A 136,983-nucleotide genomic window follows, 5' to 3' on the forward strand; every position below is an offset into this window, starting at 1 on the left:
ATACTTGCCTGGCTGTGTGACCTGGCTGCCCCCCACCTCCAGCCTCACTTTTCTCATCTGTAAACTGGGAATTCTAATAGTAATTCAGTACATGTTCACAGAGGGCCTGCTCTGGCAGAAAATGTGCTGGAAGCTGGGAGTGCAAAGGGGAGTAAGACTGTCCCAGTGTCCCTGTGTCCTATTATGGCTGTGCATACCTGGCATGCAGGTGGGCATACTGTAGGCAGTCAGGGATGGAAGCTACCCTGTGGTGCAGGATTTGTATGCCCTGCTGCCGGCAGCTCAGCAGTCCAGTCTGCCCTGTGGTGGCCTCTCAGGGAGTTTTTCTTTGATTAATGAGTGATTTTGTCCTCAAAGGGTGTGCTGTCAGCTGCTTTCTTGTTTCATCTGGCTGCTGGGGCCCCAGAACAGTTGGCAAAGCAGTTGGTATCTTGGACTATTTTTAGGTGGCGGAGTTAGTGGTGTGTGTGGATGTGGTGGGGCCCAGGAGGAGTCGTGGAGACTGGCAGCTTCATAAGCAACAAGTTGGGGAGACGGAGGGGAAGTGTGTCCCCTCTCAGGAATGTGTGGGCAAACTTTCACTTATCCTTCTTGATTGGGGCCAAAGGTGGCCTCCTCTGTGCAGCCTTCCTTGATTTCCTCAATAAAACATGCACTCCAAAGATGCAAATTAAAGGTCCACCCTCTGGGCTTCCCCCAGCTCTTGGTTGTAGTCCCAAACAGACCAAGAGATAATGAGCTCTAGGGATCTTATCTGATGCATCTCTGGGTCTCTCTGGCTCTGCACCTCTGAGTGCTGTCCAGCCTTCCCAAGTCATAACAAGAAGGTATAGAAGTTAGGAGTCCAGACTTTGGAGCCACATAGCTGAGATCCACTCCTGGGCCCTTTCTAGGAAAATAACCACGACCAAGTCAGGTTCCTAAATCTCTGTTTTCTCATCTGTAAAATGGGTGATTATAGTGCCTGTCTCCCAAGAATTAAAGGGCTTATTTTGTTCAAAGCACAGCACATAGCACCTGGCACAGACTGACAGACGAGATCTCTTGCAAGCCCAGGACCGGAGGGGACTGCAAACCCCAAAATGTTCCCATCCCCTTTCCGGCATCTCAGGTGGTGTGTGCAAGCTGGCGGGAGAGAGGGAGGTGTTCCTAGACACCTGGGGGGCCCAGAGTCAGCCGGAGGTTGCACAGCGAGAAAGCAGCCGAGCTTGTTGGGGGAAGGCAGGTCTGCGACTGGAGTCAAACGCGGCGGCTTTCCTCTGCCTTCCTGCTGACGCACACCCCCTCCTCCGCCTCCTCTAGTATTTTCCTTCTATCTCATTCCCGCCCCTGCCTCTCTCCTCTAATTCCGCGGCTTCCCCATCTGGGAGGCGACTTCTCGGGCAGGAGGTGGAGAGTCCCTGGCCTAAGGTGGGGAAAGGGGCCTCCAGCCCAGTGGGAAGGTCCTAGACCGTGGTGGGGGAGGGGGCGCCAGGGTCTCAAGGAGAACCCGGGAGTCCCCAGAAATGAGGGCGGGGTCAGGGGAGCCCGAACTGGGGGAGGGGTCTCGTAGACTACCTGAGAGTCCCGGAGCTGGCGAAGTTGGGCGGGGGCGTTCCCAAAATAGAGTGGTGGGCGGGGCTTCCAAGGGCCCGAAGGCGGGGCCCTATAAGGGGCGTGGTCTCTTGAGAAAGGGCGGGGCTCCGCCGACTGGGGAAGAGCTTCGCCGCAAGGGGCGGGGTCTTGAGTGGGGGCGGGGGCTTCCACGGGGCGGGGCATAAGCACAGGGGGCGGAGCGTGGCTGTTGGCGCCCGTACCCCTCCCCCGGCTCCGGGTGTCTCCGTGACGAGGCAGCGCGGAGCCGCCGCGGGCCGGGCCCATCCCGCCGCAGCAGCTCCAGGGCCGAGCAGGAGCGAGGCGCCGAGGGAGCGGCGCCGAGCGGGGGCCGGAGCGCGGCCAGGTGAGGCCGCCGGGGCGGAGTGGGCGGGGGCTTCGCCGGGCGGGCCCCAGCGGACGCTGGGGGCGTGTTTGAGTGTCTGGGTGGCAGGGGTACTTGGTCTGAGGGCGGGCGCCTGTGGCTCTTTGCGCGATCGCGCCTGCTGTCGCGGGTCGAGGGTGGGCTCTGCGCCCGTCCGGGCACTGCCCGCGGGGCTCGGGTTGTGCTGGACTGTGTGTGTGAGCGCGCGTGTTTGTGTGGAGGGGCCGCCGGGTGTGTATCTGCGTATGCGCTGGGCTGTCATTGTGCCTGCCCCGGGCGCGGGGCGCCGGCCTGCCCCGGCGCAGTCCCTACTGCGCTGGGATGTTTTCCAAACAGGCTTCCTGCGGGGACTGGCTCTGCTGCAGCCCGAGCGGGAGTGGGGAGCGCCGCCCCCACAGGCCTCCAGAGACCCGGGCGGCCCGGGGACTGCAGACTGACACCTGAGGGAGGGAGGGGGGTGCGCCAGGGAGGGGTCCAGAGGCCTGCCCGCAGGGCGAGGACAAGATGGGGAGACTGGGGCAGGTGGATGGGGAGGTAGAGGTGGCCAGACAGGCGGAGACGGGGAGGAGCGTGGGTAGAGAGATGGCGAAAAGGACAGCGGCGGGGACAGAGAGTCACTGAGAAAACAGACAGACAGACAGAGGCCTAGACCAGCAAAGGGGCAGAAAGATTAAGATGGACAGGTAGATTCCAAAAACCTGACAGAAGTGTTACTCAGGGGTCCCGGCGCTGAGAGCAAAGCCCAGGAACTGAGTGAAGGATGAGCAGTAAGGGCCCCCAACTCCTGGGGTGACTTTCTTCCAAGCACATCCCAGACTGAGGTCCTGGCCAAAAAGAAGCTTCTGGCCGCCCCAAGTTGGTCCATCCCTCTGCCCCTGCCAAATATTCTGACCCTCTGTGCAGCCCCACCCTCTTGGTTCCATCCCATCCATCTCCCTTCCCTGGTATCCCAGCAACCCTGTCAGTTTAGGGGAGGCAGAAGTGAAGTGGTTGCCATAGCAACAGAGTGGGTGAAAGGTCACTCTGTTGTTAGCCTAGGTGGCCTGCAGCAGGCTGGAGCTGGCATTGAGGGAGCTGGGGTGGGAGGCTGCAAAGCTCTTTTTCTCCTCTCCCACTCTGCCCAGAATGGTGTTGGAAGGAAACCCTGAAGTGGGCTCCCCCCGAACCTCAGACCTCCAGCACCTGGAGAACCAGGGCTCTTGTGTCCTCTCTTCTCCCGGTGAAGATGCACAGCCAGGGGAGGAGCCCATCAAGTATGGTGAACTCATCGTTCTGGGGTGAGCCTCCCTGGTCCAGGTGGGGTGGGGCACCAGGCACCCCACAGGACAGCCAGACCAAGGGCCCCGGCTCTCCCCACTTAGGGCCTTCTGCTGTTTGTCCCTCCTCACCTTCCCAGCTGGGAGACAAAGTTGACCAAGCCCACCTCAATTCATAATTGTTATTTTATCTTCCCATTTTTCATAAATTACTGAGACAACTCTAACTGCCCACCCACGTTTCTGAGCAGAAGAAAGTAACACCAGCTGCCTTTCATAAAGCACCTAGTGTGTGTAGTCTGAGGTGAAGAACTCTGGTTTTCCAGCAAAACTGCTTAGTTCAAATCCTGCCTCTGCAAGTTGCTTTACTTCCCTGTGCCTCTGTTTTCCCATTTCCCAATAGGAATGCTAATAATAATACCTCAGAGGGTTGTCGGAAGGAATGAATGAGGTGATTTCTGTAAAGCATGTAGGATAGTGCCTGGCACGCACCAAGTGTTCTGGGAGGCAGGCCTGTGCCGAGCCCTTTCATGGACGTTATTTCATTTCAATCTTCACAAAGATGCTGTGAGGAAGGAGGTGAGGAAACCGAGGCTCAGAGAGGGGAAGTGACTGGCCCAAGGGCACACAGCTGGTAAGTGGCAGGGCTGGGATTTGGACCCAGGGCTTTTTACTCTAGGTCTAGTGAACTTTTGCTAAGCTACAGCTGACCCTCACGCTACAGATGAGGAAACTGAGGCCAGGAGAGAGGAAGAGACATGAGTTGGTGGCTGAGTAGAGCTCATCCCTTCCTGGTCTTCACCTGACCAGGATCTCTGCACCACCCACCTAGCTCTTGCCCCAGGCACAGATTCCTCTCCTTCCTCCCTGGTCTGTACCTCCTTTTGGCCTCTCTCTCTACCCCGAAGAAAGTATCTGATAAGCTATGTTATCACTGTGATGATTATTTAGAAATAATAATGGCTACTGTTTGTTGACATGTATATGCCATGTACTTTTTTTTTCAGTAATAATAATAATAATAGCTAACATTACCAAGGGCTTGCTATATATATGCCAAACTCTGTGCCAAGCATTTTAAAATGCTTTATCTCCTTTAGTTCTCACAATGAACCTGTGAGGTAGGTCCTGATAAATTAGCCCCATTTTACAGAGGTCGTATGATAAGCGGAAAAGCCAGAATTTAAGCCAGGCCCGTCTGAGGCCCCAGCCTGTGTCCTGAACTGTCCCACCCCCCATATGTGGGAAGAGCTTACGAGGGCAAAAGTGATGCCCCTCTCAGGGGTGCTTGCATTAGAAAAGCAGCTGCTTCGGAATTCCCTGGTGGTCCAGTGGTTTGGACTCCACACTTTCCAAAAAAAAAAAAAAAAAAGCAGCTGCTCGATGTCCCAAAGGAAGAGCTGGCATTGCAGCTGAGGGTGAGGCCACTGATGAGGGAGAGCTCAGACCTAAGGGGACAGGCCCTCTTGACTGCCATTTGTTCTCTGCAGGGCAGTGAAGCCCCACACTGGCTGGACATCAGAGCCACCTGGCGAGCACATTGGAAAATACCCATTAACAGGCCCATCCCAAACCTACAGAATCAGAATCTCCATGTGTGGGGCCGGGGAAGATTCTGATTCAAGTGGTCCTCGTCTGTATTTGCCAGCTATTCATCCTTTTCACTCCTTGCCACCAAACCTTCCATGGCTCCCCACTGCTTATGGAATAAAGTCTGGAATCCTCAGCCTGGTGTTCAGGGCCCTCCCACCAAGTTCATTTTCCCCTGCTGCACTTTACCACCCAAGTCATCACTCTCTGATCTCACCAAACCCTTCCAGCCTCAGGACCTTTGCTCAGGGTGAGCCCTCCCTACAGAAAGTCTTCTGCAGAAGAGGCTGGAGTCAGACAGACCTGAGTTCAAATCTAGACTTTTCCCATTGACTAGCCTGGGACCTCAGGCAAGTCATTTTATCTCCCTGAGCCTCAGTTTTCCTCATTCGTAAAATGAGAAGAAAGATACTTGCCTGGCAGGACGCTGCACACGTTTCATTAGGTAATTAATAATGTGAAACACCAGGAACACGGGAGGCTCCGGTACATGGCAGCGATCAAGGTTATGACTCACTCCATCTTTGCCTTCCACAATCATTCCTTCTGGACAAGAGCTGGAAAGGAAGGTAGAAATTTGATGTGTGTGGCGATATGGAGGTAGTGGCATTGTGGGTCTGTTGTTTTCTTTCATTCTGGTTTCCGGTAGTACTTGTGATATAATTAATGACAGTTTGCTAAAGGTGAATCCTTTCTAGTTCTTCCAGGCCCAGTATGGGTGTCCCCTCTCTTAGAAACCTGATCCTGGGGCCAGAATTCCCTTCTCCTGTCTCTGGGCCTGGGGCATACTTGGCTTGTGCCTGGATCATGGCAGGTGGCACCCAGGTTCCTTGAAAAACTTAGGGCACAGAACTGACCGTGGTGTGTCGCTATACCATGCCAGCACCTGGCACCTGGCCAGGCATGGTTCAAGAGTCCAGAAGACACTGGTTAATTGGATGCAAGTCCTTTTGAGGATATTCTGACCCCCCACCCCACTCCCCGAAGGCCCCAGTTTGATACAGTAGGGTCTTCTAGTTGTGGGTGGTTCTAGGGCTTGTCTATTAAGGTAGGATCTGCCCAGAAGTTGGCAGTTCCTCCTAGTCTCTCAGGGGCTCACTTTCTCTCTCTCCCTGCAACCCTTTCTTCTTAACCCTCACATCCACAGCTACAATGGGTGTCTGGCAAGTGGGGACAAGGGCCGCCGCCGAAGCCGCCTGGCACTGAGCCGCCGGCCACACGCCAACGGAGTGAAGCCGGACGTCATGCACCACATCTCCACACCGCTTGTGTCCAAGGCAAGCAGCTTGTCCTAGCAGTCCTGGGTGCTGGTCTTCCCAGTCCTACCTGCCCACAGCCCCGCTGGAGCAGGGGAGCCCACTGTGTCTTCACTCACTGCCCCAGAGAAATGGTGCTGGTGGGAGATCCCTTGCCATGTGTTACAGTCTGCAAAGTGTTTCCTTGACCACCAGACCCCATCCATTGGATGGAAGTGGTCAGCATCATTTTAGAGGCGGCCAAGGCTCAGAGAGGGGATGTGACAGTCACACAGCAATGACAAAGGAAAGGCCTTTGGCTGCAGAGGGTTTGGGTTAGAATTCAGGCTCTGCTGTTTCCAGCTGTTAGACCTTAGGCCAGTTTCTTCTCCTCTGGGAGCTGCAGTTCCCTCAACTGTAAAACAGGAATGATAACCATGCCTCCCTCGGGTGGCTTTAGGGATCAAATAAGGTAACGTGTGTAAAGTGCCAGCTGCACAATACACCCTCTGCAGAGGGTGGAACTGCCCCTTCCCTAGGAGTGGCCACTGGGCCTTGGGCTCCAGCTTCTGGCTTAGAGGCTCACCCTTCTCCTGGCCACATGCCTGGGAAAGTGACTTCTCCTTTCTGTCACCAGGCACTGAGCAACCGTGGCCAGCACAGCATCTCGTACACACTGTCCCGGAGCCACTCGGTCATAGTCGAGTACACACATGACAGTGACACAGACATGTTCCAGGTATGCTCGGGCGCCTCCACAAGCCTTGGCCACTGGACCACCAGGCCTGGACGCTCAGCTCTGCAGGTGTTCCAGGGGGTGGCTCGTGGCCACGGGGCAGGTACTTTGTGTCCTCAGTGCAGTGGACCACTCTTCAGAGGAGGAAGCAGGACACCCCAGTGAGGGCTGTTGACTTCCAAGTCACACAGGAAGTCAGTGGCTGGATCAAGATTCAAACCCAAGCCTGGAGTCCCACCTGCGGGAGGCATACAGTTTAGGAGTTCAGAGTGTGTTGTGAGAGTCGTACTGCCTGGCTTCTGCTCCCAGCTCTGTCAGTTAGTAGCTGGATGACTTTGGGCAAGAGTCGCTTAACCTCTCTGGGCCTCGGTTTCCTCATCTGTAAAGTGAGGCCCATTATAGTCCCACCCCAGGGCATCGTTGGGAAGATTAACTGAGATATTGCACACGAAATGCTTAACATGATATATAGTAAATATTTATCAAAAATTCACTATTTTCTACTAACATTTGAACATTCCCAGACTATGGGTGTCAGTTACCCGTTCACTGTTCTATCCGCAAATCAGCTAGTTTTTAATTGAGTGGGGTGCTTCCAGGAACTGGGGGGAAGACAGAGAAGGAGAAACACAGACACCAGTGATTGGATGTGGGGACCCCCAGGGAGCTGGGATGGTGCTGTCCCCTCCTTGTTTGGTGACCCTGCACACAGAGCAGCTGCTGGGAACCCTGGGATGGGAAGTCCGCAGGACTGACCTGTGCACACGGCATTCCTGTGCCTGCCCTCCCCTCCCTCACAGATTGGCCGCTCCACGGAGAACATGATCGACTTTGTGGTAACAGACACGCCCCCTGGAGGAGGGGCTGCCGAGGGCCCCTCTGCCCAGAGCACCATCTCCCGCTATGCCTGCCGCATCCTTTGTGACCGCCGGCCGCCCTATACCTCCCGCATCTATGCCGCTGGCTTCGATGCCTCCAGCAACATCTTCCTTGGAGTGAGTGAGCCCCCCGGGCAGGGACCAGCACTACATCCGACAGTGAGCCGAGGGGTAGGCTGGGGAGGGGCAGCATCCTGGGGTGATGGACCAGCCTGCAGTAATCATAACCATGACCTATGCAGGGATTAGCAACCCCACTTAACAAATGAGCAAAGCGAGGCTCAGAGAGGTCAGGTGACGCCCAAGGTCATGCAGCGCCAATTCTAGTCCTCTCCGGGCCACCTCTGAGCTCGAGGGTAGAGGGACAGCACTCCTGGCTCGCAGCCTGCTGGGGGCCACTCGGGGATGTGATCTGATCCCACATGTGGTCCCAGGAGCGGGCAGCCAAATGGCGGACCCCTGACGGCCTGATGGACGGCTTAACCACCAACGGGGTCCTGGTGATGCACCCAGCAGGCGGCTTCTCTGAGGACTCGGCCCCGGGTGTCTGGCGGGAGATCTCGGTCTGTGGGAATGTATATACTCTGAGGGACAGCCGCTCGGCACAGCAGCGGGGGAAGCTGGTAGGTGGCCTGTCCACCCTCCTCCCCACCCCCTCATCCTTCCTGGGTCCTCCCAATCTCCCCTTCCCCCTTCCCAAGCCAGGACAGATGATCTCCAGTCCTGCAGCACAAGGGATCCCCAACAGGGTCCATCTGGGGACACGTGCCACTTGCACCACAGAGGGGACCAGACCAGCATCTCCAAGTGTAGCCCACATACTGCCGGAGGTCCCTGGGGTGATGTGAAGTGGCACCCACACCAACACACCGTGCAGTACCAAGTGGCTTTGAGGATGCCAGCAGCTGAAAAATTCACACCCTCCTATGAGGGTGACACTTGGCCTGTGTGTGAGCAGTTTGTAGCCTGAAGTGTTGGCAGTTTGTAACATGTCTGTCATGTTCACACGGGTTTAGCTTTATTCTCTCCCAGCAAGAAGGGGCCTTGGAGTAGTTCTGACACAGGTGACAGTGAACGCTCCATGTGGTACAGATCAGAGAACTAATGTTAGGAGCTGGGAGAGTCCTAGAGAGACATAGGGGCTTGCCCAATGTCATGTGGCGAAGATCCTCAAATGGGCCACGCAGAGCTTTTCCCAGGTATGAGCACCTCGGGCAAGGAGATTCCAAACCTCGAGGGAAAGCATGGCTTATCTTTCCAGAGCATCAATTCTATTGGGAGATCTGGGGAAACATTATTTTTTAAAATTATGCTTTTGAACGTTTCACTAGGACACACTTATTGAGCACCTACTATGTTCTGGGCACCGTTCCAAGTGTTTACATTGATTCATGAGAACCACTTGCTATACAGGGAAGTAAAATCCATCTTGAGGGTAAGGAAATTAAGACACAGAGAGGATAAGTTACTTGACCAGGGACACAGAGTTAGTAAATGCTGAGGCCAGCATTCACACCCAGACGATCTAGTGCTAGAGTCCTTGCTTTTAACCTCAGCCCTTAGGACCCCTGCTTTGGGCTAAGTCCCCAGTGTTTTGGACAGAGGAGTTTCTGGCCTCTGCCATTAGGGGAGAGCCTGGGAAAATGTTTTAGAAAACTCCCATTTTGGTCCAGGCCTTCTGATTTGACAGATGAGGTGACCAAGCCCCACGTTCCACTGAGTGTAAGGAATGGCGCCTGCCTGGGACCACTTGCCTCCCCTCCCACGCGGCTTCTCAGTCTTTTCTGCTCCTCTGCCCCAGCCCTCCCCCCTCCTCAGCCCCAGTCCAACCCCCTCCTCTGACCCAGCCAGCCCCACGGGTCCAGAGAGCTCTCTCTAGGGAGGTTCAGTGGGATGGATGGGTGGCTTGACTGGGGTCATGGCGGCCCAGGGGCAGGGGGTTCAGGAGCCTCTTGGGCAATAAGGCTCCTCTGCTGCCCTTGCAGGTGGAAAACGAGTCCAACGTGCTGCAGGACGGCTCCCTCATTGACCTGTGTGGAGCCACGCTGCTGTGGCGCACGCCGGCGGGGCTGCTGCGGGCGCCCACGCTGAAGCAGCTGGAGGCCCAGAGGCAGGAGGCGAATGCGGCGCGGCCCCAGTGTCCCGTGGGCCTCAGCACCCTCGCCTTCCCCAGCCCGGCCCGTGGCCGCACGGCACCCGACAAGCAGCAGCCCTGGGTCTACGTCCGCTGTGGCCACGTCCACGGCTACCACGGCTGGGGCTGCCGGCGTGAGCGGGGCCCCCAGGAGCGCGAGTGCCCTCTCTGCCGCCTCGTGGGGCCCTACGTGCCCCTGTGGCTCGGCCAGGAGGCCGGCCTCTGCCTGGACCCCGGGCCGCCCAGCCACGCCTTCGCACCCTGTGGCCACGTCTGCTCTGAGAAGACTGCCCGCTACTGGGCTCAGACGCCACTGCCCCATGGCACCCACGCTTTCCACGCTGCTTGTCCCTTTTGCGGGGCCTGGCTCACTGGCGAGCATGGCTGTGTCCGCCTCATTTTCCAGGGGCCGCTGGACTAGGCTCCCTGGGGGCCCCCTGCTGCCGCGCCCGCCTGCCCACCCAGGTCCCCCACCTCCTGCAGCCCAGAGGGAGCTCTGCATGTGGGACTCTACCTGCTGGCACATCGCCACACCAGATGGACACGTTGGATGGGTGGTGCCCTTTCCCTCTTAACTCTGGCTCCAAAGGGGGGGTCTCTGGGACCCCTACCTTGGTCAGAATGATGGGGCCTCAGCACCAGCTCTGTCCCAGGCTGATGGAGGGAGGCTCAACCCTACGCCCTGGCCCTTCCTGGGGCATCCCACATCATGCCGCCTACACTGTGCCCCTGGGGGAATGAAGGGGCCATGGGCCCCTGACCCCCAGCTTAGGCTGGCTGTGCCCTGAGCCTGCCAACCCAGTTCCAGATAATCACCCTGCTGCTGCCCTGGGTTCCTCTATAAACCTTGCTGCTCAGCTGCCCTCACAAATCCCTTGTGTCCTGCATGCGTGCAACGCCTCCAGCCCCTAAGGGAGTGCCAGGTGGGCGGCAGGCTGGGACCGACATCTGCGGATACCCACTGTGGGCTGGACTCCTTTGCCAAGTGGGATCTGGGGACACAGAGACAGTCAGACCTGGTTCCCTGCCTGGCAGAGTTCACAGTCTAGTGGATGACAGACCAATTACTGAAGGACAGCATGGCTTCCTGTGCGCTAGGATCAGAGAATCATCAGGGGCTGTGAAGCTGGTCTCACCGGAGGGTAGAAAAGTGAGGAGTGAGAGAGGCTTCACTGAGGAGGTGCATAAGGGCTCTGCCTCGTTGGACTGCTGGGAATCCCCGCAGGAAGGATCCACAGGAAGTCGGGGGGTACTTAAGGCAGAAGGGAGGCCGAGCACAGGCTCAGGTGCAAGTATGCAGGGAACTGAGTGAGAGGTTCAGAGTGGCTGGAGCACGGGCTTCAGGGGGCAGAAAGGTGGCTGGAACGAGATGTTGGCGCCATGCTGACAGGGAAGGTGCTGAGTGAAAGCTCCGATCCTCATTTCTGGACAGTCAGGAGTTGAGCGGGGGCTGGGGGGTGGGGAGAGGACTCGTGGTTCCAGAGTGTTGGCTGTGACACAAGGGCTACCATCACCGAATGCCCACTATGTGCCCCGCACTGTGTGTGCCCCGCACTGTGCTAATGGTAATAATAACTATGTTCATTGAGCACTCACCAGGCACCAGGCTCTGCTTCTCAGAGGTTTTGTTATTTAATCCTCCCAGTAACCCAGGGAGGGAGGTGTTACCATTTCTGTTTACAGGGAGATTAAAACACATGCTCCAAGTCACACAGCTGGGAAGTGGCCAAGTTAGATTCGAATCCACAGCTGCCTGCCTGGCCTCAGAGCCTGCCCTCTCCTCCATCACACTGGGCTGCTTTCCTTGGACAGGGATGGGAGGGGTCTGGAGGGCAACCCAGGCAAGGGGAACAGCATGGGCAAAGGTGTGGCAGGGAAAATGCTTGACGACCAATGAGGTGGGTGTGGAGGAGGCAGAAAAGAGGAATGAGGGGTGGGAATGTTGGGCCAGGAAAGTGCTCTGGCTTGGGCTGCGGTCTGGTGGGCTTTGGTTGCCATAGAGGCCAAGTCTGAACTGGATCCCTATTCATCTTGGCTAAGTGTCACCTCTTCCTGAGAGCCAAGGCAAGCTCGGGGTGCTGCTGGGATTGCCCCAGAGCTTTCCTGGGGCAAACAAGCTGGAAAGACAGGTAGATGGAGGTTCTGGAAATATAAAAATCTGAAGAAGAGGCTCTGAGTACCAGCCTGACCTGGGCATCATCCCCAGTGGAAGACAGAGCCTTAGGGAGTACAGATTCCAAGGGGAGGGACCTGCCCTAATCCACACGGCCGGCTGGAGCCACAGAGACCAGACCTGGGACTGTTGAGAGGAGAGAGGGCACTTGCTGGTGGTGAGAGGAGGATGGGATCAGACTCTTGCTTCCAGAGCATCACACTGTCACAGAGGGGGAGCCCAGATGGGGATGCTGGGGTGGGCTTGGGAGCATTGCAACTCCTACACACACACACACACACACACACACACACACACACACACAGCCAGAGCAGTAAGAATCCAACTCTTTCCAGTTCTCTCTTCTCTTTTGAGAACCAAACGGGGGAACACTCCCATGCCATTTCTGTCAGGGAACCTCAGACTCTCTAGGAGGAAAGGCAAGCAAAAGGCACAGGTGCCACATGAGGGAGAACTCAGAGGTGTTGGTGGAGGGGGTCAGACAGCCCTGGTCTTGGTTCAGCTCTACCCCTTTCCAACTCTTGGAGCCTCAGTCTCCTTAGCTGTTAAATGGAATAACAGTCCCTGTGTTGCCAGGTGGTTGTGAATGTGTGGAGGACACCTGTAACATAGTATGTACTTAATATTACTTCCTCACCTACTCCTTCTTCATTCCTGTGGGCAAGAGCCAAGGCTGGGGATGGTCATGGACTGCTGCATGTGATACTGTGTGTGTGTGTGTGTGTGTGCGTGTGTGTGTGTGTGTGTGTGTGTTGGGACAGGTGGAGGGGACACTGTGGTGGAAGGCTAGACCCCAGTTCAGGGACACCTGAGGACTTCCTGGGTGGCCTTAGGGAAGTCAATGAATCCATCAGCCTCCATTTCCCCATATGTGCAATAGGTAAAATGATATCCTATCTCAGGGTTTTTGCAAGAATTAAATGGGATCCTCCATGTCAAGCTGCTAGCACAGACCTTCAGGAAGTGCTCATATTAGCTGTGAAGATAAAAATGCAGCTTGGTTGGGCGTTTCCCAGGAGTACTGGGATCTTTCCTTGGCCTGAGCTGCCCACCGGTGTCCATGCACGGCACTTCCTTCTTTATCTGTGTACATTTCAACCTCTCCCAAGTCAAGGAAGACTTTACACGCATGTTAAAGACAATGAAAATCGAGGCACAGGGAAGAAGAGTGATTTTCTAAGGACATAGACCAATTTATTGAGTTCCTCCCTATAATGATAATCACCATCAGAGTCAACAGTTCGCACTGCTGTGCCAAGCAGGGCCTTGGGCACTTTTTGTGAATGAGAAACTGGTGCCAGTGGTGGGCAGCTGCTGCTCTGGGCCTAGACACAGGTGTGGCCAAGGCTGGCAAGGAGGGTATCCCCTCTCCTTCACCCCTCTCTGCACAATACTAGGGGGCAGCACTACCCTGTCAACACTTCACTGAAGCCTACAACATCCCTCCGAGTAAAGACGATTTTTAGCCTGGTTCTCTGGCTGAGGAAGCCAAGACTCAGAGAGGTAAAGTGTCCCACTCAAGGACACACAGCCAGTAGGCAGGGGAGGCCTGACTGGACCGTAGATGGCCTGGCTCTGCCCCACCTCTGACTTGGGACCCTCACCATGTTCCCCACTTCACCCAGGCTGGGCGCTTGGCCCTTCCACATGCCATTCCCTGCCCAGGCCATCCTCCTGTGAGTCTCTCCAGACATCCAAGGCTCGGCTCTGCCCTGGACAGCCTTTTGGGGTCGCAGGCGGCTTTCTCATCCGTCAGGCACCCAGCAAGCACCGGGGAACTGCCAGGCCCCTCGCCCCTTTGTGCTGAGGAAACTGAGGCTTGATGATACTCAGCTACAGCCCCCATCAGGCCCACGGTGAGTCGGTAGCGGTGCAGGGAAGCACTTGGGGGCGTTTCTCCGCGCCCCCCACACGGTAGAACCATGTCAGCCCTGGCAGGAGCCCGCTCACCTGTAGCCTCGATTCCCTGCACGAAGGGTTTTGCAGTCTCGGAAGAGTCTCCGCCCCCTGGCCCTCGACTCCACCGAGGAAGGACCACATCACTCCCACGGTGCAGGTTCCCCCATACAAAACTGAGGTCGGGGGACTGGGAAAAACCCCAAAGGAGAGCGGAGGTCAGGACTGTGTGGGGGGAGTCCCTGGTGCTCTGGCCGTGACAGCCACGCCTTCCCGCCTGGACTCGGGGTCCCGTAAGCCGGGACTAGGCCGCCACCGGCCAGGCCACTGAGGTTTCTGACCCCCGCGCGGGCGCCACCTGCCGACAAAAGGCCAAGACCGCAGGGGCAGTTCTGCTACGACCCCGTGGTGCCTGGGGCCGGGAGCCGGCATGCCGGCGAAGCTCGCCTCGGCGCGCCTATTGGCTGGAGGCGATGCCCGTCCGGGCCCCGAGGCCCGGCAATTGGCTGGTGGGGGCGGAGTTCGCGGAGCCCCAATGAATGGGGGGAGCCGGAAGCAGGAAGTGAGTTTGCGATCGGAGCAGCTGCTGCAGGTGAGGTGAGGCGCGGCGCCCGGGTTTCGGGGTCACAATGTGTCACCCTCGGGGGACAGGGCGAGTCTGGGCCGAGGGCAAGATCATTCTCTTTCTGCCCCCCATCCCGTACCCCTGCCAAATTCATCGCGGCCCTGAGGCCAAGGAATGCTCCAGGCAGCAAAGGGTTAACACTCCTTTCAGAACCCAGGGGATTGTGCTGTTGGGGAGCAGCATCGGGAGGGGCGGGGGAGGTTGGAAACTCATTCCTAGTAAGAGAGGGCTTTGTGGAGTATACTCTGGGTTGGGAGACACCCGGATCCCAACCGGGCAGTGAGACCTTCGGTAAGTTGCTTGGCCTCAATCTCCCTAACTGTAAAATGAGTTTTCTCCCAACTCTGAACTTCTGTAGCTAGGGTAGCTCCCCTGGCCCAGTACAGGGAGAGGACAGGAGGACGGAGGACCGAAGAAAAGGCAGAGAGCTGAGGGTGGGACGGATCCTGGGATCAGTGCAAGAGGAAGAGTTCAGGGAAAATCATTTACTGCTGTAGGTACATTCCATTCGATTGGAGTGACCTTGTGACCTCGTGACCTCGTCTAATTTGCATACCCACCCGGTGAGGTTGGGGTTACTATCAATCTCATCTTACAGAGGCCGTAATGGAGGGGCAGAAAAGTAAAACAATTGACTTGATATTAGGAGTCTGGGGCTGAGCCAGGATTGGAACCTGGGTCTTCCAACTGGGACTTTGTCCTTATGAACACAGTGGTGGGCAGAATTGAAGAACCTGCAGGATAATTCTGAAGGAGGAGGCTAGGAAGTCAGAGAAGGAGGAGGGGAGGAGTGAGGCCTGGGGCTGGGAGTCCAGAGATGCAGATCTTTGCTTCTGACCTCTCCCTTGTGTTATTAGGCAAAGCTCTAACCTCTCTGGACCTGTTTCCCCAACTGTAATATTAGGTAGTTGGATTCAATCTTTAAGTTTGAGAGGCCACGGGCCAAACATTGCCTACCAGAATGTTTTGTAATCTCCTTGGGTGAGTCACCTAACCGTCTCTGAGCCTCAGTTAACATATCTGGTGCATGGGTACAATGGTATTCCCTTCCTCATGGACTTTGGAGAGGATTAAATCAGACTGTGAGAGTACAGAGTCAGGTGTGCAGTTGGCGTGCGATAAATGATGGCTGTGATCATGGTGATGGTTCTCAGCAGGGCCCATGGCGGACACCCAGTACATCCTCCCCAGTGACATCGGCGTGTCTAGCCTGGACTGCCGCGAGGCCTTCTGCCTGCTGTTACCCACAGAGCGCCTCTATGCCCACCACCTGTCACGGGCTGCCTGGTATGGAGGCCTGGCCGTGCTGCTGCAGACCTCCCCTGAGGCCCCCTACATCTATGCCTTGCTCAGCCGCCTCTTCCGTGCGCAGGACCCCGACCAGCTGCGCCAGCATGCCCTGGCTGAGGGCCTTACCGAGGAGGAATATCAGGTCAGTTCTCTCAGGCCAACCTGCATTTCCTGAGTGGCTTCTGGGTGTGAGGGGCCAGGAAGCAGGGGTACAAAGGACTTTCTGTCTCTTTGCATTAGATGAAAGTTTTCAAACACAGGGACATCCCCTCCTGGAGCTTCAGTCTTCTCATCTGCAAGATATGCATGAGGGTAGTCTGTACCTCTTAGGGTTGTAGTGACCTGACGCCAGATAAGTGGTGGCTGCTGTGATTGTAACAAGGGCTGTGGAGTAAAGGAAACAGCCGTGGAGATTCGGAGGCGGTAGAGGGATGAGTCCAGTGTAGGAATCAGGAGGTCTGCGTTCTGGACCATATCTTCCTCTACCGTGTTGCGTGTCCCTGGGCAGAATGTTCTGCCTGTCCCCTTGTTTTTGTCTGTCTGTGGGTCTGTTGGCCAAGGAACACATTAATGCATTCTTAATGCATTCCAGCAATGCAGAAAGACACAAAACAAAACAAAAAGATCATTTGTTCTCAGTGCCCTCCCCAGAGGTAACCACTGAAGATGGTGGGATATATAACCTTTTCAGTCCTCTGTCTGTATTGCATACCTGTACATGTACATATGCACATGTATTAGTTCCTTATTTTCTCTTTTACATATGAGATCACATTCTATGTATTCTTATGAGTTCTGCTTTTTTCACTGAACACCATGTCTTGGGGAACTTACATGGGGTACATATAAATCCATCTCATTCTTTTTTATTGGCTGTGAAGCATTCCACAGCAATGTACACTATAATCAATTTAATCTTTTCTTTATTGATGGACATTTAGGTTTTTCTCTACTCTTCTTACAAACAATACCACGATGAGCATACTTATGCACATGTGTGAGTAGGATCTATTTGTAGAAGTAGAATTGCTGGGTCAAAGACTCTGTACATTGGCAATTGATTGGTGCTGTTAAATCATCATCTGAAAAAGCTTCACCAAGAATGTATGAGGATATGGTCTGTCTTTCTATATGTAAAATAAAGGGATTGGATTGCTTATCTCTGCGCTGAGGCCCAGGCTGTTTCTTCTACGTTTTTTTGAACTTTGAGTAATCACATCCCGCCTCTAGGCCTTGATTTACTCATTAAAAGAGCTAATAGCTGGGGAAGTGCTTATTAATGGAAAAGTGCTACCCAAGTATTCATTATTTTCAGTGGGATTCTTTTGTTTGTAAGTAACAGAAACCCACCTCAAATTGGCTTAAATGAAGAAAAAAAAAAAGAACCTTGACTCCCAGTCTGGTCTGGCATGTAAGGAACTTAGATGTTGCCCATCTGTTCTAACAACAAGTAAAAAGCTGAAGAAATTGAAAAATCAACAACTCTTCTTAGATCCTTAAGAGAAGTGAGGTCACAGGGCAAACTGCTGCCCCCAAAATTGGAGAGACAGACAGGCAGGTACAGAGAATCACAACTTACCAGAGCAAAAATTCATGAGCAGAAACCTCCACAGAACCAGTGCTGGGGTAGGAAAACCTGAACTGTAACTGATGAATTGCTGGAGGCTCAGTGTGGACAATTCTAAGAGTTAAAAACTCCAAGGGGACCCAGTCATAAGGGGGGCCCACAGTTTGGGGGATTTTACCTCCAGGAGCTTGACCTGGTTCTCATAATGAATTTCCGAGAAAAAGTCCCTCATGCTCCTCACAGGAGGAGAGGAAAAGGAACCATTTTTGAAATATGCTAGAACATTCAGTTCTTCCTAACATGGTCTGCCCTCAGGAGAAACTGTTTAACCAGAACCAAACCTGCTAGGGTTTTATCAGAGTCTAACTGATCTGGAAGAAGGGAAATACCCAACTCCATAGCTCTGACCATCTGTCCCACCTAAGAGGAGTGGTGGGAACATGGGACTGAGAAGCACATGTGAAGTTCATAGTCCAGCAGCAAAGGCTCACTAAAGGACTGAGACCTAATCATGGGACTCTAGAATGCTTCCCCTGCCCCCACACCTTACCATCACCTTAATAAAGGCCTATTTATGACAGCTCCTTTTACCTAGCACATCATGTCTGGCTATCAAGAAAAAAATTCCAAAACATTCTTAAAGGCAAAAAACACAGCTTGAAGAGACAGAGCAAGTATCAGAACCAGACTCAGATATGGCAGGGATGTTGGACTTATCAGACCAGGAATTAAAACAACTATGACTAATATTCTAAGGGTGCTAATGGATAAAGTAAACAGCATGCAAGAACAGATGGGCAGTTTGGGATTAACATATATACACTACTATATATAAAATAGGTAAACAACAAGGACCTATTGTATAGCACAGGGAACTATACTCAGTATCTTGTAATAACCTATAATAGAAAAGAATCTGAACAAGAATACATATATAGATATATACATATAGATATATACATATATATATCTGAATCACTTTGCTGTATACTTGAAACTAACACAATATTGTAAATTAACTATATTTCAATTAAAAAAAAAAAAGAACAGGGCTTCCCTGATGGCGCAGTGGTTGAGAATCTGCCTGCCAATGCAGGGGACACAGGTTCGAGCCCTGGTCTGGGAAGATCCCACATGCCGCGGAGCAACTGGGCCTGTGAGCCACAATTACTGAGCCTGCGCGTCTGGAGCCTGTGCTCCGCAACAAGAGAGGCCACGATAGTGAGAGGCCCGCGCACTGTGATGAAGAGTGGCCCCCGCTTGCCACAACTAGAGAAAGCCCTCGCAGAGAAACGAAGACCCAACACAGCCATAAATTAAATAAAAAAAAAAAAAAAAAAAAAAGAACAGATGGGCAATGTAGGCAGGGAGATGGAAATTCCAACAAAGATCCAAAAAGTGCTAGAGATCAAAAAAACACTAATAGAAGTGAAGGACACATTTGATGGGCTTATTAGTAGACTTGACATAGCAGAGGAAAGAATCTCTGAGCTTGAGGGTATCTCAATAGAAACTCCGAAACTGAAAAGCAAAGAGAAAAAAGACTGAAGAAAACAGAATAGGATATCTAAGAACTGGGACAACTATAAGCAGTGTAACATATATATAGTGATAAAGCCAGAAGAAGAAAGAAAGAAACAGAAGAAATATCTGAAATAATAATGACTGAGAATTTCCCCAAATTGATGTCAGATACCAAACCACAGATCCAGGAAACTCAGAGAACACCAAGTAGGATAGTAAGTGCAAAACAAAAAAGAAAAACAAAAAACCTACATGTAGGCATATCATGTTTAAACTACAGAAAATCAAAGAGAAAGAAAAAGTCCTGAAAGAACCCAGAAGGAAAAATTATCCACAGAGGCACAAAAATAAGAATTACATCTGACCTTTCAGAAATCACGCAAGCAAGAAGAGTGGACTGAAATATTTACAGTGTTGAGATAAAAAGCCACCAACCTAGAATTCTGTACCCTGTGAAATTATCCTTCAAAAGTGAAGTGGAAATAAAGACTTTCTCAAACAAACAAAAATTGAGGGAATGTGTTGCCAATAGACCTGCTTTGCAGGAAATGTTAAAAGAAGTTCTTTAGAGAGAAGGAAAATGATATAGGTCAGAAACTCAGATGTACAGTAAAAAAAGGAAAAGCATTGGAGAAGGAATAAGTGAAGGTAAAATAAAAACTTTTATTTTTCTTATTCTTAATTGATCTCAGAGATAACAGTTTGTCCAAAATAATAATAGCAGCAACATATCCAACTATGTGTGCTTATGTGTACATGTATGTATATGCTTATGTATGCTTATGTAGAAGTGAAATGAATGACAGAAGTGATATGAGGGAGGGGAGACAAGAATTAGGATTATTTTGTTATTATAAGGTACTCAAACTGCCCATGAAGTGGACTTGAATTAGTTGTAAATGTATATTGCAAACTCAACCACTGAAAAAAATAGAAAAAGAAGTACAACTGATATGCTAAGAAAGGAGAGAAAATGGAATCATATTAAAACGCTCAGTTAAAACCACAGAAGGCAGAAAAAGAATGGAAGACAGGTACCAGCATGGTCGGGTTCTGGTGAAAGTCCTCTTCTGGGTTGCAGACTGCTGACTTCTCACTGTGTTTTCACATGATGGATCATTTGAGCTGGCTCTCTGGGATCTCTTTTGTAGGGGCACTAATCTCAATGAGGAGGGCTATGCCCTCATGATCTAATCTCCTCCCAAAGGCCCCGTCTCCTAATACCGTGGCCTTGGAGGTTAGGTTTCAACATACTGGTTTTGGAGGGACACAAACATTCAGATCATAGCAATCGATAAACCTCTAGCCAGGCTAACTAAGAAAAAAAAGTGAGAGGTCGCAAACTGCTAATATCAGAAATGAAAGAAGGGACATCACTACAGATCCATGGGCATTCAAATGATAATCAAGGAATACTATGAAAAATTTTATGCCCACAAATTTGATAACCTATACGAAATGGACCAATTCCTTGAAAGACATAATCTGCCAAAACTCACACAAGAAGAAATAGACAATCTACATAGGCCTATATCTATTAAAGAAATGGAATCAATAATTAATAAACAACCTTCCAAAACAGAAAACATCAAGCCAAAATAGGTTCACTACTAAACATTTAAGTTAGTAGTACTAACTTAATTGGTACTAAACATACCAATTCTCTACAATCTCTTTCAGAAGAGAAAAGCAGAGGGAATAATTTCTAACTCATTCTGTGAGGCCAGTATTACCCTAAAACCAAAATCAGACAAAAATTACAATGAAAGAAAAGAAAACTACAGACCAATATGTCTCATGAGCATAGATGCAAAAATCGTCAATAAAATGTTAGTAAGTTGAATCCAACAACATATAAAAAGAATTATGTACCATGACCAAGTAGGATTTATCCTGCCAATCTGGTTCAACATTCAGAAATTAATAAATGTAAATCATCACATCAACAGGCTAGAGAAGAAAAATCACACGATCATATCAATAGATGCAGAAGAAGCATTTGGCAAAATCCAACACCCATTCATGATAAAAACTGTCAGAAAACCAGAAATCTTACAGCTAACATCATATTGAGTGGTGAAAAACTTTCCCACTAACATCAGGAATAAGACAAGGATGTCCCCTCTCACCACTACTTTTCAACATTGTACTGGAAGTCCTAGCTAATGCAACAAGACAAGAAAAAGAAATAACAGGTATACAGATTGTGAAGGAAGACATAATACTGTCTTTGTTCACAGATGACATGATTGTCTATGTAGAAAATCTGAAAGAATCAACCAAAAACTCTTAGAACTCATTAGTAATTATAGCAAGTTTGCAGGATGCAAAGTTAATATGCAAAAGCCAATTGCTTTCCTATATTCCAGCAATGAACAAGTAGAATTTGAAATTTAAAACAGAATTCCATGTACAATAGCACTCAAAAAAGTTGAAATACCTAGTCATAAATCCAACAAAATGTGTGCAAGACTTATATGAGGAAAACTACAAAACTCTGATGAAAAATATCAAAGAAGAACTAAATAAATGGAGAGATATTCCATGTTTGTGCATAGAAAGATTCAATATTGTCAAGATGTCACTCCTTCCCAACTTGATCTATAAATTCAATGCAATCCCAGTCAAAATCCCAGCAAGTTGTTTTGTGGATACCAGCAAACTGATTCTAAAGTTAATGTGGCGAGGCAAAAGACTCAGAATAGCCAACACAATAATGAAGCAGAAGAACAAATTTGGAGGACTGATAGTACTCTAGTTCAAGACTTAACTATAAAGCTACAGTAATCAAGACAGTGTTCTGGGGCTTCCCTGGTGGCGCAGTGGTTAAGAATCCACCTGCCGACGCAGGGGACACGGGTTCAAGCCCTGGTCCCGGAAGATCCCACATGCTGCGGAGCAACTAAGCCCGTGCACCACAACTTCTGAGCCTGTGCTCTAGAGCCTGTGGGGCACAACTACTGAGCCTGCGTGCCACAACTACTGAAGCCCATGTGCCTATAGCCCGTGCTCTGCAACAAGAGAAGCCACTGCGGTGAGAAGCCCACGCACCGCATGCAATGAAGAGTAGCCCCCGCTCGCCGCAACTAGAGGAAGCCCGCGTGCAGCAACAAAGACCCAACGCAGCCAAAAATAAAAATTAATTAATTAATTAATTAATTTAAAAAGAAAAAGTGTTCTCTTGGCAAAATAATAGACTAATAGATTGGTGCAATAGAATAGAGAGCCCAGAAATAGACCCCCATAAATATAGTCAACAAATCTTTGACAAAGAGCAAAGGCAATACAATGAATCAAAAATAGTCTTTTCAATAGATGGTGCTAGAACAACTGGACATCCATATGTTAAAAAAAAAAAAAAAGAAGAATCTAGACACAGACCTTACATCCTTCACAAAAATTAACTCAAAATGAATCACAGCCTTAAATGTTAAATACAAAACTATAAAACTCCCAGAAGATAACATAGGAGAAAATGTAGATGACCTTGGGTATGCAGGTGACTTTTTAGATACAACACCAAGTATGATCCATGAAAGAAATAATTGATAAGCTGAACTTATTAAAATTAAAGTTTTCTGCTCTGTGTAAGACACTGTCAAGAGAATGAAAAGATAAGTCACAGACTGGGAGAAAATATTTGCAAATATATGTCTAATAAAGGACTGTTATCCAAGATGTACAAAGAACTCTTAAAACTCAACAGTAAGAAAACGAGCAACCCGATTTAAAAATGGACCAAAGACCTTAACAGATATTTCACCAAAGAAGATATGCAGATGGAAAATAATCATATGAAAAGATGCTCTACATCGTATGTCATTAGGGAATTGCAAACTTAAAAAACAAGATGCCATTATATACTTATTAGATCGGCCAAAATCTAAAACACCGACAACACCAAATATTGGCAAGGATGTGGAACAATAGGAACTTTTGTTCATTGCTGGTGGGAATGCAAAATGGTACAACCACTTTGGAAGAGAGTTTGGCACTTCCTTATAAAATTAAACGTACTCTTGCCATACAATTCAGCAGTCATGCTCCTTGGTACTTACCAAGGTGAAAACTTGAAGTGAAACTTATGTCCACAAAAAAACCTGCACACGATTTTTATAGCAGCTGTATTCATAACTGCCAAAACTTGGAAGTAACTGAGATGTCCTTCAGTAGCTGAATCAATAAACAAACTGTGGTACATCAGACAATGGAACATTATCTAGGGCTAAAAAGAAATGAGCTATCAAGCCATGAAAAGACATGGAGAAAGTTAAATGCATATTACTGGGTGAAAGAAACCAATCTGAAAAGGGTACATACTGTATGATTCCAACTCTATCATATTTTGGAAAAGGCAAAACTATGGAGATAGTAAAAAGATCAGTAGTTGCCAGGCGTTGGGAGGGAGGACGAGCACAGAGGATTTTTAGGACACTGAAACTACTCTGTATAATACAGAGTAACGTATCATACATAATGGTAGATATATGTCATTATACATCTGTCTAATCCCATAGAATGTACAATGCGAAGAGTGAACCCTAATGTAAACTATGACCTTTGGGTGATGACGTGTCAGTGTAGGTTCATCAGTTGTAAGAAATGCACCAGTCTAGTGCGGGCTATTAAAATGGGGGAGGCTGTGCCTGTGTGGGGATAGGGGACTTTGGAGTAATCTCTGTACCTGCCGCTCAGTTTTGCTGGGAACCTAAACCTACTCTATAGAATAAAGTCTATTTAAAAAAAGAGAGAATTACTGGCTCACATAATTGAAAAGTCCAGGGCTAGGGAGGCTTCAGGCACGACTAGATTCAGGGACTCGGTGATACCGTGGTGATGCAGTCTTCAGCTCTCAGCTTTGCTTTCTTCCGTCACCCCAGTAGGGGAGCTCCAGGGGCTTCAGGCTTGATGATTCTTGGTATAAAACAGAGGCTCGTTGCCACTGGGAAATTTCCTGGTTGGGCTCTTATTGGCCAGCTTGGGCCTGTGCCCACCCTTGGAGTTGGGGAAGGGAGATTTCGCCCTATCCCAAAAGGAAGATGTGAGGCCTTATTGCCAGAGGAAGGGAGGCTAGATTTGGGGCCAGCAAAGGCCATAGAGTAGTTGACCAAGGCCCCTCCAGCCCTAACTTTTGATGCTGCCGGTGCTGGCTGCCTGCCAGGTGAGGGCTGCGGACAGGTTTCCTGCAGAAGGAGGTGGTGTTTGCACTGGGCCTCGGGGGTCACATGAGAGGGCCGCAGGTGGCTGAGAGGGTGCTGATGTAAAGGGAACAAGGTGCATGAGGGCTTGGATGTATTTGGTAGCTGTTGAGAAGACCAGTTTGGCTGGACGATGGGTGTGTGAAGACTGGGCTGTGAAAGCATGTTGTGGCCAGACTGGGGCCTCCCAGGATGTGGGTCCTGCCCCGCCGATCTCCCAGCCTCACCCATGCTGCTTCCTCTGGGGCGTTAATATCCCAGGAGGGAACCTCCGTGGGGTAGGGAGGCTGTGCTTCCTCTGACCCCCTTTCCCCCAGGCGTTCCTGGTCTACACTGCAGGTGTCTACTCCAACATGGGCAACTACAAGTCCTTTGGTGACACCAAGTTTGTTCCCAACCTGCCCAAGGTGAGCTGAAGAGGGCTGGGGAAGGTGGGCAGCTTGGGGCCGGTGGGATGGGGGGGCGGGGCATGCAGCACATGGAGCCCCAGTGGGAGTCGGGCCCTGAGAGGAGCCTTGACCTTGTCCCTACCACACTGCACGGCCTTGGGCGCTGCAGCCACCTCCTGACCCTGCTGACGAATGAGCGGAGGCTGTGAAAGGGCTCTGTGCGCTGTTAGGTGCTGCAGAGATGGAGCCTGCTGGTCACCACTGAGGACAGCGGAGGGGCCTGGGCATGAGGAGTCCCTCTCTGGGACCACGGGGCTCGGGCCCTTTTGGGGCAGAGGCAGCTCTTACACCAGGGCTCTCAGCCCCTACTGAGTGCACGAATTGCCTGGCGAGCTTGTTGAAATGCAGCTTCTGGCCCAGCAGGCCTGAGCAGGGGGGGCGTGAGGGTCTGCATTTCTCGGGCAATGTCAATGCTGCCGGTCCGTCAACTGCACTCAGAGCCAGAAGGTCTTAGACTGTGGGAGAAGAGCTTGGGGGTCGATGGGGGCGGGGAGGGGGGTGCTCCAGGAGGCAGGTTCGGGTGGTGTGGCCAGGCCACGGGCCTCCCTTCCCCTGCAGGAGAAGCTGGAACGTGTGATCCTGGGCAGTAAGGCCGCAGAGCAGCACCCAGAGGAAGTCAGGGGCCTCTGGCAGACCTGCGGGGAGCTCATGTTCTCTCTGGAATCGAGGCTTCGACACCTCGGGCTGGGGAAGGAGGTGAGGCCCCCCCAGCCACACTGGGGAGTGGAGGGCATCCTTGGGGGCCGCCTGGTATGGAGGGAAGGGCACCCGATGGGGAGGCAGAGGGCTGTCCGTCACGCCTGAGGCCAAACTGCCCTGCACCGCGGGCCTCAGTGTCATCGTTTGTAAGCAGGTTGGATGGAACGCTTTCTGAATGCCCTCCCAGTTCTGACATCCTGGGATGCCATGTGCAGGAGGAAGGAAGGAGAGAAGCTGAGAGCCGGAGGGAGCTGAGGAGGGGGCATGGGAAAGGAGGGGGCCAAAGCTTCCCACCTCTGGAGGCTGCTTGGGAGCTGCGTGGGGTGAGGGATGCAGCAAACCTCAGGGGCGGGCCCGCGAGAGGCTGGCACAGAGCTGCAGGAAGGCTGGACTTGGGCCTCTGTTTGTTGTTTGTGTTATAATTTTTTTCCCCTGGAAAGAGTCGGAGAGGGACAGTGGAGGCTGCTGAGAGGAAGTGGAGGAAGCCAGAGGCTGGAGAGGGTGGCTGGGAAGGAATTCACCAGCTTCCCCAACCCAACTCAGCAACTCCTATTTCCCATCTGCCCCTTCCCCGACAGGGAATCACCACCTATTTCTCTGGGAACTGTACCATGGAAGATGCCAAACTAGCCCAAGACTTTCTGGACTCACAGGTTTGGGGGTTGGGGAACTTGGGGTGGTGGTTTTTGGGGGTCCCCTTGGCACTGGCGCCCACTCCTGGGTCTCAGCTTGGGCCCAGAGGCATGGGCATCTTGGGTCCTTGAGGTGGAGAAGACTTGGGAATCCTCGTCTAAGGGTCAGCCTGGCTTGAATGAAGATGTCCCCGTGTGTGCCCTGATGGAGCCGCCCCTGCCCCACCGTGGGCTGAAGGGCCTTGTGACAGCCTCAGGGCAGGAGGACACAGAACGTCAGAGCTGCTTGGATTGGGCTCTGGCATCCATGTGTCTCTTTCACCTCCCAGCTCAGCCACACAGCGACATTTCCTTATCTGTGGAATGGGACCTGCCTCCTGTACCCCGGGTTAGCTGAGGTCACGGAGTGTCTTGCACCGCGCTTAGTAAAAGTTAGCGCTCAGTGTACTGAGCAGAGCGGGAGTCTGCCCTGGCCTGCCCACCCTGCTCTCTCCCCTCGCAGACAACTCAGGCAGGTCCACCGGAGGCCCTGGACTGCTTTACCTGTGTATCTTCTCTCCCTGGTGTGACCCACTTTCCCTCCCCCCCACCCCACAGCCCGCTCTGGACTTACTCTCCCCCAAACCCCTGCCCTGGTCTTTTCCAGAACCTCAGTGCCTACAACACACGGCTCTTCAAGGAGGTCGGCCAGGATGGGAAGCCCTGCTACGAGGTGCGGTTGGCTTCTGTGCTGAGCACAGGTGAGCTCACGCCCCTTCTCCTCCTTCCTGTGTTCCTGGACCAGCGTGGAGGGGGCCAGAACCCAGGACAGGGGTTAGCCGACTACGGTAGCTGCAGGGAGTAACCACAGTTGTAATAGTTATGGCAGATGTTGATCGAAGGCTTGCTAGGTGCAAGCCCTAGTGCTCAGCAAATGGTGTTCCTGTGAGGTGAGCACCCCCAGCCCCGGTGCTGGTGGTGATGTAAAGCTAAGCGGAGGCACGAGGGCAGGGGAAGGGCCTTCGTTCCACTTGGCGAACATCACTGCTGCAAGCCTCTGACGGGCCACGTGTTGGCCATGGTCCCCATCCTCCAGGCAGTGGCGCAGAAGACAACAATCCATGTAAACAATGGAAGTAGAGGCTGGACCATATGTCCCATGACAGCCTAGAGGAGAAATCCAAACTGCACCTCAGTGAAGGCTTAATGGAAAAGGTGACCACGTGTGTCTTGGAGGTTGGGGAGAATACAGAAAGGTGGGGGTGGTGAACTTACTAAAATCCACTTCCTAAATATCTCCCAAAGTACCTTCAAGGCAAAGCCCAGATGCACTTCTAAGGGCTCCATCATTTGGAATTTCTTGGTTATAAGTGAGGAAACCTATTTCAAATTTGCCTATAGCAAAGTGGACTTCATAGGCTTGAGTAATTAAGAAGCCCAGAATACAATAGCTTCAGGCACGGCTGGATCCAGCTGCTCAGACAATATTCTCAGAAATTTCTCTCTCTGTCTCTTGGCTCAGCTCTCTTTGACTTCACCCACAGCAGGCTGCTCCCATCTACACGTCCAGTGGTAGATGTTAGCTGTTGGCTGGGACCTCAGCTGGGGCTGTCAACCAAAACACACAGCCTGATAGCCACCAGCTGGGTCATTCCAGCCAAGAGAGCCCTTTTCTCCCCGAAGTAGTGTCTTAACGTCTGGGAGTGGCTCAAGTTTCTCTGTTTCGCGTCCCCTGTTTACCTGTGAACCAGTCCTTGTGGTTAAGGGACGCTGGTCCCAAGCCTACCTCACAGCCAGGTGGACTCACAGCCAGGTGGACCCACCACCTGGACTCGGGGTGGTTGTGAGGGGGTGGTTCTCAAAAGAAAACTGGAGTCTGTTACCAGGTGAGGGGGATACAGATGCAGCATTAAGAGAAGCATCCAGGCCCCTGTGAGGACCTTTGTAACCCGGCCCTCCCTTCCCCACCCAGCTCCCACCTCCCAGCCCCAGCCTCCCACTTAGACTCTGGGCTGCAGCCACGCTCAGCAGCTTCCAATTCCCTGAAAACCCCATGTTCTCACCTACCCCCTCCAGGCCTTTGCACGGTCTGTTCCCCATTCCCGCTTGGAATGTCCTCCCTCCCCTCTAGGTGTTCCACTGAGGAACCCTAATCGTCCTGTAGGCCAATCTTGGACCTCACCTTCCCAGGACCTTTCCCTGTCTTCCCACAGCCTCTTTGCTCATCAGCACGCCCAGTAATTTCCCAGTTATTTTTCTGTTGACTTCAAGCTCCTTGAGAGGAGGAACTCTTGTGTTTCATTCACCGGTGCCTTCCCAGCAGCTGGGCCTTGGTTGATCCTCAGATACCAAGCAAAGGAGGACAGGTCGGGAACAGCACTTCTGGTGGAGGGAACATCATGAGCCAAAGCAAGGTGGTGGGAAAGTTTAGGGATCAGCACGTACGTGGTTCGATTTGACTAGGGAAGAGGATAAGGGCTCAAGGGAATAGGAGGAGATCGCACGGGGATATGAGCTGGGCCTATAGGATGCAGCAGAGGACAGCGGTTAAGAGTGTGGCTCTGGATCCAGGCTGCCTGACGTAACAAACACCCCCACTTATTTAGTGATGTAAAAATTCATGCTTTTTTCATGCTCCCGGGCTCTGTGGGTCAGGAGTTTGGATGGGGCCCGCTAGGAACAGCATGCCTCTGGCTGACAATGTCTGAGGCCTCAGCTGGGAAGACTGAGAGGTGGGGCGTGACTCAACAGCTAGGGGCTGGATCCGCTGCCTGCTCACCGACTCACACGTCCAGTGCTAGACGTTAGCTGTTGGCTGGGACCTCAGCTGGGGCTGTCAAGCAAAACACCTCACACAGCATCTCCATACTGCTCATGGTGGCTGGGCTCCAGAGCGAACACCCCAAGAGAGCCCGGCAGACGCTGTGTCGCCATTTATGACCTAGCCTCGGCAGTCACATGGCGTCACTTCTGCTGTAGCCACAAGCCTGCCTGCCCCGCTTCAAGAGGAGACGTCCTGATAGGAGAAATCACTTTGGGAGATGGGAGATACTGTGGCCATCTTTTTTTTTTTTTTTTAAATATAAGCTAGAAGTATGTTGTATGGATCAGAGACAACAGGCAAAATACAACAGTGTTAATATCCCATTGCGAACTTCCTGGTGGCGCAGTGATTAAGAATCTGCCTGCCAATGCAGGGGACACAGGTTCGAGCCCTGGTCCGGGAAGATCCCACATGCCACGGAGCAACTAAGCCCGTGCGCCACAGCTACTGAGCCCGCGCTCTAGAGCCTGTGAGCCACAGCTACTGAAGCCCACGCGCCTAGAGCCCATGCTCTGCAACAAGAGAAGCCACTGCAATGAGAAGCCCGCGCACCGCAACGAAGGCTCACCACAACTAGAGAAAGCCCACGTACAGCAACAAAGACCCAACACAGCGAAAAAAATAAAATCCTTTTTAAAAAAATATCCTATTGCTTCTGTAACAAATCACCACAAATTTAATGGCATAAAACAACACAAATTTATTCTGTTATGGTTCTGGAGGTCCAAAGTCTAAAAGAAGACTCCAGTTCCTTCTGGAGCCTTCAGGGGAGATCTGTTTCCTTGCCTCTTTCTGCTTCTAGAAGCTGCCTGTGCATTCCTCGGCTTGTGGCCCTTTCCTCACATCTCTCCCCCTTCTTTCTTCTCTCATCACATCTACCTCCCTTCACCCTCCTGTCTCCTCCTTATAAGGACTCTTGTGATTACATGTAGGGTATGGCTAGCTTTTTAAATACAATCTGCCACACTGGGTTTGAATCCGACTCTGCTACTTGCTGCTGTGTGACCTTCAAAAACTGACTTAACCTGTCGGTGCCTTAGCTTCCCCATCTGTAGAATAGAGATAATAATTTCCCTCTCCCCACAGAGCTGACGCAAGCCTCAAATGAGTTAACATGTAAATCACTTAGAACGTTTCATGTAACATAACATTGGGTTGGCCAAACAGTTCGTTTGGCTTTTTCTGTAAGGTGGTACAGAAAAAGCCAAACGACCTTTTGGCCAACCCAATGTCTATATTTTTGAAGATGAAAGTTTATACTAATTTCTTTGGGCAGTGGGGAGCCATCGAAGATCTTAGAGTAAAAGAGTGTCACAGCGAGAAGCTTGCTGGGGTGTCTTATATTAGCCTTTTCCCTGAGCCATCCTTTTTCCCTCAGAGCCTATTCTGGACTCTGAAATGAATTCCAAGCTGAAGAGCTATGAATTCCAGGGAAGCAATTTCCGGGTGACACGGGGAGACTATGCACCCATCCTCCAGAAGGTGGTGGAGCACCTGGAAAAAGCCAAGGTAGGGCTGGCTAGGGGCTGAAGTGCATCTCCAGGCCCCTCTGGGCAGCAAAAGCGGGTATGGGGATGGGTGGGTGGCCTGAGGCTGACCAACCCTTGCTCACCCCCAGGCCTATGCAGCCACAAGCCACCAGGAGCAGATGCTGGCCCAGTACATAGAAAGCTTCACCCACGGCTCTATCGAGGCCCACAAGAAGGGCTCTCGCTTCTGGATCCAGGACAAAGGCCCCATCGTGGAGAGGTGAGGCACCAGCCTTCATCCCCCCCCCCCCGCCCCCTCCCGCCCACCCCGCCTCCATCTCAGCCCTTCTCTCCCCCAGTTACATCGGGTTCATCGAGAGCTACCGAGACCCCTTTGGCTCCCGCGGAGAGTTTGAAGGTAACTTCTGGGAGGTGGGTGGTCAGATGGAAACCCTTACCCTTGTCCCCTGAGGACTCTCCCCTCCCCGCCCCTCCCTCAGCAGTAATAATAACAATGACAACAGCCATTGATGATTTGTCATGTACTGGACACCTAGCTCATTTTGACACCGTCATCCTATGAGAACGTCTCTCCTCACTTCACAGATGTGGGAACTGAGGCACAGGTGGTGGGTGGCCTAGCCCAGGCACCTTGGCTCTGAGCCACTTTGCTGTGCTGCCTCTCGTGTCTGGTCCAGGCATAGGCTCCAGCTTTGTCCCTTAATGGCTGTGTGACCTTGAGCCACTTAACCCCACCTCTGCGCATCCGTCACTGCTTTTCGGGTGTCGTGGGAAGTGAGGTATTATATGCAGACGGCTCAGCACAACGCCAGGCACGGAAACGGGGCTGGGTTGATGGGAGCAGAATTAACCCTGAGACTGTGAACTTGACTCGGCTGCTGTCATCTCAGGGCAGGTGGCAGGCTGCCTCGGCCCTTGTGCCCAAGCCCCCATGGGACCCACTAGTGCAGGGCAGGGCATCCAGCCTGAGGATTTGGACTTGTTTCTGCCAAGCTTTATCCTCCCCAGCCCCTGGATGTAGAGTCCGGAGCATCCAGCTGCCAAAAGCCCACGAGATTAGCCTTGGAGGAGAGAGGAAAGCCCCGACAGCCCGTGAGGGCTTGGATCTGAGCCCAGAGATCCAGGCCCAGGGACAAGGCGTAAGGGACAGGCAGTGCAGGGGCCGGAGGGTGAGACAGGTGTGCACACTCACAGCTTTCCTGCCTGGGTCCTGATTTGCCAGGCCTGCTCTGAGGGCCAAGACCCCAGGGCCTCCTCAGCAGCCTCAGTCTCAGAGGTCCCCCCCTTTTACATAACTCATTGTGATTATTAGAAAAGTAGTCTCTGTTCATGTTCAAAAATTATGAAAATACAGACCAAAATAAATCAACTGTGATTGTACCCACCCCAAGGTTAAAATTTGGAATGTACTTTTTGTCTTCTGTTTTTATATAGTGCTATGCTTAAAAACGTGTGTGTGTGATTTAAAATCTGCGTTTGTTGCAAGTAATTGGAACAGTACAGACGTATGTAGGATAAAATGTGAAATCCCTCCTTTACTACCCTCTCCTATGTCACACCCCTCCTGAGATCACCACAGTTCGCAGTCGAGTACCGGTCCTTCCAGGCCTTTGTCAAAGCATTCACACACACACACACACACACACACACACACACACACACACATTCTTTTTTTTTTTTTTTTATGAATTTATTTATTTTTGGCTGCGTTGGGTCTTTGTTGTGGCACGCAGGCTTTTCATTGCGGTGGCTTCTCTTGTTGCGGAGCACGGGCTCTAGGTGCGCGGGCTTCGGTAATTGTGGCATGTGGTCTCAGTAGTTGTGACGCGCGGGCTTAGTTGCTTCGAGGCATGTGGGATCTTCCCGGACCAGGGCTCGAACCCATGTCCCCTGCATTGGCAGGCGGATTCTTAACCACTGCGCCACCAGGGAAGTCCCCATGCATTCCTTTTAACTCATCCAGGTAACTGAGATTATATTCTATGTATTGTTCTGCCACTTGCTTTTTTCACTTAATCATGTATAGTGGATATTTTTCCTATCGGTACATATAGACCTACAACATTCTTTTTAATAGGTGTATAGTATTCACAATATATCATAAATAATTTCCCACAACATTTGATATTGTACTACATATCTAACAGCTGCATGGCATGCCATCACATAGCTGCCCCCTGATTTATTTAATAATCCCCAATCATTGGACATTTATTTAGGTTGCTTTTCCTTCTTTGCTATTTTAGTCATCCTCTCTTCCTGCCCTGGTGTGATGATTTCATCAGACAGAAAGAATCCAGATGGGGAGGCATTGCCAAGCCCATCCCTTGGCCAGGTTAAGGTTGACCCCTTCCTCAGTCTAGGTCAGGCCTTCCCAGGGCATAGTCCCTGCAGGGTTAGCAGGAATTACATCAAGAAGGATTTGTTGCTGAGCAGCAGGGAGTCTCTGCTTGCAGGACTCTTCAGTACCTTTAACGTGCAGATGTGCATTGGGAACCTTTAAGAAGATGGAGGTAGAGTGTATAGTGTTGCCCAAACTTATCTGACCAGGGAGCTCTTTCTTTATGAAGGCTCTCATAGAAAATGTGTTCTATGGAGTACAATTTTGGAAACACTGCTTTGAGCCAGGAACTCTACTGCACCGAATCTGAACGGATCAGCCCCAGCCGCCTGTGCAGCAGCCTCACTCACCACCGCATAAGCCAGGTGCGCTAGCCACGCAGGACAGCTCACAGTTCCCCCAAAAACGAGAGCATCTTTTTTTGTTCACGCCATCCCTTCCACTGGGCATCTGATCCTTTCCCCATCATCCCCTGTGTACTCCCCACAATCTCCTTTAAGATCCACTTCAGGCGTTACCCAGCAAAGCCTTCTCTCTGTATCCCACCCATCCCAAAACAGTGACCTCGTGGAGGCAGGGCCCGGGCCTGGGTCACTGTTCCCCCGAGTGGCCAGCACAGGGTCACTGTGCACAGCAGGCGTTCAATACCTGCGTGACGGCTGGAGGGTTAGAGGGGTTGAGGAGGGTGTGGGATCCCTTCCAAACCCTGCCAACCCACAGCCCACTCTCTCCCCCCACAGGCTTCGTGGCCATGGTGAACAAGGCCATGAGTGCCAAGTTTGAGTGGCTGGTGGCAAGTGCGGAGCAGCTGTTGAAGGAGCTTCCCTGGCCCCCAGCCTTCGAGAAGGACAAGTTCCTCACCCCCGACTTCACCTCCCTGGATGTTCTCACCTTCGCCGGCTCCGGCATCCCTGCCGGCATCAACATCCCCAACTGTGAGCTTCCGCGGGCCCTGCCCCTCGAACACAACAGGATGGCCCAAACCCCCAGGAGACCCCACTGAGAGTCGCACCCTCCGCCTCCACACACTCACCCTGGCCACAAATCACCCTGCTCCGCTCACCACCCCGGCCTGCCCCTCTTGTCCAGACTCCTCGTCTGTGACCCTTGACCTTTGCCCCTTCTCCCTGGTCCCCGCCCCCACCTTCTCCAGATGACGACCTAAGGCAGACGGAAGGCTTTAAGAACGTGTCGCTGGGGAACGTGCTGGCCGTGGCCTACGCCACGCAGCGGGAGAAGCTCACCTTCCTGGAGGAGGAGGACAAGGTGGGCACCGGCAGCCCGAGGGCCGGCGCTGGGCCTGGCCTGACCTCGGCTGATGCAGGAAGGCGGACAGGCCAGTGCAGAGGAGAGGAAAGAACACGGCTTCGGGCCTGGCTCTGCTGCTTCCCTGCTTGTGACCTTTGACCTTGTGTCTTTGGAGCCTGTTTCCCCAGCTGGCAAACAGTGGAGGCAGCCCCTTCTTCGCGGGTTGCTGCAAGGATGGGATGGGCTTTGTGGCGCCCAGCGTAGTAGGCCTTTAGCAAATGTGTGCATCACGATGGGCCCTCGGCCTGGCACGGGGAGTGTGGGCAGGCCGTGTGGCCGTGGTGGGACAGTGGGCAGCGTGGGTCTCCGCTTGTCTCGGCAGGACCTGTACATCCGCTGGAAGGGACCCTCCTTTGACGTGCAGGTGGGGCTGCACGAGCTGCTGGGCCACGGCAGCGGCAAGCTCTTTGTGCAGGTAAGAACACGGGGCTGGCCCTGGTGCCCGCAGGAGCCTCCGCAGAGCCAGGCCTACGGCTCCCCTCCTCCACAGTCAGCCCCTCAGGGGCTCCAGTCTTGGCCCTCAGTGTCTCAGCCTCCCCCAAGATGTCCCAGGATTGAGTGGGACCTGCAGGACCGTCCAGCTAAGGTCCCCCCACAGGAAGAATTGCTTGGCTCAGGCCAGGGAAGCCTGCCCTGAGGGTGTGACCCAGGCAGCCCCAGAGCTAGAGAGGCCGGGAGGGGGCAGTGTCTGGAGCCCCTAGTCCTGAGGCTGCAGCACTGTCTGTCTTTGCACTGCTGTTCCCCGGAGCCTGTACCTTTCCAGGTATTGTAGGGGCCCTTTCTCCCCGGAGCTGCCCCTTCCTCCTGGCCAGCCAGAGTGGCTGGAGCCCCCTCAACACCCACTCAGGGAATATGAGAAGACAGGCAGCCTTTCTGGCAGGCCGGGAAGAGCCCACTGTGGACCCCCAGCCCGGAGCTGCATGGATGACATGACTGGGGGTGGGTGGGGCAGGGCTGTCAGAGAGTGCAGGGTTGGGCCTGCTCCTTGTGGGGTGGGGCTGCCTCCCCGAATGGGGACGGGCTGGGCCTGCAAGTCAGGAGGATCCAGAGAGCAGCTGATGGGGGAGCAGCTTGGCATTAGGCTTTGTCCAGGCTTTGAAGTCCCAGGGAAGCGGGGACACGTGTGGCCCCTCGGTGGCCTTGCACAAGACAGTTCCCCTCCCTGAGCCTCAGTTGGCCCATCTGTAAAATGGGGTTCCTGACTCCTACTGTATGGCTTTTGTGAGGAATAAAGGCAAAGCCCTGGGATTTGCTTGGCACTCGATAGGCCCTCTGAAAATGGGTGTTATTGTTAAGAGACAGTGTGCACAGACATTATGTGCTCTGATTCCGCTTTGGGGTTCTTAGTCTCTGAGCCTTAGTTTCCTCCTCTGTGAAGTGGGGTAGTAATAGAATGTTCCTTAGAGGGTGGTTGCAAGGGTGAAATGGGTGGTGCACGAAAGACACTTGGCACATGGAGAGGCCGGTGAGGGTGATGCTTCTGAGGCAGAGTCACATGCTGTGACCTCCTCTGCCAGCAGAGGGGCCAGGAAGGTGAGGAGCGGCCAGGCCTTCTGGTCCACCCACTGGGACATCTCCAGCTGGGCTCTGGAGATACTGAGTCCAAGTCTTCATGTGACTTTGGGCATGTCCCTCCCCATCTGGCCTGCAGTGTCACTCTCCGTGCAGGGGTAGGTGCCTCACGTTCTTCTACCTCCGGGGCCTCCGAGATGTGTCCCAGGACAGGTCTGGAGGCAGCAGTGTGTCGGTGGACCTGCTGCTCCTGCCGTCCACTCACTGCTCCCGGTCACCTTTCTGAGCCACTTGGATCCAGGGCTGAAGGCCTGGCCCGGGGCAGGGGCACCTTGCCCTCACCTGGCCCACGTTCATGACCCTTCTCCTGCAGGATGAGAAAGGAGCATTCAACTTTGACCAGGAGACAGTGATCAACCCAGAGACAGGGGAGCAGGTGAGGGTGGCCTCGGCGGAGCCTTGGGGTGCTGGGAGTGGGGCGGCCCAGGGGAGTGGCAGGCACCCCTAAGCTTGCTTCCTGGGCCTCCCCTCCCAGATTCAGAGCTGGTACCGGAGCGGGGAGACCTGGGACAGCAAGTTCAGCACTATCGCCTCCAGCTATGAAGAGTGCCGGGCAGAGAGCGTGGGCCTCTACCTCTGCCTCAACCCCCAAGTGCTGGGGTACGAGCAGCAGGCCTGGGGGGTTGGGCCCTGGGGGTGGGCCTCCTCTGTGGATGGAGGGGGTGCTGGCGGGGCGGGCAGGGCCCGGGTAGCCTCTGACCCCCCTCCCCCCCGCCACTTCCCCTCCCGCCCCCAGGATCTTTGGCTTTGAGGGGGCTGATGCAGAAGATGTGGTCTACGTGAACTGGCTCAACATGGTTCGGGCCGGGCTGCTTGCTCTGGAGTTCTACACCCCCGAGGCCTCCAGCTGGAGACAGGTGGGGGCCAGGGGACCCCTCAGGAGGGAGGAGCCTGAGGTGGGGACCAAGATCAGGATTCTGGGTGTAGGGAAGGGACAACCGTACCTACGAGGCGCATAAACTAGGTTGATCCCAGAGTCCACTGCATATGAGGGCAAGTCACGTCACTGTTGTGAGTCTCGGTGTCCCTGTCTGTGAAATGGGAGTAATAATCTCCTTGCCCACCTTTGAGGGTGAATCAGATGAGATGATTTTACTATGACCACTAACAGATGACTTGCATAGGACTTACTCTGTGCCACTTAGTTCTAAGCGCTTTATGTGAATTAACCCATTTGTCCCCAGTGTCAACCCAGGAGGTAGGTACTATAATCACCCTCATTTTAGAGATGAGGAAATTGAAGCACAAAGCGATTAAGTAACTTGCTGGTAAGTAACAGAACCAGAATTCAAATCCAAGCAGCCTGCCTCCAGAGCCATTAGGCTACACTGTTCGGTGATGAGATGTACTTTAGAGACAGGGTAAGCAATTGAAATCTTTTAAGAAGTCAAGTGGGCTTCCCTGGTGGTGCAGTGGTTGAGAATCTGCCTGCCAATGCAGGGGACACAGATTCGAGCCCTGGTCTGGGAAGATCCCACATGCCGCGGAGCAACTGGGCCCGTGAGCCACAATTACTGAGCCTGCGCGTCTGGAGTCTGTGCTCCGCAAGAAGAGAGGCCGCGATAGTGAGAGGCCTGCGCACCGCGATGAAGAGTGGCCCCCGCTTGCCACAACTGGAGAAAGCCCTCGCACAGAAACGAAGACCCAACACGGCCATAAATAAATAAAAATTAAAAAAAAAAAGAAGTCAAGTAAGTCTGTTTTGAGGAGGCAATATTGTGTCATCAAAAGAACACACGGAGACTTCCCTGGTGGCGCAGTGGTTAAGAATCCGCCTGCCAATGCAGGAGACACAGGTTCGAGCCCTGGTCCAGAAAGATCCCACATGCCGTGGAGCAACTAAGCCCGTGTGCCACAACTACCAAGCCTGCGCTCTGGAGCCCGCGAGCCACAACTACTGAGCCCACGTGCCACAACTCCTGAAGCCCACACGCCTAGAGCCCATGCTCCGCAACAAGAGAAGCCACCGCAATGAGAAGCCTGCGCACCGCAATGAAGTGTAGCCCCCGCTCACTGCAACTAAAGAAAGCCCGTGCGCAGCAACGAAGACCCAACACAGCCAAAAATAAATTTAAAATAAATTAATTTATTTAAAAAAAAAAAAAGAATACACATTTTAGAGTCAGGAAACTTGGGTTAGTCCTTGCTCTCTCCTACGAGCTGTGTGACCCTGAGCAAGTCACATCACCTCTCTGGGCCTCTGTTTTGTCATCTGTAAACTGGGGATAACGGTGCCCTCTTGATCCCACTGTTGAATGCAAACAGGATTGTGGAGAAGAAAGTGCTCGGGGTCCTGGTGGCGAGGGGCCCTCTGGGGGTAACTGTTGTCATGAGGGTGGGCTGTGGAGCAGCAGAGGGGATGGTGGGTGACAAGGGGGAACATGGGGCTCTGGGTCCTGCCTGGAAATGGCCTTCCTGTCTACCAGGGCAGCCTGCCCTCCCTTGTGAGAGGAGAAGGGAAGCATTTGAGGGGAGAGGAATAGGCACAAAAGGACCCACAGGCTGGGGAAGAATAAAACGACAATAATAATTGACAGTTAGTGCGCACATGTGATATATCAGGCCTTGGAATGAGCTCTTGATACTTCTTGCCTCGGGGTTGCAAATGATTCCTTTCTCTGGCCCCGGCAGGCCCACATGCAGGCCCGGTTTGTGATCCTGAGGGTCTTGCTGGAGGCTGGCGAGGGACTTGTTACCGTCACTCCCACCACAGGCTCCGATGGGCGCCCAGATGCCCAGGTCCACCTTGACCGCAACAAGATCCGGACCGTGGGCAAGCCCGCCCTGGAGAGGTTCCTGCGGAGACTCCAGGTAAACAGGGGCCTCTCACCTTGGAGGCCCCCTCCAGCCTCACCCTGTCTCCCCACCCTGTAACAGGGAAGGCTTCTTGGAGGAGGTGGTATTTAAGCTGGAATTTGAGTGCCAAGGAGGAACCAGCTATTAGAAGATCTGATAGCAGAAGAAACAAAGCGTAAAGCCTGGTCTTGGGACTGGAAGGAGCTTGGTGGGTTGAGAGACAGAAGGAGGAAGCCTGGAGCTTGGTGAGTGAAGGAGGGAGGGACAGTGGTCACTGCAGCCCTGACATGCCTCCCACGTAGGGATGTTTAGAGTCAGGAGACCTTTTGGGGTTCTGGTGCCAGTACTAACCAGCTGTGTAATTGGGGTAACATACTTTGCCTTGCTGGCCTCCACTTTTCTCATCTGTTAAATGAGGTACATCACCTGCCTCACCTGATAGGAATTAAATGAAACAACGTATATGTGGAACTGAGCAATAGAATGTCGTGTTATCCGAGCCAGTGTGACACAAAGTGTGGTCCAGGGACCAGCAGCAGCGTCGCCCAGGACATACAGACTCAAAGGCCCCACCCCAGACCTCCTGATTCAGAAATTCTGAGTGCGGGGCCCCGGAACCTGCATGTTTACTAGCCTGCCAGGTGATTTTGACACTCAACAAAGCTGGAGGACCACTGATGGTGACCCACTCCTTACTGGGCAGTGCCTTCCATCAGAACAGGGTTCTGCTGGCTTTTTCAACCTGAAGAAGGCCCAGCCTTCAATTCAGCAAATACCTCTTTATGATTGTACTCCCACCTATTTCCAGAAGGGATGTAAGGCATTTTTCCTAAAAAGATACGTGTTTGGCCATTAAAGTAGAATAAAATTAGAAATTAAAAATCATTAGATGCAAAACACAGTGCAGTGTCTTGGGTTAGATTCCGGAATAGAAAAAGGACATTAGTGGGAAAACTAGTGAAATCTAAATAACGTCTAGAGTTTAGTTAATACCAATGTACCAATTTTGTAAGATGTTGACAACAGGCAAAACTGGGCCAGGGGCACACGGGAACTCTCTGTACTATCTTTGCAACTTTTCTGTAAATCTAAAATTATTCCAAAACGGTCTATTAATAATAATAATAAGTCACTTGATAAAGGAGTCAAATCTGCCAAATCTTCGGCCAGTACTGAATTGTGACTTAGTAGTGAGTGAACACAGAGCATTCCATTCTAGAGATTGAAGCAGGTGGGTCTCTGTACGAGAGGAGTCATTCAGCAGAATGGACAGTGTCTGCAGCAGTAGTTCCCTACTACAGTAGGGAAGCATTTTTGGTGTTGCTGTTTCTTTTATTAGCCCCCCAGGAAAAGCCAAGAGCACAGCAAGGAGCCAGCCCCAGGGAAGATGAAGGCTTTTCCATAGGGAAAGGCTTCAGCCATGGGTCACAAACACAGTCATAGCTTTGGCCCACCCGTATGGTAAAAGTTGGTGAGGTGAGATACAAATGTGTATTTCTGACTTCTTGGAAGGTCTGACATCAATAGACGTAATTCCCACGTGAATGATGGGCTGGAACTGACCAGCAGCCACTGCATTTGCACACTTGGACATTTGGACATGGCATGACTCTCCAGTTTGCTGGGTTCACTGCCTGCCTGCCTTACTCTCTTGTTCATGATGTGAACACCTGGGTCCCGTCAGCACCCCTGTTGCCAACTCTTTGGTTTAAGCTCCTGGGGTCTAACCTGTCGACCTGATGAATGTGTGTTCACATTCTGGGTGTTAAGTATCATGCAGAAGAGAGAAAGGTGAGGTATTCTCTCTAACCTTCCCCCAGGAGTTCCCAGTCGGTTTTAATTACTCCAAAGCTAGGGAAAATCATTCTAACCCTGGGTCTAAGAGGGGGAGGCTTACCTGGAGGGTGCCCTAGTAGGAATCCTACTTTGCCACCTGCAAATTGGCAAAATAAGTAAGGATCAGAGCCACAAAATGTCAGATATTTGGAAGAGAGCCACATAGACCTCCTAGCAATAATCATTATAATCACTGAAACTAAAAATAGGCAGCTGAAACAGGTTTTAAATCCAGCTGAAGATAAGGGAAGTTATACAGCATGTAGCACAGAGACACAAAGCTAGGAAATTTAAAAGAGAGATTAAGAGACATGGAGGATAGTGTGAAAAGGTCTAATGTACATAAACTGAAGTTCTAAGAGGAAAGGAGAGAGAAAAGGTAAGAGAGGGAATATTAGAAGAGATAATGGCTGAGAATTTTATAGAACTGATTAAAGACCCAGTTCATAAATCCAGGAAGCTCTAGAAATACCAAGAATGACAAGCGGAACCCCTGTCTAGAAACATCATAGAATGGGAATTCCCTGGTGGTCCAGTGGTTAGGACTCTGTGCTTCTATCTCAGGGGACCCGGCTGGGTTCAGTCCCTGGTCGGGGAACTAAGATCCCGCATGCTGCATGGCCAAAAAAAAAGTGAAGGCAAAATAAGAGTAGAAATTTAAAGGGGGACATAACTGTAAATATAGCAGGAATTTATGGTAATAAATTTTTAACTTGGATGAATGGACAAATTCCTCAAAAAATAATAACATTAAAATTGACTCATGAATAGATAACTTGAATAATCCTATAGCCATTACAGAAATTAAATCGGTGGTCTAAAATCTTCATACAAAAAATGCTAAGCCAGGACTTCCCTGGTGGCGCAGTGGTTAAGTATCCACCTGCCAATGCAGGGGACACAGGTTCGAGCCCTGGTCCGGGAAAATCCCACATGCTGCGGAGCAACTAAGCCCGTGGGCCACAACTACTGAGCCTGCGCTCTAGAGCCCGCAAGCCACAACTACTGAACCCCGTGCGCCTAGAGCCCATGCTCTGCAACAGGAGAAACCACTGCAATGAGAAGCCTGCAGCACCACAACAAAGAGTAGCCCCCGCTCGCCGCAACTAGAGAAAGCCCACGCACAGCAACGAAGACCCAACGCAACCAAAAATAATTAATTAATTAATTAATTTTTTTAAAAAAGCTAAGCCCACAGAGTTTTACAGATGAATCCTACGAAATATTCAAGTAACAGATGGTATCAATTTTATATAAACTCTTCCATACAATAGAAAAAGAGAGAATGTTCTCTACCTCATTGTAAGATGCCAGTTTAATCTTTTTTTTTAAATTTATTTATTTTTATTTATTTATGGCTGTGTTGGGTCTTCGTTTCTGTATGAGGGCTTTCTCTAGTTGTGGCAAGCGGGGGCCACTCTTCATCGCGGTGCGTGGGCCTCTCACTATCGCGGCCTCTCTTGTTGCGGAGCACAGGCTCCAGACGCGCAGGCTCTGTAATTGTGGTTCACAGGCCCAGTTGCTCTGCGGCATGTGGGATCTTCCCAGACCAGGGCTCGAACCCGTGTCCCCTGCATTGGCAGGCAGACTCTCAACCACTGCGCCACCAGGGAAGCCCTGCCAGTTTAATCTTGATACCAAAATCTAAGATAGTTCAGGAAAGGAAAATGTAAATGCCAAAATTCTAAAACAAAATCTTAGTAGATCAAATCCAGAAAATATCAGTTTGGGTTTAATCCCAGAAATGAAAGAAATCCCAGAAATGTTTATTTAACATTATAAAATATATTTATGAAAATCACCATATTAAAGGAGAAAAACCATGATCATCTCAATAGATTTAGAAAAAGCTCTTGAAAGTCAATATGTATTTATGATAAAAAACGTTTAAGAAACTCAGAGTCAAAAAGAATTTCTTTAACCGATAAGAGTGTCTCAAAAAAAGAAAGTACAGTAAATGTCATTTGTTGAAACACTAGAACATTCCTTTTAATCAGGAAGAAGACAAATATACTTTCTATTTCCACTTCTGATCAACAGTGTACTGAAGGTCCTAGCTTTTAGAAGGAAACAAGAAAAACAAGTAAAATGTTTAGGCATTAGAAAGGAAGAAACAAAACTCATCGTTTTGGGACTTCCCTGGCGGTCCAGTGGTTAGGACTCTGTGCTTCCACTGCAGGGGACACGGGTTCTATCCCTGGTCGGGGAACTAAGATCCCGTATGCCATGTGGGCTGCCAAAAAATTAAAAAAAAAAAAGAAAAACAAAAACATCGTTTTGCAGATGATATGACTGTCTACATAGGCAAGCCAAAAGAATCTATAAATTATTGAAAGTAAGAAGAGTTCAGCAAGGTTGAATAAAGGCCCAAGAGGGTTTTTCATGGAACTCTACAAGCTGATGGTAAAATTTAGATGGAAGCATAAAGGACCATGAATCAGAGCCAAAACACTCTAGAAGCAAAACAGGTTGGGGACTTGTTCCACCAGATATCACATTTTAATCTGAGACTTCTAAATTCAGTGTGGCACTGGGGCAGGAATAAACAAATTGACCAGTGGAACAGAACCAAGAGCTTGATTGTTTGGTATATGACAGAAGTGGCGTTGCAGACCACTGGGGAAGGAGGGACCATTTAATAGCAGCCCTGGGACAATAGATTATCCTTATGGAGAGACACTTTGGATTTCTACGTTATACCGCACACAGAATTCAATCCCAGAGAGATTAAAGGCTTACACGTGAATGGCAAAGTTTTAAACTGAGAAAAGAATATCTTTATGACCTCAGGGTGGAGGAGAATTTCTCCTCATATAAGAAGCACAAGCCATCAAGGAAGAGATCGATCCCTTTAACTACATTAAAAATGACTTTTAGGGACTTCTCTGGTGGTCCAGTGGTTACGACTTTGCGCTTCCACTGCTGTGGGCCTGGGTTTGATCCCTGGTCGGAGAACTAAGATCCCGCAAGCCATGCGGCGCAGCCAAAATAATAACAATAATAATAACTTTTATTCATCAAAACTTACCATAAAGAAGGTGAGAAGATGAGTCTTAAACTAGGATAGGGTATTTACCACATATGTGTTAACAAAAGGTTAGCATCTAAACATATAAAGAACTTTAAAAAAAAAAAAAAAAAAGGGAGGAAAATACAACCTAACAGAAAAATAGGCAAAACTCATGAACAGAAGAGGAAAATAAGTAGCCCACAAACTTGTGGGATGTTATTCCATCTCATTAGTCATCAGGAAAGCGCAACTTAAACAACATGAGATTTCCACCCACCAGCTTGGCAAAATGAAAAACCGTCTACGCCACCCTGGTGTGCCGAGCAGGACGGACTGCCAGCCCCTGCTTCTGGGAATGTAAACAGGTGCAACAACTCTGGAAAACAGTGTGGGCATCGTCCTTTAAGGATGAGCATTCACTTGACCTCCAGACCTTGATTCTCTGGGGAAGCCTGCCTCTGAGCATCAGGAGACGTACAGGATGTCCACAGCAGCCTCAAAGGGCAAAAAGCACAGGTTACACAGCAACAGTGGAAGAGATGAAACTGTGGCGTGTTTGTAAGTGGAATATGTACAGCCGTGAGAAGGGTGAACTAAACTACACACACAAACACAGATGAATCTCAGATGTAACTCGAGCAGAAAAAGCAAATCACAGGATGTGGGCAAAAATTTATGGTTGAGAGTAAAACTCAGGGAAAACAAGGGACTAATGAGCACCAAGTCGAGTGCTGATTCCTCAGATGGGGGAGGCCACAGGGTGCGTCAAAGAGGGGGCGATTGGACTGACTCTTAAGCTGGGTGGTGGTTGTACAGGTGTCTTATTCTTTATAACATACATACTATATATTTTGGGTGTGTGAAATGTTTTACTAAAAAAAGAGGGTGGGGACTTCCTTGGCGGTCCAGTGGTTAAGCCTCTGAGCTCCCACTGCAGGGTCAGTACCTGGTTGGGGAACTGAGATCCCACATGCCATGCAGCCGAGGAAAAGTATTTGTTGAACACTAAGAATAATTGCTTGAACATTTGTCATGGTGAAAATAAAAATGTTTTTATTTTTTAATTTCATTATTATTTTTTAATATTTATTTATTTATTTATATTTTTAATAAATTTATTTATTTATTTTTTGGCTGCGTTGGGTCTTCGTTGCTGTGCACGGGCTTTCTCTAGTTGCGGTGAGCGGGGGCTACTCTTCGTTGCGGTGAGCGGGCTTCTCATTGTCGTGGTTTCTCTTGTTGCGGAGCATGGGCTCTAGGCGCGCAGGCTTCAGTAGTTGTGGCACGTGGGCTCAGTAGTTGTGGCTTGCGGGCTCTAGAGCGCAGCCTCAGTAGTTGTGGCGCACGGGATTAGTTGCTCCGCGGCATGTGGGATCTTCCCGGGCCAGGGCTCGAACCTGTGTCCCTTGCATTGGCAGGCAGATTCTTAACCACCGCGCCACCAGGGAAGCCCAATATTTATTTATTTATTTATTTGGCTGCACCGGGTCTTAGTTGCGGCACATGGGACCTTTAGTTGCGGCATGCGAACTCTTAGTTGCAGCATGTGGGATCTAGCTCCCTGACCAGGGATCAAACCTGGGCCCCCTGCATTGGGAGCACAGAGTCTGAGCCACTCGACCACCAGGGAAGTCCCTAAAAATGTTCAAAAAAAAAAAGAGGGTGATGATAATACCTTCCTTGTCTACAGCTCAAGTGAGACAAGCAGAGGAGAACCATTAGCTTCACTTTAGTATGGGCACTTACTCTGTGCTAACATGTGATCCGCATTCCTCGCGTATTCAGCACAGGAAAGCTGCGAGAGAGCAGATGTAGTCCAGGGCTGGGCACCGTTGGCTATAGCCCCTGGCAAAGCCCCGTGGATGCCGGGAGGGCGCCCATGATAGGCACTAACTCCTGTCTTCCCACAGGTGCTGAAGTCCACGGGGGATGTGGCCGGAGGCCGGGCCCTGTATGAGGGGTATGCGGCGGTCACCGATGCGCCCCCCGAGTGCTTCCTCTCCCTCAGGGACACGGTGCTGCTCCGTAAGGAAGCCCGGAAGCTCATCGTTCAGCCCAACACTCGCCTCAAAGGTAATGGGCTCCTGAGCCCCCACTGATGGGGGCCGTGCAGGGCCCTCTGGGAGCACAGAGAAGGCCTGGAACCAACCCGGGGTTCAGGAAAGGCTACCTGGCGTGGCCCTCCTCCCCATGCCAAACCTCAGGCCCACATCTTGGCATCCACCACCACCCCCACACACACGGGGTCATGCTGCTTCTCAGACGGCAACAGAAGTTTTGAGGCAGGCCAGCAGAGCAGGGGCTAGTAGAACAGGCAGACCCCGGGCCTGTGAGGAGGCCAGGCATCACACCGGAGAATCAGGCCTGTCGGGGGCCCAGGAGTGAGGTCAGCTCAGGCAGAGAGGTGGCACCCCGCAGGCTGAGTTGAGCCCAGGGGACAACAGGACTCGGCAGAGCCCGGGGGGAGATCAGCATCCCCGTGGTCCTTCTCCCTCCTCAAGCAATGATGCCGTTTCCAGAATCCCTGGCCCTGTCTGCCTTGCGCTTGTACCTCTTGTATTAAAGGCCCTTTTGTATTAAGAGCGTTTGCTCCTCACTACCATAGTCATGGGCAGTTGTGAGGGTTAAATGAAATAATTACCTCCTCCTGGTGAGGAAAAAGCATTTGAAAGGTTTATTCTAAACTGTACTCTGGGGAATTCCCTGGTGGCCCAGTGGTTAAGACCCGGCGCTTTCACTGCCAGGGCACGGGTTCAGTCCCTGGTCAGGGAACTAAGATCCCCGCAAGATGCGTGGTGTGGCCAAAAGAAAAAATTAATAACAATGAAAATATACCTCATTTAAAAAATAAAATAGAGGAGTTCGGCCCCCATCCCTTGGCAACCCTCTCCCCGGCTCCCCGCCCTCCAGGCACACCCCCTGAGCTATCACCCAGCTTCCTCTTCCTCATACGGCTGTCACTCTGCCATTTTCCTGTCTGCTCGTCTGCTCATCTCCGTGGCAGCAGAAGCAGCACATCCCTGACACCTGGCACAGGGCCTGGCCCACAGGAGCCTCTCAGTGCCTGTCAAACGAGTGAGGGAATGGATCATGCCGGGCACATAGTCAGTGCTCACTACATGGACAATATCGTCATTGCTCTGACTGTCCAGCCCTGGGCAGGCATTGGGGTCGGACTACTCACCTCAAGTAGTTCACAGCCCATTAGGAATAAGCCAGAGAGAGAAATGATCTTATAAGGGAAGTGTTCATGGGTGCCCAAGAGACACAAACAGTGGTCTGAACACTTAGAGAAGGGAAGATCACCTCTACTTTTGAGGGACTCAGGGAAGGGTCTGGGGAGGAAGTGGGGGGTAAAACTTTAAGGCCTGAAGAACAGGTTGGATTTTCCAAGGTAGTGGTGGTGACGAGGATGAGGATGCTGATGATGATGGTAGCTAACTTTTGAGGACGTCCATGTGCCAGAGTCTGGGTGAAAACTTTCCGTGGATCAACTCCCAACAACTCAATGAGGAAGTTATTATCCCCATTTTTCAGCTGGAAACTAAGACACAGAAGGGAATGTATTTTCTTGAGGTCACACAGTTAGTGGGTGGCAGGACCAGGATTTGAACTTGGGCCATCTGAACTCAGAGCCTGTGCTCTTAGCTGCGTCCATCCCATGATGCCACAGAGCACAACAAGGTGCTGTGAGCGGGTAGAGCAGTGGAAGGATGTTAGAGGGAAGTGCTTCCCACGAGTATTCAGGAACACCCCATAAGTTAGATGGGTACCCTGGGAACAGCCCCATTTAACAGATGAGTAATAGGTTCAGAGGTCGTGGTGCTCGTGGTAGCTAGCGCCTGGTGAGCATTCCCTCAATGCATTATTGTATTTAATCACCACAGCTTCTTGAGAGAACAGGTACTGTGCTTGCCCACACTTTACAGATGAGGAAACTGAGGCTTAGAGAAGTTGAGAAACTTGCCCAGGGTCCAACAGTAGACAGAGATAAGGCAATTCCTGGAGGCCAAGGACTGTGTCTGTTTTACCTAACATGGCACTGGTGTAAATCTTTATTAAGTGAATGAATGAATGAATGAATGAATGCAGCAATTCACTGAATACTCCCCCTTTAATATTTCCTATCTCATAGGATTATTTTAAGGATTCAGTTAGATAAAGAAATATTGAGCACAGTTTTTGGCACATGGTAAGAGCTCAGGAAGAACTAGCTGCTCCTATGATTATGATTATGATTCTGTTTCCCTATGAAGACCTTTTCCTGCTGCTGATTTTTTCTCCATCTCCTCCCCAGGCTCAGAAGTACAGCTTCTTGAGTATGAGGCCTCAGCTGCTGGCCTCATCCTATCCTTTTCTGAGCGCTTCCCAGAGGATGGGCCCGAGTTGGAGGAGATCCTCACCCAGCTGGCCACAGCTGATGCCCGGTTCTGGAAGTGCCCCAGTGAAACCCCATCTGGCCAGGCTTGAGGCAGATTTGCGCGGCCTTTCCCCCACTCCATTAAACCAAGGCTGCAAGTGGCCCCCTTTTTGTGTGTGTCTTAAGGGCCAGGGGAGGGGCAGGAGCTCGGACCTTGGTGCTACCTCAGCCGAGGGTGGTGACACTAAGCCCTTCCATTTGACAGCACTTTCCAGCTTACCAAGTGCTTCCCCTGTGTTATCTCATTTGATCTGCACTGCCCTCTGTGGGGTGGGCAAGGCAGGGCTCCGTATCCGGCTTCCCAGATGAGGCAATGCAGGTTCTGAGAAAGTGACCTGTCACCTTGCAGGACTCAAAACCTCTCCCAACCCAGTGCTCTTCATGTATTACTTTTATAACCAGAAAAATAAATATTAGAAACCACCACCATCTTTGCAATTTGTGTGGTTCTTCCTTGCCTTTGCCTCACTTCTCATTTGCTCCCAGCAGGGTGCTGGGATCAAGGCCTGCGGAGGGAGAAGGAGGGTCATTTTTAGGCTCCCATCCACAACGGGATTTTGACATCACCTCTAAATGTGGATGTACAGAGAGTCAAGAGATGAACATAGCACAATTTTTGCCGTCCTCCTTCGTGGTTTTTCTTCTATTTTAAAATATTCCAGGAACCTAAAAACTGGAAAGCCTCAACTTCAGTCACAATCCTAGGATTTAATGTCTTACCCTTTGTGGTTTTTCTCTGAGCCTGGACCTCTAGAGTAAGGAGGGAGAAAAGGAGTGGCCTCTTTTCCACCCGGTTAACCATGAGGATGAAGAGGGGAGGAGTTAGTTTTGCTGTTCATAAACACTAGAAGGGCTCCTCTCCAGGGCTCAAAGCCAGAGGGCCCTGCCGCTGACCCTGAGCTGCAGGGCCCAGAAGCTCCTACTGGAAGGATCAAGGATAAATGATATAAGCTGGAATGAGGGATTGCATCTCAGTAGCTAGAAACCCGGCAGAAGCCAGAGCATCCTGCTCGCTGGCCTCTCCGTCCCGGGCCGGAAAGCTGAGCGCCCGGAACCTTTATACGCGAGCTTTCCAGAACCCGGGCTCTATTAGGCGCTGCGCGGCGGCTTGCGGGAGCTGGTTGCCAGGGTGACGCCTGAGAAGATGGCTGCTGCGTCTTCGTCGGATTCCGACAGCGGCAGAGCTGAGAGGTGAAGGCTGGGGTCCTGGAGGCCTCTTTTCCTACCTATGTAAAGAGGGTGCCCTGGTCCCCGGGATCTGGGCTCCTGCGGTTCTCAGCAGCGCTGGCGGTCCTTGAAGGGCTCTTAGAGATCAAGTGGGGAAACTGAGGCCCAAGGAGTGAATGGGTGCGTGTGGGTGATTCGAGGTCATTCTGTGCGCCGGTGGTGGAGCCTGGACTTGGACCCAGATGTTCTATACCCCTAGTTCAGAGCTCCCTACACACCTCATTCTCAGAAACCAGCTCCGGCAAGTTTTCTTCCCCTCCCTTGGGATTCATCTTCCGCGCCCCCCCGCAACTCTTTCCCTCTTCTCCCAGCAGTGAAGCCAGTTCGAAATGGCTGGATGCACACTACGACCCCATGGCCAACATCCACACCTTTTCCGCCTGCCTGGGTGAGTCTCTGGGACCAGGAACCCCGGTTCTTGGGGGACGGAGGAGTCAGATGGTTCTGTAGTGAAGCCTCTAGAATTCTGAGACCCTGGCTTATGGCTGTTTTATGTTTTCCAGAGCTGGCAGATTTGCATGGGGACGGGGAGTACAAGGTAAGCATATCACCCCAGAGGTGAGACTTCCCGATGGCTCCAAAGAAGCTCAGCATAATCTGGGATTAACGTGTACTTTGAAAAAGCACATTTAGGGTTAAATTTTATTTTTAATGTGGAAAGTGAAGAGAACCTGTTGATTTCACAGTACAGACTGCGGAAAGTAAAGCAAAGCAAAATGCTGCTGGAAATTATACTAAGATAAAGCCTCTTAATTTTGTTAACTTGAGGTAATTCTTTGCTGGAACGGCACATCCCTTGGTTGGGGGTGGGCGTTACTCTGGAGGGAAAGTAGAAGGGAGGAGAGTGAGAGTTTTATGTTTATCAAAAGGGCATAGGGACTTCCCTAGTGGTCCAGTGGTTAAGACTCCATGCTCCCAATGCAGGGGACCCGGGTGCAATCCCTGGTCAGGGAACTAGATCCCACATGCCGCAACTAAAGATCCCACGTGCCGCAACTAAGACCCCGGTGCAGCCAAATAAATAAATAAAATTTTTTTTTTAAAAAAAAGGCATAGATTTTAAGATTAGCCATGAGCTAATCATTGTTGAAGCTGGATGATGAGTATTTGGGGGTTCATTATATGAGTCTCTCTACTTTTGTATATGACTGAAAATTTTCCATAATAAAAAGGTTAAATTTTAAATTTAATTTAAAGTATAAAGGTAAGTAAATAAAATGTAAATAAAGAAATAAAAAATTGGGAGACTTTCCTGGCGGTCCAGTGGTTAAGAGTCCACACTTCCAATGCAAGGGGTGTGGGTTCGACCCCTGGTTGGGGAACTAAGATCCCACATGCCGCATGGTGCAGTCAAGAAAATATTAAAAAAAAAAAAAAAAAAAAAGATAAAAAATTTTGAAGGCACAGGTTTTTAAAAGGTTGAGATATATATTGGGCTAAAGAAAGGAAGTTAACATGTCTGGACTAGACTCTCTTTGAGGCAGTTTCACATACATAAATATTATTTATTAGTGGGAAAATAGATTCTGAGAGGCCGAGTTTACCGAGTTTGTAAAAGGTGGCAGACCTGGGTCTGTCAGCTCAGCCCTCAGCAAGGGCAGTGAACCCACAATGGGTGTGTTATGTGGACAACTTGAAGGGAATCATACCCTACATGGACTGTGCAGTAGGATTTGGTGACTTTGGCCCCCAAATTCCTATCCATAAATCATTCAACAGTTCGGCAAGCATACAGTGAACCCCTTCTGTGTGTCAGGTGTTGTGCACTCACTAAACTCAGAAATGAGTCAGTCCATAGTCAGAAGGAGATATAGACAATGTCCTTAATTCATCCATAATGTTGACTGAACACCTAGTGTATGCTTGGCGCTGGGCTGATAGCAGTGAAGGGTAGAGAAATCACAGACCCAATAACTAATGTGAAATGGTAATGCTTTTGTGTAATAACTTTTTCAATGGCTAGTTTGCTTACTGTCGATTCCCAGCATCTAACCCAGTGCCTGGCACAAATTAGATACTTGATAAATATTTTTGGGGTAGATGAGTGGATGCTAAAATAGAATATATGGAAAGTATTACGGGAGCACCAATGAAAGAACGGTGAATCTATCAGGAGGCACTAGAGGGCAGTAACATGAACTGGTGCTGAAGGATGAATGAAGTGTACCAAGAAGGCATGGGAGAGAGGAGGGCATTCCAGGCAGAGGGAACAGCACAAGCAGAGGCAGAGAGGCTTGGAAGTTCACAGCATATTTGGAAAGAGTAAATTTGAAATTAGAAAGTTGAGGCCAATATGAAATAATAGTTAAGACCACTGGCTTTGGATCCAGACAGACCTAGGTTCAGGTCCTAGCTCTACCACTTACTAGCCGTGTGACTTTTACCTAACATCTCTAAGCCACAGCTTCCTCATTTGTGAAATGAGGCTAATAATCGTACCTACCTCACAGGCTGTTGCTAGGATTAAATGAAAGGATGCGTGAAGTTACTGGTGTGGCTCCTAGCACACTGTACATGCTCAGAATCTGGGCGTTCTGTGGCGGCCCCCATTCTGGCTGGAGCATAGCATGGATAGGGAGGTGTTAGAAAACAAGTTGGGAACCAGATCAGAGGGGCCTTGAAGGCCTCACTCAGGAGAATGGGCTTGCATGACAGCTACAGTGGCTTGGAGGGTGGAAAAGACAGGCTGAGGAGCTTGGTTCTCCTCTCTGGGTCCATAGAGCACATCCTGCTCTGCATGATTGGTTCTGCATCTTTAGCTCTGTTCCCGTTTGGAAGCCAGGCCTCAGAGCCCAGATATGAGTTTCAGGCCCCCCACTGACCTCAGCAACTGTTCCAGTGTCTAGAACAGTACCTGGCATGGACCAGGCCCTGAAGAAATGTTTACTGAACAAACGATGAAAACATCGGCTGCCACCTATTCCTCGCTAGGTTCTCTAGTTGATTATCTCATTTGATTTTCACTACAAGTGTCATATGGTAGGTATTCCCCTTTTGCACGTCGGAAAACTGTGGCTCAGGAAGTTGCATCAGTTTTCCCAAGATCACACGGCTTGCAAGCCTTATTGTAAAGCCTTTGCCCTTCCCCCACCCACCCATGGTGCATTGTGAGCATATATGAATGTGTACCAGCAAAAAGCTAAGCCCAAGAAGAGGGGCAGTAGGGGGGTCTTTAGACCCTGAGCCTGGAATCAACCAGCCTCTCTCTACAGCTGGTGGTGGGGGACCTTGGCCCAGGTGGGCAGCAGCCCCGCCTGAAGGTGCTTAAAGGACCCACAGTGCTGAGCGAAAGCCCGCTACCTGCCCTGCCAGCCGCTGCTGCCACCTTCCTCATGGAGCAACACGAACCCCGGACACCAGCGCTGGCACTCGCATCAGGCCCTTGTGTGTATGTGTATAAGAATCTCAGGCCCTACTTCAAGTTCACCCTGCCCCAGTTGCCTCCAAACCCCCTGGAACAAGACCTTTGGAACCAGGCCAAAGAGGTGAGTGATGGGCGGGATGAGAACAGGGAGGCGAAGGGGGCAGCCTCGGGGTTGTCCTCGTTCCCTGCCTGGCTCTGGTGCTCACACGCTGTACCTTCTTCCCATGCTGGCCCAGGACCGCATTGACCCCCTGACCCTGAAGGAGATGCTGGAGGGCATCCGGTGAGATCCCACTTCCCCCTTCGTATGCCTCCTACCCCTCCCTCACTCCCCCACCCCTACGCCTTCATCCCAGAGCCCGCAGTCTGACCCCCAGGCCCTGTTCCTTAACTAAACCTGCCATGATGGTCCCTCTCCTTACAGGGAGAAGGCAGAGGTGCCTTTGTCTGTGCAGTCACTCAGGTAAGGGCCCTCTGGAGGGCCAGAGCTCCAGAAGCTCCCAGGGGGGAGGGAGCGGCTGTGGAGTGGCCTGGGGAGGGCAGCCAGGCCCAAGGCATGCAGGTGTCATTGCTCTGTGTGTCCAGGTTTCTGCAGCTGGAGCTGAGTGAAATGGAGGCATTTGTGAACCAGCACAAGTCCAAGTCCATCAGGCGGCAGGTACTGCCCCCTCTCTTATTTCCCTAGAAAAAACATGGACAGTTTTTTAAAAAGACCATGTAACATTAGTGGTAAATTTTACAGACAAACGCGACTAGTTTTACTGTGCAGTTACCCTTCCACATATATAGTCACAAAGCTGCAGGGCTTCTACTTTCCAGTTAACAGTGACAGCTTTTTTTTAAAAAAATAAATTTATTTATTTATTTTCATTTTTAAAATTTTTTGCTGCATTGGGTTTTTGTTGCTGCACATGGGCTTTCTCTAGTTGCAGTGATCGGGGGCTACTCTTCGTTGCGGTGTGCAGGCTTCTCATTGCAGTGGCTTCTCTTGTTGTGGAGCACGGGGTCTAGGCGCGTGGGCTCAGTAGTTGTGGCACATGGGCTCAGTAGTTGTGGTGCACGGGCTTAGTTGCTCCACGGCATGTGGGATCTTCCCGAACCAGGGCTTGAGCCCGTGTCGCCTGCACTGGCAGGCGGATTCCTAACCACTGCGCCACCAGGGAAGCCCCACAGTGACAGCTCTGAATTGATATATAGTTATGTAGCTTTATATAACTTTTATCATCTTGGGGGTAAAGGTAATATATTTTCATTAGAGAAAACTTTGAAAATAAAGAGAAATATAAAGGAGAAATATAAGTGACTACACTCACTACTCAGAGGTACTCTTACCATTTTGGTACATTTCCTTTATAAATATGCTTTTATACCCTGCTTCCCGTGAGTACATAACATTATATCTTAAGCATTAGTCTTGAAGAACTCCATTTTTAATCAAGTGGCCCCTTGATTATTTCATTGATTATTCATTATTTCATTCATAGTTTATGTAACTATTCACATGCAGGTCATTGGAGAAGAAATGTCTCCTTTTTATGCACTTCATATTTTTCTTAGTTATGCTTTTAATGGCTTTATTGATGATCCTATTCGTTGATGAACTCCAGTGGTTCCTGACCTAGGGTTTCCTGACCCTAGCCCAGGGATGGGCTCCCATAGCTGTCCCTGCATTTCAGAAAGCCGCAGGGGAACCGGCTACTTCCGGTAGAGGCCACGTGAGCCGAACACACTGACCAACACATACCGCAGCATCTGGCTAGCCCTAGACAGTTCTGCGAGAGACATTGTTCTCTCCTGCTGATCAGCAGCTCAGGTCCACAGTTGTCACTATCTTTGAGTACTTTTAAAATCAGTAAGTGAATTAAGTAAGTATTTCTTAAGAGATGCAGTTTTGGGGAGGCCATCGTTCCAAGTATGTGCCATGGTTACATGATTGGGAGCCACTAACATCCAGATTTCTATAACTTTTCTCCTTCCACTAGGCATTGAGGATCATTCCTTTTTTTTTTGTCTTAAAGATAGTCACATAATGAACAGCTTTATCCAAAGAAACATTTTAGTCCCACTAAATTATTTCCATAGGAGAAATTCCTAAAAACGGGATCATCCCCTTCTCTTGTTTTCTCTCCAATCACAATTAGAAAAAGAACATATGCCCACTGTAGAAACTGTAGGAAATCACAATGAAGAAATTAAACATCACCTATGATCTCATTGTCCAGAGATAACCAGTGTTTGTATTTAAGGGTTTAGCTTTCCAGCATGTTTTTTTATTCATATATTTTTTTAAAACTGGGATAATACTAACATAACTTTTTACCTGTGTTTTCTCTTAATACGTTAGAAGCATCCTCCCTGTCATTGCGTCTTCTTGTAAAATGTGATTTTTGTAAATGACTGCATGGGTTTTTTATCATACAGATAGTTTATAATTGACTTAGACAATCCTCTTTTGTTAGAAAGTTAGGTTTGTTGCAGTAAACACCTTTGTACATAAATCTTCTGTCGCATCTCTGATACTCTTCCTCCTCCTTTGCCCTTTTTCTTCCTGGGGCGTCCTGGGAGCATCTGGGGGGACGGTGTGAGGGGAGCTACTGGGTGACCCCTGGAGTCCCTCTGCAGACAGTCATCACCTCCATGACCACCTTAAAGAAGAACCTGGCTGACGAGGACGCTGTGTCCTGCCTGGTGCTGGGCACTGAGAACAAGGAGCTCCTGGTGCTGGACCCAGAGGCCTTCACTGTTTTGGCCAAGGTCAGTGTGGGGCCTGGCTGTGGGCACACCCGTGGCCCAGGCTCCATTCCCTCCCCCGTTCCCCAATACCTCCTGCCCCCCAGTTAGTTCTTGGTAATATGTGTTCATTGTAGAAAATTATAAAATGTAGATAAGCGTAAAGAAAGAGATATAGGGACTTGCCTGGCAATCCAGTGGTTAAGACTCTGCTTCCACTGCAGGAGGCACGGGTTCAAGCCCTGGTCGGGGAACTAAGATCCCACATGCCATGTGATGGGGCCAAAAAATAAAAAAAGAAGAAGAAAAGAAAAAGATATATATGCCCAAATCCCACCACCCACAGATAAGTCTTTGGCATAAGTCTTTCCAGACATTTTCATATTTAGACACAGATATATAACTTTACATAATTTTTTTTTTTTTTACAAATATGGCCTCGTTGTATAGGATCATGTAAGCTACTGTTTTCATGTAGCAGAAGCTTATCAATATCTTTCCATATCTATATAAAACCACACCAGCCTTTTCAAAGGCCACACAACATTGATTATATAGATGTACCCTGTCACCTATTGTACATTTGTTTGCAGTTTTTTGCTATTATTAACACCACCGCAGTGGGCTTCCTTGCCCAAACATTTTTGTGTGCTTATCTAAATGCTTCCTTACGATGCATTCCTAGAAGTGGCCTAGTTTAGTCAAAGGGCTACACGTTGCTGAGTTTCCTTCCAGAAAAATTGTACAAGTTTAAACTGTGACCAGCAGGGTGTGAGTGAGGAGATTGGGACTTGGAGGAATTACTTCAGGTCAGGGAAGGGCTGGGGCTCCAGGGAAATCCGGATGTTTGAGTCTCTTCTTTGCAGATGAGCCTACCCAGCGTCCCCGTCTTCTTGGAGGTTTCTGGCCAGTTCGATGTGGAGTTCCGTCTTGCTGCTGCCTGCCGCAACGGGAACATCTATATGCTGAGAAGGTAGCCACATCCGTGGTCTCTGGGGCCAGAGGAACATCTCAGAAACCTGGTGGTTTTGAGGGCTTGTAGGATGAGCAGGGGGCTTTGGGGCTGGAATGTGGGAATGGAAAGAGCTGAGAACTTCATATAGGAGGCAGAGCCCTTGAGCACAGGGGACGTGTGGAGGCTTGTCCGATGGGGCCTGGCAAAGTGAGAGACCGGGCTGGGTGGCCGTAACACGAGTGATGCAATCAGATATTAGAAGAAATAAAAATAGTCTCTCATATTTGTTCTGTTGCTTTTATAGGTATGTGAAATTTCCTTATGCATTAGTTTGATATTTCTCAACAGTCATTTTTTTTAATTCAAGAAATGTTTTTGAGCACCTACTATGTATTAAGCATTGTATAAGGTATTGGGGATATATTGATGAGCAAAACATAAACAAAGTCCCTGCCCTTGTGGGAAGATAGATATTAAAGTCAACAAACCAAGATAATATTGCAAACTGGATGCATGCTATGGAGGAAAAATCTAGGCTCAATGGGAAAAAATAATGGGGTCAGGGTGATCAGCAAATGCCTGTCTGGGGAGATGACTTGAAGGTTAAGAAGGAGCCAGTTGTTCAAAAAGTGAAGCAAGAGTGTTACAGGCAGAGGAAATTTAAGCAAACTCTAGGTGGGAAAGACATTGTCATGTGCCACTCAAGCTTGGTGGCAAGACATGACGTAGAGACCAGGGTCGGGTCATGCAGGACCTGGTGGGACATGGTAAAGATTTTGGATTTTATCCGAAGTGCAGTAGAAAACTGTTATGGGGTTTTACTCAGAAGAATGACATGACCCGTTTACATTTTTTAAAGATTACCGTGCTGGGTGGAGGGTAGTTTGGAAGGAGCCCCGGAGACCAGTGGGGAAGCTCTCAGACGAGTCAGCAGGTGGGAGATGACTCTGGCTCAGATTTAAGAAAGGTGGGCTAGAGCCTGTGATGGACAGACAGGAATTATCCCTACTTTCTGGATAAGAGAAATTAAGACTCAGAGGCCAGGAAACTGAGAACAGTGCATTTACACAGAGTAAACTCCTCATGCTTTTCTGATAAATTACTAAACTGCATCGGTCCATTACTTTGTCTAACCTGCGGTACGCTCACTGTAAACTGGTAAATGCCAGGTTATCACACAAATTACTGTGGTGAAGTTGAGAGGAAGGCTAGGAGGGAAGACACACTTCCTGTTATCCAAGGTCATGCAGCTACTAAGTCATAGAGGTGGAACTAATACCACAGTCATCTGCTTGTGGGCCAAGGTTCCTGCCAGGATAGTCTGTGGGGCTTGGAAAGAGGAAGGTCAGCCGGGGAAGGAGAGAGGGTTTCTCTGGGGCTGGGAGAGTGTGTCTTTATTCCACAGAGACTCCAAGCGCCCCAAGTACTGCATCGAGCTGAGCGCCCAGCCTGTGGGGCTTGTCCGGGTTCACAAGGTCCTGGTGGTGGGCAGCAACCAAGACAGCCTGCACGGCTTCACCCACAAGGTGTGGCCTCCGGGCAAGCAGCAGCCCCAGCCCTTCCGCCCGTGCCTCCTCAGCGCCCCCGCAGCAGGCGAGCCCTTCTGGCCTTCCCTTCCCAGCAACTCCAGCCACCCCTTCTTTCCGCTCTTAAGCCCTGAGCCCCCTGCAGACACTTAGCCGTCCCCCGTCCCCCCTGCAGGGTAAGAGGCTGTGGACAGTGCAGATGCCCGCGGCCATCCTGACCATGAACCTCCTGGAGCAGCGCTCCCGGGGCCTGCAGGCCGTCATGGCCGGACTGGCCAACGGAGAGGTCCGCATCTACCGCGACAAGGCCCTGCTCAGTGTCATCCGCACGCCGGTGAGCTGCTGACTCCTCCTTGCCCCGCTCCCACCGGTGGGGCCCCTTAGCTGCCTCTCCTGACCCCACTCCACCTGCCACCCTTAACTTCTGATGCATTTTGAAAACATTCGCTGAGCATCTCATATGCACAACTCACTGTATTAGAAGGATAAATCAGTGACTGAATCCTTACTGTCAGGGAACTTACAGTCTGAAGTGATAGCCAGCTAGAGACACAGCTGATTCAAATACAAGGCAGACTAAAGCAGAGCAAAGCACTGAAAAAGCACAGAGGCAGCCTAGTGACTGGGGGCGGTGGTGAAGGATAAATGGGGACGGAACTCAGGAGCCATTTCACAGGGCAAATCACAATTCAGCTGGGCCTTGAAGCAGTCTGCTTCGATAAATGGAGTGGATAAATGGAGATAGAATATTCCAGACTGGAAATAACATGAACAAAGGCTGAGAGGCATGAGTGTTCTTTAAAGGAATCCAGGTAGTTTGATGAACCTGGACCAGAGTTTTTCAAACAAAATCAATTTAATAGGCCAGCAACAGAACCAGAAAAAAGAAGTTCAGAATATATCACATGTGAAACTTTGTGTACCTGTATGTATAAAGTGTCGTATGTCACAATGTAAAATTGGAAAGCAGCTGGTTTGGACCACAGGCTGCTGGGAGGGCAGGCGGTGTGGTGTGCGGGTTGGGGAAAGGGCAGGGAGAGAACTGATAGAAAAGGCAGTTTGGCGTCAGATGCGGAAGGCCTTGAATGTCCTAACAAGGAGGGCAAAAGCCACTGGAGGTTTTTCAGCAGGGAATAGGCGTGGTCGTGTTTGTATTTTTGAAAGGCAGCAGAGGCAGCAGTGTGAAAGACACTGGGGAGGAAGACTAGGCTGGGAGACCCCTTAGAAAGCTGACCCCAAAGCCAGTGACGTTCAGTCTGGAACTGTGGCCGCGGCAGTGAGGAGGGGGCTGGGATTAGAGGCGGCGTGGCTCCAGGCCTCGCCTCACATCTCACCTCTTACGTCATACCTGGGGTCTCCCAGCCTTATCCCCCTCCCCCCAGTCTTGCTCTCCTCACTGAGTCATTATCCCAGCTAAACTCTGACATCTCCACCGTAGGATGCAGTGACCAGCCTTTGCTTTGGCCGCTATGGGCGGGAAGATCACACCCTCATCATGACTACACGAGGTGAGGAGAGTCAGGCCTGGCAAGGGTTTTAAAGTTGGGAGTCAGTGAGATAGGCCAGATCCTGGGAAAGAAGAGGAGGCGGATGTGGAACATGGGTGGGCCTGGGTTTGGAAAGCAGGGCTTGCAGACACACGTCCTGTCTGGGCTGGGCCTTCACTGGGGACAGCTCACTAGCAGTCTGATGTCGCTACCTGGGGGCCAGGCCCTGGCTGTGTCTCCAGTTCACCCCAGTATCAGCCACAATGCCAGGAACATCACAGTGGTCAATAAATAACTGCTAGGGAATTCCCTGGCGGTCCAGTGGTTAGGGCTCTGCTCTTCCACTACAGGGGGCCCGGGTTCGATCCCTGGTCAGGGAAGTAAGATCTTGCAAGCAGAGTAGCGCAGCCAAAAATAAACAAGTAAATCAACTGCTAAATGAATGAATTAATTAATGGTAGGACACACTTCATTCCTTCCAGAAACTCAGAGTCTCAGCAGGAAGACTGAAATGGGTCGATATGAGACAGATTGTTTGGGAAGAAAGAATGGGAATGTAGGGTAGAACTGGGGAGGACAAATCTGCTTCTGTCTGTCCTCCTCCCTAGGTGGTGGCCTGATTATCAAGATCCTGAAGCGCACAGCAGTGTTTGTGGAGGGGGGAGGTGAAGCAGGTCCCCCACCAGCCCAGGCCATGAAACTTAACATGCCCCGAAAGACCCGGCTTTATGTGGATCAGACACTGCGAGAGCGGGAAGCCGGCACCGGTGAGATTCAGGCCGGCTCCTTCCTCTTCCTCCTCCCTTGCGCCAAAGCAGCAGGAACTGGGTGAATGCCACCTGGGTGCCCTGAGCAGTGGGAGGAGACCTGGGTGAACCGGGTGGGTCTCATGCCTCTGGAAGCCCAGAGACAGCCTAGGAGGTACACCCTGCCAACAAAGAGCTAGACCTCAAGGTGGAAGGTGCTGTGGGTGAGGGCGAGAGCCCCTAGAATTCGAGGAAGGAGCAGCCACTTCTAGATGCAGGAATTCTCATGAGAGAAGTAGAATTTGATCAAGGTTCTTCCTTATCCTATTTGATTTTCCTGCTCTTTTTGTTCATTCATTCATTCATTCATTCACTTAATACCTATGATTATGTCAGGCCTTGTGCCAGGTGCCTAGAATTAGGCCAGTCCCTACCTAAAGAGCTCAGTAGACCTTGCTAACTTCACGTTGCATGACAGGTGTAGAATAAGTCTCTGCAGAGGGCTGTTGAGACACACAAGGGAGTGTGTTTGCCTGGGAGCCTAGGAAAGGCTTCAGAGACAGGTGATATTGGATTTGACCCTAAAAGATGATTATAAGCCTACCAGCCAGAGAGGGAGAGGGGAGGGCGATTTAGGCAGAGGCTTGGGAAAAGGCACAGGGCTGGCCCTACCTGGATATAAGCAGCATCTGCCATGTAGCTGCGGGTGCATTGCAGGAAGGTTCAGTGGCCAGAGGGGAGGCTGGAAAAGCAGGTCAGCTGGCTCCGAAAGGGCCTGGAATGCAAAGTTAAGATGTTTTGGTTTATTCCGTGTAGTGGAGAGATGGGAAAGATGTTAAGCAGAAAAATACAGTAACTCAACCCCCTCTGTCTTTGAAAGGAATCTGGCTTACAGTTTAAAGGATAAATTACAGGATAAAGAAAATAGCTAGCAGGCTGTTGTAGCCTAGAGAACCCAAGAGAAGCAATTGATATATTAGAGAAATAATTAGGAAGTTCTCTAAGGTATAATGAAAATAGCAAAAATCAATAGCTTTTGTATATACCAACAGTATCCAGTTAGAAAAGAGAAAGTCTCCATTCACAATAGCAAAGAAATCCTTAGATGTAAACTTAACAAGAAAACATACAAAGTCTAATAAAGAAAATTATAAAACTGCTTTAAAGAACAGGAAAGACCACCTGAATATTTAAATGATGAGACTTACGAAGTCTCAGGGTAGTAAGACCTAAAGTTGTAAAGCTGTTGATTAGTTAACAGCTTCTGAAATTAATCTAGAAACATAGCAAAGTTACAGTTAAAATCCCAATGGGGTTTATTTTGAGGACTTGACCAGTTGATTCTAAGAGTACATCTAAGAAGTTTGGGGAAAATAAGAATGAGGAGACTCAGCCTGTCAGATAGCAGAATGAACTATGAAGCTGTAGGAATTAGCAGCTGTGGCATCAGTATGGGAATTGATACAGCTCAGTGGCATGTTTAGGAAGTCCAGAAGCAGACCCTTGTACACGTGGAAAGTCAGTATATGATAGAGGTGTCATTTCAAATTAGTGGGGGAAGGAGAGACTGTCCAAAAAACATAATTAGGACAACTTGTTTCTAGAAAAAAAGTTAGAACTCTACCTCATACCAAACACAAAAGTTAATTCTGGGTAAATTAAAAATAAACTGTGAAAGTATTAGAGGAAAAAGGAAAGATGAAAGGATGGGATAACATAAAGATGAAAGCTTCTGAATGGCAGAAGGCTCCTCGTAGGCACAAGGAGCACGGACAGACTGGCTGACCAAGGTGCTCAGTCTGGAAAGTAGGGACAGTGGGATGGAGGGGAGGGAGCGGGCTCTGGAGAGGCCTTGAGGAAGAGTCATCCGACCTTGGCAAATGATTAGCTGTGAGGGGTGAACCTGGGTGACTTGATGCATGGGGATCCAGTGACGGAGTTAGGGAAGTGAGGTTGGTTTCCACAGCGTTGAGCTTCAGGGGTTGATGGGACGTCCAGGTGGAGGTGCCCATCAGGCAGTTAGAAGCAGCAGGCAGGCTGGGCGCCGAGCTGCCAAAAATGAGCGCACAGTACCAGGTGCAGACGTGGGCCGGGCCCTGATGCGCCTCTGCCCTCAGGAGCTCGCGGTTGTTCCTCTTTGGGGTGGTCACAGCCGGGGCAGGACATGGATGGTGCAGCGAGGAAGACAGGATGAGAAGAGGACCAAGGACAAAACTCAAGGGAACCCCAGCCCTTACTAGAAGGAGCCAGCAAAGGAAGCTGAGGTTGTGTGGGCAGCCAGGTGGTGGGAGAACCAGGAAGGAGGAGCAGGGAGTGGTCCGCAGCGTCCCGTGTCACCAGAGGCCAGCTGTGGGCCCTCGGTGCTCCTGTTCCCCGCGTTCCCAGCCTCTGCCCGCTGTGCCTTCCTCTTGCACTCTCCCCACGGCCGCCTGAGCACGCTCTCCCCCAGCCCTGCCCCCTCCTCCCGCCTCATGTCCAGCATCGGCCCTTTGTGTGCCTCCTCAGCCATGCACCGGACCTTCCAGGCAGACCTCTACCTGCTGCGCCTCCGGGCCGCCCGTGCCTACGTGCAGGCCCTCGAGTCCGGCCTGAGCCCCGTGTCTGCGACGGCGCGGGAGCCGCTCAAGCTGCACGCTGTGGTGAGCACCCACGTGGCGGGGGGCATCAGGCCACCTCAGGGCCAGAGGGGCAGAGGTCAGGGCTGGACGGGCCCCCCTCAGCCCCGGAGCGGATCCCAAGGCAACTAGGCCCCGTGCCCCTTCTCGCCTTCCCAGAGGCCCAGGGCCCAAGTCTCATGTCCTCCTCTGTGAGAGCGCTCTCACCTTCTCTTCCCTGTGCCGCCTCTTCCCCTTGGCTGGCCGCAGAGTGGGGCACGCTCTCCAGCCCCCTCATTCCATGCGGTGCCTCAGATGAGCCCCCAGACTTGGGGCAGGGCACACAGGTGGTCACCTTGGGATGCTTCTTCCCAGGAGCCTGGAGGGACTCTTACAGCTGTGGTACAGGGAAGAAACCTGTTCATTTCGGTAACTGCCGGCAGCCCAAGGAGTTCGGACTGCCCGGTACTGGGAAGGGGCCATCCCGAGACTTACGCTGGCACAAGGAGGATGCGGGGCCCTTGTACTCAGACACAAGTGACCTCAAGGTCGTCAGGGCTCCAGCCGGCTCTGAATGGGTCTCTGAGGTGTGCTGTCTGATCCAGTTGGGCTTCTGATGTCTCTTTCCCTAAAGAAAGTGGATAGATACAGAGAGGAAGCGGCTGCAGAGCAGTCGAGGGGAAGAGGGAGGAAAGTGAAATCCTTGCAGCCACCAGAGGACGAGAGGAGGAGGTGGGCCAGGCCCTGCGAAGAGCGGGGCGGGGCGGGGCGGGGCGGGGCGGGGCGGGGCCGCAGGTGGGAGCCAGGGCCGGCTTCCCCAGGCCAGCTGTGCCTCCCACCAACTTGCTGCGTGGCCTCGGTCGAGCCCCTTCTCCGCTCTGGGCTTTTGCTCATCCCTTGCACATGGAGCCAAGCTTCTGAGCTCCGTGCCTTTTCAGGGGCGGATGGACAGTGCGTTAGAGAGGTTCGAGGAAGGTGACTTGAGGGCGCTGATGGGGGAGCAGGCGGGCAGGGCTGGGGTAGGCTGTATTCGGCCCCTAAGGCCACTGGGTCCTACGGGCTTTCTCCCCACCCCACCCTCCGCACAGGTTCAGGGCCTGGGCCCCACCTTTAAGCTCACCCTTCACCTGCAGAACACCTCAACAGCCCGACCCATCCTGGGGCTGCTGGTCTGCTTCCTGTACAACGAGGGGCTCTATGCTCTGCCCCGGGCCTTCTTCAAGGTACTGGACCCACCTTACTGAGACCTGGAGTGAGACAGGGTGGGGCGGGGCCGGATTAGATGTCCGCAGGTCAGAGGTGAGGGAGCTGGCAAGTGGCTACAGCCACAGACCAGACTAGGGTGCAGCAGGGGCCCTGGGGGAGCCCCCGAGACCTGCCTCAGCTGCTTTTCTCCCAGCCTGTGCGAGGTCTCAGGGAGGCACACCGCAGGTTCTGGGAGAACAGTGAGAGTTCAGGCCTCACCGGTGCTGCTCTCAGAAGCCTGTTGGTGCTCTGGGGTCCCAGAGCCCACCCTGTTTTCCAGCCACTCCTGCAGCAGGAATGGGAGCCCCAAGGGGACTCTTCCAGAGTGAAGAGCCTGGTTTCCCCCCGGGTCCAGGTTTGACCCTAAGTTGGAAGGACCAGAAACTGAGAAAGACTTCGGGATGTGAAAGAAATAGCCCTGGACTTGGTTGGAGGTTTAGGTTTAGGGACTTCTCTGGCAGCCCAGTGGTTAGGACTCCACGTTTCCCCTACAGGGGGCACGGGTTCGATCCCTGGTCGGGGAACTAAGATCCCACTTGCTGTGCGGTGTGGCCAAAAGGGAAAAAAAAAAAAAAAAAAGGTTTAGCTTTAATTAGGGACATGCATGCAGCCCTGCGGCATTCACTCCCACCACTGAGCCCACATCCTCCTCAAACGGGCTTGTCATCCCTGCCCACCCTGCCAGGGCACACTGAAGTTCAGCGGGGACAACAGGTATGAGAGTGCTTTGGAATCTACCAAACACCGTCTAGGCGTGAGGGCTGACTTCCTTACCTCTTTGTCCCCGAACTTAGGTCCCCTTGCTGGTGCCAGGGCTCAACTACCCCCTGGAGACCTTTGTGGAGAGTCTTAGTGACAAGGGCATCTCAGACATTATCAAGGTAGGTTGCCCGTTGGTACTAGTTGGGGAGGTCAGTGTGAGTGAGTGCGGACAAGGCCCCCGGGTGGCTGCCAGGACGGGGTGGGTGTCTGCCCAGTAGAGGCCTCCCAGCCTCCTCCTCCCCTTTGACAGAGCCCTGCACTAGGGCCAGTGCAGACCAGGCCGTGCTTGGCCTTTGCAGGAGCAGGGGTAGAGGGGGAATGCCCCCTACTACCTTGGGCACCTTCTCCATAGGTGCTGGTGCTCCGAGAAGGCCAGAGCGCACCCCTGCTGAGCGCCCACATCAGCATGCCTGTGAGTGAGGGGCTGGCAGCTGCCTGACCCCTGAGCCCGTGTTAAAGCCCCTGTGGAATCAGGACCAGGGAGATCCAGCCCCTTCCACTGAGCCGGGCAGAGTCCACGGCCCCAGGCCCACTCCGGTGCAGCAGTGTGCTGGGCGACGGCCTCCCTCTCCTCTCCTAGTGCCCCTTTCTCACCACCCTGACCACTGGGTGACCTGCAGCAGCAGGTCGGTGAGTCCCCAGGAGGTTGGGCTCCGTCCTCCTCAGGGAAACCCAGGCATTGGCCCTTTGGGCTCTCTCTTCTCCCCACTTTTCCCCAGAAACCACTCCCAGGTCTGAAGGCAGAGTTCTGAAGTGCTCAAGGTGAGATGAGGGCATAGGCCCAGCCTCCTTGTCTGCCGCTTCCCTTAGGCATGTCACTCTGCTGCTGCTGCAGAATTGGCTGGGGCCTTGCCTGAGACAGTCAGAGGCTTTTCTTGGGTGAGACTGAGCCCCCTGTCGCTCCCTGGGGTTCCAGAGGCTTGGCTCCTGCCAGCTCAGCTTGCAGGCAAAACACACGCTCTGATCTCCCCTCGTGAGCTCAGCAGGGGGCCCCTCTTTCTAGTCAGGGGGCCCAGGGAATAGCTGCCTTCCCACAGGAAGTCTTGGGCTCAGCCAAGGTCTCAGGCCTGTGATCCTCCATGAAGATCACCAAGGGAGAAGCCGCCGCGGGGGGGCAGAGTGCCGTGCAGGCGCTAGTGGCCCAGCCCCCGCCAGGCTTCGGAAGACCACACAGCTGCTGCTCCTGACTTGGATGCTCGTGCCCAGAAAGCATCCCAGGAGAGGAAGGCTCAGCTAGGCAGAGCAGAGGTGGGGCCGCGGCACACAGGAGGGGCGTCTCTGGGGTCCTGGGGAGGGGGTTCGGGAGGCAGAAGCCTAGAACTGCCGGTCGAGATGCTCTTCTATGCCCCGGAGCCCAGATCGGTCAGGTGAGTGGCAAGTTCACTGGGCAGTGGCCATAGTGTGAGAGATTCACTGGAAAGGCATGGACCGTAGGTGTTGAGTCAGGTTGAAGATTGAACGAAGGTACGTGTTTAGACCATAAGCATCAGAGACCCACAGTCTGGGCCCTTGGTGCTTCCTGGAGCCCCCTGGCTAGTCTGCCTGGCCCACCTCACAGCCTTCTTTAGGGTTAGCACCGCCAGGGCCGCCCTGAGCCATTTGTGAGCCAGGAACCCTACTGCCTGAGGAAAGACCGGTATCTTCTGTCTGACCAGGTACAGCCTAGCATGTGGCAGACAGCTCAGGCTTGTGGGAAGTACCCAAATCCCTGTGTGTTTCAGTTTCCCCAAGCGTAAAATGAGGCAGTTTGACCAGATTCAGCTCTAACATCCCAGAGTTGGCAGCGCCTCTAGAGGAAACAAGGAGTCAACTCCAGAAAGGGGGTACTTGACAGGAGTAAGTGCAGAGCTTTTGCTCTTGAGACCAAGGGCCCCAAGCTGATCGATTCTGCCGGGCGACAGCCTCTGTGCCGGAGACAGTGAGGGACAGCCCACAGTCACCCCCTGTTCTCCCCAGGGAATGCATTCTGGGGCCAGGTTAAGAGAAGCAGGGGGACTGGACCAGAGAAAGAGCCCCATCCCCATCCTCTCTGCACAGTCCAGCCACTCGCAAACATAGACCAATTGGATCAAGGTGGTCTGGACTTTCTAGATCGAGCCGACTGAGGCACAGTTGGAATAAGCAGGAGGTTTCGTCTGGAAATGGAAAGACAGGAAGAGCGAGTGTCGCTGTCAGTCAGAGAGATGTCAGCTTAACCTGAAGAGTTTTCTGAGAGAGCTTATCAGAGATGGAAGGGCCTGCCCTAGCAGGTATTGGGCCCCTTGTCACTGGAGCTGTGTCACTGGGGCTGGGCCAGATGACCTCACAATCCCTTTCACCCCAGTGAAGTGATGAACTGTGTTAACTCGGAACAAAGAAGTCTGATCTGGGTTCTACTCGTAGTTATTCATGATGATGAAAGTGGAGAAACTATTCCTAAGCCCAACACCTAACGTGAATTTATATGATGTAATACAATGTACCTATTATTAAAAAATATGTGAATTGTACTGGTCTGGACAGTGTAAATAAAGCAATACAAAGCAAGAAACTGTGCATGATACCCAATGCCCTCACCAGTTAGAGCTCCAAGAAACTGTACATTAAGGATGAGGAGAGGGCTTCCCTGGTGGCACAGTGGCTGAGAATCTGCCTGCTAATGCAGGGGACACGGGTTCGAGCCCTGGTCTGGGAAGATCCCACATGCCGCGGAGCAACTAGGCCCGTGAGCCACAACTACTGAGCCTGCGCGTCTGGAGCCTGTGCTCCCCAACAAGAGAGGCCACGATAGAGGCCCGCGCACCGCAATGAAGAGTGGCCCCCGCTTACCACAACTAGAGAAAGCCCTCGCACAGAAACAAAGACCCAACACAGCCAAAAATAAATAAATAAATTAATTAATTAATTTTTTAAAAAAAAGATGAGGAGAGTGGTGCCGCCGCCTTTTTTTTTTTTTTTTTTAAGTATCTAAAAACATGTACCTACTTAGTACTATGGAATTAGGCAGTTTATAACAAGAAAACAGCCTCTCAGGAATTTCCTGGCGGTCTAGCAGTTAGGACTCACGCTTTCACTGCAGCGGCCCGTGTTCAATCCTTGGTCAGGGAACTAAGATCCTGCAAGCCTCTCCCCATTCCCCAGTACTTCTCCCATGCTACAGTTCTCTTAGCTATTCTTTAAATATGTTTATGCTTAGACATTATTTCTTGGCTCCCTACTGTAATAGATGAGGCTTATAGCTCTCTTGTGGGAGCACCCTGCCCTCTCCTTTTCTCCCCAGTTTTTATGGAAATCCATACTCACTGTTTGGATTACTGTGTGAAAGTTATCTACTTACTACAGAGCCAAGAATTGGGCTATAATTAAATTACCTTTTTTGTGTACTTATTTTTCATGGAGTTAATAATTGCCCTGTTTTTTTCATTTGCTTAGTTTTCTATATTATACCGATTGCTAATTCTTCCTCAACCCAGTCTGACGGTTCCTCTTTTTTCTGTACACTTCTGTTCATCCCCCGCCTAAGTGAATGCTGTTGGCTCTCTAGAACTGCAGTGAGCACTTCTCCTGGGAATTCTGTTTGCCATGTTCTGGGCTAGATTCCCTAATTCCTGGACCCCATGTCTTTTTTCATAATTCTTCAATTTTTGGTCAGGGAACTGAGATCCCACATGCTTCATGGCATGGCCAAATAATAATAATAATTTGAAAAAAAACCTTGGGCTTCCCTGGTGGCATAGTGGTTAGGAATCTGCCTACCAATGCAGGGGACACGGGTTCGAGCCCTGGTCCGGGAAGATCCCACATGCCGTGGAGCAACTAAGCCCGTGTGCCACAACTACTGAGGCTGCACTCTAGAACCCACGAGCCACAACTACCGAAGCCCGCACACCTAGAGCCCATGCTCTGCAACAAGAGAAGCCACGGCAATGAGAAGCCCGCGCACTGCAATGAAGAGTAGCCCCCGCTCGCCGCAGCTAGAGAAAGCCCGCGCGCAACAAAGATCCAACACAGCCAAAAATAAATAAATAAGAAAAAGATTATTTTTTTAAAAACTTAAAATGTAAGACAGCAAGAGTATATAAAATGATCAGGCAAACTTGAAAAAGAACCAAACAGAACCTCTAGAAATGAAAAAACATTTGACACATAAAACTCGATGAGTTGGTACAACCACTAAAAAAAAAAAAAAAAAAAAAAAAACTTAAATAGATTGGTTTAGCAGTTGATGAAAGACTTAATTGGAAGATAGATTTGTGGAAATTATTCAGAATGCTAGAAACAGAGAAAATAGGAGCTATTAAGAGACAAGGAGGGGGACTTCCCTGGTGGTCCAGTGGCTAAGACTCTGTGCTCCCAATGCAGGGGGCCTGGGTTCGATCCCTGGTCAGGGAACTGGATCCCACATGCCACAACTGAGAGTTCGCATGCTGCAACTAAAGATCCTGTGTGCTGCAACTAAGACCCGACACAGCCAAATAAATATTTTTTTTTAAAAAGACAAGGAGGATGGAGTAGGAAGGTCTAATCAGAGTTCCAGTAGAGACAGAGAAAACATCTGAAGATATGACTGAGAACTTTCTAGAACTGATGAAAGACATCAATTCATAGAATCAAGAAACCTAAGGAATCCCATTTAGATAAATATAAAGAAAACCACACTTGGACACATCACAGTAAAATGTAGAATACCAAAGACAAAAAAATCTTAAAAGCAGTTGGAGACAGAAAGTATCTTCAAAGGAACAGTAACAACAAAACAATGAAATAGATGACAGCTGACTTACAGCAACAATAGACACCAGAAGACAGAATATTTTCAATATACTGACAGGAAATAACTATTCTACACCCAGCAAAAAATAACTTAAAAGGGTAAAAAACTAGACAAGATAGGACAATAGCACAAAATAAAGGAGTAGAAATATATCCAAGAACGTTAATTACAACAGATAAAAATGACTAAATACTGGGACTTCCCTGGCCGGCAGTCCAGTGGTTAAGACTCTGTGCTTCCACTGCAAACGGCACAGGTTTGATCCCTGGTCAGGGAACTAAGATCCCACATGCTGTGTGGCGTGGCCAAAAAAAATTGACTATACTTCAGTTATTAGAAGACAAAGATTTAAACAATCCATCTACAGGCCATTCTTAAGAGGCAGAGAATGAAAGTAAAAGAATCAAAAACTCAACATACTTGGAATAGAAGGGAACTTTCTCAGCCTAATAAAAGTCATCTATTAAATAAATAAACACAGCAAACATATTTTATGGTGAAATATTGAAATCATTCCGTCTAATGTGAGAAACAAGTCAAGGGTAGCCACCCTTTCTTCCACCCAGAGAGGCAAGAAAAATAAGAGATAGTTCCCCGGTGGCCTAGTGGTTAGGATGCTGAGCTTTCACTGCCATGGCCTGGGTTCAATCCCTGGTCGGGGAACGGAGATCCTGTAGGCCGCGTGGCACAGCCAAAAAAATTAAAAGTAAGAGATATAAAAATTAAAAAGGAAGAACAAAACTATCTTTTCATAGATATGATTATAAATACAGAAAACCCAGAAGAACTTTCAAGTAAATAATAAGTTTTAGATTTGCTGGACATAAGAAAATTATTTTCATAAACTATGGATGATAGCATCACAATATCAAATACATAAGAATAAATCTAAAGAAAAAAGGCATGATCTTTATGAGAAAACATACATAACTTTATTGAAAACATTAAATGGAGAGATACACCATGTTCACGAACTGGAAAAGTCAATTTCATGTGGATGTTGATTTTCCCCAAACTGATCTATATAGATTCAGTTAGGTTCCATTCACAATTTCAAGGGGGGTTTTTATTGGTGAAACTTGACAAGCTGATTCTAAAATTTATATGGAAGAGCAAGGGCCAAGTATAGATCTTAGGAGATCATACACAGGGGTAGATAAAATGATCAGTGGGACAAGAGAGAAAAATAAATTGTGGTATATTCAATGGATCACTATACAGCAAGGAAAAGGAATGCTCTACAGCCACACACATTAATTTGGATAAATCTTAGAAACATGTTATTGAAGGAAAAAGCAAATCACAGAAGAATAAACACGGCGTGGCTCCGTTTATATAAAATTCAAAAACATGCAAAACCAGTACAAACATATGTAATAAAATCACAGAGCAAAGCAAGGGGATGGTTAAGACAGCACAGTGTTTCCTCTACCAGGGAGGGGCACAGCAGGGACCTCAAAGGAAATAGTATCCATTTCTTAAATGGGGGGGGAGGGTGTTGTTTCTATTTTATAAATATTTCCTTGTATATTTTCACTATAAAAAAAAACAAGAAAAGATATTCTGGAGGGTGAGGGGTAAAGCAGTAGAGGAAACAGAAGTCTGCCAATGCTTATGTACAGCACAAAGTGACAAGTACACCAAGTTCCTAACAGAGTTAAAAACTAGTAACAGAGCATGCTGTTCAGAAAAACAAAGAAGTCTTAGCAGCTCAAACCTTTGTGGGCATGGGCGGGGCCTGTCAGAAGGGTGGGCTTCTCTGAGGGTTCTTGGAAGGCAAGCCTGCCATGTCACTGAAGGACTACCCCCCTCCCCCAGCAGCACTTGTAGGTTTTCACTTAACTCCATTTTTGGTCCAGTCCCTCACCCCCACCCTCCCCAGGGCCCCCGAGATGCAAAGGTTCTTCGAAAAGCCCCCGCCTCCACCCCAGCGGGGTAGCAAGGGGTCAGGTGGGTCCTGGGGGGCGGGGCAACCTAGCTGCTTCTCATAGAGACCTTGAATCAGTCCCGTCCCTACTGTCAGCCCCAAACCTTGCCTTCCACGGTGAACCTCTCCAGGGCTCCTGGGGGCAATCGGGCTGCCTCTCGGCCCCTCCAAGAGGGGAACACTTAATTTCAAGTTCTAATTCTCTAAGAGAGTAAATTAGCCTCTATCCACTTTCCATCTTTCAGAATGTTGTCAGGCTCCTTGGTCTAGTGCTGTCTCCCTCCTATTTTCTTTGTCTTTGTAAATTTACATCATTTTTAATTTCTTTACTATTATTTTAGATTTTAAGAGGAAACAAACTCACATGTTTAAACCTGCCACATTTAACTGGAAATGTCTATTTACTATATTTAAATAAAAGTGTTTAACAAGTAGCTCCTGAAGAGTCCAGAGAGGAGGAGCTTACCAGTCTCAGCACCATCCAGCCAGCACAGATGCTTGAACATCCCCACCTGATTACTCTGCCTTGATTTTTTCGGCTGTTCAAGGGTGAAGGAGAAAGCACAAAGATCTGGGTTCAAATCCGGACTCCTCCATTTACTACCACGTGATCTTATCACATCAACTCTCAGGGCTTTATCACCCACATAATTGCTGCCCAGTGCACCGGGTTAGCTGGAGAGAAGTTCACTGAAATTGTTGCTGTGAAGTGTTCCTAACTATAAAGCATTGAACCTGGGAAAGAATTCTGGATTCTCATACCCTGGATCACTACATTCTGCCTTAAGCTGCTGGCCACCCCCCGCCCCAAGGCCGCAGGAGGCAGAGCCCTGGCTCCTCACACCCTCAGGCATTCTGTGGTTCCCAGGCCTGACAATCAGAGGAACCAAAAACAGCAGCCCGGGAAACAGTGAAGGTCCAGAAACCCACAAAGATGGAGGGAGTCCAAGAACCAAGTGGGCACTTTATTAACCTGGCAAAGGGGCAGCTGGGCAGGCCGAGCAGCCCCCTGCCAGACCCTTCGCTGTACTCAGGGGCCACTGATAGAGGCAGAGCCGCAGGGCCCAAGCCCTGGACACTAGGAGTCCAAGCTGGGCAAGGGCAAGGCTAAGGGCGGGGCTCGAGTTGCTGAAAGCAGGCATCAAGTACCAGCGTACCAGCCTGCCTCCCCTTCTGAGGCTGGGGGTGGGCCTGAAATGAGTTATTTGAGTGCCCTCTCCTGTTCCCCACTCCTCATACAGCTCAGGCTCTTCCTGGAGTCAGGAAGCCATGAGTCCCACATCAGCTGTGGTCTGGAAGGTGATGCCGTCCCCCGGCAACGGGGAGGCCAGGAAGGGCCAGAGCCAGACAAGGACCCAGCGGGGCCCCAGGGCCGCCTGCAGGTTGTGGGAGAGGCCCAGGTCATAAGCGTGCTGGCCCCGAGCCCACTCCCACGTGGTCTGGCCCCTCAGCAGCAACATCCCATGGAAGAGCAGTCCAGCCCCGCACAACAGTGCACCCGCCACACACGTGTCGGTCACGAAGGCCAGTGCGAACTGCGCCAGAGACACTCTGCCTGCAAGGAGAGAGCAGAGAGGGTCAAGGAGAAGCAGCAGGCCCAGCCGTCCCAGAGCCCAGCTCCTGCACTCCTCCCGTCCCCTACTCCACCATGAAGCAGGGCGCATTGCTCCGCTCAGCAAACACCGAGTTGTTGCTCCCTGGCCAACCCATGCCGGCTGATGGGAACACACTGGTGAAACGGGCAGACACAGCCCCCTGCCCTAGATGTGACTTTCACTCATGCATCACAAACTTGTGAGCACCCCCCATGAATACCAGGATGAATGGCAGGTAGCATCTCCGACCTCAGGGAGCTCACAGACAGACATTCAAGAGATCATGTCTCAGTTACTTAATTACAGCTGTGATGTGTGTGACAATGGAAAAGTACAGCATCTTGCATCATCTTGACCCACAGTAGGTAATAAGTATCAGGTGAACTAATGAACTACAAGATGCCGTGAAATGTTATGTCGAGCGAGAGAAGCCAGACACAAAAGGTTATGTATCGTATGGTGCCATTTATATGAAATGTCCCAAACAGACAAATCCATAGAGACAGAAGATTAGTGGTTGCCAGGGGCTGGGGGCACTAGGGAGAAATAGGGAGTGACTGCTTAATGGGTACAGGGTTTCTTTTGGGGGCGATGAAAATGGTCTGGAATTAGTGGTGATGGCTGCACAACACTGCGAATATGCTAAATGCAACTGAATTGTGCACTTGAAAATGGTTAAAATTATGAGTTTCATGTTATGTGAATGTTTTTTCAATAAAAAAAGAGAGCCTACTGGCGGGGAGATGACATGGAAACGTATTAAGAGGCTCAGGGAAATAAACTTCATCTATTTTGACAGTGATATTTTGGGTGATGCCTGAAGGTTAAGGAGGTACTTGCTAAGTGAAGAGGGGAGAACACATTCTGTTTGAAGGTCCCGAGGCAGGATGGAGAGGTGCCTGCGAGACAAGTGAGTGGACAGTTCTGGAAGCTCAGGAGAGAAGCCCAGGCTGGATGCGCAGATTTGTGAGTGGTTGGTACCCGGGCGGTTCCGAGACCCGGCAGAGTGTGTAGGGAGATGAGAACGGCGTCTCGACCTCAGCCAGGAAACCAGGTCCTTAGGGATCAGATATAGGGAAACCAGGAAGGAAGGAGGAAACCCCAAAGTACAAGCTGTCGGGGACGTCAAGCGTAGAGCCCTTTAAGGAGGCTGAAGGCCAGCAGTTTTATGAGGCTGAAAGGTCTCATAAGCAAGAAAAGAACACAGAAGGGTTCTCTGGGTTTTGTGGAGACAGAGGCCTGGGGACTGTGGCAGTCTCGGAGGATGGGTGGGGGCAGAAGTCAGTTTGGAGCAGGTGGAGGACTGGGTGGGAGGCAAGGAAAAGCAGCCTATGAGCCCAGGCAAGTCCTTTGACTTGGCTGCTGATGGAAGAGCCAGAAGGCATGAGCTGGAAGAGGAGGACGTGGGGTGAAGAGAGGCTTTGTACCAGGTGGGAAAACCCGAAGGAGGCCAGTGGAGGGAGCCTGGAGTGGCAGGAGGAGAAGCGACACACGGTGTGAGGCCTCCAAGAGGGGAGGAGGGGTCGGGCACCAGGAGGAGCTGGGGCAGTCAGCTTCTGCCCCCAGGACGGGACAGCCGATTCTGGACGTGCCATCTGATGTCTAATTTCCTCTGTGATGTATTTTCAAGAGAGGCTGGGGCTTGGAGGACAGGAAAGTGGGAAGGATTGAGCTGCAGCCATTAGGGGGAGGAAGCTTATGAGAAAGCAGGGCGGCCAGGCACCGCTGAGGGCCTGCTGAGGTCAGCAGCCATGAACGTGGCATGATAGCAACTGCCACATAGTCCCAGGCATCTCTGGCAGCTCTCCACAGCCAAGGGCAGACACAGAGAAGCCAGGAAGGCACAGCGGAAGGAGGACGGAGCAAAAAGGCTTGAGATGAAATGTTGCAGAAGGCCGGTGGAATGAGGGCGCTACGCTGGACCTAGGGCAGTGAGCGGGGAAGGTGCTGATGGACAGAAAGGTGAGGGCCAGGAGCTCCGGAGCAGGTGTCGCGGAGCACAGAGTGAGAGATGGATAGGAGAGGCGGTGGGGGCAGAGAGAGGGGTGACATGGGGTGCTCTGGGAGGTGACACACTTTGGATTCTGACACGACTCGGGGCGGGGGGATGTGGGAGTAGGGGAAGGGAGGAGGGGAGGAGAAGGTCAAGAGGCTGAACGACTGGGGCCATTCACCCACACTTTCAGATACCTATGCCTTCAGCAAGGCCCAGGGCTGAGAGGGAGACGAGGGGCCGGAGCGCAAGTCTTCAGTGACTGCGGGGAGCGAGTGGGAGACCGTGGATGACCGGGGGTTGGGGGCGTGCAGACAGGAGCAGCTGGAGGGCTTGAGTCTCAGTGGAGGCAGGGGGTCATGAGGAGGGCAGAGGAGGGCTGCTCAGGAAGCCAGTGTGGGCACAGGAAGACCCTGACAGCCCCACTGGGCCTCCCAAGACCCCCTCTGGGCTGCAGGGAGGGGGGTCCTGGGGACAGAGCTGGGCTTGGATAGGATGAGGAGACAGAGCCACTATTCAGAGTGGTCAGGGAGTTTAGTAATTGCAGGACAAGGTTACAGAGAGGACCGTGGACAGGTCAGGAGGAAGGAGTCAGGGAAAAGAAAGCCCGAAGCATTTTGGGGGGCAGAGAACAAAGTATAAAAAACCAGTGGGGTTTCTACCTTGGGTGGTGTCAGAGGAAAGTGTCAACCAGAACACAGCCTCTCAATCAGTCTCCTGATTCAAAACGTCCCCTCCCCACTTCCAAGACTGGACCTTCCCCTGCCTGTAACTTTCACTGGCTCCCCACTGCCCAGTCAAGTAAGGACCATCTCCTCACACTCCATTCAAGGCCCTCCACCATCCAGTCCTCACTTACTGCCCTAGCCTTAATTCTCATAATTCCCATCAAATGCCTTCACTACTCCGTGCCCAACCTCCAAGCCTTTGTTCAAGCTGCTCCCCTAGCTCCGAATGCCCCCCACTTAGAATGCTCTCTCACCGTCCCATCCCCCTCTAGGTGAAATCCCACTAGTCTTTCCTCCCCTGCCACCACCTTCTGGAACCCTCCCCTGATTCGCTCAGCCAGAACTCTGTACCTACGTTGAGGCCCTGTATTTTACCAGACCGCACACCCAAGTGAATACCAGGCCCCCCTCACCTCCCGTAATTGACATTGGGACTAGGTCCCCAGGGCGCTGCCTGGAGAACCAGCCGGAAATCCCATCGCCCACCAGAATGGGCCTCTGCCTCCCTGTGCAGGCCTCCCCGGCCCCCCACCTGTGAGCAGCATGAGCCAGGGCAGCAGGAGGAGGGCGGCGGTGTGGAGGGGTGTCTGCGCTCGCAGCAGGGCTGACAGGGCAGGGCCCAGCAGCACAGAGATGTGCAGCAGGACACCTGCGGCGTGAAGCAGCAGACACAGAAAGGGCCGGTAGTTGTGGAAGCCCACGCAGCGGCCCAGCAGGCGGCAGTGGTGGTCCCGGCGAAGGATGCAGATGCGGCAGGCAGAGCAATGCCCGCTGCGCGGTGGCACCTGGCTTTGGCACTGGTAGCAGTAACTGCAGGGAAGGAACCACAGGGTCAGTTCCCCCAGCAGCTCTGAGTGCCCCATTTCATGCCCGGTCAGCCCCTGAGCCCATCCTGGGGAAGCAGGCACAGCCCCTGCCCTCTCTAAGCTTCAGGTTCTTCACAGGTAAATGCAGGCTAAACACCACTTCCCAGGCCCTTCCATTCCTGGCACGGCAGGTCTGAGGGCTCTTCCAGCTCTGAGAGCCCCAGTCCTGAGGCCTTTCTCTGGTCTCTAACATCCGGAAGCAAACTTCTCCTGTCCTCCACTGTTACCACCTCCGTCCAAGTCACCATGAGCTCCCCCCCGGATTATTGCAACAGCCTCTTGCCTGGCTTCCCTGACTCCACCTTTGTCCCAGCTGGTGTAGTCTCACCCCAGCAGCCAGACTGATCCTTTTAAAATCTAAGTCAGGGGAACTCCCTGGAGGTCCAGTGCTTAGGACTCCGTGCTTTCACTGCCGAGGGCCCGGGTTCGATCCCTGGCACGGCCAAGAAAAAAATAAATCAAATAAATAAAATCTAAGTCATGTCCCTCCTCTGCTCAAAACCCTCCAATGGCTCTCCATTTCACTTCTAGTGAAAAGCAAAGTCTTCGAGGTCTTACAAGGTCTTTACGTCTCTGACTTCTCTTCTCCCCCCTCACTCCACCTTGGCCACACTTGCTGTCTTGCTGTTCCTGGGACATGCTGGGCACACAAATGCCTCAGAGTCTTTGCATTATCTGTTCCCTCTGCCTGGAACATTCTTCCCCCAGATGACTGTGGCTAACTCTCCCCCCTCCTTCAAGTCTTTGCTCAAATGCCACCTTCTCAATGAGGCCTACCTTGACCATCCTGTTTCAAACTGCAATTTGAGTCTCCTTTATCCTGCTCTGTTTCCTTACCACCAACACCTTCTAACATACTACATTATTTGCTGACTTATTACGCCTAAAGTTTATCATCTGCCCCCTCCCTGAAATCAGGAATATGTTTTATTGTACCTCCAGTGCCTGGAATAGTACCTTGCACGTAGTAGGTACTCGAATATTTGTAAGTGGATGAATGATATTCCTTCTGCCGTCTGGTTCAAGCGGATCTTACTGTAAACTGGTTCTAACATCTTCAGGTCCTGAGGCCCTCCCCCTGCCCAAAGCTCCCGCTTCTCCCCCCGCCAGATCCCGTGCCCCACTCACGCCCAGCCCTGGCCCAGACCACGGCCGGCCAGCATCACACCCCGGATGCTGGGGTCCGAGCGCAGGAAGAGTCCCACGTTGCCCAGTAGGTTGAGCAGCTGGAAGGTTGCCAGCGCAAGCTGCAAGGTCCGGGCCAAGGGTCCCAGTGGGGGCGGTCCGGGACCCAGTACCAGCACGTAGGCCAGCTCCAGGCCCACGGCCGCGGCCCACAGCGCGGTGAGCACAAGAGGAAGCCGCGCGGACGCCGCCTCCGCGTCCCCCACAGCCCAGGGTTGCCCCATGGCCTGGACCCACTAGCGGTCGGATCCCGGGTACCCCGCCGCTTCCGTATTGGGGCGGGGAGAGTGGCAAACGGACGTCTGCTACGACCAATAGAAGCTCTGAAGGGGGTGAGTGAGCGTTCAGGTTCACGGGGAGGGCCCGCAGATACGGAGATGTGATTGAACGGCCGAACGAGCCAAAGAGATGCTTGGAATCTCGTTGGCGCTAAAGCCGGTAGGGCAGCGCGGTTACAGCCCACCCGCTCAGGCCCCGCCCCTCCCGCAGAAGTCCCGCACACTGGTGCCGCTGGCCGGCCCTCCGGGAGGGTTGAGTTGCAGCCTCGGTGGCGTCGGGGATCCGCGGCTCAGCATATTACCCCTCTCACCCTAGTCGCCCCGATATTACCCCTGCCTTGGCCCATCCAGCTGCCTTGGAGCCCCTCCCCATGCTCTAGTGTCTCCCTTCATCACCCCAGAAAACATTCAAAACAGCTCGGCGCCTCGGTGTTTCTGACTGTGAAATGGGAATAGTGCTCCCTGTTCCCCACCAGCGCGGCGCAGGAAAAGGGTCATGAGGAGGCCCAAAAGGTAGCTTCTAGAGCAGTCTGCAGCCACTATTATTATCGTCATCTTCGTTGTACACGTGAGGAAACAGACTCAAAGAGGGCCCGTGGCTTTCCCAAGAGTCACACAGCGCCCAAGCTGCGGAGCCGGAACGCGAACCCCGGATCTCCGCCACGGGGTACACCCCAGTGCCCCCAAATTCTGCAGTCTCCTAGCCTCAGGACAACCTGCTGCCTGGTCCCGACCCGTGTGGCCTCGCCCCCATCCGGCCCCTCCCTCCTCCCCCATATTTAGCGGGAATCCGATCCGGGGCTGGGCCGGGCGCTACTTAACGCGGCCCCCATGTTCTGGAGCCCGCCGAGCGGAGCGGAGCCAGGAGCCCGAGCGAGATGATGATGGTTATGCAGCCCGAGGGTCTGGGGACCGCGGAGGGGCCCTTCGCGGGCGGCGGCGGCAGGGGCGGCGAGTACATGGAACAGGAGGAGGACTGGGACCGCGACCTGCTGCTGGACCCGGCCTGGGAGAAGCAGCAGCGGAAAGTGAGTGCTACCCCATTTCCTGATGGCAAAACTGAGGCCTGAGAAGCCAGGCGGTTTGTCCTTGGCATCTCAGCAGGTCGAGGGCAGAGCCTGTCTTAACCCTCAGTGCCACTTCCTCGCCCAGGCTCTGCCCATCAGTCCTCTGCTGTCCCCCAGGGCCTGAATAGAGGGCTGGAGACCCTCACGAGGGGTTTAGGAGGACAAGAAGAATTTCTGGGGTCCCCACCCCACAGGGTTCATTCCCATGGGCCCACTGCTCCACTTCTGCTAAGGAATATGGTTTGGGCAAAGCCCGGGAGATCCAAGTTCGGGGTGTGGGTGGGGTCGGGAAGAATGATCTTTGTCTCCACAACCCCACTCTCTAGTGAAATATTCCCAGACCCCACCTGCGGACTTGCAGCCAGGCAGCTAGAGGACTTGGGAGTGTGGGGAAGGGGTAACCGTCCCAGACCCCTTCCCCACCCTCTCTATGTTCTCTCCAGCGTGGTGTCCGTGGTCACTCTATCCCAACTGTCAAATGAGGAAACTGGGGCTGAGATAGGACCCAAATCATATGCTGTCAGAAAACAGGACGCCCCGCAACCTGAGGGTCTTTGCCCATTGCTTGCCCCACCCCCATTCTTTCCCAAGATACCCCTCCTCACCCCAGCGGCCCTGAATCTGCTGAAAAGGCCATGAGGTCGGGGAGGAGGGGAGCCCTGGGTTCCCTTTCGTGGTAGGTAACCTGACTCTCTGGCCAGATAGACATTTCGTGCTGAGGCAGCACCTTGGAGGAGCTGAGAGGGGCACATGGGCAGCTGCTGCCCAGGCCCAGCCTTGTAAGGCACTCGGGCCTCCCCTCCCCGATCTATTTTCACTCCCAGACTTTCCCAAGTGGAGGGGGCAGGACACCTGGGGACCCAAAAGAGAAAATGATCCAGGCTGGAGTGAGGAAACTTTGGGGAGTGTGGCAGGACAGCGGTAGGAGTGTACCACAAGGTCATTAGACCCTGCTCAGCACTTGCCAACAGTGTATGAGTCCAGGAAAGGGCAGGGGAACAGGGGTGTTTGGTGGAATTTGCAGGATCTGAGAATCCCAGAATTTAGAATCAGAGCATTTCCACTGGGTTAGTTGACAGGAGATGACCCCAGGGGCTGGGAGGCTCAGCTGACTCAGCTAGGGTGCCCGGGGTGACACGCCTCCCCCCAGGCTCCTCCTGCACCTGTCTCCAAGCAGGGCTGTGGTCCTTGGGTCCAGCAATCTCCCGGTGATGTCATCCCTGCCCCTGGCTCCAGCTGCCATCTGCTCTGCAACAACTCCTATCCCCCCACCCACCCACCCACCCAGGCCTCTCCCAGATCCAGGTCCACATGCCCCTCATAAGATACAGGCTAGTCTGTAACTTGCTTTCATCACTTAAAATATCAGGAGCATCCTTCCAACCCAACTTACAGCCACCCACCTCATCGACTCATTCAATGATTGCATAGAGTAGACGCTCTGTAAATTCATCAGCACCCCCTGGAGTTGGACATTCTGGTTGTTTCTCATCTAACATTGTTTATTACAATGTAATGAACATCTCTGTGTTCAGCTTTAGTCCCACTCCCATGCCTGCTTCTCCTCCATGTCTTGAAGCACTCCTGCCTCCTCCCACCTGATAACCGAGTCCTCTTTATTCAACCTCATTGCAAACATTCATTCATTGTTTCTTAGGGAGGTCCTAGTATGTGCCAGGCACTGTTTTAGGTGCCAGCAATTCAGCAGGGGACAAAAGTAAAGACCCCGCCTCAGGGAGCTTATATTCTAGCAAGGACAAATGTTTCCATCTCAGCCACTTGATCCTGCCCTGTCCCACTCACTGACACCCTTCCTCCCTCACCCTGGTCTCAGTCGGCACCTCCTCACTTCTCCCTTCTGCTCTGCCAAGCCCTTTGCCTCCCCTCTGCGACCAGAATGAGCTTTCTAAAACACAGTGCTGCCCCTCCCCCTCCTGTGCCTGAAAGCTTCCCCTGTTGCCCTCAAGATCAAGTTCAGACTCCCTGGCTTAGCACTCAAGATCGTGCATGACCTGGCCTCTGCCGCCCCTCCGGCCTGCCTCTCACCACGTATACCCCAACACCCCCAGAGCAGTGCCCAGATAGCTGTAGCCCCGCAGACCTAGTAACTGTTTCTCGTCGCCAAGCACTTGCCCGTGTGGCTGCCCTTGCCTGGAATGCCCTTGCCTGCCCTTCCCTGCCTGAGTAACTCCTGCTCTTCCATCACAGTTCTGATCAATTATTAACCTTCCCCAAGAGGTCCCCCACTTGATATGAAGAACTCCTCCCCTAGTCTCCCCAATACTAGTCTCCCCAGCACTTCTCAGACCAACAGGACTCTTTGACTGACTGTGAGTTCCTTTAGGGCAAGGAGCAAATCTCATTAAAAGTCATGTTTGTCAGATGAAAGAATGCCCTTTCCTCCACCACGGAGGCCCCCCGTCCTGCCTTTCCTCCTGCCCTATCTCGACCCAGAGCATCTGAGACTCCAGGGTTGGAAGGAAGTCCAGAGAATCCAACTGCCCTCTCTTGTGCTCGGGGCCCCGTCAATTTAGTGCTCAGCACCCACTTACACAGCGGAGGGAAAGAATTCCAAATGATTTCCAGGGCCACCTCCCTGGAGTATCTGCTTGGCGGTGGCAGGGGGATGCTCTCAGTTCCAGAATCCTGCAAGGTCAGGGGAAGAAGGACCTGAGACATCACTGAGTCTGAACCCTTAATTGTGCAAATGGAGAGACTGAGCCCAAGAGAGGTCAAGGGGCACATCCCAGGTCACAGAGAGTGAGTAGCTCAGCTGGGATTGGAGCCCAAGTATGGATTCCACCAAGGAGTGCTGATGGCAGAATCCAGGGCCTCGAGGCTTGGTAGGTTGGTAGAAACTTGTGCACCAAGCTCTAGGTCACTGCCATCCCCCAAAGACACACAGCCATATAGCACCCTGCCCATCTCAGACAGAGGCTGAGGCGGAAGCACACTCTGGCCGGAGAGGGAGGGCAGTCTCCTCCAGAAACTAGGTCAGGCTGGGCCTGAGTGTCCAGCTGATCCTCTACAGCCTGCAGAAAGCTCTTGCAGCCTCATGGTCTGCTTGAAGGCCAGTTCACAACAGCCTTAAGAGGTCGGTGAAGCTGAGATAATAAAAACACAGGTGCACAGTCCCTCAGAGCTATCTGTGCTTTGACCCAGAATTTTTCAGATTTGAGGCAGTATCACCCTGCACTGACCCTTGTGCCTCAGAGAGCCCCACACTTTGGAGTGTCTGCTTTACAGATTTCTAATTCCCCCTTCAGTGCTTGAGACTGGCACAAGCTGTTGTGCCGGCAGTGAGGCACCCCAAGTCCAAACTGGGACCTGAATGGGCCCCAGACCCCATTTCTCCTTTTCCAGGAGAATTAAATCTCAGAGAGGGAAAGGGGCTGGCCCCAGATGCACAGCAAGTCAGTGGCTGAGCCAGTACTTGAATCCAGGGCCTTGGGCTCTGAGATCTGCGCTGACAGAGGAGCCAGGGCGCTGTCCTCAGCACTAGGGTCTGAGCACTGTCCTCTGCCCCCAGACCTTCACTGCCTGGTGCAACTCACACCTGCGCAAGGCTGGCACCCAGATCGAGAACATCGAGGAGGATTTCCGCAATGGCCTCAAACTCATGTTGCTCCTGGAGGTCATTTCAGGTGAGGGGTGCAAATCAGTGCACAGGGACCCCAGGACCCAGGGGAAAACCCAGAGAGCTGGGGGAGTAGTGGCATCAGAGTGCTGGAGGGGGATTGCTGAGGGAGGGGGAAGTTTGAGGACCATGTCTTCAGCTTCCTCTCATGACCTTTGACCCTTGACCTCTCCCCTCACACCCAGGAGAGAGGCTGTCCAGGCCAGACAAAGGCAAGATGCGCTTCCACAAGATCGCCAATGTCAACAAGGCCCTGGACTTCATTGCCAGCAAGGGGGTGAAGCTGGTGTCCATCGGTGCCGAAGGTGAGGCGATGGCAGGAGGAGGCCTGGGCAGGGGCCGGGGGTGCGGTCCCTCATCTCAACAATGGGGATAACCGTCCGTGCCTCGCAGGCGGGACTGTCAGGAGCCAAGGTACCCAAAGTGCCAGCGCAGGACCTGGCACCCAGTAGGTGTTCAGTGAATCATTTTGAAGGAAAATGATTGAGCACCTACCTACTAGGTGCCGGCCCTGGGATGGGGACAAGGGCCAGAGGGCGGAGCAGGGGGAGGGCAGCCAAGGCCTCGAGTGCCAGGCGGAGTGTGTCTCCACCCCCCCACTCTGCAGAGGTTGTCGACGGGAACCTGAAGATGACCCTGGGCATGATCTGGACCATCATCCTTCGCTTCGCCATCCAGGACATCTCCGTGGAAGGTGAGCGGCAAGGAGGCAGGTAGGGTGAGAGGGCTGGCCCAAAGCCCTCCCCAACCAACACTCACCCCCGTCCCCGCCCAGAAACCTCGGCCAAGGAGGGCTTGCTCCTGTGGTGTCAGCGGAAGACGGCGCCGTACCGCAACGTCAACGTGCAGAACTTCCACACCAGGTCCGTCTGCCCATCAGCGTGTGGGGCCTCAGCCGGGCTCTGGGCCCTGGCATAAGCCACAAGGCAGAAGAGGTCACAGCCAAGTTCCTGCAAGAGTGTCTGAAAATAGGAGGACTCGGTCAATGTTGAATCGAATCCAGGAGGGCAAGGGGGAAATTCCTGGAGGAGGGAGCACGGGAGACATCCTGGGAAGGGTGTTCCAGCCAGAGGGAACCTTGTGAGCAAAGACCTGGAGACCAAAAACATCTAGAAACTGGTGTAGCTTAAGCACAAGGATGTGAAGGAACCATGATGAGCTTGGAGGAAATGGTCCCAGGTTGGCAATCAAGGGCCTTAAATGCCAAGCCAAGGAGTTTGGACTTTACTCCATTTTACAGATGAGGCCATCCTGATAGGGGTGCTCCTGGGATGAGGGTAGGACAGGGCCGCAGCTTGAACCCAGGCTTGACGCCCATACTCCCCTTCTCTCTGTCCAGCTGGAAGGATGGCCTGGCCCTCTGTGCTCTCATCCACCGGCACCGCCCCGACCTCATTGACTACACCAAACTGCGCAAGGTAGGCCTCCGCCACCCCCAGCCCCGACTCCCCAGTCTCTGCCCTCAGCTGACCTTTCACCTCTCCCCCCCTCCCGCACACCATCTAGGATGACCCCATCGGCAACCTGAACACTGCCTTCGAGGTGGCAGAGAAGTACCTGGACATCCCCAAGATGTTGGATGCAGAAGGTGAGAGTAAGCCTCGCCCGGGCGAGGACTCCGCTTACGCACCAGTTGGCACGGTCCTACCTCCACACCTTTGCCCCTGCTCCTCCCTCCTCCTGGAATGCTCTGCCCCTCACCCTGCTCCCTGGGCGGAATCCTCCTTGCCAACAGGCCCCCTTCTCCAGGAGCCCTTATCCGGTCCCCTGTCCCTCTCCACCCAGTGGAACCAGGCTCTGCCGCCTCTGCCTTATGTAATGGCTCCACCTTCTACCTCATAGCCCAGTTACCTGGGTCACCTGGCGGCATGACGGTCACCCATCCTGGGAGCTGCTCTCGGGTGGGTCCTGCCTCTTGTCCCTGTGCCTATAAAGGCTTTAGTCAGTTGAACCAGCAAACATTTTCTGGGCACCTACTGTGCCTGGTACCCTGGATGTGAACTTAGGAGAAAGACAGACAGACAGACAGACCAAGGTATGGGATGCTTAGAGAAACCAGGCAGTGCGGACTGGGGCCTCATCAGGGCTACAGTATCTGCTCACTCACCCACGCCCTCATGCTCTCCTCACCCCACAGAGGGGGAGGTTGCTAGGCCCTGGGGTGATCCAAGAGGGCTCCAGGGAAGAGCTGGGTTTGGGGCATCTGGCAGCTAGTGGCCATGACTAGATGTCTCTGCACCCTACAGTCCCGAGGGAACTCTCTGCCTGGGTGGGGACAGGGGCCCACTCCCCATCCCTGGCTTCGGCCAATCGACACCTCGCTGCCATCCCGCAGACATCGTGAACACCCCAAAGCCCGATGAGAAGGCCGTCATGACCTACGTTTCCTGCTTCTACCACGCCTTCGCGGGGGCGGAGCAGGTAGGGGCTCGGCTGCTGCTGCCTGGGCTGGGCGTGTGGGCCCAGGGGCCCAAGCTTGGCAGCACCTCCACATTTGGAGGTGCCAGGCCCCATGTGGGTGGGAGTGCCACTGTCCCAGCTGCACATACTCGATCCTTGGGGGAGCTCAGGCGCAGAGGCCTCTGGCCTGGAAGCCCATCCTTACCCTACAAGATGTGCCCCCTCATCCTCTCCTCTGTTGCATGGGCCCAGGTTTGAAGGGTTTACAGAGGGAGGCTGGGTCGGGGGTGTCTGTGGCAGCTTGTTCTAACGCCAGCCCTTCTGCCCACTCCCACCACAGGCAGAGACAGCTGCCAACAGGATCTGCAAGGTGCTGGCCGTGAACCAGGAGAACGAGAAGCTGATGGAGGAGTACGAGAAGCTGGCCAGTGAGGTGAGGCTGGGGCTGAGAGGACCGCCCCCTCTCCCCTACCTGTGCTCTCCCAACCCGGCCCTGCCGCTCCTCCCAACCCAGCTGAGCCCTGGCCTGGACCTGCAGAGCCTCCCTCTCCTCAGAGTAGCCGTGGCCTCTCCCAGCCTCCTCCTGCCATCTTTACCCACCCCCTGCCCCCTTCCGCCCACCCAGGCTCCTGTCATCCACTCGTCATCCATCCAGCTACTCGTTCATTTCTCCATTCACTCATCTTTAGCCAGTCTCCTGGCCCTTTGTGCTTTGCCGACCTACACTGGTCCCTGGACTCAGAAGTTAACCATCCTGCTCCTGCCCTGACGAGCGGGGACCCCCACCCTGCTTGAGGCCCGGCCTTCTGGCCACAGCTTGGGTGTGGGTGGAGAGGGGTGGGCGAGGTGAGCAGGCCCACTCAGCGCTCTCTGCTCTGCCCCTGCCTGGCCCCGCAGCTGCTGGAATGGATCCGCCGCACCGTGCCGTGGCTGGAGAACCGCATCGGCGAGCCCAGCATGAACGCCATGCAGCGCAGGCTGGAGGACTTCCGGGACTACCGGCGCCTGCACAAGCCGCCCCGCGTGCAGGAGAAGTGCCAGCTGGAGATCAACTTCAACACATTGCAAACCAAGCTGCGGCTGAGCCAACGGCCCGCCTTCATGCCATCTGAGGGCAAGCTGGTCTCGGTGAGCCAGGCCAGGGGAGGTGGTGACCCCAGCCCTGCCCACATCCTCCGGGTGACCTTGGACTCTCTGTCCCCATCCGTACAATGGGTGAACTGTGATGGCGGGCACCTCTGCCTGCCCCACAGGACATCGCCAACGCATGGGGGGCGCTGCAGCAAGCGGAGAAGGGCTATGAGGACTGGCTGCTCTCGGAGATCCGGCGCCTGCAGCGGCTGCAGCACCTGGCAGAGAAGTTCCAGCAGAAGGCCTCCCTGCACGAAGCCTGGACCCAGAGTAGGTACCTCTGGGGCCTGATTCTGTCCTGGGGTGGAGACTGGTCGGGGGTAGGCGTTCTGCAAGGAAGCTGGGGGTCTGTCTGCTAGTCCCACCCTGACTTGCTGTGCAGTCAAGCCACTGCCCCTTTTGGGGCCACAGTTTCTTTATCTGTAGACTCAGGCCCCTTTCTCCTGGCTCTGGTCTTCTGTAAGGTCTGCTCTGATTAATTTGTCATTTAGCACTTTATTTGTGTATGTGGCAGGTGTCCAAAGGTGAGTCCCCACGCTAACATCATTTACATTATACCCAAAGTATACTGATGCCAAAATATTGCATGAATCAAATATATCACTGGGTGAAAACATTCGCTCTGTATTCTCTCAAGGATTTTAATCCTATAACTGAATGAGTCCTGCTTAAAAAAATAATGAACGCTAATAATGGATTATGGACATATTGAACAGCAGTGGTTTGACAGAATAATTCCTTAAATATACGGCCACTTATGTGATCCTGACAGGTCTTTGAACCTCTAAACCTCAGTTACCTTCTCTGCAAAATGCAGAGGCACTCAATAAATGGTTGCTGCTGCAATTACTGTGACTGTGGTCTTATGTGCATAATTATGGTAACTGTCATTCTCAAAGCACTTTTACATTCATTATTCATTCATCCAACAAATATTCATAGAGGGTCTACCAAGTGCCAGGCACTGGGTAAGCAAAGGAAAAATGGATCAAGGGCTCACTGGGTTCACAGAGTCATTGGAAAGCACTTTGCGATCGAATAATACCAAAAGTGTACCAAGGGCCACCCCAAATCGTGCAGGGTCAAGGGACCCTGACATCACTCACGGGCCATGCCCTGGAACAGGAGCTTCACTTAACTTTATCACACTAGTGTCTCAGAGCAAACCCCGAGGGTAGGCTGGGCAGGTGTGGTCACCTACATTTCACAGATGAGGGCCCTCCATGGTCACACAGCCCGGCTTGGACCCCCTGCTCCTGTCGCGGCTGCTGCTGGGTGACCTGAGCCGGGCCTCTCTCCGAGCAGGGAAGGAGGAGATGCTGAGCCAGCGGGACTACGAGTCGGCTTCGCTGCAGGAGGTGCGGGCGCTGCTGCGGCGCCACGAGGCCTCTGAGAGCGACCTGGCGGCGCACCAGGACCGCGTGGAGCACATCGCTGCGCTGGCCCAGGAGCTCAAGTAGGCGCGGATTGCCGCCGGGCAGCCCGGGGGTGACCACGCCCCTACCTGGCTCCACCCCTTCTCCCTGCTCCCATAGCCCTCCAGACCTTTTGCTTTCCCTGGTTTGGTAACCCTGCCTTGGTACTCATGTCCTTCCCCGTCACCACTTACTCTGCCCTCCTCCTGTAACCCTCTCCCCATCTCCAGACCCCGCTCTGCTACCCACGTTCTTCCCACACTGGCGCTCGACCTGCCCCCAAACCTGGCAGCTCCCTTCAGCTTCAGGCAGGCCCAATCCTCACCAGCAGCCCGGGCCTTGTGCCACGTCTTGGAAACCGGCCCCCGAAACTCCAGGCCCTGCCCCTCCACCCAAGCTCCTCCAGGGACTGGAGCTGAGGACCCCCTTCTCCCAGGAATGCGCTGGGAAGCCCCTGCTCTAGGAAAGCCCCGCTTCGCCCCCACCTCCCCTGGCTCCCTTATGCCTTCACCACCGCTGTGCCCAGGTTCCAGCCCCTGGAGGCCAGTCAGGAAGAAATCTGGGCTGGAGTCTGGCCCCAAAGTTGCCCCCCTTCCTGCCCCTAGTGATCTAGACTACCATGAGGTGGCCTCGGTGAACAGCCGCTGCCAGGCCATCTGCGACCAGTGGGACAACCTGGGCACGTTGACCCAGAAGAGGCGGGATGCGCTAGAGGTGAGGTTGGGGGCCAGGGAGGTGGAGGCTGGACACTGGAGGAAGTGAGAGGGTCTGCTGGGCAGGCTGCTGACTGGCCGTCCCTGTGGCCCCTAGCGGATGGAGAAGCTCCTAGAGACCATCGACCAGCTGCAGCTGGAGTTTGCCCGGCGGGTAGCGCCCTTCAACAACTGGCTGGACGGCGCCGTGGAGGACCTGCAGGACGTGTGGCTGGTGCACTCGGTGGAGGAGACCCAGGTGGGCACAGGGGTTCCAGGTGTGGGGCGGTGGGATGAGATGACAGGGAAGCGGCCTGTTTCTGTCAGCCACCCCTTTGGGCTCCTGGGGAATGGGGGGCCAGAGAAAAACCCCAGTTCCCGAGTGCTGGGAGACGGAAGGCCTGGGTTCTCCTGCCACCGCTGCCCTGGCCCCACTGGATGGCCCAGAGCACGCTGCTGCCCTTCGTTGCTGCGGGAAGTAGGGGCGCTGGTTGATGCTTCCTGCCTGCCCTCCCCAGAGCCTGGTGACAGCACACGAGCAGTTCAAGGCAACGTTGCCTGAGGCCGACCGAGAGAGGGGAGCCATCCTGAACATACAGGGTGAGATCCAGAAGATCTGCCAAACATACGGGCTGCGGCCCAGCTCCACCAACCCCTACATCGCCCTCAGCCCGCAGGACATCAACACCAAGTGGGACACGGTCAGTGCCACCTGTGGCCTTTCCCTGCCTCTCCCCGCTCAGATGCATTCTAACCACCCTGATCTGTAAAATGGCCATAACAGCAGCATTTTCCTGTGAGGCGTGATTTTTTCTTTCTTTTTTTTGGCTGCGTTGGGTCTTCGTTGCTACGCGCGGGCTTTCTCTAGTTGCGGCGAGTGGGGACTGCTCTTCATTGTGGTGCGCGGGCGTCTCATTGAGGCGGCTTCTCTTGTTGTGGAGCACGGGCTCTAGGCACACGGGCTTCAGTAGTTGTGGCTCGCGGGCTCTAGAGTGCAGGCTCAGTAGTGGTGGCGCACATGGGCTTAGTTGCTCCGCGGCATGTGTGATCTTCCCGGACCAGGGCTCGAACCCATGTCCCTTGCATCGGCAGGCGGATTCTTAACCACTGTGCCACCAGGGAAGCCCCTGTCAGGCCTGACTGAAGCAGAATTAGATCCGGTGTGTGGACATCCTTTATAAAACAATCTAAGTTCATTAAGAATGATGTCATGGGCCCCATTTTGCAGACGAGGAAACAAGCCTAGAGAGGCTGAGTGCTCAGAGCTTGCCCCCCACAGAGCCCTGAGGCCTTGGTTCAGAGTGGCAGGAGCAGTGTGAGGGGCTGGAGCCCATCTCCCACTCCCAGAGCTGCCCCTGGCACAACCAGCCTCCCTCCCAGGTCCTAAAGCTGGTACCCAGCCGTGACCAGACGCTGCATGAGGAGCTGACAAGGCAACAGGTGAATGAGAGGCTCCGGCGGCAGTTTGCAGCCCAGGCCAATGCCGTCGGGCCCTGGATCCAGGGGAAGGTGGAGGTAAGGCTGGGATCATGAAGCCAGCCCGGGGGAGTAGGGCCAGGGCTGGGCCACCGGCAGCTGGGAGCCCTCATTCTGCCCGGCTCCCCCTGCAGGAAGTGGGGCGCCTGGCAGCGGGAATGACCGGCTCTCTGGAGGAGCAGATAGCGGGGCTGCGGCAGCAGGAGCAGAACATCATCAACTACAAGAGCAACATCGACCGGCTGGAGGGTGACCACCAGCTGCTGCAGGAGGGCTCGGTGTTCGACAATAAGCACACCGTCTACAGCATGGAGGTGGGATCACACCCGCTCAGGACAGAGGGGAGGCGGCAGTGGCTGGGGAAGCCTGGGGCGGCCACAGCTGGACACAGCACATCTGCCCCAGGGGTTCCCCAGTTCAGCATGGCCAGGTCCCCCAATGTACTTGTGGGGATACTGAGACCCAGCGAGTGAAAGTGACCTGGCCAGTCACAGAGCAGTCTAAACCCAGGCCTGGATTGGCCATGGCTGGTTGATCAATACGTAATACGTAATAAATCACCAAATTTTAAGGCAGGAAGGGCCACTGGACATCACTCTGTGGAAACTCCAGATGGGGACAGAGGCCCAGCAAGGGGGAGGACTTGTCCAGGGTCATACAGTGAATTGGGGGTGGAGCCAGACCTAGTGGCCAGGCACTGGCCACCCACTGACCTAGCCTGTTTTCTGCTTTCCCAGCACATCCGTGTGGGCTGGGAGCAGCTGCTCACCTCCATTGCCCGCACCATCAACGAGGTGGAGAACCAGATACTGACCCGAGACGCCAAGGGCCTGAGCCAGGAGCAGCTCAACGAGTTCCGGGCATCCTTCAACCACTTTGACCGGGTCAGCAGGGGCTTAGCCCTGTGCGGTGGTGGACTTAGGGGCAGCAGGGGGGCGGGTGTTGGGGACTGAGCCTGACATCTGCTCCCTCACTACAGAAGCGGAATGGCATGATGGAGCCCGACGACTTCCGGGCCTGCCTCATCTCCATGGGCTACGACCTGGTGAGTGTCCCCCAGCCGCGTCCCAGCCATCCCACCTGTGCCTGTGTCCCTTCCACATCACACATGACCTCATTTCCTCCTCACCCACCCCCTGGGGCTGGGGAGAATTACCCCATTTCACACAGGGGCTACCAAAGGCTCAGAGAGGTAAATTAACTTGCCCAAAGACACTAGATTTGGACCTTGTTCTGTGTGACTCCAGAGCCTGAGCTTGCAACGTTTCTACATCACAGAAACAGCACTACAGAGAGGCCCAGGAAAAGGTCAGGACCGACGGGCAGCAGGGGGCACTGCCATGGGCAGGAAGCAGAGCACAGCCTAGCAGAAAGGATTTCCCAGACCTACAGCTAAGGCTGCAGCGGACGGTCTATGGAGAAAGGGGGCACCTTGTCACTGGAGCTGTCAGGCCAGGGGGACACCAGGAGCCCTCCTGGCTTAAGCACCCCCGGGCATGGTGCCCGGCCTCTAACCCTGCAGGGGGAAGTGGAGTTTGCTCGAATCATGACCATGGTGGACCCCAACGCAGCTGGGGTCGTGATCTTCCAGGCCTTCATCGACTTCATGACCCGAGAGACAGCCGAGACCGACACGGCTGAGCAGGTTGTGGCCTCGTTCAAGATCCTGGCGGGAGACAAGGTGAGTCCCTGGCGGTGCAGGGGGCTGGCGGGCGGGGGCAAGGAACAGGACCTGTGGGCCCTCAATCCCTCTTCTTCCCCAGAACTACATCACGCCTGAGGAGCTGCGGCGGGAACTCCCAGCTGAGCAGGCCGAGTACTGCATCCACCGCATGGTGCCCTACAAGGGGGCCGGGGCTCCAGCTGGAGCCCTGGACTATGTGGCCTTCTCCAGTGCCCTCTACGGGGAGAGCGACCTCTGACCTCGACCCCTGAGGTTCCCTGTGCAAGTCCGGAGAGAGGGTGCTTCCTCTGGCTGATCCCATCCATCCCTCGGAGCAAGGGCCCTAGAGAATGACCGGCCAAGTGTGTCTCAATAAAAAGCCATAGTGGGCCTCTCTCCATCTCCTTTTGCTTCCTGAAGCAGAAGCTGGGCCCTCAGGCTTCTGGGCAGGACCAGTTGCCTGACCTTGACCCTCCTCCAGGGGTCCCCACCACCCCTCCTTGCCCTCAGGGTCCGACATTCACACCACACTGGGGTCCAGGACACCTCTTTATTGTGTTAGAAAAGGTTGGTTACAACAGTTTCTCTAGACATGGAAGGCAACACTGTCCCCAGATCCAGGGGGGACCAGAAAATTTATAGCATCAGAGGAAAGCCGGGGCAGGAAGCCAGAGCCTACAGAGGACAAAGCTGGCTTTAAGACCAGAATATTTTCTTCCCCCTGCTCCTTACCCGAGCCCAGGGTTCTTGCCCCAGCTTTGGCTGCCAAGACATCATCCTTCACCCCAAGATCCTCCTAGCTACCACAATTCGACAAAGGTGCAGTTGGGGAACTTCAGGGTGGGAGTAGGGGCTGTGCCCCTTGCCCAGTGGCCTTTGCTCACCCTGAGGTACCTGGTGCCCATCCCTCAGCCAGCTGTGCCTCCTGGGGAGGGGCCTGGTCATGCAGGTCAGGCAGGGGAAGGGGCTGCTCTGGTCAGCACCAGGCCCTGAGCTGGTGCGCCTCAGTCCACCACTGCTGAGCTGGCCATGATGTTCACACCACAGGCCCCGGAGCCACGGTGCAAGTAGTAGTAACCCTGGGAGAGAGGGGGCGTGGGTGAGGGCACTGGGGCAGGATGGGGGCTGGAGGGCTGGGGCCAAGCAGGCGACACTCACCTCCTCGCCCCAGTCAGTGCCCCAGCTGTTCTTGATGGCCCAGAAGGGAGTGGCAGAGCCTGGGAGCAGTGCGGAGAGCAGGGGGTCAGGGCCCCAAGCACTTTGCACTCTTCAAACATCTGCTGTGGGCCTACTGTGTGCCAGGTACTAGGAAAAGAGCGGAAAGCAAGACAGGCCCACCTACCACGCTCCTGGAGACCTGGTGCGGCTCTGGGGTTTGGGGAGGACACCCCCACCCGCCTCTAGCAGGGTATCCATTCATAACACCTCAACCTCCCAGTGCCTTGGCTTTCCCATTCATAGAGAGGACGGATGATCCTGCCTGGCCCATAGCCCGAGGCAGAGGTAAGGACAAGGTTCCTCGGCGTTCCCCTGATGCCCCCTCCAGAGGTCCTGAGATGCTGTGGTCCAGCCTCTGCCTGTGACCTGGGGTGGATGGATGGGCAGAGCAGGGTCAGCGGAACTCACGGTTGCCGTAGCCCACGAGCAGCACAGCGTGGTCGATGAGCCAGGGGCTGCAGAGGGGCCGCAGTGGGTGGGAGATCCCGTGGCGGTAGAACTGAGGGGGAGAATACGAGTAGGGGGCCAGCTCTGAGAAGTGGGGGAGGAGTCAGCAAGAACTGGAGCAGGAGCAGTGAGGCTGGGGTCCTACCTGCATGCCAAAGGCGTTGATGGCGACAGAGATGGGGCCCTTCTTGGCCAGCCAGGCCGCCAGCTCTAAGACAGAGGAGGGGCAGTGTCAGGGGCACCCAGGCCCCAGCCCCACCTGGCCTGTCCTCACCCCCTCCCTCACTCACTTTGCTCATTCTGGCTCAGCTCCACTGAGTCGTTGATGTAGACCTTGGCCTTCTCTGCAGAGAAGCTGCAGGTCTGCAAGTGGCCGCGGTAGCTGTAGTCGTCCTCTGTCTCCAGCCCTCCTGGGGAATGGCGGGGGGCAGATCGGGGGTTAGAGAAAACGTGGGCCCCAGTTCACAATACTCATCTGCTCCCAGACAGGGGTTGTGCTAAGCCCCTCCTACACAAGGCCTCACGTTCTCTATCCACCCCCAGCGACAGGCCATCCTCTCTGAGGGAGGCCTCGTTCTAGAGGTGACACAACTGAGGCCCAGAGGGATGGGGGAGCCACCAGTGAGAAATGTGGCAGAGATGGAATCCAGCTCCCAGCTTCTGACTCCTCACTCGTCCCAGCATTCCTGGGACTCCTGACCTTGGCTTGCTTGTCCGGCCCTGACAGTTTGCTCCCAATCTGGCCCAGACCCCCGCCAGATTCCCTCACCAATCTTGGTACAGCCACCTCAATCCCTCAGCCCTCATTTTCCTGCCACTGCGACCCACTGCTCAACTGAATCGCCAATTTAGGACAATGCCTCCTCTCAGGGGTGAGGTGTGCTGCTCCCTGCTTTAGCAGCATTATAGAAATACAGACCGCCAAGCAGTGAAAATACCGAGACCCCCTGCTGTGCACCAGGGACTTTACAGACATTTCCTCACTTGACACTTAAGATGATCCTACAAAGAGGGCATAAGGAGCCCCATTTCCCAGGTGAGACAACTGAGGCTCTGAAAGAGCTGACCTGCCCAAGGTCTTCAGCCGGTAAGGGTCAGCATTGAGACCTGAACCCAGTTCACGTGACTGCCACGCTCCTGTCTCTCCCCTCCCAAAGTGACTTCCTGTGGAGGGAGCCGGGGCTCCCACTGCCCCTCCTGAAGCCCATGACTGCGTACCCAGAGTCCTTATGGCCGAGTAGGCGCTGGAGGGCAAGCCGCCCAGGCAGGCCTTGTCCACCTTGTCACAGTCCAAGAGCTCTAGGAGACACAAGGCTGGTCCCGAGGAGCCCTCCGGAGGGGCTGGGCTGGGGGCGGGGCGGGCAGAGCGGGGTGCTCACCCTGCTCAGAGAGGGAGAGCAGGGCCCCCCGTTTCAGGAACCACTGGCCCTCCACGTTGCCTGTGACTGAGAAGGCCCAGCAGGAGCCGCACATGCCCTGCGAGAGACAGGGAGAGTCAGGGCTGGGTCCCTTCCAAACGCAGTCTTCATGTCCCACCCTCACCTCTTGGGGGTCCAACCTGGTCCTTGACTTTGGTGACAGCCCCCTTACTCCTCCAGTCCCACTCAGGTGGAGGAAGGTAAGGGATGGACTGGGCCAGGCGCATCTTCTTGCCAGGCTCCTCTTTTAGGAGGGGATTCAGGTAGATGGTGCGGAACTCCTCCTCTGTGGGCAGGGGATGGGAAAAGAGTATTCTAAGCCAGTCCTGACCAGGGGCCTTGGGAGCAGGCCCTGTCTCTTCCAGGTACCATGATGGCTCTGGCCACCACCCCTACCTGTAAGGTCACTGAACTTGGTGACCCCATACCGAGCGGTGCCACGGTCCAGGGCCTGGATCTTCTGCGCTCGCACCATGTTACTGGCAAAGACGGACATGCGCCACCTGGCTTCTGAGGAACAAGGTGTAGAAGAGAGGCTTGGGCCCCAGGCAGATCATAAAAGGAGAGGTGCTTGGGGATAAGAGGCAGAGGTTTCCCTGGGGAATGGTAAGCTCTGGATCAGGCCGGAAGCTTATTTCAAGAAGGGCAGAACCCTGGGGTGGGTGAGGGTAGGGGGCCAGACCTGCAAGTGATAATAATGGGGCCAAACCGGGGTGATGACTTCCCAGGTACGAAGGCAGAACCGAAATGGGCTCCAGAGGACATCCTGAGACAGGAGGTTGTGGGAAAAGGCCACCATGCCAGGGGTCCTCCAGCAGAGAAAATCTGGCCTTTGCCCCATCCCACTCTAGCCAGGATGATGGAGACCTATGGTTTCTGACCAGGAAAATCAGATGGGAGAAGGGGCCAGGTGCCTGAGACGGCTGCCAAGTCCTGGGAGGCTGAGCAAGAAGTTGGGGATTTAGGGGCCCTTGAAAGGAGGCACTGCCCCTTGTGCCCTTCCCCTCTCCCACACCAAGGTGCCAAGTTGGGGGGAAGGTCCTGATCTGATCGGGACAGGTACAGCCAAGGCTAGGTCCTCACCCTCCTTCGTATCATATGTCCGGTTATAGGTGGTGACAAAGTCCTTGAAGATTGAAGCCATCTTCACAGAAAAGTCCTGGAAAGGCAGAGGGGTCTTTACAAGGCGTCCTTCTCAGAATGACCCAGGAGCCCCAGGCCAGGGTGAGGGGAAGAGAGGGAATATAAGGCAGCACCCAGTTCCCCAGACAAACAGGTTCCTCACCTGGGGCAGGGGATCCTTGTTCAACAGTGGAAGGAATGAACTGAAAGTCTCATTTTTGTCATCTGGAGAGGGTTGGAACAGAGAAGCATCAGGACTGACCCCTGAGCGAAGTCTGACCTGAGCTATCCCAGCATCCCTGGGCTAACCCAGCACCTGTAATCTTGGTATCCACTGGGCCACAGTCCCGCCTCAGCAGCATGTGTTTCCCCAGCTCATTCAGGACTTCAAAGCTGCAAAGCTGGAGGAAGAGGAGTAAGCCCGTCGCGGGGCTGGGACAGGAGCAAGGCCTTGGCAAGACGGAGCCGGAGGGTCCCCCAATGAGGACCACCTCCAAGGCAACCATCCCCAGAGGGGACAGCGAGGCACAGTACGGGAGTGAGCACCCAGACACCCTCCCTTTTACAGCATCTTGGTCTCTGCCCTTCCAGGCCTGGGGAGTGACTCACGGTGGGGTAGCTGCGGCCTCAGATCCCTCCCTCTAGACTTGACCGATCATCCCAACTACTGCCAGACTCAGTCTGGGGGCAGGGTATCGCAGGAACCCCATCACTCACCAGGGTTTTCTTGGACACAGGGAGCTGGCACACCGTGGGGTCGTTGCAGGGCGGCTCCACCAGGGTCGCCTTCAGGGAGTACAGCGACCCCTGGCCCGCCTGGATGGGGGGGAGGGGGGCGCCGTGAGGCGGGCACAGCCACTCTCTCCTCAGTCCGGCCTCCGTGGGGCTCACAGCCCCACCGTGCCGTTCCCCTTCCCAATCCCTAGAGGTCCAACGCCCCCATCCCAAGTCAGGCGTCCAACGCCCCAGCCCCAAGTCTACCCCAAAGCTCCCAGCCCTCGGACGAGAGCCCCGCTCACCCCGCACCGGCCCCCCACCCGCCACCGCCGCCGCCGCCCCCAGCGCGTCCTCACCCGGCGGACGCGACCGCGCACGACCCTCAGCGCGGCCCGCGTCCCGGCAGCCCGGCCGCGGTTGTACATCTCTAGGGCGAAGCGGGCGGGCTCCAGCAGCTCCGGGGACGCCAGCTCCCAGACCTGCGCGCCGGCCGCTCGGGGCTCGTTGGGGGCCGGAGCGGCGCCCGGGAGCAGCCCCAAAAGCAACAGCAGCTGCAGCCAGGGCGCCATGGCGAGGGCGAAGCCGGCGTCCCGTTCTCACGCTCTGACAGACGCGCGGTCCAACCGACCGGGCGGAGCAGCCCGCGGCCGGGGAGGTCGGGGGTGTTGGGGGGGCGCCCTTGGGGACCCTCCCTCCGCCCCTCCCTCAGCTCCAGGGCGGCGGGGTGCCGGCCAATGGGCGCCGGCTGGGGGCGCCTGCGCGCTCGCTTATTCACGTGAGGCTCATGGGGCGCGCTGGCTGTGCGAGCATCTTGGCGTCAGTCCCGCGCTGACTAACGCGTCCTTGCACCAGCCGGGTCTGGGGAGGGGTGGCCTCAGCCGCAGCCTTGAAGTAATCTTCTTACGTCTTGGAGCTGCTGTTTGTGTAGCAGGGAAGAGCCAGTTCTGACTCCCTGTTGGATCTGTTTCTTTTACTTTAACCTTTGCTTTTCGTTGCTTTTGTTATTATAATCACTGTCTATAGCTGTGAGCATCCTGCCACAGGGAACCCTGCCCCTCTGCCTGTTAAACTAAAGTGCCTTTGTTCAGCTCACAGAGAGACATTCTGACCCTGTCCATCTGTGAGTGGCTGCACAAAAGAAGAGATTAACACATCCCCTCCTATTTTGCAAGATAAGTGGCATTTTTACTTTACTTCCTCACCTCCTCCCCGTCTCTGTTCTATAAAAGAAACTGGCATCCAGACCCCGATAAGATGGTTTTGGGGGACCCTAGTCCACCATCTTCTCAGTCTGCCGGCTTTCTGAATAAAGTCGTTTTCCTTGCCTCAACACCTCGTCTCCCGATTTATTGGCCTGTCGTGCGGCGAGCAGGGCGAGCTTGGACTCGGTAACATTTGGGGAGGAGAAAGGATGCTGGCCTGAGAATAAAAATAACTAGCATTTATTGCATGCTTATTATACATGTTATATGCCATCTCCCTTTAATCTTTGTAGCAATCCTGTGAAGTAGATGTTATTATCCCCGACTTATAACTGAGAAAATACAGGTTTAGGGAGATTAAGTGGCTTGCCAAACATCTGCTCTAAGTGAAAGAGCTGGACTTGAACCCAGAGAGTTGGCTTCAGAGCTTGAGTTCACAGCTCCACCAGCTCTTCGAGGCCCCTCTTCTCATCAGCAAAATGGCAGCTAAAATTCCCTGCACTGGTACTGCCTCAGGCTGTCATGGGGATCAAACACAAACTTGGGAAAGCGCACAGGGTTGGGACCGTTCTTTTGTTCCACCAAGCACTCACCACTGTGTTCAAGGCCTAGCAAGAGGAAGCATGAACAGATACACTAGGCATAGTGCTGCCTATTCGGAGCTCCCAGTCTAGTGGAGAGAGATGAGAAAAAGGAATTTTCCTCCAAGATGTTACCAGCTGGGGGACAGGAAACAGGGAAGAGAGTTTTTAAGGGAGTTGGGGAAGCCCCAGAAGTGGGTAGAGGGTTAGTTTGGGCATGGAGAGTGCGGAGAGCAGGTCCTAAACATCATCCGGTCCACACCTGACTTCTTTTGGTAGCAGAGGGCTATAGAGACGAAGTGACTTTCAGCTACTCAAAACTGAGTGCTGGAGCCAGACCAGAGTCAGCTCCAAGCTCCCAGCTGATGTCTGAGAGGGGAGGGCCTGAGGGAGCCCAGCAGTGGCTGATCTCTGCTTGTGCCCTCCCCAGTTGCAGCTCTTCGGGGCTCCCTTTGTCTCTCTTACAGGAGACAGTCCCAGGTCCTTAATCTGGCTCCTAAGGCCCCCTCCAGGTCCAGAAGCACCTTGGCCATCACCTTGTGCTGTGCACTTGACACTCCAGTGTCATTCTATTTGCAGGAGTTCAAGCTCTTGCGCACCTTGGAAGCTTCACATTGCTCTTCCCTTGGCCAAACTCCCAGAAACCTTTCAGCTTTCGGTTTAGAGGACGATTCCTCAGGAAGGCATCCCTGACCCACCCCTGAAACAGGAGGGAAGGGGGCAGGGCACAACCTTTGAAAGAATGACACAGCCCGAGGACATGACATAAACTGATCAGAACCAAATGGGTCCAAGATGGCGGACAAGTCGACTTCCACTAGACCTTGAGCCTCAGTATACACTCACTGTAACACGTCAGCAAGCTAAATGACACACCTACAGGCGCCGTGACAGTTCCAAGCCCAACCGTAAGGATCAAAAAGTGGGCGGTGGCCCAATTCCTGGAAATCCCCGCCCCTTCCCGAAATAGCTAGAATACTCCTCCCACTCTTTAGCCTAAGAAATTACCCACCCTTATAAAAACTGACAACGCCACACCTGGTGCCTTTCTCACCTTCTGAGGTGGCCCACACTCTGTCTGTGGAGAGTGTTTCTCTCTTAATAAATCCACTTCTTACCTATCACTTTGTCTCTCACTGAATTCTTTCTGCAATGAGACATCAAGAACCTGAGCTGCATTAAGTTCTGAAAGCAGGTGTGTGCTCTCAGTTGGAAGACCAAGGCTTTTGGTCGGTTTTGAGTCCCGGCTGCGTGGGTTCGAGTCCCAATCTGAGGTGCATGGTTTCACCCCCACTGACCCTGGCTGAGCTCAATGCCACTGCCTCTGTACTCCTAGACTCTTAGCCCCCTGAACTTCCTCCTCCTGAAAGGTCTAGCAATTTCTAAGGCCCAGCAGAGGCAGTGAGACTTTTCTTAGATCTGGGTTTCCAGAGATCCACATTGCTGTCATATTTCACCTTCGTGGGAAACAGTCATCTTCCCCAAAGTCTGTTCCTTGGACACCGGAGCCACCTGACAAGTGTCTGGGGGAAAGGGTGCCTCATTTTCTCATCAGAGCGAGGGAAGAGCACATACTTGTAATTCACAAACGAAAGGGAGGAATTTTTTTTAAGTCACACATATGTTATCTCAGGCAATTCTCACAAAAACCTTCAAGAGAGAAATTGTACAATTACACATGAGGAAAGTGAAGCCAGGGGCATGGCAACATTCAGGAGCTGAGCTGAAAAGAGGGAGGCAGCAGAGGAGACTGGGAAGAAATGGACATTGAGAGAGAAGGAAGTCTGAGAGGATGAGGTCAAGAAAGTAGAAGAAGAGAGTGGATTTCAAGAAAGAGGAAGTGGCTGGCTGTGTCAAATGCCACAGAGAGGGCAAGTAAGATGAGGAGACAGAAGTGACCTTGGGATTGGGCAACATGTAGGTCATGGGGGACCTCATTAAGAGTGGTGAGTTGGGAATTCCCTGGTGGTCCAGTGGTTGGGACTCCATGCTTCCACTGCCAGGAGTCCAGGGTTCGATCCCTGGTGGGGGAACCAAGGTCCTGCATGCCTTGGGGCACAGCCAAAAAGCGTGTTTTTAAGATGAGAGACACTAGAGTATGCTTATGAGTTGATGGAATAGAAAGGGAGATATTGATGATTCAGGAGAGTGAGGGGAGAATTGTAGGAACCAAGAGTTTGAAAGGAGAGGGGTGGTGTATCAGTTCTCTATCGCTGTGTGGAACATTATCACAAAACGAATGGCTAGGGCTGCAGTCTCATTGGAGGCTGGACTGAGGAAGGATCTGCTTCCAAGCTCACGGGGCTGTTGGCAGCACTCAGCTCCTTGTGGGACCTCAGACTGGGGCCTCAGTTGTTTGCTGGCTGATGGCTGTCTGCCACCCTCAGCTCCTTGCCATGTGGACCTTCCCAACACGGCTGCTTGCTTCCTCAAAGCGGGTAAGGGAAAGCGAGGATATTAAAGTCTTGTCTAATATAATCACACATGTAATCACTTGTATCAATCACCTCTGCTGTTTTCCTTTCCTTTTTTTTTTTTTTACTATTTATTTATTTATTTATTTTTGGCTGCATCGGGTCTTAGTTGCGGCAGCCGGGATCTCTTGTTGCGGAGTGTGGGCTTCTCTCTAGTTGTGGCACACAGGCTCTCTAGTTGTAGTGCTCAGGCACCAGACCATGTGGGCTCAGTAGTAGTGGTGCGCAGGCTTAGTTGCCCCATGGCATGTGGGATCTTAGTACCCTGACCAGGGATTGAACCCGTGTCCCCTGCATTGGCAGGCGGATTCTTAACCACTGCGCCACCAGGGAAGTCTCACACTTCCGCTGTTTTCTGCTGGCTAGAAGCAAGTCACAGGTCTCTCCCATACTCAAGGGGAGGGGAGAGGATTACACAAGGATGTGAACACCAGGAGGTGGGGATCATGGGGCCCACCTTAGAGGTCTGTCTGCATGCGTGTTCCCCAGAAGAGAGCCCAGTACACAAAAATATTAACAACAGTAAAAATAATGTCTAACATTTTATGAGTACTAACTACATGCTAGGAACTCAGCATTCTCAGTACATGCATATATATTAGCCCGCTGAACCCCACAACAACCCCACAAAACAGCTGTGATGCAGATAAGGAAACTAAGGCAACAAGAGATTCAGTTACTTGCCCAAGTTGTAGAAAGGGTGAAGATGGAAGCAGGGTTTGAATCCAGTTCTAATACAGATAGAGATTCTGCTTCTCAAACTGGCCTCTGCAGACCCCGGAGTACAGGAGGGGTGCCATTTAAAGCCAGAGGATAAACAGAGCATTGTTCCCCCAAGTAAGCTCAATGAACTAAATAGATCAGCCACCGGAGTTCCCTGGCCATCCGGTGGTTAGGACTCTGCGCTTCCACAGCAGGGGGCACGGGTTCGATCCTTGGTCTGGGAACTAAGATCCCGTAAGCCGCGCGGTCAAAAAAAAGAAGAGAAAAACAAAAATAGATCAGTCACCCAGTGGCCAGGGGGTGTGGAGTGAGGAATGGGGGAGTAGTTGACAATGCATGGTCCTGGCTTCTGCTTCAGGTCTAGGTAGGTCTAGGTAAGGAACTTGGAATATGTGGGTGAATCTTAGAAATATTTATGTTTGAAAAGTATGCTCTTATATGTCAATTTCTACACTGAGATGAAGTTTATTTTAAATTTATTTTCTATTGGAACGTCCCCCAAATATTAGGGATGGTGTGCAAAATTTACAGTATTTTTTTTTTTTTTTGGCCGTGCCAAGTGGCTTAAGGGATCTCATTTCCCTGACCAGGGATTGAACCCAGGCCATGGCAGTGAAAGCGCCAAATGAATCCTGACCATCGGACTGCCAGGGAATTCCAGCAGCACTTCTTTAAAGACCTGAATTTTCAATGAAATGGTAGTTGCTTGCAGCTCATCCCTAGGTCCCAGGATAAGGGGTTGATTTCACCCTCTTCTGCCACTAGGGTTTGAGAAGGTCTGCATTTACATGGAAGCAAACGCTACCCAGAAATGAAAATGTCTAGGGGATGGCCCAACCCCCTGGACCTGGCCAAATGGAACTTCCCTTTCTGGGACAAGGTAGGGCAAACAGCAGGGTTTCCTTCCGGGAATTTCACCTGATTTATGAAAATGGTAGTTAACAGTTGTATGGTCTGAATCCATTCCAGATCCCTCCAGCTCACCTCCTGACCTTTGGAAATGGTGGACAACTTCTAAAAATTTTACCCAGTAAGTGAAGTACTTCAGTTTCCTAAGACTTGTTTCCCCAAGACTGAGAGGTAGGAGACAGTGAGGAGGGATTAGAAAAGAGGGCAAAATCACAGGCTTTAGAGTCAGACTGACTGACTAGCTTTTAATTCTGGTTTAGCCACTTCAAATTGGCTGTGTGGCTATGAGCAAGTTACTTTACTTCTCTGAGCCTATTTGCAGAAATAAGATAGAAATGTAGCTCATTCATTACCTCAGTTCTAGTCTTCTAGCAACAAACAAACAAACACTTGCAGAGAGAGTCCTAAAGGGTGGGATGAGAAGTGAGAGTGTGAAAGCCCAGGTTTTTGCGGTGGGGGGGGTGGGGGGGGGGAGGGGTGGGCTCGGAAAGAGGAGAAGGCCAGTTAAGCAAAGCTTAGGTGGCTAGACTTTCACATACACCAGAGGTTTCAAGGGAGCTCTACTGTCCCTGGAAATTTGAATTTGGAAATATGTAGGGGCATTTTTGTTTTCACATTGATAGGGGCTCTTCTGGTCCTTAGTAGACAGGCGCCAGAGATGTTAGACATCCTTCAATGTTCAGGACAGTCCCACATAAAAGAATTGTTCCGTGTCCTGCACAGCTTTCTGATGTCCCACTGGTCATTTATGTAAGAGGAAAAACCTGTTTATAATTATCTGTGCCAAGAACCCTAACTCTGTTATATATGTAAACATGTAATATTATGTGCACAGTTATAGCGTACACTGAATTTTCCAGGAAGTCTACTAAAATGAAAATCCAGGGAAGAATTTTCCTTGTATGAGTTCAGATCTTTACAAAGGGCATTCACCATTTCAGAAGATCATGTCTCAGACTTCCCTGGTGGCGCAGTGGTTAAGAATCCGCCTGCCAAGGCAGGGGACACGGGTTTAAGCCCTGGTCTGGGAAGATCCCATGTGCCACGGAGCAACTAAGCCCACGTGCCACAACTACTGAAGCCCGCGTGCCTAGAGCCCGTGCTCTGCAACAAGAGAAGCCACAGCAGTAAGAAGCCCACGCACCGCAAGGAAGAGTAGCCCCCGCTCGCCACAACTAGAGAAAGCTCACATGCAGCAACGAAGACCCAACGCAGCTAAAAATAAATAAATTAATTAATTAATTTAAAAAAAGAAAAGAAAAAGATCATGCCTAGATCAGTATTTGGGGTGATCCCAGTTCACAATAATCACCTTGTTACGTCTTCCGATGTGATCCTGACTGAGCATGTACATGTGGAAATGCAGATTTCTTTAGCATAAATTGCTTTCATTTTCTTTTTACTTGATTTAAAAAATTATGTCGTTAGGTAGGATACTATCCATGAATTTTATTTAATTCATTTAACAAATATTGACCGAGTGCACAATAATGCATCAGGCACAATCCAGATGTTGGGATGTAAAGAGGGCATTGTAAAATATTTACTGTTAAAATGGCATGTTGGATCTGACAGAGTTGAGATCCATTGGTAGGCTGACCTGAGTTTTAATCCTAACTCCACCACCATCTACTATTATATAACCTGGGACACATCTTTTCACCTCTCTGAGCCTCCTTGTATTGATGCGTGTAGATTACAAGGGCTCATGCAGCTCCTCCTATGTGCTCACTGAATGGTAGCTGTCAACATTATTATTATGTTGATTAATTCCTTTATGGCACAGGTACAATAACACCATTTTATCATTCTCAAATAATTCCTCAAACTCCGATGCCTAGCTATCTCTTTCTTTTGAGGCTCCTCATCTCCGTCCCACTCTGAGTTGTCCAAAATCCGCAGTGATTTACTTAGTCCGAAAGAGGCGCCGTGGGGCTGGTTTCTGAGGGTACTTCCTGCGGTCTGACCTCTTTTCCCCACTTTGCAGGCAACTGAGGTCTGGAGTCCACTGCTGTTATGACTTATTACCACCACACGATGGCGCTGTTGAGGTTTGGTCCTGGACACTCCCAGGGTCTCGAGCCTGTAAAGAAGTTGAGGGGCGCTCTCTCCCTGCTCTCTCACCTCCCACCCAGCCACTTCCCTCAGGAATCCCACATCGCAGCATATGGCATCACTGTTCCCTCGGTTGTTCAGTCCACAGACCTGAAGCGTCCTTGCTTCTTCCCTTCCCTGCATGCTTCACATCTAATCCATCTTCAAGTGCTCTGGTTCCACCTCCCAATGTCTCCAAGAATCATCCACTTATCTGTATTCCCACAGCCATCGCTCATGGCCAAACCACCATCACTGCTGGCCTGGCTGGACCCACTCTTCCCTCCAATAATTCTCTCCACGCAGCAGCTAGAGGGACCTCATTAAACATAAACTGGATCAGGTTGTGGGCTGTGACGCACAGACCAGATTCTCCTTCAGGGATGGACTTGGTGTCCAGCTACTGGCTCACTGCCCTCCGCTGTCAGCCCCTCGGGGCCTCGGCTGAAGAGTCATGCCCACTCCCCCAGGCAGCTGCATCTAATGACAAATCTGAAGGGTCATCCCAGCTTCAGAACTCCCTGCTGCGTCAGGGGAGGTGTCCATTGAGACTGCACGGCAGCTCAAATTCTCCCTCTGCTCAGTCTTGCCTCCCTCCCCTCTCTTCCCCTGGTGTTGATCCTGAGAGCACTCCTTAATGGACCTCCTGCCCACCAATCACCCTCTCTGAATCTGCTCCCCAGGGAGCCCAACCTAACTGGCGCTCTCCACTTAGAACAAAATCTCAACTCCGTACCATGGTCTGTACAGCTGGGCATCACCTGGCCCCTGCCCTCCTGTCTGAACTAATCTCGTGCTCTCTCACTGCCCCTCACTCAGCCCCTGCCACAGTGACCCTCTTCCTGTCCACAAGCTAAGTGCTTTCCAGGTTCAGGGCCTTTGCACTGGCTGTTCCCTCTGCCTGGAGAGACTCCCCCTGCTCGGTAGGGGGCAGGTTCCTTCCCAGCTGTCCTGTCTCAGCCTAAATGCTATTTCTTCAGAGTAAGGACCACCTCGTCTAAAGGAGCCCCTTTCCTCTCTCTCAGAACACTACATCTTTCAGCATCCATCATACCCTGTCCTTATTTTGCTTATTCCCACTGGACTGTTTTATTTTTGTTTGTTTCTTTTTTCTTTTTTTTTACATTTTTCTACAAATCATAATTTAAACAAGTTACATGAAGTCAGATAATTTCAAAAGCAAAACTATAAAATTTCTTTCAAAGAAATTTACAGCAAAATATTATTTGATGTGGGACATAGGTGCATTTGATCAGATGTGAGAAGATGTGGGGTGGGGACCCCAAAAGTCTGACAGACTAAGACCAACAAGGGTCAAAAAATGACATTGCCTTGGCCCTTAGTGGATTTACTGTAATATTTCTTCGATGATTTGATGGATGGATGGATGGAGATTCTGGGCCCCAATTCTTGAGCCCAGACTCCCTTCCTAGAGGTGAATATATCTCAGAGACCATCTCTCAGCCTTGAGTGAGCAGCTCTGGTCCACTTCCAGGTCTCCCTGGCTGAATCATTAGGCCTAGGGTTAGGGTACTGACCTTCCCCACCTCCACCCCCAAGGGCTCTAGAGCTCCATGCATAAATTGATCCATATCCTCACTGCTTTGTGGCTAAGATCTCAGGCTGCAGCAGCTTCCGAGAGCCCCTGAAGATTCTTGTTACACCCTAATCCCAGAATGACCTCACCTCACTGTTGCATAACTCCTAGGAGTCATCTGATAACAGCAACAACAATAATAGTAATGCATAGCTAGTGCTTACTCCGTGCCCCGTGTTACACCCTTCATAGGAATTACCTTTTAACTTAGAAAGGTCATCTCCAAGTGATCTGAGGCCTTCAAGGTCCTGAAGGAGGAGAGGATGACATTTTAATAACTCCCTCAGTGGAACCCACTTAAATCTCTGCCTTAGCCAGCCAACAAGTTGTTATTTTGGGGAGTTTGGTCAGATGAGGTGTCGCGATTTAAAACCTGAAACTAGGGGTTTCCCTGGTGGCGCAGTGGTTAAGAATCCACCTGCCAATGCAGGGGACACGGGTTCGAGCCCTGGTCCGGGAAGATCCCACATGCCGCGGAGCAATTAAGCCTGTGCGCCACAACTACTGAGCCTGCGCTCTAGAGCCCGCGAGCCACAACTACTGAAGCCCGTGTGCCTAGAGCCCGTGTTCCGCAACAAGAGAAGCCACTGCAGTGAGAAGCCCACGCACTGCAATGAAGAGTAGCCCGTGCTCTCTGCAACTAGAGAAAGCCCACGTGCAGCAACGAAGACCCAACGCAGCCAAAAATAAATAAATAAATAAATAATTTTTTAAAAAAGAATAAATTGGGTTACTTGTCTTTATTATTGAGCTGTAAGAGTTTTTTATATAGTCTAGATACAATTCCCTTATCGGATATGTGATTTGCAAATCTCTTTTCCCATCCTGTGGGGTGTCTTCCACTCTCTCGATGGTGTCCAGGGAAGCACAAGTTCTAAATTTTTATCTATCACTTATTAATTATAAGACCTTCAGTGAATAGCTCTGCTTCTCTGAGCATTTCTTCCTCTGTAGGGTAAGCATATAGATGTCTTGCAGTGATGAGATGAGAGTACAATAAAACGAGGCACATAAAGCCCAGGTCCCAGGTCCCAGGGCTTGGTTGGGCTTGGACATAACCTACCTCCTCCTGAGCCTCTCAAGGCAGGAAGGAAGGCTCCAGGTCACGGGTGATCCACAGGCCTCTCCATTACTTCTACTCTCTCTTGAGGGCAGAAACCCTGTCAGCTTTGCTCATTCATTGCTTTCTCCTCAGTGCCTAAGCACAGCCATAGCTCATTGAATATGCGATAAATGAATGGATGAAAAGGAGATGGAATTCCTTCCCCAAGGTCACAGGCAATGAACGGGAAATCTGGGACTTCTTTGTTTTGTTCTTTCTTCAAGTATTTTCTCTTCTTCTTCTTTTTTTTAAAAAAATTTTTATTGGAGTATAGTTGATTAACAATGTTGTGTTAGTTTCAGGTGTACAGCAAAGTGGATCAGTTATACATATGCATATATCCACTCTTTTTTAGATTCTTTTCCCATATTGGTCATTACAGAGCATTGAGTAGAAGTTCCCTGTGCTATACAGTAGGATTTTATTTTATTTTATATTTTTCATTTCATTTTATTTTCTGGCCACACGGCATGCAGGATCTTACTTCCCTGACCAGGGATGGAACCTGTGCCCCCTGCAGTGGGAGCACAAAGTCCCAACCACTAGACTGCCAGGGAATTCCCTATTTTATATATAGTAGTGTGTATATGTCAATCCCAATCTCCAAATTTATCTCTCCCTCCTTTCCCTCCAGTAACCATAAGTTTGTTTTCTACATCTGTGACTCTATTTCTGTTTTGTAAATAAGTTCATTTGTACCATTTATTTTAGATCCACATATAAACGATATCATATGATATTTGTCTTTCTCTGTCTGACTTACTTCACTCAGTATGACAATCTTAGGTCCATCCATGTTGCTGTAAATGGCATTATTTTGTTCTTTTTTATGGCTGAGTAATATTCCATTGTACAATATGTATGTACTACATCTTCTGTATCCACTCCTCTGTTGATGGGGGAAAGCTGGGACTTCTGACTCCCTAGCTGGGATACACCTGATGATGCCTGTCTCTGTCTGCTCAGGCTGCTGTAACAAAATACCACAGACTGGAGGCTTAAACAAACATTTATTCCTCAGTTCTGGAGGCTGGGAAGTCCTAAATTAAGGTGCCAGCAGATCCAGTGCCTAGTGAAGGCCTTCTTCCTGGTTTGCCATTTGCTGATTCCTTGCTGTATCCTCACACGGTGGAAAGAGAGGGGGCTCTGGTCTCTTCTGCTTCTTATAAGGGCTGGGACCCCACTCTCATGATCTCATCTAACCCTAAATACCTCCCAAACTACCACCGAACACCATCACATATGAGTTTTGGGGGGGACACAAACATTTAGTCCATAGCAATGCCTAACTCAGTGGTATTAGGTGAACTTTGTATTTAGTGAATAATAGCTTTTATTTTTAAAAGTTTAGCTTTGGTAAAATTGTAAACAAATAATTCTCTTACATATTTTAGGCCCCAGATTGACCTAGAAAATTACAGTTTGTGATATCTGGGCAGTGACATAAGACATTATGTATATAAGTATGCTGTTTAAAGATTTCCATCTTTAGCAAAATTTCTGTCCATCTAAGAAAAAACATTTGCCTCTGGATCTCCACTTGGATGCCCTGCAGGCACATCAAACTTAACTTTTTCTTTCTTTTTTTTTTTTTTTGGCCATGAAGTTTGTGGGATCTTAGTTCCCGGACCAGGGATTGAACCCGACCAGCCTGCAGTGGAAGCGTGGAGTCCTAACCACTGGACCACCAGGGAATTTGCAAACTTAACCTTTTCAGGGCTGAACTCATCATCTCCCCCCACTGCACTCCCACCAAACCCTCCATCCTCTCATTTCATGAAGGGCTCCACCAGAGGCCCAAGCCAGACACCCAGGAGGACACAGAGGAGGTGTCCTTGACTCTCTACCCTCATTCCTCACAGTCAATCTTCACCAAACGCTGCCAACTTTGCCTCCTAAACACTCCGTTCCGGCTCATCTTCCCACTGTGGCAGCCTCCACCCTTGTCTGCTAGCCTCCAGCCCGCAGCCTCCTAACCCTCACCCGTGGGGCAGCCAAATGTCACTCCTCTGACTAAAGCCTGATAAAACCCCCTTATTTCTCTGACCTGATTCCCAAGCATTCCCCACCTGGTCTGTGCCACTCCAGCCACACTGGCCTCCTCAGACTCACCAGGCACACACCCGTCTCAGGGCTTTTGAACTTACATTAGCTCCAGCCTAGAATGTTCTTTCCCAGGTATCACACAGCTCTCTTTCCACTCCTTCCAGTCTTTGCTCAAATATTCCCTCCTCTGATCCCCTATTTTTTTTTTTTTTTTTTGCCATGCCCCGGCTTGACCAGGAATCGAATCCGTGCCCCCTGCAGTAGAAGCGCAGATTCCTAACCACTGGACAGCCAGGGAATTCCATGATCCCCTATTTTATAAATTTATTTATTTTTAGCTGCTTTGGGTCTTTGTTGCTGCGCACAGGCTTTCTCTAGTTGCAGCGAGCGGGGGCTACTCTTCGTTGCGGTGCGTGGGCTTCTCACGGTGGTGCCTTCTCTTGTGGACCACCAGCTCTAGGCGCGCGGGCTTCAGTAGTTGTGGCTCATGGGCTGTAGAGCGCAGGCTCAGTAGTTGTGGCTCATGGGCTTAGTTGCTCCGCGGCCCGCGGCATGTGGGATCTTCCCGGACCAGGGCTCGAACCCGTGTCCCCTGCATTGGCAGGTGGATTCTTAACCACTGTGCAACCAGGGAAGTCCCGATCCCCTATTTTAAATTGCTTTTCTCTGAATTTTCTGTTGCCATTTTGGCTTTTTTCCCCTGTATCATTTGTTTTACCTGCCTGGCTGTTGGGTCCTCCCCCAGAACACAAAGCGCCCTTGTCTGTATTGTGCAGTGTGGCGTCCTCAGCACCTGGAGCAGCCCCAGGCACCAAGCAGGTGCTCAGTAGGTATCTGCTGGTGAATACATGGCTTCCCAACACCTACAGAACAAGGCCCACACTGGACCTGGCCCTGCCTCCCCCTCCAGTCTCACTCCCTTCCAGGCCTTTTCAAGGCTGATTAATGCCAAAGTGCTCGTAGTTCTCCCCCATACACTACGCTCCTCTCCTGTACTTTTGCTCACGCTGGGCTTGGAAAGCTCTCCTCTTCTCCTCTGCCACCATGTGCCTGCTGACTCCCACTCAACATTCTAGAATTTAGACTCCAATTGAGTGTGGCCTCCTCCAGGAAGCTCTCCCCGATCACCCTTCCCCTATGCCCCGGCTCCGTTGAATGTCCGTTTTGCGGGCTCCCATCGTACCCTTCACTTGCCATATTATTGAAATTATCTTCCCTACTAAACTTTAAACTCCTCGGCGACAGCGACTGGTTCTTTCTGGTTTCCTCTGGCTCTGCTTCCCACCCGCCCCCCCCCCCACCAAGCAGTGTCTGCCACTTGGGAGGAGTTCAGTGCTCTGGGCCTGAAAGAAGAATGATGTGGGCCTCAGAGTCACTGCTGGGAATCAAGTGGGCTGTCCGAAAACCTGATTTCCTCCGGGGACAGGTAACGATGAAAGCCAAAAATTTGATCATATTCAGCTTCTCCCCATGGACTTCAACTGGGCAGACTTGTTTTTTTATATTTTATGATAAGAAACAATACAGTGGTTAAGAGAATGTACTTGGAGTCAGACCTCTGGGTCTGAATCCAAACTCTGCCATGTTCCTAGTTGTGTGACCTTGGGCAAGTTACATAACCACTCTGTGCCTCAGTTTCCTCATCTGGGCCTTGAAATAACAGTAGTGCCTACCTCACTGCATTGCCATGAGGACTCAATGAATTACTGCATGAAAAGTGTTTAGAATGGAGTCTGGCACTTAATAATCACTATATAGTATTAGCTAGTGTGATTAAAGTTGCCTTTTAAAATAAGTTTTAAGACAGAGTCAGTATACTCAAAGACGTAGAGGACAGACTTGTGGTTGCCAAGGTCAGGGAGGGAAGGATTGGGGGTTTGGGGTTAGCAGATGCAAACTAGTATATCTAGGATGCGTAAACAACAAGGTCCTACTGTAAAGCACAGGGAACTATATTCAATATCCTGTGATAAACCATATGGAAGAGAATATAAAAAAGGATGTATATATGTGTGTAACTGAGTCACTTTGCTGTACAGCAGAAATTAACACAACATGGTAAATCAACTATACTTCAATACAATTTTCTTAAAAAGGGAGTCAATATAAAGAAAAGTGTTTGATAAACAACAGTACAAGGAAGAGGCGGGCCAGACACAGAAACCCCAAGACCCAGGAGGTCGGGCTGTAGGCTTAGTGAAGTCAGAAGCACCTGGGCCCAGATCCCGTCCCCGCCAGCACTTGTGAGCCGTCAGGACTGGGCTTCAGCTCTGTGGGTCTCAGCTTCCCAGAGTGGCCAGATCACCAAAAGCCAATCTGCTTGTCCAGCAGCTAAATGACCAATTTGCAGAATTACCGATTGTTTTTTTCAAGTTGTATTTTACCTCTGGCTTGACATTTTATAAGCAAACAAGCTGGTCAACCAACCTTTCCCCCACTTTTACTGCCCCTGCCCCAGCAACTGCCCACTCCCCCAAATCATGTCTCACAGTCCTTAACACCACCCTCACTACTGCCTTTGCCCCCGCCTGTGCCCCTTCCTCTATTTCAAAAAAAATACAAATAGGGCACCCCCAGACCCTTTCTGGGGTTTCATGATATCAAAACCATTTTCATAATACTGCTGCCACGTTATTTGCCTTTTCTACCCTCCCTGTTTCTGAGTACAGTGTTTTCCAGAGGCTGCATGACGTGCAATATTGCAACAGATACAGCAGAAACATAAATGAGAATCCAGTTGTCTCCTATTAAGCCAGACATTCAGGAGATTTGCAAAAGAGTAAAATAGCCACTCTTCACTACTTTTAAAAAAAAAAGTTGTTTTTCATAACATATATTATCTCTGCAAACACATAATGGGATTAGTTTTAATTTAAATAAATAGTAAGGGACTTTCCTGGTGGTGCAGTGGTTAAGAATCCGCCTGCCAATGCAGGGGACACGGGTTTGAGCCCTGGTCTGGGAAGATCCCACATGCTGCGGAACAACTAAGCCCGTGCACCACAACTACTGAGCCCGCAAGCCACAACTACTGAAGCCCACGCGCCTATAGCCCAGGCTTGGCAACAAGAGAAGCCACCTAAATGAGAAGCCCGCGCACCACAACGAAAAGTAGCCCCTGCTCGCCACAACTAGAGAAAGCCCGCGCACAGCAACAAAGACCCAATGTAGCCAAAAATAAATTTAAAAAAAAGCAAAATAGTCAAAACCAATTGAAAAGTGGGCAAAGGGCATGAGAATTTTACAGAAAATAACCCAGCTTTTAAACATCTAAGAGATGCAACTTCACTCATAAGAGAGATGAGAACACAACTCAAATGAGATACAATTTTTTCACCTATTAGATGGTAAAGATTAAAAATTTTGATAACACTATTGGTGAGAGTGGGGAATTATTATCATCATGCAGTGCTGACAGTAATGCAAATGGTTACAGCCTTTGTGGAGGGTAATCAGTAATATCCATCAAAATTACAAGTGCTTATGCTTGGATATAATTCCACTTCCAGGAACTTAAACCATAGAAATAGCTGCACATACTAAAGAGATGAACAAGGATTGTTTTAGAGCATTGTTTTTGTTTGTAAATGTCCAACAATAAGAGACTGGTTAAACAAAATAAAAATACACTCAAGAGAACTCCCTGGCAGTCCAGTGGTTAGGCCTCCACGCTTTCACTGCCGGGACCCAGGTTCAGTCCCTGGTTGGGTGACTAAGATCCTGCAAGCTGCATGGCACAGCCAAAAAAAAAAAAAAACCAAAACCAAAAACACCCAGTGGGATACTAGATAGCAATCAAAAAGAATAAGGCAGATCTATGTGTATCGATGTGGAATGAACTTGAGGTAAGCTCATTGGGGAAAAAAGAAAGGGGCAAAACAGGGGACAGCATGCTACTGCTGGTGTAGTTAAAGACATGTGTATAGACAACATATTCATGTGTGTTCATATATGCATAGGCTATCTCTGAAATCATTTTTACAATGGCCTACAGGCTTTACATAATCTAACCTGTCCCCTGGCACCTTGTCACGACCCCTCTGACTCATCCCTCTTTCCCCTTAGCTCCGCTCCACCTGCACTGGCCACCTTGCTTTTCTGGAACACCCCAGGCACCCGCCTGCCTTACGCTTCCCAATAGCTGGCAGGAACACTGTTGTCCCAGAGGTCCATGGGGCTCACTTCCTCCCCTCCTTCAAGCCTCTGTTCAAATCTCCCATTCCCAGTGAGGCCTACACAGGCTACCCTAATAAAGCTACAACCTTCACACTCTATTTCCTCTTGCCCTTCTCTGTTTTTTCTTTTTCCCACAGTACCTATCACCCTCTAACTCTCTATTACCCAATGTGCTTCGGTACTATGTTTATGGTCTATGGTCTGTTTCCCCCCAGTAGAATGTAAACTCTACAAAGGGTAAGGGTCTTTGTTTTGTTCAGTGATAGAGACCAAGCATGAACACCTAGTAGGTGCTCAATAAATATTTGCTGAATAAGGGAATGAAAAGATACACAAGAAACTGGTAACAGTTGTTACCCACAAGGAGGAGAACTGAGGTATTGGAGGGAAAGATGGGAAGGAGACTTACTTTTCAGTGCATACCCTTCTGTACTTTGTACCACGTGCTTGTATTAACTGGTGAAAATTTAATGAAAAATTTTGGCTCTGCCAACAGTATGCCAGAACTGGAAGAAGTGACAACCTGGATCCAACTCCTTCACCTGACACAGGAAGGTCCAGATGCAGAGAAGTTAGGTAGTGTGCCCAAGGTTACACAGTCAGGATGTGGATTTAAACCCACATCTACTAACTCCAGAGCACTAGCTCTTAGCCATTATGCCATAGAGTCTCTTGGCTTAGGGTTCTAATCAGCCAATCTAGTGTATCGTGATAGAAATGCTAAGCTGAGGTGTTCCATAGGGGATGGTTTCCATCTGTCTAACATTTCCCATTACAATGAACTCCAAGGGATGGGCTCAGTTCTTCTGATACATGAGCTTTTGGCTGTGCTGTGCATGGCTTGACAGAAATGGGACTACTGGGCTTGTGGATTCTTTTATGAGAACTTCATGGTCAAAATAAAGTGCTAATTTCAGTCCCCTGGTAGTTGGAAGCACAGTTTTCCTGAACCCCGCACTCCCAGATATTTCTTCTTTCAAAGCAGTCAAGAGGTCTGGGTGAGCTGCTGGGTGTATGGGGGTGAGGGAGGGATCTGAGGGCACTTGGTCTGGTCAAAGAGTAATGGGGTATTACCAAGGGCTACTAAAGGCTGGCTGCTGAGCTTCCTGGACAGGGCTGACTGATGGGAGGCCCTCTTGGCCCGGACCAGGTGGCGGACCCGCCGCTGCTGCTGCAGCCAGTAGAGCATCTCCACTTTGTCATGCTTCATCTTGTCCAGGTAGTGCCGCCCCTTGAAGGTCACTGGCTCACCAAAGACTAACTCGATCTCCTCCAGGAGGGGAACCAAAGGAGCCTCCACTAGACTGAGCCTCTTATGGAGATGGTTGCGGATCTGATTCTCCTCCAGGAAGCGACTCAGGCCCATGTCGGTCTTGTGGAAGAAGCGGTTAGGGTCGGAGGCTTGTCGCTCAAAGCACTCCAGTCTCCCCAGCAATGTCTCCCGCAGCTGAATGGGCTGCAAGGCCCGCTCCCAGGCACTCACCAGTGACGGCAGCTGCCTCAGGCGGGCATTGGAGCTGTACTTGATGGCCATGTCCAGCCGGTCTTTGTCAGGGACCTCAAGCATGGACCACAGCCGCTCCAGACGCTTCTGCAGGCTCAGGATTTTGTGAGAGTCTTCCAGGAGGCTGTTGTTCTTAGTTCCCAGCCTGCACTCCAGCACCGTGTCCCAATCCCACTCTCCTGGCACAAAGTCTGGCTCGTCGTTTTCCAGCAAGGGAGGTGGGTGCTGAATCTCCAGGGACTCTCTGACAGGGGCCACGATCTCCACAGGAACCTCCTCTTCATACATTTGGAAGATGACATGGAGGAAATCTGTCTGCTGGGTGGTGAGGTACTTGAAGTAGTCACCCACAGACAAAGTCGTTTTCCACCAGTTCAGCCATGAGGCCTTGTTTGACCACTTCTCCCAGCTTTTACTTGCTTGGAGTGATGTGAGGGAGGACATCTTATCAGGGTTGGACTGTAAAGTGTTAGCTCTCTGGGAATAAAGTCCAGCCAGCTTGGTGTTGATGATATGACGCTGTTTTTCTTGACGTAGAAAGGCTGAGGATAGGAAGGCCGACCAGTCTTCATTGGCTGCAGGCTCAACCAGGGGCCCCTGGTCAAAAGAGAAGTGGTCATTAGAGACACAGCTCATCAGCTCCTTGTAGACCTTCCCAATGCTACTGCCAAAAGTGCGATCAGTATCCATTTCCTCGATAAGTTTGGGTTCCAGTTCACCAGCCAGGTGGTTGTATAGGACTCCGGCCCCCTCAACGTGGAAGGAATCCAAAAAGTTTCTTGCTGAGACCTGTACAGCAGCTGCCTGGACCACCTGATTTCTTAGCTTCAAAGTAACAGTCACTGGCTGTGGTTCAAGGGGAGGGGATCTGGGGGGCTGGAGGCTCCACTGCTCTGAGGCTTCCTTCTCCTCGAGGCCCTTCAACATTCTCTGCAGCTCTTCCATGTGATGTTTTGCAGCTGGGCGGTAGGTCAGGGCCCCCAAGAGTGGGGGCAGGCCCGAGTCCAGCGGTGAGTAGTGAGACCACCCCAAGTGCATGTTCTTCATCCTCTGCTTCAGGTCCTCAGCCACAGTGTCCCCTTCCAGCTCTGGTTTGCTCTCTGCAACCAGGACCAGTGGGGTTAAGGGGCGAGGAGAGAATGGAGGAAGGCCCAACTCATCTGCTAGTTTCCAGCCCTCACGCAGAGAGGGCATGGACTGGCCCCTCTGGAGCTGGGAGGAGAGGGGCAAGTGGGAGGTGGGGGGAGCCTGGCTGGGGGGAGCCACAGAGGACCCAGGCAGTGAGGCAATCTGTGAATTGAAGTTGCTTTCTCTCCTCTTTTGCATGGTGGACAGCCAGCGGAGAGGCTTCTTCTTCTTCAGCTGGGGAATGGACTTCAATTCCTTCACTGGATCCGGTTCAGGCTCACTGACAAACTCCCGCGGGCGGCTGAGCTGGATGAGGTAGTTCAGGCTGAGGTTGAAATACGGCACTTGGGCAAAGCCAGTGCTGTGATGCCATGGGATAGGGCAGAGCCTGAAAGCCCCAGTGGGGCCGAGGGGGCGCACTCTGGGAACGCAGACTTGGACCTGCCCTTCCTTCAGCAGGGCGCGGAAGTCAGCGAGCAGGCCACGGTAGACCTCGGGGCCGGTGAGGAAGACTGTGCAGTCCCTGGCGAGGCTGGCGGCCAACCGGGTGAGCGTGGCTGATTCGGTGAAGACAGCTGCGGGGGTCGACATGATCTTCTGAAGGTGCAGGTAGCGTACGAAGAGCTGCTCGCTGCTGAGCAGCACGTAGACCAGGAGCCGCTTCCGCAGCCTCTGATTGTTCAAGTGGCTCAGACCAGGTTCGGTGGGGGGCTCCTGCCAGCTGCACTTCAGCTCGTCCAAGATGACCTCGGTGAAACGGAGTCGTACCTTGCGAGGCGCGCGCGCCTCCAGCCCGCTGTTGGCCAGCCGCTCGGCTACCTGGCGGCAGAGCGACGCCACCGTCAGCCCTGAGACCGGTAGGGGCAGCAGCATCGGGACCTCCTGCGGGAGGCGCTTCTGAGACTCTGTGCGCGTCGTCGTGCGGGGGAAGAGAGACAGCGGACGCAGCAACCGGTGGTAAAACCGCTGGAACTCGGGCTCGGGCTTATATGGCTCCATCTTACACCAGGCGGCGCAGGCGGCGCAGGCGGTTACTAAGGCAACGAGGGGCCTGATGGCCCAAGTGCGCCTGCGCAGCACTTGCCCGCCACAGCGTGGACGTGGGTGGGGGGGAATGCAGAGCCTTGCGTGCGCTCGCAGCGGGAGGCGGGGCAAGGAGTGGCTTCCGGGGCTCCGCCTCCGCCGACGCATCTCAGGGTTGGCGCCACAGGACCTGGACAGTTCGGGTCCTACGGTGGTGACTGCGTCCGGGATGGCATCGGACTCGGGGGACCGCGGGACTGCCTGCACGGTGAGGGTCGAGGCCTCGTGTGGGAGCCTCGCAGGGCAGAGAGCCTCAGCCCCTGGGGTGATCGTTAACTTGAGAATGGGGGAAGGAGCGGACACCTGGATTGGGGCCTGGGGTCCAGGCTGGAATGTGAGAGTAGCAGGGCCCTTGGCGTTAATGTTGAGGGGTGTTGCTCCTGGAATGATGGTGAGTGATAATGAAGAAGGCGCTTGAGGAGGGGTCACGTGGGGCGTTACTCCAGGCCTTTTGGGGTGGTCACAGGGGAGGTAGTGAAACAGGGTCACGCAAGAAGGTTTCGCCAGCTCTCATCGGCCCGTCCTTGCAGCTGGAGTTCGCGGTGCAGATGACCTGTCAGAGCTGCGTGGACACGGTGCGCTCGTCCCTGCAAGGGATAGCAGGTAAGAACCAGATTAACTTTTCTGCGCGCAGTCAGGAGGCCTCTGGGAGGGGCAGGCAAATCTCTTAGACCAACCCTACTCCCATTTACAGATGCAGAAATTGAGACCTGGAGAGAGGAAGGAATGTTCTCAGTCACACAGTGACCCAGAGGCGGAGTCTAGAGTGCAGGTCTCAGGCCTGCCCTGCCAGATTCTTCTACTGGCTCTAACTGCCTGCCCTTCTGGTTGTCTTAAACCTCCGGTGCCTGGAGGGTGAGGAGGTAGGCAGAGCATAGTCCCCCCCTACAGGGGGTTTTCCCTAGAACACAGGCAGATCTTGCTTGAGAAACAAAATAATCTTGACAAAGCAAACAGCAGCCCTAGCCATGTTCCATCCTAGGCGGCCCTGATTCTTTTTTTTTTTTTTTTAAATTTTATTTATTTATTTATTTATGGCTGTGTTGGGTCTTCGTTTCTGTGCGAGGGCTTTCTCCAGTTGCGGCAAGCGGGGGCCACTCTTCATCGCGGTGCACGGGCCTCTCACTGTCGCGGCCTCTCTTGTTGTGGAGCACAGGCTCCAGACACACAGGCTCAGTAATTGTGGCTCACGGGCTTAGTTGCTCCGCGGCATGTGGGATCTTCCCAGACCAGGACTCGAACCCGTGTCCCCTGCATTGGCAGGCAGATTCTTAACTACTGCGCCATCTGGGAAGTCCGGCCCTGATTCTTAAAAGCCAGCTAGCTGGTCTGGAGGTGACCAGGCACAATTGGAAAGATCTGAGAAGGCAGAGCCACCAACATGGCTGTGGGAACTGCCTGCCTTTGATTCTGTCAAACGTTTATCCAGTCATTCAGGTATAGACCAGACACTGGGGGCTTTTTAGGGAAAAGTGTTCACAAGTGTTTCAGGCACAGCCTCTGCCCTCAGGTAACATGAGCACACAAGCATTGTGCTGGGAAGAGCAGTTCTTGGAGGAGCTGCCATGTGATGGCTTCTGAAACTGGGACATTGGTGGCACTTGGCTCTGTATAAGGCAGCAGTGTGTCCTAGGTCTTCGGGGATATGTGCTCTAGAGTCATACTGTTTGGGTTCAAATCCTCCCTTTGCCACGTAATGGCACTAAGACCTCGTGCATGTTACTTTTTGTGTCTGTTTCTTCAGCGTTTAAATGGGCAAGGTAATAGAAGCTACCCCAGAGGTTCATTGTGAAGAGTAAATTAGTTAATACATGCAAAAGCACTTTAGAAAGGTCTTTGGCATGCAGTGAGAGCCCACTAAATCTTAGGAATTATGAGGGGAAGGGCTTATAGGTGGTAAGCTGGTTGGGCAGAGGCATGAGGGGACAAATCTTTTTTTTTTGTTTTTTGGCCGCGCCGTGCGGCATGTGGGATCTTAGTTCCCCCACCAGGTATCGAACCTGTGCCCCCTGCAGTGGAAGCGCAGAGTCTTAACCACTGGACCGCCAGGGAAATCCCTGATCTTTTTTAAGTTGTTCAAACTGGCTTATTTAGGGGTTCCATTTTCACTTCTCAATAGATTTTATGTATTTCTCATATACTTCTTCACCCATTAGTTCATCTAGTTCTGAGGTGTTCCTGAATGTCATCTTGATCAGCCAACCATCTTCATAACAACATTTGTGGACGAGTCCTGGATTTTCTGCAAGAGCTTCATTCATTTCAGTTACTTCTCCTGATAGAGGAGACTAGAGTTCACTAGCAGCTCTCACACTTTCCAAAGCACCAAACTCCTCTTGTTGGTTCAATTTTGTCCCAACTTCAGGCAGACTACAGTAAACAACATCTCCCAAAGCATCCTGTGCAAAATTGTTGATTCCCACTGTTCCAGCACCATTTCCTTTTGTTAGCCATTCGTCTTTGCCCGTGAATTTACGCATGGAGAGCAGAGCGGGGCTGGTGCGCAGCGGCCGGGCAGCGCCTGCCCTCAACCCCCAGAGTGCTTGGTGCTGGCTTCCAGTGCCATGTTTGCAGAGGGGGACAGATCCTAAAGCTGGGTTTGCTTTGACTGTGTGTTTGGGAATGAGGGGTGCGTTTCTGAGAAAACTGAGCCGTTCCACTGAGAGTGGAGTGATCTGACCAGAGCTTTCCGAGGCTGTTGGACTCTACCTCCTGTAAAACATTCTTACTGGGAGAGCAGACAGCCTGACTTCTGTTGGACATAGGGCAGTTTTTAGCTCTCAGCAGGTTTCTTAGAGACCAGATAAAGACTTCCGGTGACTACGTTTTCTGGTCTGGGTAACTGGAAGCAGCTTGGCTTTCTCATGGGCTGGCTTCCCAGATGCAGAGAGGGAGACAGAAAGAGTGATTGGTTGATTTGCCCTCTCCAGGAGGCCTGGGCTTTGGGGAAGAAGGCTCTGCTCTCCTTCTAGGGGTAAGTGAGAGAACCTCCCGGCCCAAGGCTCACTTCCTTGAACTCTTATCGCCCACCCTAGAGTCCCCTATGGCCTTATCTTTTCTCCCTCCCTGGGCTCTGAGCTCAACAGGCACTTCTGGCCTGGCCACACTCCACACCAGCCAAACCAAACTGCTGCTCAGCTGGGGAGCCAGCTTTCTTGGTTCAGACTCAGGTCAAGAGTTCGGGAAGTGCAGTCACAAGGAGCTTCCCACTGGGGCCCTCCCACTTTCGGTGCAGAGAAGCAGCTCTTCTTAGGAGACCCCAGAGCAGCAACCTACCTGTGCCAAAGCCAGTCCATCAGAAAGTCTTGTCTGCTGTGTCTAAAACTCTTTTTCCGTACTTTGGGCTTCACACCCAACCAAACCACCTCACCTCTCCACCACCCACACGAGAACCTTATGTTTGGGCTCTCTGTTGCCCTTTCCAATAGCTTCTTCACATAGAAACCAGAGTGATCTTTTTCATTTTTTATTTTCAATTATTTTATTTTATTTTATTTTTTGGCTGCACCGCGTGGCTCGTGGGATCTTAGTTCCCCGACCCGTTGGTCGAACCTGCACCCTTGGCAGTGAAAGCCTAACCACTGGACTGCCAGGAAATTGCCAAGAATGATTTTTTAAATCAAACCTCAGATGTTATCACTGCTCTGCTTAAAATCCTCTAAAAGTCATAATATTTAAGAGCCTCCCGTAGGCCAGGCACTGTTCTAAGTGCTATATGGGAGATAACTCGTTTAGGCCTTCAGTAGCCCGCTGAAGTAGGTCGTATTATTATCTCCATTTGCAGATGAAGAAACTGAAAAGAAAACAGAAAGGTTGAGTAAGCTAAGGCCACATAGCTAGTAGGTGGCAGACTCAGAATTTCAACTCCAGAGCCCACACCCTCAACCACTGTACTCTGTGGCCTCTCCCAATGGCCTCCCCTTGCATTAAAATTAAATTCCAGATTCTTTCCTGTTGCCTGCAGGGCTTTGTTTCATTGGTCTCCACTTACAACTTTGTATCTTATCATTCTCTTTACTCCAGCTCCAGCCACTTGGGCCTTTCTCTTCTTAGAACACATAGATGTCGTTCCTGCCTCAGGGTCTTTGCCCAAACTGTACCCTCTGCTGGAATGCTCTGCCCTGACTACATTCAGGCCTTTGCTTGAAGGCTCAGAGACCTTCCTTCACCAGCCTAAGCGGCTCACCCCCCAGTTGTTCCCTGTTTCATTGATCACACTTTGCACTATCTGAATCTCTCTGTGCATGTGTTTGATATCCATATTCCTGTGCTGGAACACATGCTGCTTTATGGGGCAGAGACATCACCTGACTTGCTCCCTGCTGCATCCCTACTGCCCGGAACGGGGGGCATGATAGGCACTTAGTGTACATTTGTTCAATGAATGAATAGGCAAGTGAATCCCTCACACTGCATGCTTACTTGAGCTCTGGGAGCCTCAGACAATCAGTCCTGTGGGGCCCAATCCTACTTCCTGTGGGGCAAGGGGACCAAGCATCAGCTCTGGAGTTGGACAGGCTGCCTTCTGAGCTTTGCGATCTCGAGCCAGTTGCGAAGCCCTCCAGCCTCATTTCTTCACTCGCCAGAGGAGGACAGTATCACTGTCCTGATGTGTGTAAAGCTGAGCACACAGCTCTTGGCATTCCCTAGAGGCTCAGAGTTCCCTGCCGTCCTCCCTACCACCTTGGCATCCAGAGGCACCTCTGGGTGGACCTGGAGCTCCAAGGCTTCACGCTAGGTGGCCCAGGATGAGACATTGTGTTAAGTGACGGGCAGTTGGGTTATTTGGGGGGCTTTCTTCTCGCAGAATTGCAGAATTGCCGGGTACTTGCCGGGGAGGAGATGGGTGTGTCTGTCTGATTTCTGTTTACAAATTCGGCCCCTCCCCCAACAGTGTCACCAGTGGGGCAGGGGATCTGTAGAAGCAAGACCACGGGACCCTTTGTAACCGCAGGCCAAACAGTCCTGCCTCTCAGGTGCTACCTCCTCCCAGTGCCGTTTTCCAGTTTTGCCTCAAGTTCGAAGGAATCTGAACAGCTGAGGTTCCTTGTGTGTGCCTCAGGGATTGTTATTCCCGTCACTGCCTGATGGTTAATCCAGGTGTAGTCTTTTTTTTTTTTTTTTTTTTAACATCTTTATTGGAGTATAATTGCTTTACAATGGTGTGTTAGTTTCTGCTTTATAACAAAGTGAATCAGTTATACATACACATATGTTCCCATATCTCTTCCCTCTTGCATCTCCCTCCCTCCCACCCCTCTAGGTGGTCACAAAGCACCGAGCTGATCTCCCTGTGCTATGCGGCTGCTTCCCACTAGCTATCTATTTTACATTTGGTAGTGTATATATGTCCATGACACTCTCTCACCCTGTAACATCTTACCCCTCCCCCTCCCCATATCCTCAAGTCCATTCTCTAGTAGGTCTGTGTCTTTATTCCCGTCTTACCACTAGGTTCTTCATGACCTTTTTTTTTTTTTTCCCTTAGATTCCATATATATGTGTTAGCATACTGTATTTGTTTTCTCAATAACAAAAAAACAAACAACCCAATCCAAAAATGGGCAGGTGTAGTCTTGATTCTCCCGCAGCCCATGAGCTCCCTGCGGACTAGGACTGGTGCTTTCCCTGACCCTGGCCTCCTCCAGGCCCAGCACACATTTGTTGAACGAATACAGGGCGGGGGTGGCGGTGGGTGGGGGAACCAAGGATGAAGGGAACGCAGACAGTCAGTGCAACCTTCAGTTCACACAGCACTGGCTCAGCAGAGGGACATGCCTCGCTTAACCTATGTCTTCTGGGCTGCCCAGGGCTCCCGGCTCCCATGGGCTCTACCCTGCCAGAGCAACAGACACACTTACTAAGATCAGAGCAGAATGGTTGTAAGCTCCACAGGTGAGATCATCCCTCAGAGTTCCCAGCCATCCCCCATGCTCTGGCTCAGGATTCAAGAGTTCTCTTAAAAGGTTTATGAGCCCTGAACATCTGAGTGAAAGAGAAGCCCCTTCTCATCCTTCTTTGAGTTGGCTCGATGGCCCTCGAAACTGAGCATGTGTCAGAATCGTCCCGCCGGTTGTGTACACACCAGGGTGACTTCAGGGATTTGGAGGGCAGTTGAGACCCTCTGACTTTTGAACCTGACCCTTGTGGACCACACAGAGCTCCTGCCCACACAGAGGATTGTAATCGGTGCAGCATGAGTTACATGGGAGAAGTGGAAACTGCCACAGGAAGATGGAGGAGGGGGTGCCAAGCCAGCCTGGAGGCTGGAGCTGCTTCTCAGGGTGAACAGTGTTCAGGTGAAGTGCTCGGGCTCTGGAGCTAGGCTGCCTGGGATGAGTTTCAGTCCCACCATTCACTACAACGTGACTTGGAGCAAGTTGCATAACTTCTCTGTGCCTCAGTTTTCTCATCTGTAAAGTGGGGATAATAGTGCCCAACTCACAGGGTTACTGCATTAATACAGGTAAAGTATGAAAAAGTGCACAGTGCATGTTCAGTAAATGTTAGCTTTCAGGATAGTGGTGATAACCCCCTCTTTTTTATGTGTGCCAGCTTTACTGAAATATTCATATATCATAAAATTCATCCATTAAAGTATGCAATTCAGTGGTTTTTAGTATATTCGCAGAGTTGTGCAACCATTACCACTATCAATTTTCTATTTCATCACCTCATGAAGAAATTGTACCCTTCAGCTATCACCCTCCTACTCCCCTACCCGCTAATCTACTTTCTGTCCCTATATATTTACCTATTCTGGGTATTTCATCCAGAATGACATCATCTAATATGTGCTCTTTGTGACTGGCTTTCACTTAACATAATGTTTTTAAGGTTCGTCCACATTGTAGCATGTATCAGTGCTTCATTCCTTTTTATGGCTGAATAGTATTCCATTGTATGGGTACACATTTTGTTTATCCACTCATCATTTGATGGGGTTTTGGGTTGTTTTCACCTTTTGACTATCATGAGTAATGTGGCTATTGATAGCCCACTTTTATACAAACATTTTTTTTTATTGTTTAATTTTTAAAAATTGAAGTATAGTTGATTTACAATGTTGTGCTGAAACATTTTTTTTTTTTTTATAATGACATTCTTTTTTTTTTTTTTAAGTATTTGTTTATTTATTTATTTATGGCTGTGTTGGGTCTTCGTTTCTGTGCAAGGGCTTTCTCTAGTTGTGGCAAGCGGGAGCCACTCTTCATCGCGGTGCGCGGGCCTCTCACTATCGCGGCCTCTCTTGTTGCGGAGCACAGGCTCCAGACGCGCAGGCTCAGTAATTGTGGCTCACGGGCCCAGCTGCTCCGCAGCACGTGGGATCTTCCCAGACCAGGACTCGAACCCGTGTCCCCTGCATTGGCAGGCAGACTCTCAACCACTGCGCCAACAGGGAAGCCCTGACACATTTTTAAAAGAACTATGTTTCAAAAGTTATAAATAATGCCTGGCATGAAATAAGAATTCACAACACTCCCGGGGACAAGATGGCGTTATCCCCACTTTATTCATAAAGAAACAAACTCAGAGAGGTTAAGGGCCTTACACAGCTAGAAGGCAGCTTCAGAGCTTGCCTCTGACCATAGGAAGGTTGGTTAAGATGGAGATGGGGAATGGCCCCCTGATTCTCTCTTCCCTGCTCCTGGCACAGGGGTGCCAGCCCTCTGCTGCCCTCTGTCCCCTGTCTTCTCCCAGGTGTCCAGAGTGTGGAGGTGCAGTTGGAGAACCACATGGTCCTGGTACAGACCACCCTGCCCAGCCAGGAGGTGCAGGCCCTTCTAGAAGGCACTGGGAGGCAGGCGGTACTCAAGGGCATGGGCAGTGGGCTGTTCCGTGAGTAACCTTGGCCTTGGCCTCTCTGGGAGGGAGGTGGCCTGGGTGTGGTACAGATCCAACCATAGCCTTTGGGGGCTTTGGGTTGGTGTGGCTTTGGGGACCCTGTGAAAGTTATAGGGCGCTCTCTCCACGCCCTTTCCAAGTTGATAAATGGGTGAGGTGGCGAGCCAGCCCTGGTGTCTTAATACCTTACAGAGAATCTAGGGGCAGCAGTGGCCATTCTCGGGGGGCCTGGCCCTGTGCAGGGAGTGGTGCACTTCCTACAGCTGACCCCTGAGCGCTGCCTCATCGAGGGGACCATTGACGGCCTGCAGCCTGGGCTGCACGGACTGCACGTCCATGAGTTCGGAGACCTCACAAGGAGCTGCAACAGGTGAGTCCTCTGTAACCTCCCCATAGCATCCTTATTGCCCCAGTTGTGCACCCACTTAAGTGCAGGGGGCTGTGTTCAGCTTTTTACACACTCTTTCACATTTGGTCCTCACAAGTACCCTGGGAGGCATATACACAAAGGCCCAGTCTACAGATGAGGAAACTGAGGCTCAAAAAGGTTAAATGACTTGTCAAAGACCCTGGAGCATGTAAATGGTAGAGTGGGGATTTGAACCAAAATCTGACCTAGACGTTTCTGCTCATAGCCACCTTACTGCCTCCGAGATGGAAGGTGACTCCTGGACACGGGAGGGTCAGGTCTCCATGTCATGGTGTTTGTCATGCTGTCATGCCATTAGTTGTTTACTCATCTGTGTCTCGCCTGGAAGCTTATTGAGGGCAGGTCCCATGACTGATTCTTCTTAGTGCCCTCAGCCCAGAGCCTGGCACAGAGTGGGCCTGTGTGTTGAATGAGTGGATGAATGAATAAGTGAGTGAATGAATGAATGAAACAAGTGTAAAGTAAGAGGATGGATCACCTGGCCTGTGAGCTGTTGTTTCACTGCCCACCTGTTATCTTTCCTTCTTAGCTGTGGGGACCACTTTAACCCTGATGGAATGTCTCATGGGGGTCCCCAGGACTCTGACCGGGTAAGTGAAAGCCCAGAATCCTAACCACTAGGCCGCCAGGGAACTCCCCGACCAGGTAAGTATTCATTTTGGGCTGAGAGAGAACCCAAGGTCTCAGAGGCAGGGCAGGCAGCTCTTGGGGCCTGAAAGTATGATTCCTTTTTGTTGGGGTCTTTTTCCCTCACTCTTTTGGTTCCATTTAGAAACATTTATTGACACTTTCTGTGTTGAAGGCCTGCTCCCTAAGACTCAGAGTCTGGTGAGGGAGACACTGAGAACTCCTTGGTTGCAGTGCAGTGAGAGAATCCTTGCAGGAGCCTGCAGGAGGCCCTGGGAGCCCAGAGCGAGCTCCTGATCCAGCCCAGGGGGCACACGCAATGGGAGAAAGCTTCCTGGAGAAGGTGATGGTGTGGAAGTTAAAGGTTTTCCCTAAACTAAAAAGGCCGTCCCAGAACTTCCCTGGTGGTCCAGTGGTTAAGACTCCTCACTTCCACTGCAGGGGACATGGGTTCGATCCCTCGTCGTCGGGGAAGTTCCGCATGCCTCATGGTGTGGCCAAAAAAAAAAAAAAACAAAAGGCTGTCCCTGACGCTGCAGCTCCTGGCCCTGGAGTTTAATTTTACACCAGAGAATTGTTTCTCCATCGGCAGTGAGTCACATGCTGCCTCAATGATTCTTACCTTATCTGAGGACTACTTGTTCTGTTAGTTACTCAATGTTTTGATTTAAATTGACTGATTTTTTTTCCCTTAGGTAAATTTAGTTATTTTTAACATTTTAATCTGTCACTGAAGGTTTCAAACAAGTTCTAAAGTGGAGAAAGTAGAGTCCCGAACCCCCATGTCCCTGTCACCCAGTTACCAACTCGTGGCCAGTCCTGCTTCATCTACACCCCTGGCCCTTCTCCACCATTATTTTGAAGAAAATCAAGACATCATTCATGTAATTAAGGTAGATTTATTTTTAACAAGAAACTTGATATGGCCACAGAAAATAGGAAACCAGTACTTCTAGCCCCAAGAGGAGGATCATTGTGAAAATAAATCAATGCAGACCTAAAAAGTGTCATTAGACTCCTGCTAGGGACTACAGCCTGCTTTATCTTTGTCAGAGTGATTAGTGAATGTCAGAGAGGCGTTAAAGACGTTTTAACACAAAGCTGAAGTTTTGTCCTGGATATCGTGCCAGGAGGACGGCCTCCTCTCTCAGTGATGGGATGTTTCCTAATGCCCTGTCCACACACACCTAATTCCGTCTCCTCCACGTGCGGTGCTATGTGTTCCCCTCCCCAGCGATTCAGAGGGCATCACGCCTCTGAGCTGCACACCAGGCCACTTGCTCCTCCGCCCAGTCCTGGAAACGCCTCCCCCTCCTTTATCTTCCTACCGCAAAAGGCCCCAAAACCCGGCACAGCAGAATGTGCCAGGTGTAAGCAGCAGATGTCCCAAAGGAAAACAAGATAAAGCAGAAGTGGCTCTTGCTGTTTGTTCGTCAGCCCCATCACACAGCCCCACCCACCCGTGTGCAGGGGAGGGCAAACAAATGAAAACATGGTGTGTGTTTCTTAATTCATGTAAGTGATTTTTGTTTTTTTGGACTTTTGACAGCTCTGTCACATTTCTAATGATGAAAGTTTTTACTCCTCGCCCCCCGCCCCCTAGGGAGTGGGGGAAGCCTTTCTGTTGGGTCCATCGCATAGTGTCACACTTGCGTTCTGTGTGTCAGTTATCTATTGCTGAGAGTCAAATTACTCCAAACTTAGGGTTTTTTGGGGTTGTTTTTGGCCAAGCTGCTCGGCTTGTGCGGATATTAGTTCCCCAACCAGGGATCGAACCCACAGCAGTGAAAGCGCCAAGTCCTAACCACTGGACGACCAGGGAACTCCCAGGTTTAAAACAGCAAGCCTTTGTCATCTCACAGTTTCTCTGGGGTAGGAATTCGGGTGCAGCTTAGCTGGGGGCCTCTGTCTTCGGGTCTCTCAAGGCTCGATGTGGGGAGGACCCACTTCCACACGAGCTCATGTTGCTGTTGGCCAGCCTCAGGGCCTCCCTGGCTGTTGGCCAGAGACATCAGTCCTTTGCCAGGTGGGTCTCTCCCTAGGCCAGTGCACAGCACAGCAGCTGGCTGCCGTCAGAGCAAGTGAGTGAGAGAGAAGGCGCCCAAGACTGAAGCCACACTCCTTTGTAACCTACGCTTGGAGATGACGCCAGGTCCAGCCCACCCTCGTGGTGGAGCACACAGGGTGTGAATCCAGGGGGTGCATCTTAGAGGCAGTCTTCCTCATTGAAGCCTTGAAAGGTGCTGAGCAGGAATCAGGCAGGTGAAGAAGGGAGAGTGGGAATGGAGGCTCAACGGGGGACGCCCCGTAGACAAAGCCCTGGAGGCTTGAACCGGCAAGAAGGAGGTCTGGGAACTGGCAGCCCTATGCCTCTTAGGAAGTGGAGTTTCTGAAAGACAAGAGACCACCTCGCGACCTGTGCCTTGGCCTGGGCCCCTCTCGGGGCAGGGCGTCTAAAGGGGCTGGAGCCAGCTGCTGTCTTGTACCCGAGCCCTTGGTATAGGCGGAGGAGGACTTGAGCAAGAGCTACGTGTCCAAGCGGCCATAATGACTGGCATGTTCCTTTTGGATTTCAGCGTCTGGTTTTGTCCAGACAGAAGTGAATTCAGTGTGGGGATTTATGTCCAAGCCTGGTTGTCCCTTTGCACATCTCCTAACTGGTTTCTAAGCTTCCTTCCCTTCTCTCCCCATCCGCCTCCAGCCCTTTCCCTTCATGCACGGTATTAGAGGAACTGCTCCAAAGCATGGAGTAACCGTGTCACACCCCTGCCTGAAACCTTTCTTGGCTCCCCAGTACCCAAGGGTACAGATCTCACGTGGCTAATTGGTGTGACATTCAGTGCCACCTGGCCCAGTTCCACCCACCCGTGTGCAGGGGAGGGACTAGAAAGCCTGCGTCTCCCGACCCTCTGCTGCCGGATCACGCCTCTGAGCCACACACCAGGCCACTTGCTCCTCCGCCCAGTCCTGGAAACGCCTCCCCCTCCTTTATCTTCCTACCGCAAAAGGCCCCAACACCTGGCACAACAAAAAGTGCCAGGTGTAAGCAGCAGATGTCCTAAAGGAAAACAAGATAAAGCAGAAGTGGCTCTTCTTGCTGCTTGCTCGTCAGCCCCATCACACAGTGACATGCTTTGTGACCCTGCTTTGCAGCAAGGCCGTGTGTACCAGCCCATGTTGGCTCAGGCTCTTACTTCTGCCCAAGTGTCAGGTTGGGGGCAGTTTATTTGCACAGACAGACGTGGGTCTCTGTGACTCACCAGTAGGGCCTTGTCACCAGGAAACACACTCACTGTTGTGCTAACCCTATGTTTTGTAATCACTAGTCTGTTCCAGGTCTGGCTCCTCACCATGCTCTGAACCCCTTGAGGGAGGCTGACCACATATACACCATCACCTCCCACCCTGCCTGGTAGAGGGTGTCTGATGTAGGCGGAGCTCAGTAGCTGTGTTAGGACATTTTTAAATTTATTTATTTATTTATTTATTTGGCTGCACCGGGTCTTAGTTGTGGCGTGCGGGATCTTTTTAGTTGCGGCGTGCAGGATCTTTTTAGTTGTGGCATGCGGGATCTTTAGTTGCGACATGCAGGATCTAGTTCCCTGACCAGGGATCAAACCCGGGCCTCCTGCACTGGGAGCGCAGAGTCTTAGCCACTGGACCACCAGGGAAGTCCCAGGACATTTTTATTACCTTCAAGGGAGAAGGTGGGCAGAACCAGGTCTTGGGGGCAGGAGACGCCCTTCGCCCCTGTGTTTCTTCTTTTCCTGGAGGCCGGACGTCAGGGAAGGGATGCTGGCTGCCTCTGATGGTCAAGAAGCCAAGCTTGGCCAACTTAAGCCCAGGGGAACTGCAGACTACCAGGGGCTCACAGAGTCATCGGGAGGCTGGAGAAGTGGGCTTGGAAAGAAGCAGGAACCGGGCTAGATTCTGAGGCTTGGATGCAGACTGGGCAGCAGCCTTGTAGGAGAAGCAGCCTGGTCTAGTGACATGACTTCCTAGGGAGGGAGTCACTGGCCATTTTCAGCGTGCTGTCATTCAGCGTGCCCAGGATTTTAGTTCCAGGGAGAGAGAGTCCAGTTGCCTTCCTTGTTTCCTGGGCCGTCCCTTCATCCTACCAGACTGGACCCATAGGAGGACACTGGTACTCTGAGGAAGGGGAACCAGATACTGAGAAGCCAGAAGTTAGCAGCCGTGTCCCACGTGCGCTTTCCCCCCGGGTCTCATTGCAGCACCGCGGAGACCTGGGGAACATCCACGCTGAAGCTGATGGCCGAGCCGTCTTCAGGATAGAGGACGAGAGGCTGAAGGTGAGGTGGAAAAGAAGGCGGGGACCTTTCCTAACAGGTCCACTGTCTGAGGTCGTTGTCTCTCCTCAAAGGTGTGTGATGTGATTGGCCGAAGCCTGGTCGTCGATGAGGGAGAAGACGACCTGGGCCGGGGTGGCCATCCCTTGTCCAAGATCACAGGGAACTCGGGAGAGAGGTGAGGGCTCTGCCCACAGTGCCCGTGGAGACCGGGAGGGGCCGGGCAGGCAGGTGCTCATCTCGACCCCACTGCTCTTCCTCAGGTTGGCCTGTGGCATCATCGCACGCTCTGCTGGCCTTTTCCAGAACCCCAAGCAGATCTGCTCCTGCGACGGGCTCACCATCTGGGAGGAGCGAGGCCGGCCCATCGCTGGCGACGGGCGAAAGCAGCCCGCCAGTCCCCCCGCCCACCTCTGAGCACAGCCTCAGCCTCGGGTCTGTCACTGTCCTCCCTGCTGAGCACTTCCGGAGGGAGGCCCTGCTCACCCAGTCCTAGGAGAACTCGTGTGCAGGGTGTGTAGGCGTTGCTGTGATCTTCCCTTGGCAAATTAAAGTTTTATTTTCATATGGAACTTTGTGTTTTGTCCATGTCCTGTTGCCCCTTAATGGGCTTAATAACCACAGCACCTCTGCCTCTGTCCTCCCTGTCGAGGGCCACCTCTTGGCTTCAGAGGCAAAGAAAACTGGATTCAAAGCCACACAGTTCCTGAGGGCCGTATCCTTCTCCTTAGGGTCAGAGTGAAGGACCATAGCAGACATATTTCTGTTTGTGGCCTGTCCCCCTCCCTTCACTATGGCCAGTTGGAACCAAAATGGACACCTGACCCACACAGGGCCTTGCTTTCCCAGAGAAATCAAAGTGGATCCAACTTTAGTTTCTCCCTGGGGTTGGATCTGTAACATGGGAATATGGGAACTGTGGGTGGGCCTCTTCTCCCTGCCTTATGGACCGAGTATCAGAAAAAGCCCATCTGCTGAGGAGGAAGAATGAGACAGATGCACAGGGAGAACCTAAGAGTCACAGGAGAATGCCAGATGCTCCGGAGTCCGCACTCTGGGCCTTTCCTGAGGCCAGCGACCTCCTGACCTGGGAGTCAAGGGACCATCCCCCCACCAATGCATCATCACCCACTTTCTAAAAAAAAATTAATGTGGCTTGAGTTGATTTCCTTACTCACAAGTAAAAGACTCTTAATTAATCGAGTAAATAAAGTGTTTGGCACAGGGCCTGGCACAGGGTAAGTTAAGGGAGTAGTGCCTGTGATTCTGAGGCCAAATGCGGCCCCTGGAGGCAGACCCAGCCAGGCTCCCCTCTCACAGGGATGGCCGATGTCCAAGGACATCGAATTCCTTGGGGAATTGGGGCGGGGAATTCTGGGGCTCCGCACTCATCTGTTGTGCCCCTTGCCCCCACTGGACTGTGTCATGCTTGCTCATCCATGACGAAGCTGCTTTTGTGACATGGTAGGCTGGCAGAGTGCACTTTGCCCCTTCCACTGCCCGCTTGGAACAAGGTGGGTGGTTTTACAGTCAGCTGGCCTTGGCTTAGATGCACCTGGCTCTGTTCCCATTCCCAGGCCCTGTCTGTTTCCCTCTCAAGACTGCTGGCTCTGCCTCTAGCCCTGCTCTTTCTCGCCAAACCTATGCGGGTTGCTTTCCAGCTCCCCTTGGTTCCTGGGGAACCAAGTCCTTTTAAGCCTGGGGCCCAGGCTGTGTTTCTCCACCTGAGAATCATTGCAGGAACTCCCCTTGGACTCTGCTCACAGCCACCTCCTGACCTCCTCTCACCTTCATTCGGGAATTCTAGCTGGATTTAACCCATTTATGGCTAAACTGCTCACCATCCCCTGCCACTCTTTTTCTACTCCTAAGGGATCAGTATCCCCATTAACTTTTCTCTCTTCTAAACTCTTAGCTGTGTGGTTTTCAAACTTCGTTTTTAAATCACAGAACACTGTTCAAGTACCTTGAAACTCTATCTGTAAAGCAGAAGTGGAACTACAGCCAAAGATGCTTAGCTCTGACTAAGCTTCCCAAAAGCCCTGGGGCTTCAGGGAGCACAGGTGGGAGATCTTTGCCAAATTCAGGCATTTTCGTGTTATCTCTCAACTTCTGCCATGTCCACCAACCATCTGTACTATCATTTACCAAATACTATTCTTTAAATTAATTCACTTTGAAACTTACTTAAAAAGGAAAATTTAATCATATTAGCTAACACCTGTATAATGATGATTAAGTGCCAGACTCTATTCTGAACACTTAACATGCAGTAATTCATTGAATCCTCATGACAATACTACAAGGTAGGTTCTGTTATTTTTTTCTTGGTCACGCCACGTGGCTCGTGGGATCTTAGTTGGCAGTGAAAGCTCGAGTCCTAACTACTGGAGTGCCAGGGAATTCCCAGTAGGTTCTGTTATTATCCTATGTTACAGATGAGAAAAGTGGAACACAGGGTGATTATGTAACTTGCCCAAGATCACACAGCTAGTTACTTGGCAAAGTCTAGATTCAGACACAGGTGGTCTGGTTCTAAGTCTATATTGGTTCTCAATGTAACGTATGAAAAGCAAGAGTCATTTGCCATAAGTAGAAGTTTGCAGGGACTTCCCTGGCAGTCCGGTGGTTTAGACTTGGTGCTTCCACTGCAGGGGGCAGGGGTTCGATCCCTGGTCGGGGAACTAAGATCCCATGAGCCGTGCGGCTCGGCCAAAAAAAAAAAAAGAAAAGAAAAAAAACTCTTCCACCACAAATTGCTCAAAATCATGTGTAACTCCAAGGATTTTTGCACTGTGTCTCAGGGAACCCAGATACTTTCTTTTGCCCCCTGTTCTCTCAGCTGCCATTTAGCATCTTTCCTCTGCCACAGCTGCTTTCTCAGTGGCTCCCAGTGCCCAGCCTAATAATCCACGTCTTGGGGACCTCCTATCTCTTCTGCCCTCTTCCCCCTGGGTTTTCACCTTCTGGCATTGCATTCTCAGTTCTGCCTGGGGTTCCACATTGTGGGTTTGTAAAGCTACTCCTTTTTCCCAAGCGGGAGATCTCCCCAGCTGAATCCTGGTAGAGGGGCCCAGTTGGAGTCACTCTTCAGAGCCGTGGCAGAGCCTCGGCTCAAGGACTCCTGGCCACAGGTGGGGTCCTTGGAAGAGGTGGGGGCCATTATGCGAAGGTAAGTGAAATTCTGGCTTCTGAAAACCCTTCTCTCTGTTCCTCCTCTGTCTTCTCTGCTTTTCCACAACCAATGGCTCTCAAGTGGGGGCCCTTGTCATCCCTGGACCTGCGTGGCTTGAGCAACACCTGGGAACGTTTGAAATGCAAATTCTGGAGCTTCACTCCAGACTTACTGAATCAGACACTTGGTGAGTGAAGCCTAGGAATCTGTTTTAAAAGCATTTGGGGGGGTGGGGAGGGATAAATTGGGAGGTTGGGATTGACATATACACGCTACTATATATAAAATAGATAACTAATAAGGACCTACTGTATAGCACAGGGAACTCTACTCAATGCTCTGTCATGACCTATATGGGAAAAGAATCTAAAAAAGAGTGGATATATGTATATGTATAACTGATTCACTTTGCTGTACAGCAGAAACTAATGCAACATTGTAAATCAAGTGTACTCCAATACAAAATTAAAAAAAAAAAAAGCCTTGTAGGTGATTTTGAAGCACACTAAAGTTTGAGAACTACTAGTCTCACGTTTTAAAACTGGTTAGGGGGACTTCCCTGGTGACGCAGTGGTTAAGAATCCGCCTGCCAATGCAGGGGACACAGGTTCGAGCCCTGGTCTGGGAAGATCCCACATGCCGAGGAGCAACTAAGTCCATGCGCCACAACTACTGAGCCCGTGTGCCACAACTATTGAAGCCCGCGTGCCTACAGCCCATGCTCTGCAACAAGAGAAGCCACCGCAATGAGAAGCCCGCGCACCGCGACGAAGAGTAGCCCCCACTCGCCGCAACCAGAGAAAGCCGGTGGGCAGCAATGAAGACCCAACGCGGCCAAAAAAAAAAAAAAAAACTAGTTAGGGACTTCCCTGGTGGTCCAATGGTTAAGACTCCAGGCTTCCACTTCAGGGGGCACAAGTTCATTCCCTGGTTGGGAAACTAAGATCCCCCAAGCTGCAGGGCACGGCCAAAAAACAAAACAAAAAAAAAACAAAAACAGAAACTGGAGCTATGTGTTATAGGAGTAGAGTCAGGACTATCCTCCAGCCCCCAAAATCTTCCCCTCTAATTTAAATACATATATGTCACCTACTTCCGAAAAGGACTTGAGGTATCTTAGCCAGAGAGAGAGAGAGATAGGAGATTATACCTAAAAACCCTGGTGATGGAAGCACCATAACAGAGAGAGGGCTGAGCTTTAAGACCAAGAGGAAAGTGCTCTGGGTTCCCTTGGTCTAATTGCCTAATAATACCGCTAAAAATTTCAGCAGGAGAGAATCCTGTCACTGTGTCTATGATGCACATTAGTGGTATTGGTGCACCTGAAGAGACTGTGATTACTTCTTTTTTTTAAGTTACTGTGATAGGCTCATAATACCTCCCCTACCACACACAATTATCAGGTCCTAATCTCTGGAAGCTGTAAATATTACCTTATCTGGGAAAAAGGGTCTTGGCAGATATGATTGAGTTACCGATTTTGAGATGAGATTATCCTGGATTACCTGGATGCCCTAAATACAAGCACAGGTATTCTTACAAGAAGAAGGCCCAGGAGGTCCCCCCCCCAACCCCCGGCACCACGGGGCATGTGGGATCTTAATTCCCCGACCAGGGATCGAACCCGTGTCCCCTGAAGTGGAAGCAAGGAGTCTTAACCACTGGACTGCCAGGGAAGTCCGGAAAGAAGTTTAATGGTATTGACCTTGGAGACTAGAGTGACGCGGCCACAAGCCTAGGGATGCCAGCAGCCACCAGAAGCTAGCTGGTAGGGACGGTTTCTCTCTTAGAGTCTCTGGAGGGCACAAGGCCCTGCTGACATGTTGATTTCAGCCCAGTGCTACTAATTTGGACTTCCAGCCTCCGGAACTGTGAGAGAATAACTTTCTGTTGTTTTTTAAGCCACCCAGTTTTTTGGTGATCTGTCACAGCAGCCACAGGAAACTGATACAGTTACTATTCAATTGTATTAAAGTAACATACTTAAAGCCTAGCTTTCCTTAAGGCTTTAACTTTACAACGTTTATTGTTCTATCTATAAATCTAGTAAAATAAGAGTTATTATCTTTACCTTTTCTTTGATAAACTCTGGTTGGCTACACTGGACTCCTTTAAATAATCATACCCATCTGCAACTTAAATTCCTTCAAACTTTAAAGAATTGTATTTGTGTATTTAATATGTTTAATTTTCTTAAATACCACAGATTCCTAGCCTAAATGTAAACTTCTCAACATACTTCCTAAGTCTTTTTTTTTTTTAAAGATATTCTATTATGTGGGTCCCTATCCTTTTTTAAAAAAAATACATTTCTTTACTTACTGATTTTTGGCTGCTTTGGGTCTTCATTGCTGCACACAGGCTTTCTCTAGTTGTGGCAAGCGGGAGCTACCCTTCGCTGCAGTGCACAGGTTTCCCATTGCAGTGGCTTCTCTCTTGTTGCTGAGCATGGGCTCTAGGTACACGGGCTTCAGTAGTTGCGGCTCGCGGGCTTCGTTGCTCCGCGGCATGTGGGATCTTCCCGGACCAGGGCTCGAACCTGTGTCCCCTGCATTGACAGGCAGATTCTTAACCATTGTACCACCAGGGAAGTCCCCCTGTTAAGTCTTACAAATACATTGAAACTATTCTACAACTGTTTACAAACTTTAAAAAAAAATTACACATTTTAGCTAAAAATCGTGACCCTAAAGTCAATTTTTGAAAGTGCTGTATTTTGTAATTATTTTAGATTAACAAAACAAGGTGCGATGTGGATAAATCTTGAAAACATTAAGCTAAGTGAAAGAAGCCAGACATGTGAGCCATATATTTGTATTGTTCCATTTGTATAAAATGTCTTGAATAGGGAAATCCAGAGCCAGAAAAATTAGTGGTCACCAGGGCATGGATGAAGGGGAGAATGGGGAGTGACAGCTAATAAGTATAGGGTTGCTTTTTGGGGGTGATTAATTAAAATGTTCTGGAATTAGGTAGTGTGGTGATGGTTGCACCACCCTGTGAATATTCTAAAACCACTGAGTTATACACTCAAGGGGTGACTTTTATGTTGTATGAATTATATCTCTTTTTTTTGGGCTGCACTGCATGGCTTGTGGGATGTTAGTTCACTGAGCAGGGATTGAACCCTGGCCCTCAGCAGTGAAAGCGTGGAGCCCTAACCACTGGACCGCCAGAGAATTCCCTATATCTCAATATTAAAAAACCATTTACATTAAAAAAACAGTAGAGGGTTTCCCTGGTGGTGCAGTGGTTAAGAATCTGCCTGCCAATGCAGGGGACACGGGTTCGAGCCCTGGTCTGGGAAGATCCCACATGCCACAGAGCAACTAAGCCCATGTGCCACAACTACTTAGCCTGCGCTCTAGAGCCCACGTGCCACAACTACTGAGCCCATGTGCCACAGCTACTGAAGCCCGCACCTAGAGCCCGTGCTCCACAACAAGAGAAGCCACCGCAATGAGAAGCCCCAGCACCGCAACGAAGAGTAGCCCCCGTTCGCCCCAACTAGAGAAACCCCGCGCACAGCAACGAAGACCCAACGCAAAAAAATACTTTGAAAATTAATAAATTTTTATTTATTTTATTTTTTTTAATTAATTAATTTATGTATTTTTGGTTGCGTTGGGTCTTCGTTGCTGCACGCGGGCTTTCTCTAGTTGGGGCGAACGGGGGCTACTCTTCGTTGCGGTGCTGGGGCTTCTCATTGCGGTGGCTTCTCTTGTTGTGGAGCACGGGCTCTAGGCGTGTGGGCTTCAGTAGTTGTGGCATGTGGGCTCAGTAGCTGTGGCTCGCGGGCTCTACAGCACAGGCTAAGTAGCTGTGGCGCATGGGCGCAATTGCTCCGTGGCATGTGGGATCTTCCCAGACCAAGGCTTGAACCCGTGGCCCCTGCATTGGCAGGAGGATTCTTAACCTCTGCGTCACCAGGGAAGTCCTAAATTTTGATTTTTATCTAAGTAACATAGGTACACAACTTAAAAAGTCAAATAGTACTACTATGCTTATAATGAAAAAGAGCAATTTCTGTCCCATCTCTTCCCAAATCCACTTTCTAGAGGTAACAGATTTCAACTCCTTTGGCCATTTCTCCTAGAATTCACCTCCATATTTTTAGACAACATGACTGTATTGCTTTTTTAAAAAAAAATTTTATTTATTTATTTATTTTTGGCTGCATTGGGTCTTCGTTGCTGCACGT

At 51.7% G+C, this 136,983-nt stretch overlaps 8 protein-coding genes across 20 annotated transcripts; 5 read left to right on the forward strand and 3 right to left on the reverse strand.

Moving 5' to 3' along the window:
* The first annotated feature begins 1,808 nt into the window (after positions 1-1,808).
* PELI3 (pellino E3 ubiquitin protein ligase family member 3) lies at positions 1,809-10,657 on the forward strand. Of its 5 annotated transcripts, XM_059929826.1 has the most exons (8): positions 1,809-1,939; positions 3,082-3,234; positions 3,776-3,847; positions 5,951-6,080; positions 6,676-6,777; positions 7,575-7,769; positions 8,087-8,275; positions 9,638-10,657. In XM_059929826.1, the coding sequence occupies exons 2-8, from the start codon at positions 3,083-3,085 to the stop codon at positions 10,205-10,207; spliced, it is 1,410 nt and encodes a 469-aa protein (XP_059785809.1). In that variant the 5' UTR covers positions 1,809-1,939; position 3,082; the 3' UTR covers positions 10,208-10,657. The 5 variants fall into 5 exon arrangements, with proteins under 5 accessions (XP_059785809.1, XP_059785811.1, XP_059785810.1 ...); XM_059929828.1 differs by lacking the exon at positions 8,087-8,275; XM_059929827.1 differs by lacking the exon at positions 3,776-3,847.
* A 3,747-nt stretch (positions 10,658-14,404) lies between these two features.
* Positions 14,405-47,841, forward strand: DPP3 (dipeptidyl peptidase 3). 4 transcript variants are annotated; one of them, XM_059932076.1, is made up of 18 exons: positions 14,405-14,452; positions 15,635-15,912; positions 24,377-24,466; positions 25,067-25,204; positions 25,786-25,860; positions 26,486-26,579; positions 30,021-30,151; positions 30,261-30,391; positions 30,471-30,529; positions 33,214-33,408; positions 33,627-33,739; positions 34,104-34,196; positions 35,667-35,729; positions 35,829-35,953; positions 36,090-36,210; positions 37,985-38,164; positions 44,906-45,068; positions 47,293-47,841. In XM_059932076.1, exons 2-18 carry the CDS (start codon positions 15,643-15,645, stop codon positions 47,463-47,465), a joined length of 2,214 nt encoding a protein of 737 aa, XP_059788059.1. In that variant the 5' UTR covers positions 14,405-14,452; positions 15,635-15,642; the 3' UTR covers positions 47,466-47,841. The 4 variants fall into 4 exon arrangements, with proteins under 4 accessions (XP_059788059.1, XP_059788063.1, XP_059788060.1 ...); XM_059932080.1 differs by having other exon boundaries at positions 14,405-14,447; positions 15,638-15,912; XM_059932077.1 differs by having other exon boundaries at positions 14,425-14,452; positions 15,638-15,912.
* A 669-nt stretch (positions 47,842-48,510) lies between these two features.
* On the forward strand, positions 48,511-66,540 carry BBS1 (Bardet-Biedl syndrome 1). Of its 3 annotated transcripts, none has more exons than XM_059932081.1 (17): positions 48,511-48,606; positions 48,954-49,030; positions 49,146-49,180; positions 51,855-52,127; positions 52,243-52,289; positions 52,431-52,469; positions 52,592-52,664; positions 54,629-54,760; positions 55,603-55,709; positions 57,097-57,217; positions 57,393-57,551; positions 58,656-58,725; positions 59,313-59,471; positions 61,956-62,089; positions 63,133-63,267; positions 64,084-64,170; positions 64,404-66,540. In XM_059932081.1, exons 1-17 carry the CDS (start codon positions 48,560-48,562, stop codon positions 64,488-64,490), a joined length of 1,782 nt encoding a protein of 593 aa, XP_059788064.1. In that variant the 5' UTR covers positions 48,511-48,559; the 3' UTR covers positions 64,491-66,540. The 3 variants fall into 3 exon arrangements, with proteins under 3 accessions (XP_059788064.1, XP_059788065.1, XP_059788066.1); XM_059932082.1 differs by having other exon boundaries at positions 63,178-63,267; XM_059932083.1 differs by lacking the exon at positions 63,133-63,267.
* A 3,173-nt stretch (positions 66,541-69,713) lies between these two features.
* On the reverse strand, positions 69,714-77,394 carry ZDHHC24 (zinc finger DHHC-type containing 24). The gene is made up of 3 exons (XM_059932084.1): positions 77,042-77,394; positions 75,580-75,857; positions 69,714-72,286 (listed from the first exon to the last, which is right to left on the reverse strand). The coding sequence occupies exons 1-3, from the start codon at positions 77,320-77,322 to the stop codon at positions 71,991-71,993; spliced, it is 855 nt and encodes a 284-aa protein (XP_059788067.1). The 5' UTR covers positions 77,323-77,394; the 3' UTR covers positions 69,714-71,990.
* Positions 77,395-78,132: 738 nt separating this feature from the next.
* Positions 78,133-91,257, forward strand: ACTN3 (actinin alpha 3). Its single transcript, XM_059932085.1, has 21 exons — positions 78,133-78,404; positions 81,973-82,087; positions 82,266-82,385; positions 82,688-82,774; positions 82,856-82,943; positions 83,420-83,498; positions 83,587-83,668; positions 84,416-84,501; positions 84,821-84,913; positions 85,378-85,608; positions 85,734-85,881; positions 86,917-87,067; positions 87,632-87,740; positions 87,837-87,977; positions 88,237-88,419; positions 89,099-89,233; positions 89,329-89,508; positions 89,932-90,078; positions 90,174-90,239; positions 90,717-90,875; positions 90,958-91,257. The coding sequence occupies exons 1-21, from the start codon at positions 78,255-78,257 to the stop codon at positions 91,114-91,116; spliced, it is 2,709 nt and encodes a 902-aa protein (XP_059788068.1). The 5' UTR covers positions 78,133-78,254; the 3' UTR covers positions 91,117-91,257.
* Positions 91,258-91,393: 136 nt separating this feature from the next.
* Positions 91,394-96,499, reverse strand: CTSF (cathepsin F). 4 transcript variants are annotated; one of them, XR_009504729.1, is made up of 16 exons: positions 96,136-96,499; positions 95,780-95,878; positions 95,379-95,463; positions 95,226-95,287; positions 95,024-95,099; positions 94,623-94,706; positions 94,337-94,447; positions 94,081-94,226; positions 93,902-93,998; positions 93,741-93,821; positions 92,813-92,932; positions 92,668-92,732; positions 92,484-92,574; positions 92,016-92,074; positions 91,742-91,936; positions 91,394-91,532 (listed from the first exon to the last, which is right to left on the reverse strand). XR_009504729.1 is itself a non-coding variant. In XM_059932087.1 (15 exons), the coding sequence occupies exons 1-15, from the start codon at positions 96,346-96,348 to the stop codon at positions 91,862-91,864; spliced, it is 1,464 nt and encodes a 487-aa protein (XP_059788070.1). In that variant the 5' UTR covers positions 96,349-96,499; the 3' UTR covers positions 91,394-91,861. The 4 variants fall into 4 exon arrangements, 3 of the variants coding, with proteins under 3 accessions (XP_059788070.1, XP_059788072.1, XP_059788071.1); XM_059932087.1 differs by having other exon boundaries at positions 91,394-91,936; XM_059932089.1 differs by lacking the exon at positions 94,623-94,706 and having other exon boundaries at positions 91,394-91,936; positions 96,136-96,498.
* Positions 96,500-113,611: 17,112 nt separating this feature from the next.
* CCDC87 (coiled-coil domain containing 87) lies at positions 113,612-116,329 on the reverse strand. The gene has a single exon (XM_059932086.1). The coding sequence runs from the start codon at positions 116,312-116,314 to the stop codon at positions 113,669-113,671; it is 2,646 nt and encodes an 881-aa protein (XP_059788069.1). The 5' UTR covers positions 116,315-116,329; the 3' UTR covers positions 113,612-113,668.
* A 136-nt stretch (positions 116,330-116,465) lies between these two features.
* CCS (copper chaperone for superoxide dismutase) lies at positions 116,466-130,179 on the forward strand. Its single transcript, XM_059932090.1, has 8 exons — positions 116,466-116,606; positions 116,929-117,001; positions 124,100-124,237; positions 124,436-124,613; positions 125,203-125,263; positions 129,533-129,610; positions 129,682-129,785; positions 129,871-130,179. The coding sequence occupies exons 1-8, from the start codon at positions 116,568-116,570 to the stop codon at positions 130,022-130,024; spliced, it is 825 nt and encodes a 274-aa protein (XP_059788073.1). The 5' UTR covers positions 116,466-116,567; the 3' UTR covers positions 130,025-130,179.
* The last annotated feature ends 6,804 nt before the right edge of the window (positions 130,180-136,983 follow it).

Source organism: Balaenoptera ricei, chromosome 8 (genome assembly GCF_028023285.1).
Source record: "Balaenoptera ricei isolate mBalRic1 chromosome 8, mBalRic1.hap2, whole genome shotgun sequence".
Lineage (NCBI taxonomy): Eukaryota > Metazoa > Chordata > Mammalia > Artiodactyla > Balaenopteridae > Balaenoptera > Balaenoptera ricei.

What these genes read in the sequence shown, in the direction of transcription:
- ZDHHC24 (XM_059932084.1), bottom strand. Translation starts at nt 77,322, where the DNA reads ATGGGGCAACCCTGGGCTGTGGGGGACGCGGAGGCGGCGTCCGCGCGG. An exon ending in GGTCTGGGCCAGGGCTGGGC is followed by an intron (nt 75,858 to 77,041) that starts GTGAGTGGGGCA and finishes CCTTCCCTGCAG; the next exon opens with TTACTGCTACCAGTGCCAAA. An exon ending in CTGGCTCATGCTGCTCACAG is followed by an intron (nt 72,287 to 75,579) that starts GTGGGGGGCCGG and finishes CTCTCCTTGCAG; the next exon opens with GCAGAGTGTCTCTGGCGCAG.
- PELI3 (XM_059929826.1), top strand. Translation starts at nt 3,083, where the DNA reads ATGGTGTTGGAAGGAAACCCTGAAGTGGGCTCCCCCCGAACCTCAGAC. An exon ending in GGCCCAAGGGCACACAGCTG is followed by an intron (nt 3,848 to 5,950) that starts GTAAGTGGCAGG and finishes TCACATCCACAG; the next exon opens with CTACAATGGGTGTCTGGCAA. An exon ending in CCAGCAACATCTTCCTTGGA is followed by an intron (nt 7,770 to 8,086) that starts GTGAGTGAGCCC and finishes ATGTGGTCCCAG; the next exon opens with GAGCGGGCAGCCAAATGGCG.
- DPP3 (XM_059932076.1), top strand. Translation starts at nt 15,643, where the DNA reads ATGGCGGACACCCAGTACATCCTCCCCAGTGACATCGGCGTGTCTAGC. An exon ending in ACCTCGGGCTGGGGAAGGAG is followed by an intron (nt 25,205 to 25,785) that starts GTGAGGCCCCCC and finishes CTTCCCCGACAG; the next exon opens with GGAATCACCACCTATTTCTC. An exon ending in ACCCAGAGACAGGGGAGCAG is followed by an intron (nt 35,730 to 35,828) that starts GTGAGGGTGGCC and finishes CTCCCCTCCCAG; the next exon opens with ATTCAGAGCTGGTACCGGAG.
- CTSF (XM_059932087.1), bottom strand. Translation starts at nt 96,348, where the DNA reads ATGGCGCCCTGGCTGCAGCTGCTGTTGCTTTTGGGGCTGCTCCCGGGC. An exon ending in CCCATTATTATCACTTGCAG is followed by an intron (nt 94,448 to 94,622) that starts GTCTGGCCCCCT and finishes GTTCCTCAGAAG; the next exon opens with CCAGGTGGCGCATGTCCGTC. An exon ending in GCTCTCCCTCTCTGAGCAGG is followed by an intron (nt 93,822 to 93,901) that starts GTGAGCACCCCG and finishes TGTGTCTCCTAG; the next exon opens with AGCTCTTGGACTGTGACAAG.
- CCDC87 (XM_059932086.1), bottom strand. Translation starts at nt 116,314, where the DNA reads ATGGAGCCATATAAGCCCGAGCCCGAGTTCCAGCGGTTTTACCACCGG.
- CCS (XM_059932090.1), top strand. Translation starts at nt 116,568, where the DNA reads ATGGCATCGGACTCGGGGGACCGCGGGACTGCCTGCACG. An exon ending in ACCGCGGGACTGCCTGCACG is followed by an intron (nt 116,607 to 116,928) that starts GTGAGGGTCGAG and finishes CCGTCCTTGCAG; the next exon opens with CTGGAGTTCGCGGTGCAGAT. An exon ending in GTCCCTGCAAGGGATAGCAG is followed by an intron (nt 117,002 to 124,099) that starts GTAAGAACCAGA and finishes GTCTTCTCCCAG; the next exon opens with GTGTCCAGAGTGTGGAGGTG.
- BBS1 (XM_059932081.1), top strand. Translation starts at nt 48,560, where the DNA reads ATGGCTGCTGCGTCTTCGTCGGATTCCGACAGCGGCAGAGCTGAGAG. An exon ending in CCTTCACTGTTTTGGCCAAG is followed by an intron (nt 54,761 to 55,602) that starts GTCAGTGTGGGG and finishes TCTTCTTTGCAG; the next exon opens with ATGAGCCTACCCAGCGTCCC. An exon ending in GCATCTCAGACATTATCAAG is followed by an intron (nt 64,171 to 64,403) that starts GTAGGTTGCCCG and finishes CCTTCTCCATAG; the next exon opens with GTGCTGGTGCTCCGAGAAGG.
- ACTN3 (XM_059932085.1), top strand. Translation starts at nt 78,255, where the DNA reads ATGATGATGGTTATGCAGCCCGAGGGTCTGGGGACCGCGGAGGGGCCC. An exon ending in CCTTCGCGGGGGCGGAGCAG is followed by an intron (nt 84,502 to 84,820) that starts GTAGGGGCTCGG and finishes CTCCCACCACAG; the next exon opens with GCAGAGACAGCTGCCAACAG. An exon ending in CTGAGGGCAAGCTGGTCTCG is followed by an intron (nt 85,609 to 85,733) that starts GTGAGCCAGGCC and finishes CCTGCCCCACAG; the next exon opens with GACATCGCCAACGCATGGGG.